This window comes from Lemur catta, chromosome 3 (assembly GCF_020740605.2).
Source record: "Lemur catta isolate mLemCat1 chromosome 3, mLemCat1.pri, whole genome shotgun sequence".
In the NCBI taxonomy this organism is placed as follows: Eukaryota; Metazoa; Chordata; class Mammalia; order Primates; family Lemuridae; genus Lemur; species Lemur catta.
This window is the reverse complement of record NC_059130.1, coordinates 91,800,337-91,922,994: the sequence shown is the minus strand read 5'-3', so window position 1 is coordinate 91,922,994 and position 122,658 is coordinate 91,800,337. Positions and strand designations below refer to the sequence as shown.

Genomic DNA, 122,658 nt, shown 5'->3' with positions numbered 1-122,658 from the left:
TGCATGCCAGGAAGGAATTTTTAAATGCCTTTTACATATGGGGAAATGCTGGTAGTCTTTTCTAAAACAGCAATTAATTCTGTAAAATTTGTTCAAAAGTCTGGGTGCCCAGAATTTCACTATGAGAATTTCTCCTTGAGTAAAACATTACCCCCAGTATTTCAAAATTGAAAAAAAAAAAGGCCTTTTAAAAGTTCATTTCTTGGAGAAAAACAACTGTAAATAGGTTAATACCTCAACCAGCCTCCCCACACTGGTTGCAGATGCGCTGAGAGAGGTCGAGAGTGCTGTCTTGGATTTAATTCAGGTTGTGACTCAGTGTGTTTCCCTCCTTGTTAGATGGAAGTAAACATCCCTTCCCTGCCTGGCTCGGGGTTGTTGAGAGGGTCTGTTGAGCAATGCTAGTTAAATCCAAGCCTCTTGGACTTGGACTTGCTTCCCATCATCCGCCTGACCAACGTTTGTTCCCTTTCCCCTTCTGGGCTCAGTCTTTTAGTCTGTATGATGGAAGGAGGTTGGGAACATTGAGCACTTTGCTAGATTTCCCAATCTGGGGGAAGGCTGGAGGGGGAAGTCTTCCTTCAAGCTTGTGTGTTCCATCCCCTCCAGAGTCCTTCAGTCCAACCTGAAGGCCCCTGTATATCCTGACCTCTCCCACCCATCCCCTTCCAGGCTCACCCAAGCTTCAAGTCTTCCTTCAGGTCTTGCTGGCCTGTTCCCTCTCTGTTACCTGACTGTCTCAATAGCTAGCTGGTCCTGAGTCACTTAGGACCTATGTTCCAGGTTCTTAAAGTTGCCATGTCCCCCACATGGCAACCATGTTCAGTTAACATCAGATGAGGGCCCTGTAGGGCTCAGAGGAAGGAGGGCTCCCCCAAAGCAGGTGGAGCTCCAGCCATGCTTGTGGCTCATTTCTCCACACATGCCACAGCTCCTTGAGGGGTAGGGAAGAGAGCGGGGGCAGGAAACCTCAGAGAGGCTGGAGCGTTCATGGAAGCCAAGGGTGGTGGGGCAACCTTCCCTCAACAGGTAGGTGCTCTGCTCCAGGGTGGAGAGGATGGCTTACTACCTCATTCCCTGCTCCAAAGGTTGTTATGGGTCTTAAGCCAACAGGAAAACAAAGCCCAGCGTGGCTGCCCAACCAAGCTGCCACTCTTTTAACTCTAATACATTTCCTCTCTCCGGACCCTCTCCTGATAGGTTTTGCCCCATGGGGAGGCTCTTTTCTCTGTATTGCTGAGGCCCCAGCTCTCTCTTTGTTCTCTCCTCCTTTATCTCTACCTCTAAGTAACCCTCTTTGAATCTCTCAAAGCAGTTTTGTGTCAGCTTCCTGATATCTTTACATGCATTCCAGTTCAGAGATAAATCTATTCTCACTGCTGTGGTGTATTTCAATATGACCATGAGCCCAGACATGGACGTTGTAACAGGCTGAGCTGTCCAGTGACTGAGGAAGTAGTGAATGATCTGTCGTGGGACATGTGCAAACAGTACCCATTTAGAGTGCTTGCCTTGGGCCTCCTCAGATCAGCCATAAGAAGGGGCAGCAAAGCGGGGGGCCTTCTAGATCCTAGAGCAGGGAAAGGAGGGAGGAATACTGGGGGCTGGGAGGGGAGTCAGGGAGCTGGACAAAGACAAACTTGACTCAACAAGCTATTATATATCAAACTCTTAGAATTGTACCTGACGCATGGTGAGCATAAGCTATTGTTGTTATTACTGTGAACGATTCACAGACTGTGAGTAATGAAGGGGCAGAGATCAAGCAATCCTTTATTCCCACTCCTGATCATGAAATAGATGGGGAATTAAGGTCTAGAGGGGGAAAGGACTTGCTATGGAACCTCAGGGGCTGGACTGGACTAGAACCCAGGTCTCTGCCTCCCAGGAGAGCCTCTGCACAAAGCCAGGCTGGCTCCTTTGCAGGTAGAGGGAAGAGCTCTAGGTGGGCCTCTGCTGACTCTTAAGAACCAAGCTGTTTTTAACTCCCATCCAGACAACCTTTAAGTTCAGGGCAATGGAATAACAGCGAGGCCTGAGCCAACAGATGCAGGGGTCTCCTGGGGAGTAAGCTGGAAGTCAGCCCCATGTCCTGCCACCCCCACTTAAGCTCCAGCCAACAACAAGTATTTTCCTTTTTTTTTTTTACAAGACAAGGTCTTGCTCTGTCACCCAGGCTGGAGTACAGGGGTGCAATCATTGCTCACTGTAACCTCAAACTCCTAGGCTCAAGTGATCCTCCCACCGCATCCCCCCAAAGTAGCTGGGACTACAGTTGGATGCCACCATGACCAGCTAAGTTTTGAAAAAAAAAAAAAAAAAAAAAGGAAAAGAAAAAAAATCTTCTTGTAGAGAGAGGGACTTATTATGTTGCCCAGGATGGTCTCAAACTCCTAGACTCAAGCGATCCTCCCACTTTGGCCTCCCAAAGTGCCAGTATTATAGGCATGAGCCACTGCACCAGGCCAGTACCTTCCTGCTGAGAATGGCTTCCTCTCCCGTAATTAGGGTTAGGACTGTATTGGCACTGTGGCTCTGAAAAACCAAGATTAAGGGGGCTGGATGAGAATAGCCAGTGCCAGGTGATCTGAGCTGAAACAAGGAAAGATTTCCATCAGACTGAGTTCCCAGAAGGCAAGGGCCAGCCCTCTCCACCCCAAGGGTCCTAGCCTAGCCTGGTCTTCCCAGAGCCCTAAGAAAACCTTGGAGTCCCCACCCTGGAGAGCTGAGCCAGACATGACCACACTGACCAACCCGCCACATGGTCCAGGATCTCAGGACAAAAAGCCCTCCCATCCCCATTCTGGCCCCGCTCCTTCCACAGTCTGCCAGCAGCCATGTGGCACCCAAACCACAGCTTCCCACCAGTGGCTGCTTTAGTTTGCCTCTTTTATTTTACCAAAAATAACAACAATAAAGTCTTCCCTCTGTTTCATAAAAATAGATTTTCCCCACTCCCCCTCCCCACAATCAGCCCTTGCCACAGCCTAGAATCCATGTTGCAAGCCACAGTCCACCCTGGGGGATGCTCCAACTCTCCTCACTCCAGAGCCTCTGACAAAGCTGCCAGTCCACTCCAGAGGCAGCAGGGGTGGAAGTCCCAGGCCCATCTGGGTGGCCCCAAGAGCCCCATCTGTTTCCCCAGAGGATAGGCAGCATCTAGGCCATCGAGCTGGGTGTGATTTTGGAGGCTCAGCTCAGGAGACAACCCAAGGGACAGTGGGACATTCCGGCATCAGGCTAGAAATCCTTGCTCAAAGCAGGAATAGTTGTGTCCTGGAGTAGGTCTGTCAAACTCTCTTTCCAGTGCATCTCTGTGTAGCAATTGAAGGGCCCCAGGGTAGAAGTCAGGATCCCTGGTTTCTATTCCAGCTTCATGAAAGCCTCACTGTGAAGCCTTGGGCAGGTTCTCCCTCCTCTTCTCCTGGCTTCAGTTTCCTCCTGTGCAGGTTACGAGAGCAAGACTGGATGATCTCAGGTCCCTCCTGGCTCTCCATCCTGGACTCCCAGAGTGCAGGCTCTGGGAAGGCAGAACCCTGTTCCTGCCTCAGTTTCACCACCTGTGGGTCTGGGCATAGGGCTGGGCATGGAGGTACTGAGCAAAGGTGTGCTGAATGGACATCCCAGTCTCTCTGGATACAGCTGTGTCTTGAGATTCAACCTGCTGGAATGTCTCAGGGGTGGGTGGGAAGGAGGCAGGTGCTTTTAGGATGGGTGCTCTCCAAGCCTGGAAGAGTCCGTTTGCCAGCTACATGATCCTCAGTGTCCAAGATGAGAGACAAGACTTGGAGTTTCCAGTTGTAAGTTCCACTACCTGCTTGAGCTGAAGGAGTATTTTGTGCTGGGCTTCAAACTGGAGGAGCCAGGTCTGTAGATTCTGCGTGCTAGATTGGAGAATATGATTCCCACTTTAAGGGCCAGGGGACCTTTGTGGACATGAGGGCTCATCCCCAACCCCCAGGAGGCTGAGGCTGTCTATAATCAGGCCCTCCTAGAGACAGAAGGATGAGTGAAATGACAGCTCTTGGGCATCTCAGGGGAGCGAATCAGAACCTGTGTCTGTGGTGGGCCAGGGCTTTAGGAAGTCAGGAAGAGGCTTCCCTTCCCACCTTCCCCCAGCTCCCCAAAACTCACACACTGATGGAAGACTGTAGCCTGGAAGGTTCAGACATAGAGCTGCATGTACAATCATAATTTGTGCACTTACACATGGTCACATACACTGAGTGGGAACACTGACCTGTCATCACTCCTACAATGGTCATGGTCTGATGGTCCCCATCTCTTTATCTACCCATCTGTCCAGCCATCCATCCGACATTTATGCAGGGCCTACTGTGTGCCAGGGCGGGTCTAAGGCAGCTAGCTCGCAGACGCGCCCCACAGTCAGAATCTCACGCACACCCTGGCATCTGTGCTCACTCACACGCAGGCTGCTCACTCTCTTGTACCTTTCTTGCCATCACCTTGGCCACATCCACATTTTTCAGCTAGGCCTGGGAACCACCATGGAAGGGTCAAGCATCACAGAAGAAACCCTTAGCCTACCCGACTCCCAGACTTGGTGCGAGAGGTCTAACTCTGCTTTCCTTCTGTTTGCCCACCTCGAAGCCCTCCCCTTCTCCCTTCATGAGCAGTCAGGGGGACATGTAGACAGACTCCTGAGAACCAGAAGTCCAGAGGATTTCGGTGTGTGGAGGGGTCCCTGGGCCTTCAGAGTCCTCTACCACCAGACTCCTGAGGCTCCCCTTCCCTAGCCACCCTGTGTTCAGATGGTCCATCTGACGGGCAACAAAGTCCAGGTCTGGCTCAGTGACAGATCCGCTCTGTCATCTCCCTCTGTAGAGACACAAGGTGGGAAGGGGTCAGTCAGAGTTCAGCCTGCCGGGCAGCCCCTTCCCAAACTACAGGGCCCAGCTGTTCTTCTCCCTGAGCCCTGCCCCTTCCCACCCCTAACCCCAACTCTAGGCTGCAGATCTGGGTTTGTACACTGACACCTGAATGAATTCTCTGTTAAAGTACAGAATCCATTGTTAAATAAATTGCCTTCCCAGAATTTATCCACTTGGGCATTGGAATTTCATAAAGCAGGCGGCATTTGGATCTGAAAGCTCACAGAGGCTAGCCTTGGTGGGGAGGGCAGTGGGGGCTTCGCCTCACCAGTGGCTCCAGCTCCCGCTGGTCCACCAGACTGAACTCGCGGATGAAGTAGTAGAAGTGCTTGTAGCAGGTGTTGACGTGCGCCTCTGCGCCCATGCTGAGGATGCTGTCGAAGTGGTGGATGTAGACGTGGACAAAGACTCGGAAGAGGCGCGTCAGGATCTTGGTGCAGACCTGCTGGAAGTTCCTGGGGAAGGGAACTCCTAGGGTGTGTGGAGGGACAGAAGCGGGGATCAGCGTCCTGGTGACAAAGCCTGACCAACACTGCTCTCCCACACACAGGCAGCCTCCACCAGGATGGCTTCGCCCCAGCATACTTCTCAGTACGCTTTCCTTTGGGAGATGCAGAGGGTGGTTTGACTTTTTCACACACTTTCCTTTTTAATGTGACTGTGCCCCTCCCCTGCTGAAATACTCCTCATCTTCCACATCTTCCCGTCGCCTGTGCAACCATGTTAGGGGTCACTGACCAACCTTCTCTCCCCAGTGATGTGCATCTGCAGGGCCGCTCACGTCACACCCTTGCATACAATTCCAAGGTGAGTTCATCAACATCTGGGTCTATTTTAAAACACCTCGGTCTTCAGGATTACGTCCTAACTTCCCAGCATGGCACTGCACAGGCCTTTCATGATCTAACCATGTCCTCCCTCTCCAGCCACCCCCAACCCCAAGTCACTCCTCATTCAACATTGACGCAGCAGTCCCAGACCCCTAATCCTGAAAATACTAATTCTTCAAGAAGTAGTGCAGAAATCACTCATTCCTTCAAATATTTAATATCACAAAAAACCTTCCATCTGTGAATCAGGCCCCACGCAGGGCCCTCTGCACCTTCTGCCTCTTATCCTTACGACAATTCTGATGACGGGTCTGACTGCCATGCTAGAGAGGATAAGACAGGGGTGCACAAAGGTGAAGCTGCTTGCCCAAGGCCACACAATTACTAATTAGTACAGACCGGAGGCAGGATTCAAACCCTCTTTGCACCCCTCAGAGATAAATGACCCTGCCTGCAGGAAGCCCCGGCTCCGTGTAAAAGGCCCAATTTCTGCACAGCACCCCCATACTCAGGGTGGAGATCTTGGTGGCTTATGCCCCCCCCCCACTGTGGCAGAGTCAGCCCAGGGTTAAGGCATACGCCCCTGGGGTCGCACAGGCTACCAGGGAATACGAGTCCAGAGTCAGGTCCATCCCTGGCCCACCTGGCTCCACAGACCCCTTCCTCTTCCTCACTGCTGTCAGATGGGGGTGAGCCCTGCCTCCCTGTAAGCCATTCCAGCCCAGGCCAGGTCCCTTGTTCTCACCCTGCCCATCTAGACTTGGGGTCCTGAATCCCAAGAGAACTGAGCTCCAGTTCTGAACCCCTCCCAGTGCAGCACACTTTCCCTCTCTTGGCCTCAGTTTCCTCCTATGTAAGATGAAGGTACTCATTGTTGGGCATGACAGTGCAGGAAATGGCAGGCCACTGGCTGGGGAGGAGCCGTGGGCACTGAATTGTGACTCAGGGCCCAGCTTCCCTCAGCATTCAGACTTTTCCCCTCTGGGCTTGACCCCCTGCCCCACCCATCTCTGATCCCCACAGCCTCACAAGGATGAGCCTGAGTTTGGGTGGGGGCTGGGCCCAGGTGCAGGTGGGGCTGCTGTGACGAACACAGTGTCATGCCTTCTCAGCACCCTGACCAACACCCCCGTCCTGCTGCCTTGGGGTGGGGAAGCAGGGCCAGGGTGACATCACTCATCTCCCTTCCCCACCCTTGCCTGCCCAGCTGCCCAGCTGAGATAAGAAAAGACCCCGTGGCCTGAGCCTGACAAGGGGAAATTCTGCCCTCAGAGTCCCAGTCTGAGGTGAAGATACCATCCAGGTCCCCCAACCCCCAAACTCCTCCCTTTCCTGGGGTCAGGATTCAGCAGGACCTCCCAGGAGGCTGGAGATCAGATCAGCCCAAGCAGGGGGACCTGCCATGAACACCTTGGGGCACCTGTTCTGGAAGGTTCTCAGAATCATAGTGTCTGTGGTCTTGCCAAAGTGGTCCCTGGAGGGATACTCAAGCTTTGGACAAGAACAGCCCCAAATTGGGAGTCAGTCAATCCTAGTCAAATGCTTGACCTTGAGCAAGATACTTAACCTGTCTCAACCTCAGTTTCTTCTTCTACAAAATGGGGATGAAAATCCACCCGCGCCCCCATCACCCAGTTGCCAGATCCCACCACATGCCTCATCTGTGGCACGTGCTCGCAGCGGCTCCTCCCTCCCCGGCCAGGCCCGACCCTCGGGCACGGCAGCGCTCACCAACACGCGTGGGAAAGACCTCCTCGTCGTTGATGAGGCCCTCGATCCAGTCCATGAGCAGCGCCATGTAGCGCGGCGCCGAGAGCTTGGCTGGCCGCCGGTACTGGCGCTCGTCCTGCCAGCGGTACTCGTAGCGCGGCCCGCCGGCCATGACCGGGCAGCTGGTCTCGCTGCAGCGCTCAGCCATGGTGCCGTAGATGAGGTTGATGCGGTTGAAGAAGTCCACCACGTGCACGGCGATCCAGTCGTCGATGCTCTCGCCGGGCGGCAGCCTCACCACGCTGCGCAGGTCCAGGCCGGACTTGAGCGAGGCCTGTGCTTTCTTGTACAACTCAAAGCGCTGAGTGCCCGGCTCGAAGCGCTTCCGCGGCCGGAACGTCTTGTCCTTGGCGAACACCTGCTTCAGGCACAGTGCCATGGCCTGGCCTGGGGCTGGAATCCTGGGGCTCAGACCTGAGGATGCCAGGGACAAGGGCATGGGGGAGCCTGGTGGTCAGAGCCTCATCAGCTGGGCTCCGACTTCCGAATACATCCCACCCCTCTCACCTCTCAGCCTTTGCTCAACCTCTGCATGCCCTGCCTGGAATCTAAACCCCCAGGCCCTCGGTCCAGTGCCCAGCCCCCTGTCCAGGCTACCTCAGTACCCCCTGCCAAGTCCCCACGGCCTTCCCATCTTGTTTCCTCTCTGCTTGCGTTGCATCTCTGCTTGCATTGCATCTCGCAGAGGGCTGGGCCTGGCCTCCAAACAGGTGCTCTGCAGACTTGCTGCTCACCATTACAAAGATCTCAGAGGCTCCCTGCAGGCTCCATCCAGGCCCTGGAGACAGAGGCCTGGATGAGATGACCTCTGGGAGCTCCAAGGGCCAGCTGGTGCAGCGTGGGAGAGCCTGGCTGCATTGTGCTGGGGGCAAGCGGTGGGCCCCAGCCTTTGGCTTCCTCTGGGATATCCCGTAGTCCATCCGGCCACCGGGGATTCCCAGGGAGCAGGAGGGACTTTTCTACCAAAAATGTCCTTTCCTTTTTCTTCACCCTTAAAGAGGAAAGGGCCCTCACGTGATCAGCTGGGAGGCCTCTGAGTGTGGCTGCAGGCACTGGAGGAGGGGGACGGTGGCCAGCCTAGAAGGGCGCTGCTTCCTCTGACAATGGCAGGAAAGACCACTCCTGCAAGCCAGCCTCCTCCAACCCCAAATCTGAACAAGCCACTGGCCCTCCCCCTGCACCTGACACTCAGTAGACATCCCTACAGCACCTACTATGTGACCAGCACTGGGAGGTAGACGAATACAGTCAGATCTACCCAGCTGGGCCCATCTAGAGCTCAGACAAATTTGTTTTGCCTTGTAGAACTGAAGGATCCCAGATTCAGAAGAGACCTCTGGGGGGTGGGGGAGGCAGTGATCAGAGACCCAGACTAAGAGACAGGAGTCCTGGGTTCCAGTCCCAGCACCACCACTGGCTTACTAGGTGACCCCTGCAGCACCATGGATTTGGCCCATGCAAATCCTGGGTCACTCTGACACAGCCAGGTTTCTGAGACTCTCAGGGTGGTTATTTTGTCTCCCCTGTGAGCTATTGGGAAATGCAGACCCAGACACCTGCTGAGGCTGGAATTTAGCCACAGACTTAGCACTGACCTTGGCCCCAGACTGAGCACCAAGGCTGAATGTAATCTAAGCACTGAGCTCTGGCTGCAGGCTGAACTGTGACCTGGGCCCTGGTAAGTTTGAGCCCTGGCCCTGGCCCTGCAGTGAGCCTTGAATACAGCCACAAAGCCTGGGCTTGACCTCTGACTGGCAGACACTGGAGCATTTTCCCTTCTCACATCTCTGGTAATGCTGGGACAGGATTGGAGAAGGGAGGGTAGGAACCAGGTGAAACTTGGATATAACCAAAGGCATGGCACATATGGCAGGCAGGTTACTTCTAGCAACAAATCAACAAATCAAACTAGGGGAGGAGATGTTTGCGACAGGGGTCCTTCCTTGTACCCACAACAGGCAGCCTGGATGGGGACAGTGAAAGAAAATGAAAGGAGGCTGCAGAGTAGGGACAGGCCTTCTGGCAGGATCTTTTCCTCTTAAAAAATCCTCAGAGATGCAGAAGGTCATCTCATCCATCCCTACTCCTCAACTTCCCACCCAAAGAAGTCCCCTGTGCTTCCTGAACAAAGAGGAGGAGATTTCTACACTTCACTTGCCATCTCCATTTTAAACTCTGGTTGGGGCAGGTGCTTCCAAAATCACTCATACTGCAATTAGGTGGGGTTCTGGGGCTTTCCACCCTCGCATGGGCCCCTTTACTGTCAGTTACAAACAGGCCTTCACCCTGGCATTCAACACCACCCTACCTTTCCTGCCCCACACCCCACCTCCCTACACCAACGACCCTGGACTTCTTCCTGATCCCTGAACACAGCCTCTACTCCCCTGCTCTGTGTTTTTTTATGCTGGTCCCTCCGCCTGCCCGACCACACATCCCCAGGTTGAACACTACCTCCTCCCACATCCTCCTCTACTGAACCCAGATCTCCTTCTTGGGTGGAGGCTGCTCTGTGGCCATTGCCGTCCCCACCCCACCCACAGCTTAGAACAGGGCCTGGCAAAAAAGTCAGTGCTTGGCCTTCGAGAAAAGCTTAGACCCAAATAGCCCTGAGAAATCAACCAGCCCAACTCACTTGTACAGATGGGGAAACTGAGGCCCAGAAAGGGGACTTGAGGAGCCTGCATTCACACAGCAAGTTACAAGCAGAACTGGGAACTGGGATTTGGTGGGGCTCAGCCCATGACAAAGAGTAAAGGACCATTTTCCTGCACTGGCTGGTCACTGGTCTGGTGGAGACAGGGAAGTAGAGGGAAGTGGGGGGAGAGGGGAAGCATCTTGCCCACCAAACAGCCCAGCCTGCTTCCTGCCCCCAACACACTGACCCCCACAGCAACTTGGGTGTCCTGATTAGTAAGCTTGAGTTCCACCTTCCTTCTGTGGAACTTCAAGGCGTGGGTCTGCTCCCAGGAAGTGTGAGCTTGAGGGTGGGTACAGGGCAGGTGCCCTTCCATCCAGACCTCTTACCCCTCCCCACTCCCCCCACCCCATGCCTTCAGAGAAGCACCACGTTCACCCACCTGGCCCCATTTCCTAATGCAGCAAGTCCTGTTACTCCTAGAGTGGCCAGTGGCTTGCTCACTCCCTGGGTGGGCATCTGGGCTTTCCAAATGAAGACCGCAGGGTGATCCAGCCTGTTTCTGACGTTTAGTCCCCTGACAGGACACACCTCCACCCCCTGGGCCTGGCCCAGCATCTGGGCCAGAGGATGGCCCCAGATTGACCCCAGAATCCAGCCTGTGACGCTCTGCAGGGCAGAGATCGAAAAGTAGAGGCGAAGACTCCCTTCTCCCCGCCCCGAGGTACAGGGCCTCCCCTCACACCTCCTCCCCACCTCCTCCTGCACCCCCAAACCAGCTCTCAGAGCCAGACAGGTCGGTCGTAGGACCCAGGGGGCCCGCAGGACATTTCCGCTCTCGAAGACACGCCCCCCTCCAGACGGACACCCCCAACCCAGACTTTCAAAGCTCGGAGTCGCGACCCGGCCTGAGGACAGTGGGCAGGCTGCCTCCGGGCAGAGGTCGCCTCCGGACGGTGCCACGCGGGGACAGCCGAGGAAATGAAAGCGGAAGCAAGGCTGGGCCGTGTGCGCGGCGGGGCCGCGGGACGCACGGGCGCTCACTCACCGGTCGCCTCGGCCGCAGCGCGCTGGCCCTCTTCTGGCCGCGGGGTCACGTTCCCCGCGCTGGCTCGTCCTCAGCCTGCCAGTCTCCTGCCGTGCCGGTTCTGTCGCCTGTCAGTCTGTCCCCCTGCCTGCCCTGCCGGGCCCGCGGCCGCCCTCCCGCCCCGAGGCGACGCCAGCTCCGCCCCGGGCCCCGCCACGCTGCTTCCACGGGGCGGGGAGGGGCGGGGAAAGGGGGCACCCCCCACCCACAATACACAGACACACTCCCGCCTTCCCGGAAAGTCCGTACCGAGCTCCCAGCTTCCCGCTGGGCAAAAAACTGAGCAGCCCGCCCTCTCGGTGTCTTTTTGGACCTTCACCAGAGGCAGCCTCTGATTCCTAGACGGCAAAATGGGGACAAGCCCAGCTTCTGTCTGGAGCAGAAACAAAAGAACTGCTAAATAAATGCCCTCCTGGAAGCACTGAGTCCCTGAAATCAGTAAGGGACCAGGACTGTCCTGTTCACTCCTATATCAGCTCCTGGCACATAGTAGGAATGCAAACCCCACTTGATGAATGAATGAATGAGTGAATGACTGAATGCCTTGGGAATCATGAGCTGAGTCCCTCACTCCTGAGGGGACTGGCCCAGAAGAGTGCTCAAATCACAGATTTCATCTCCTTCACCAGGGTGGGGGGGCCTTGCTTAGGCTGGACTGATTCTCCTCACTCCCACCCAAAATCGCCCCATTTCTCACCTCCAGACCTTTGTCCCAGCTGTTCCCATTTTGGAATCCCTTTTGTCCCTCCCTCCTTCCAACCAAATCCAAACCCTTCAAGACCTGATCTGCTCTCCCTCTTTTTCTACCTGGGTTCCTCCCCTGAGGACAGATATCCCACACGAGCATTCAATGCACACTGTGGCCCCCAAGCCCAGAGACCAGTTGGAGGCCTTCTAGGCTAGGAGGGCCAAGGCAGATAGCTGGGCTGTAGAAGTCACCCTGGAGGGGGCGGAAGGTGACCAGATGTGGGTAGGGGAGAGCTAGAGGCTGGAGGTGGGCATTTACCATGGCACAGGTACCCCACTGGGCTCCCTTTGTGTCGGGCTTTCTACTTGCTTGATGGCATGAGAACACGCTGGATCCTTGGGAATCCTCAGGCATAGAACTGAGGATACGTTCTTTTACTGAGCACCTGTTTTTGCCCCGGTCTAAAGTTCTCTGTATTTTTATGTCTGAGTCTTAATTCTGCCCCAAATCCTCTATAAACAAACATTTGCTTATGGAGGAAATTCAAATATACTCTTATTTATTTGATATCCTCATCAATAGCTTTGAACTCGATTCTGTGCACTGAGATCAGGGGACCGAGTGACGAAGCTGACCCAGTTGCTGACCCAGGTACTGACAGGTTAGCAGAGGGGATGATACAGACAGACAGATAACACTAGGTCAGAGCTCAGTCATGCAGAAGTGAGAATGTGGCTACGGACTGATGGGCTTCCCAAGAGTGGAACATGTGGAACACCCAAATTGGGTGTTTTGAAGAGAGTTTAATGAAGGCACTATTTACAGGTGTAGTCAGGGTGTGGGAAAACCATATGGATAGCGTATCCCCAAAGGGCTAGCAAGAGCAGTGGGTGGCTGTCAACCCCAGGCTGAAGGAGTGTGGGGAGGGAGTGGTGAGGATGGGAGCCATGAGGGAGGGGCTGGTGTGCCCTAAGGTGGGCCACCAGCCCACCACAGTCATACAGGGAAGGACTGGGGGTATATAAAAGCCCTCCCATCTCTCCCTCCCTCCCCTCTCTGGCCAGGTTTCCCCATTAGCCGAATCCTCCCAGAAGCCAAGGACAAGGGAACCTGTTGCTGCAGCCCATAGAGGCCAGCCTCCTGGGTCACAGAACTGGGTGGAGGGTGGAGAGTCATCTGGAGGAGAAACGTGAGGTCAGGGCTGACTTCACAGAGGAAATGACTTGGAAATTTCTTGTGCTTTCCTTATCATGCAGTTCTAAATATTTCATAAATTTCATTGGAACTTTCTCTTTAACTCTTGGATGATTTAGAAGTGTGTTTTTCAGTTTTTCATCCTATGGGAGGTTTCTGTTTTTCTTGTTGACTTCTAATTATATTGCATTGCGGTCAGAGATTATGGTCTGTAGGATTCTTTGGAATTTGATGTGACTTCCTCTGTGGCTTTTAACATGGTCATTTTCTGTAGCTCTGAGCTGGATTTTATAGGACAGGCAGGAGTTTGTCTGGTGAAAAGTGAAAAGCACAGAATCTTACACTGTGGGAAATAGAGATGATCCATTTTGAAGGAACCTCAGAAGTCTCCAGCTCATCTGCAGAGTTCCTGGGTGTCTGTGGGATGGGAGGCAGATGGAAGGGTTGGAGGAAACCAGAGAGCCCAGATCCCTCAAACACCTGTAACCTCTTCCTGCTGCTTTCAGTCTGGGCTAGAGAGACTGGTTGTTCCAGGAGGCTCTGCTGGGGATGAGAAGACCCAGACCTGGGAGAACAAAGTCATGGTTTTACCATGTATTAGCTGTGTGATCTTGATTCAGTCATGCCCTCTCTGATGGTGTGCTGTGACCTGACAGCACTGCATACCTACACAGGACAGGCGCTGTTCCCTGCCACTGTGTCCTGAGTATGACGAGTGGCTCCAGAGGGGCTCAAACAAGGCCCATCTCTGAAGCCTCGTGGGAGCCAGTGAGGACCTAGGAGAGTCTGTGCCTGTTTCTATTGCACAGCCTGGGCACACGCGTCCCCAGTGGGAGCTCCAAGTGGCAGCAGGGTGGTGTCTCTGCCGCTATTCTGCTGTGTGTTTCTGGGAAAGCCCCTGCCCCCCTCTGGGCCTCAGTTTCCACACCTGCCCCACAAAAGCACCTTCTAGAACAAAAGACACTGTATAAAAAAGACATCTGCACCTGAATGTTTATAGTAGCACAATTCACAGTAGCAAAGATGTGGAAACAACCCAAGTGCCCATCAATACATGAGTGGATTAATAAAATGTGGTATATGTGTACCATAGAGTTCTACTCAGCTGTAAGAAACAATGGTGATATAGCACCTCTTGTATTTTCCTGGATAGAGCTGGAACCCATTCTACTAAGTGAAGCATCCCAAGAATGGAAAAATAAGGACCACATGTACTCACCATCAAATTGGTTTCACTGATCATCACCTAAGAGCACATTTAGGAATAACATTGATTGGGTGTCGGCCAGATGTGGGTAGGGGAGGGGATGGGTGTATATATACATAATGAGTGCGATGCACACTGTCTGGGGGATGGACACGTTTGAAGCTCTGACTCGGGGGGGTGGTGAGGGGGCAAGGGCAATATACGTAACTTAAACTTTTGTACCCCCACAATATGCTGAAATTAAAAAAAAAAAAGCACCTTCTAGCCATAGCAAGATACCAAGTACCATCCGGAGTACCTTATCAGAACCAGCTTCCTGCCCCTTCCCTTGCTGGGCCTGTACCCAGTGACTCCACTGATACAGAGTGGCCTCTCCATGGAGACTCCCCAGCCCCTCCTATGCCAGGAAGGGTCCCCTATCCACACCCTCTTCCCATAATGAGCTACTGCACCCTCAGTTCACCTCACCAGGCATCTGGCAGCTACTATAGCCCGATAGCTACTGTAGCCCTCCCTCTCTCCCAAGAAAGAGTTTCTATTTCAGCTTCTGCTCCTCCCTGCCCAGGAGGCAGGATGTCCCTTCCTGGATCTTATCTTATATCCTGGCCCATTGAGGAAAAAGTCACAGACACTCTCATGGCGGTAAGAGGAATTGAGTTAGATGTCCTTTAGTTTGAAGAATACAAAGTTTAAGGGAATATGACAGGACAACAAGGTTGACAAGCATATATACTAAAATTCTGTGTGACCTTGGACAAATCACTTACTCTCTCTGAGCCTATTTCCTCTTCTCTAAAAAAGAAACACCTGCCCCACAGAAGAGCTGTGAGGATCAGATGTGGTAGCCCTTGTTCACAGCAGAAGGCTGTGACCAGTCTGTCCCAGTGGCTGCCTTCAAGCAGTCAGCAGTGTTTGTGTAGAAGAGGGATTGAGCTTGTTCCAGGGTCCTGGAGGGCAGTGGGCAGAGACCCAGGACAGTGTGTGGGGACACTCGGCACATCAGAGCTGTCTGACCATGCAGCCGGGATGGCTGTGCTCGCTTCTCAGGAGGGAGGGGTGCAGGCAGAGGGGGCCAGCCCCCTGTGACACAGGCTTCCGAGGGTTTCAGTCCCTCTGAAGAGGAGACTCCTCTTGCCTCTGAGAACCTCAGACTCCAGTGTTCTCTGCTCCAAGGTCCTCCTCCCTCCCAGCTGCCCGCCTTGAGTTGGAGGCACTGCCCTCACCTCTTCAGGTTAGGGTCTTCCATCTGGGGAAGGAGACTCTGGAGGCTGGGGTGGAAGCCTGGCGTGCGTAAGTTCCTGACGAGGATTTCATAGCCCCCAGACCTGATCCGCAGCATGGCCCTGGTAGGCACTGTGCCCTCCAACCACTTGTGTTAGTTCCCAGTCCAGGGATGCCCCAGGAGCGGACTGAGAGTTGGGGGGGTGGTTTTATCAGTGTTCCAGGCTCAGCCTTCCATGGAAGCTGCACAGGAAGTTCTGTCCAACCCTATCCCCTCTTCTGCCACTGTGGTACCTCAAGTTCAGCCCCTGGAACTGCCTTCCTGGAGCACCCCCACCCAGTTCAAAGCTGTTCTCCTACACAAAGCCTCCTCAGACTGCCCCGGGCCCACGTGCTTTCTTCTTTCCTCCACGGCATCTTTTCTCCAGGTGTGTTCAGTGGAACACCTGCCTCAGGGTTGCCAGTAGGTGGGGGTTCCTTATACTTCCAGAGGGCTGGGGTGATATCTTTCAGTAACAATGGTAGTAAATTATCACTTACATTATTATTAATATTATTACGGTGAGGTGGAAACAGCACATCCACTTCTTCCATGTTTTTTCATTCATTCATTCTTTTATTCATTCCTTCCGTAAGGATTTACTGAGGGCTCACTAGGTGTCAGGCACTGTGTTTAGGCCAACTGCAGACCTTTTCCTTGCTTTGTGGGTGATGACAAAGGCCTCAGTCTTCTAATGAACTTCCATGGGCTCAGGTGTCCCTCTGGCTACAGAGGATCATTAGCCAGCAACAGATAAGGGAGGGGGTAGCTCTTAAAAGGGAGGGGTCCTTGGATATCACTTAGTCTAATCTCCTTGAAGTACGTGAGAACACTGAGGCACAGGGAGAGAAAGGGATCAGCCCAGTGACAAGTCATGGTAATAAAAACCATTTGCTGAACCTTTTATATCCCTGTGCATGAGATGCATATTCTCATTTCCTCCTCTCAGCAACCCTTCAGAGAGAGAAGTGGAGGGCTGGAAAGGAAGAAAGACAGTTCCACCAAGGAGAGACATTGGACATGTTTGGGTGATTGGACATGTCTACCCTGGAGTTCTCTCTGGGTCCTATCTAGGCTGCATTTCCAGGAGATAGGAAAATTGTATCTGCTGCAGCGGGAAGCAGCGATTCAGGCAGTGGGTGGGGTCCACTTCTTGGTGGAGACTCACTGGGCCCCGTGGAGTCTGGATTCCACACAAGTCCAGCCTGTGACTTCCCACAGTTGTTATCCAGCTCGTCATCCGGTGCATTTGGGGCTTTTTCAAGCAGCAGCTGTAGGAGCTCAGCTTTGTCCAAGGCTAAGTAAACTAAGGGTGTGCTCTTCTTTTCCGGGAAGTCTTCGTGAATTACACCAGCTGCCTGGAACCAACCTTGCGGGGGGCAGCTATTGACACAAAAAGTTCTCAGTGCTTTGCAGATGTGCTCCTTGTTTAAGCCCATGGAGATCATGTCTTCCCCTTTGCACTGTAAGCCCTTAAAAGTGGGGTTTTATTTATCTTCTCCTACGTGACCTTGTAGCAACAACTGACAGTTGTAAGGAATTTTCTGGTTTAAACGTGGTTTTTACTACTCTGGTCATTTTTGAGTCCTGCAACAACCTTGGGATGTGAGTAGTGGCTCCAAAAGGTGAAATGACTTGGTCAAGAAGCATAGCCTGAGATGGCAGAGTGGGGCCTCCCAACTCCATTTTCAGGGCCCACCCTTCTGCCCCACACTGCCTGAGTACTTAGCAAACATACTGTTTAAGAGCTATCTCATATGACCCTTCAGTAAATTAGAGAAAGGAAAACAAATCAGTTTGAAAGGGGGCTAGACACTTTCTAAAGCTGTTCTCCCGGGAAAGTAGATGATAACACAGACATTTGTGCTTGGAACCATGTTAAAGCAATTAACAGCATTAGGTACATTGACCATCCTTAGTAACCTTGACACCACCTTAGATTTCTCATTCACTTTTTTTGATACCCTTGCAAAATCTGCTGGGGCCAGTCATATTCCACACATTCGACAGATGGCACCCCAGACAGAAAGTCATTCAGTGTGAGCTGAGGGTAAAAAAGGAGAAGGAGCCAGGAAGGAGGCCGAGCACAGAGAGGAGAAAGGGGTTTAGGAAACAGAAGGCTGTCTGAGGGTCACTTGGTTTCAAGAATGGGGGACTGCCTGCCTCTGAGAAGAGGGCTAGAGGTAGACTACCACTAAGGTCCCCAGAGCTTTCCTGACCTTGAGAGCAATCCTCTCTCTGCAGGGGCGCCCAGAGGACACAGTGTAGCCTGCTGGCTCTGAGACAAACTGAGAAGGGCGAGAAAGTTCCAGCCAATCAATCCCAGCTCCAATGGGGTGTGAGTCTTCCAATTGAGCTCTGTAGCTGAGTTCTCATCAATCCTGCCCCCCCATTGCTGCCTGCTCTCCATATATCATCCCCCTGTGCTCACTACCACAGGCAAGAACAGACGCACACAGGATGGATGGAGAGCTTCAGCCTGCTCAGGCAACACACAATTCTCTGTGCAGCTGCAGGGGCCATGCACACATAATCCAGTGCGACAGATAATCCAGCATTTGGCTCCAGGGGTCATAAGCCTAGGAAATTCTCAGCTCTCAAAATCAAACAAGGAAAACATCTGAACTCCAAGCATCTGGGAAGGCCTCTGCTTTCCTCTCATGCCCCATTGAGGTCCTTGCCTAAGACATGCTGGGAACAGCTAATCTCATCCCAGAAATGTTCCCTAGAGGCAGACAATAATAAAATCTTTGTTTTTTCCACATATTTTCCAGTTGGTTGCCTGGGATCAAAGTGCAAACAAAATTTGGAAAGAAGAGAGAGAAGGAATGCTGCTACCAACACCCTATGTGACCTTGGGGAAGTCACTTCACCTGGTTTGGGGCCTTTTTTTTTTTTTAATTTCTAAATTTTGTTTTTTGAGACAGGGTCTGAGTCTGACACCGGGCTAGAGTACAGTGGCATCATCATAGTTCACTGCAAATTCAAACTCTCCTGCCTCAGCCTCCCGAGTAGCTGGGGCTACAGGCACATGCCATGACACCCGGCTGATTTTTTCTATTTTTAGTAGAGAAGGGTCTCCCTTGTGCTCAGGCTGGTCTTGAATTCCTGAGCTCAAGCGATCCTCTCACCTCAGCCTCCCAGAGTGCTAGGATTATAGGTGTGAGCCACGGCACCCAGCCTGGTTTGGGTTTTTTTTACTTAACTGTAGGAAAAAAAAGTAAAATCATTAATTTAGGCCAGGCGCGGTGGCTCACGCCTGTAATCCTAGCACTCTGGGAGGCCGAGGCGGGTGGATTGCTCAAGGTCAGGAGTTCGAGACCAGCCTGAGCGAGACCCCGTCTCTACTAAAAATAGAAAAAAAAAAATTATCTGGACAACTAAAAATATATATAGAAAAAAAAAATTAGCTGGGCATGGTGGCGCATGCCTGTAGTCCCAGCTACTCGGGAGGCTGAGGCAGTAGGATCGCTTAAGCCCAGGAGTTTGAGGTTGCTGTGAGCGAGGCTGATGCCACGGCACTCGCTCTAGCCCGGGCAACAGAGTGAGACTCTGTCTCAAAAAAAAAAAAAAAAAAAAAATCACTAATTTAACGCAGGGGTTCCCAAATCAGGCTGAGCTGTAGAATTACTTGGACAGTTATAAAAAGAAAAAAAAAGAAAAGAAAAGAAAAATAGTTTCTTAGGCCTCACCCCGGGGCAATAGAATCCACATCTCAGTGGTAGGGCCCAAGAATTGACAGGTTTGACAAGTTCTTCAGGTGTTTCTGATGTCCAGCCAGGTGAGAAAATGACAAGATTAGATGGATTTAGTCTCTTTAAGCTGTGAACAGTTGTCTAATGAGTTGACAAGGAATTAAGTAGAGGTCTGTCACCAGGAATGATTTTGTCTCAGATAAGCCATCTACAAATAATCAGACAGGCCTGCGCCTTGGCCCAGAACTCCAGGTATTACCTTGCTCCTAATCCAGATGTTAGCTCCCAGGCCCCACATCTGCCTACCTGTCTGCATCTTACCCCCAACCCTATGCTAGATGTATGTCCTGGGTCCAGCCAGCTGCTGATTGGTGATTGATAAATGGTCCTTACTCCAATCTGTGTGATCTGGTCTACACTTAACCCAGCCTTCCCTTCCCTGCTCCTACCCTCTAGCTTTCTTGGGAACTGTTTTTTCAAATGACAGCTTATGCAAAACCCTATGAATCTAGCCTTGAGACTCCCAAATTCCTAATGCTTGTCCCCTGGTCTGGTATGATTACTACTGCTCAAGCCTCTATAAATTCCTGGGAGAGAATTTCTTAAAATGGCAACACAGTGCAGAAAAATAGCACAAAAGAAACATGTTCTAGAAGTAGAAGGTCTATGTTCTAGATTTGTTCCAGAAATAGAAGGTTCCACCTCCTCTGTATAGATATGTACCTTGAAAAGGTAAAGTACTTAATCTAACAGCTACTTTTTTGTATTTTATTATGTGTGAAGCATAATGCTAAGTACTCTACATATACTACATCATTTAATCCTTTCTTAACTCTTGAAATAGGACTGTTATTTAATTTACAGATGGGAACACAATGGCTCAGAGAGATTGAGTAACTTGTTCAAGGTTAGACAATTAATAAAAGGCAGAGCTGGGATTCTAATTTAGACCTGACTCTTAACATCTATGATGCTGTCTCACCAGTGTCTTCATCTGTGAAATGGGAATATTACCTTTATAGTATTGTCACAAAGATCAAATGAAAGAAACCTAGGCAGTGTAATCAAACATCTCAGAGAGTCTGCTGGGAGTCATACACCGGTGAGACTCAGTAAAACACCTCTGTTCCTTCTCCCCCTGCCTGCAAAATTAGTGTCAAAATGTTAAGATCTGTCTGCTACTTCCTATCTGACCAGAGGTACGGTCAAAATGGGAGAATGAATGTGGGCTGAAAAATGAGAATGCAAGGTGAGGATTCATGTCAAATCATGAATGTACGACCAACAGCAACAACAAAAGTGGTGTGGGATCACAGTGGACCAAAATCAAGCATGATTCAGTAGTGATGTTTCAAACTATGGCAAGGACTTTTTTTGGTAAATAAAGAGCTTTAGAGGACATCACTTACCTATGACTACTGCCATGGCAGATATAGAAGAGGACCAAGGAAAAGTGAATTCCACATTTGTTGGGAGGGACACAGGTTTGGAGCAATAGAGTGAAGATTCAAGTCAAGATGTGATGGGAACACTGGATTGAAACCAACCAGATGAAATGGGGATATGTGTAGAGGCCCAAAAGTCAAAGTTCCAGGCAGGAAAATCCATTTTTGACAACAGATCATGAGAAGACAGGAGAGGGTGGCAGTGGGGATGAGGGTGGGGAAATGACTTCTACGTGGGCCATGCCAATTCTCAAGATACTGTCACTACAAATCCGCTCTAGTAACCCCACAAGGCCATCTTGGGCTCAACTCTAGGCCTCAACTGTGAGGTAGACACTGATGAGCTAGAGTCTGACCAGAAACAAGTGAGAAGCAGTTGAGCCAGACAGTGAGGGGCTGGGGTTTTGGGTCATATAAGGAAAGACAGAAGGTTGCTTAATCTGGTGAAAAGATACCAAAGCAACTTGAGAGCTCTATTCACATATCAATAGGAAAGGCTATTAAGTATTAAAGTGAGGGCTTTTTGGGGAGGCTCCATTTATGGCAGGCAGAAGGAAGCCCAGGGTAGTGAAGTAGTGGGTAGAGGATAGTGAGAGGAGGCTAGATTTCAGCTAGGGGTGGGGAAGAACTTGCTATCACTTAGAGCTGTCTCAGCATGGTACAGGCCAGTTAGCAGGGTAGAGAGCTCCTAGTCCCTGGGAAGTTTTCAGTTGCCCAATGGCTTGGGGATGCTGTAGAGAGGGCTACTATGGTGAGTAGGAGATTAGACTAACTAGACCAGGTTTTTTTCAATCTTTCTTGGGAACTGTTTCTTCAAATGACAGCTTATGCAAAGCCTGGCAAATAAAACACTGACCCTCTAGTTGAGTTGGGGTAAGGACCAGACTCTCAAGGTCCCCATCTCTAAGGGACTTCTGGGATTTCCTGAAGTATAGTTTGAAAACTAGTGACTGGATACTAAGGTCTTTTTAATGTTAAGGCTTGGTAAGCCAAGACAAGACCTTGAATGTGCTGGACTGGTACTTTAAAATATTTGTTTTGTTCCAAAAGTTCATTCATTGCCTCTCAGTTCTTTCTGTTCACAAACCCTGGACATAGCTGCTTCCTCTGATGGCCCCTTCGCTTGGTTTCCCACGTGTAGCCTCTGCAATAAGAGCAAGCAAAATAGCTGCAGCCTGGGACTGGGACATAACCACAATGTGTTTGCCAGGGCTGGATCTCATCGTGCAAAGGATGCTTATAGGCGCCAGTGTCTGAGTTTAGTGGTCACCAAAGAGGAATTTATTCAGCATCCACAAGGCATCTTATATCCCTCTGCCAGGCTTCATGCTGGACACAGGCAATACAATGCCCACAAAGATATGATCCCTGCCACCAAGGGGTTTCCAATTTAGTGGGGGGACAGGCTTGCAAAGGCTTGAGTGCAAAATGCTGCCGAAGCACAGATGAGCACATGACCCAGGTGGGGAGCAGAGTAGAGACAAGTAGGTCTCAGAGAAGACTTCTGGTAGAGAAGCTTCAGTGGAGCTTTGAAAGACAAATAAGGATTAACCTGATGAAGAGGGAATGGACATTTGAATCAGGCAAATGTATTTGAAAAGTGCGGAACAGAGGTAGGGAGAGCACGGTGTTCGGGGAACTGCCAGCCATCCAAAATGGCTGGGGCTAAAGGAGTGGATGGGGGCCTAGCACAAGATGAGCCTGGAGAAGTCACCAGGCACTGGATCCTGAAGCTCTTGTGAACTGACGCAAAGGGACTTTGTTTTGAATTTTCTAGGGAACCTGGGATGATTCATAAGCTCAGAAGTAGCCCTGTTCAAATGAATGTGAGGAATGAGCCTGCTCAATGGACATTACCAATGATCCCATTAAGTCTGGAGTGTGGACAGTCGCCTCCTAGTCTTGGCTTGCTTCCTGATGCAGGCAGCGACCTTCAAGTCATCCCTTCCGTTTCTGCGACCCAAATCTCTCCTTTAGCAGAACAGGGATAAAGATGCTGCCACCAACATGCCACATGAGGAGAACTGACAAGACCAAAGCGCTCTATTCAGAATTAACCAGAGAGCACAAAAGAAGTCCTCCCTAGTTAGAACACGATGTCTTTCAAAATGGTCTGGAGGAATCAGAGATGTATAATACCTGCATTTTGTTCTTTAGTTACCAGCAGCAAAATTGGTAGACATGTTTCTCAGGGCTCATTCCACAGCCACTCATGACTTCTTAAGACCTGAGTTCACTGCTGGAGCTGGGGTTGAGATCACTGGAAGGTTGCCCTCTTTCCTGAGCTGGAGCTGGGAGAGGGCAGTAGGGTATAAGGAGAGCAGTAGCCCATGTCACCCACAAGCAGGTTACTGCCGACCTTATAGGGTTGTTGGTAGGATTGAGATAATCCATGCAAAAGGCACAGTGCTTGGCACATGGTAAGCCTGCATTAAATGTTAGTGGTTATTGTTAATGTGTATATAGTTGTGTGTTGCTTAACAATGGGGGATACACTGAGAAATGCATCATTGGGTGATTTCATCGTTGTGCAAACATCATAGGGTATACTTACACAAATCTAGATGGTATAGCCCTGCGGTCCCCAAGCCCAAGGGCTGTGGACCAGTACCAGTCTGCACCTGTTAGGGACTAGGCCACATAGCTCCACTGCTTCCACCACTCCCAACCCCTGGTCCGTGGAAAAACTGTCTTCTGTGAAATTTAGGAACTTGGGGGGCGGGCGGTGCCACACAGCAGGAAGGGAGGGAGTGAAGCTTCATCTGTAATCTGTATTTACAGCCACTCCCCATCACTCACATCACAGCCTGAGCTCTGCACCCCCATGCCCCACCTTGGAAAAACTGTCTTCCATGAAACCAGTCCCTGGTGCCAAAAAGGTTGGGGACTACTGGTATAGCCTACTACACTCCTAGACTATATGGTATAGCCTGTTGCTCCTAGGCTACAGACCTGTGCAGCACGTTCCTGTGCTGAATACTGTAGGCAACCATTACACAATAGTAAGTATTTATGTATCAAAACATATTTAAACAAAGTACAGTAAAAATATGATATAAAAGATAAAAATGGTATACCTATATAGGGCACTTACCATGAATGGAGCTTGCAGGAAAAACTGGAAGTTCCTCTGGGTGAGTCAGTGAGTAGAGAGTGAATGTGAGGGCCTAGCACATTATGGTACACTACTGTAGACTTTATAAACTATATACTTAGACTACACTAAATTGATAAAAAATACTTTTCTTTCTTCAATAATAAATTAACCTTAGCTTATTGTAACTTTTTAACTTTATATACTTTTTAATTGTTTTTAACTTTTCAACTCTTGTAACACAGCTTAAAACAAACACATTGTTCAGCTGTACAAAAATATTTTCTTTCTCTATATCCTCATTCGATAAGCTTTTTTCTAAGTTAAAGTTTTATTGGCTTACTCATTTGTCTTCTCCACAAGAATATAAGCTACATGAGAACAGGGGCCGTATTTGTCCTGTTCATTGCTGTATTCCCCAGTTTTCTGGAATAGTGCTTGGCATATCATAGGTGCTCAATAAATATGAATGAATGCTGAATCAATGTTAAATCAAATAACTGGGGGAGTGGGCATTAGTACCTCTTCTTCAAGACTGAACAGAAGGTTAGTACTGTGGAGAACGCAATAAACAGAACATGTGTTTCCAGCTTTCAAACTGGCTGGAGAAGAAAGAAGTACGAGTATGAACATCCTGAGAACAAGACAAGGTAAACCATGAGCAGGTATAGGTGTGAAGCACAGAATCAGAGGCAAGAGGGAAAGAGGCAGTGGCTGAAACAGAGCTTGAGAGCAGGGATCAGACTCTACTCATTTTCCTGTGTCCAGCACTTAACACAGTGGCTGCAGAACAGGTGCTCTGTGAACAAGTGTTAAAGTGCACTGAGTAGATGGCCCATTGAGGTAAAGCCATGGACCAGGCAAGACACAAAGACTGTGTAACTTGCTATCTTGGTTTGTAAATATCCCTACTCGGCAATTTCTCAATCTATGTGTGTTAAGAGATTCTCTTAAATCGAGTCTTTAAATATAGGAACACACACAAGATAATGTTTTGGCTAAAATCCATGTCATTTATTTATTCAACAAACAGCTATTTTCTATGGTCTAGGCCATGTCCTTGGCACTGGGAATAGAGATAAATCCTGGCCCTCAAGGAGCTCACAGTCTAATAGGGGAAAAATAGATACAAGAATAAATAAATAGAATGTAATTAGAGTATACAAAGGGAACCACTACGGGAGACAAAGAGCAGAGGAACCTAAATCCTATGGTTAGTGTCCACAGGAAAGAAAAGACCTGGGTATTGTACATTTTTGTAAAGAATAAATAAGGCAATGGTTCCCAGAGTGCGGCTGCTGATTACCTCTATCGGAATCACGTGGAGCACATGCTGAAGTATAGATTCCCATTCCCCTCTGCACACATCTGATTCAGCAGGTTGTGAGGGGGTTTTCAGTTTGGGAGTCTGCATTTTAAAGTGCTCTAGGTGATTCTACTGCATCTTAAAGATAAGGTTTGTTCTTTTAAATGGAATGAAGAATGATCTGCACACCTGAAATGTTAATCTGTGTTAGTCTTTAGTGAGGGGCAGGGGAAGTAGAGAAAAGGAAGGGAGTTGACATCTATTAAGTTCTACGGTAGTCTATATATAAGTTAATTTATTCTCACAATAATCCTATGAGGTAGATATTAGCATCCCCATTTTACAGACGAAAAAAACAGAATTAGAGGGTTTAAATAATTTGTTCCACATTACAGAGCTAATGAATAGCAACACTGACATCTGAACCCAGATTCACTTACCTCTGAAGTCTGTCCACTTTCTATAACACCACGTTGGCACCAAGGGACAAATTTACTGATTAAATGTTACGTTTTTCTTTTAGTTATTCACCAGATCCGTCTTGGTAAATAAATAAAAAGAGCAGTCAGACGGTACTTTGGTCATGTCCAATGTAATTATTCATGGATATATCTTTGGCAAGTGGGGATTGAGGGCAAAGCCAGGAGGAATGATAAAATAAGCAGCCATTTCTTACTTGTGTTTCCATCTCTTTCTTACCCTCTGATGGAGGCATTATGAAAATGTGCTATGGCTAAGAACTGGGTCCATCTGGAGGGAAAAGCAAATATAACTGGATAACCATGAAAGCAACCCTACCTGACGTCAAAGATTCCTGGAACTCAAAACATCTAGGTCAGAGGGCATTTAAGGAAAATTGCAGGGCTGATGAGACTCAAGTTTCTCAAAATAGAACTGTCAGGACCAGAGGCAGGTCCAGAATTTGCATTAGGGAAAAGCTCAACCTCTAGAGAAATTGTGAAAGGGTAGCAGCTTCTTCAGGTTAAACAAACACTATCTGTCTCTCTCTCCACACAGACACATCGGTAGAACAAAATAAACACAGCTCAGAAAATAATGGGAAGTGCAATTCTATTTAAAGAGCTTGAGGACAGGCCCCAGCCACACACACAAACTATAAATGCCACCTAAATTCCCGTTCACCATATTCAGTGTCATCCAACCAGATCTTAGACAGGAGCAGCAGACAAAGTGGAACATGTCAGATCAATAAAGGAAAGGCATAGTAAAGGCAGTCGACAACAATACTGAGGGGCACTTGGGGCCTCGGATTCAGAAGGCTGGTGTGTAAACACCATCCTCTTCTATCACTGAGCTTGAAGCCACAACAGCAACACTACAAACAAAAGATGGGTTTCCAGTACTGGAGAACAATGTTCTTATTTCTGGTATTCCTAACAACTGCTGAGTCCCAAGATGAGTTTCGATAAAATCAGGCCATATAGCTGACACTATGGATAGCACATAGCTTAAATTTCATTATTTTGTGTAACAAAGATTGTAAGCCAGACTATTTTTTTTTTATTGCTACATTTTCCCTACACCCAATCTGGGAACGTTTGCTTCCGCCTACTTTTTTATATAACGTTTAGAGTTGTTTTAAAAAAATCATGCAAATCTGGATTGATCTTCTCTTTATAAAAGTGTTTTGGTTTACTTACACTGCACTGATTCACCCCATCAAACACACAACTTCTAACAGGCAGTTAGAGAAGCAGGTGCCACAAACTATGGTTTAATAATATACAGGCACTGTACCTGTTTATCTAACTATACTTGAAATTTGCTGATACCCCAAACCAGCTACATTAAAGGCATCTAGATGAAGTCTTTATCCTGATGGGAATATCTGATTGCTCTAGAACCTAAACAAGATATCTGGGTTATGCCTTTGGCCAGCTGACTGGAGCATGGGAAGCATATATAAAGCCCATATCTAGCCATAGCAAGTCTTCAAGCTTATTATCCTGTCGCAAGATCATAAAGATGACAAAATGATCATTTGTGAGCTATGAGGTCAAAATGCCAGAATGCAACTACACTGTTGCACTATACAAAGTCAGCTGTCCTGTAGATTCTTGGCTGTCTCTTGTTATAACCTCAAACACTTAAAAGGAAGCCTCAAGTATGCTGAGATAGTTATCAGAATGTTTGGGTATCTTCATTCCTGAATATCAAGTAATAGGGCTCATCTCCACAATTACTTTTTGCAATAAGCACACAGAGCAGCTCATTATAGACTGCTCATTATAGATGCTGAGCTCTTTGAGTTCTTGAGGGGTAGGTGGGCTCTAGACTATCCAGGGCTGAGCTGACTTGGTGAAGGGTCAATCATTATAGCTCTAAGTCTTATCTTGGTTCTGGGCACATTTCAGTTCTGCTCCAATTCCACTTTGCTCCAATTCAGCGATGACAGACATATATTTGAACTCATTTGGTCTGAGGTTAAAGGTCTCCACTAACCCGTAGGTCTCTTTCCGATCAGTGGCATAGAAGAGCTGAACTTGGTTGGCGATGCACTGTGCCTCTGCAACGTTCTGTAAAGTAAAAAGAATAATGAGGGTCTTCCCTGCACACGGCCACAATGCTCTGTGTCTGAGTTCTGTGGGGGTGGGGACCCTCACCCAACAGTCACTGCTTCTAGAACATTTCCCTGACTTCCTGACCTCCCCAGTCTTGGTTAGGTACCTCTTCTCTGAGTAACCAAATCACCCTACACTTAACATCATCATGGTATTTTTCACACTACTGTCCTTTTTTTCTTCTTTTTCTTTTTTGTCTACCTTCCCTATTACAAATTCCTCAAAGATATAAAACCATAGCTTGTTTTGTGTTCCCGCACATAATGACATCTGGTAAATGTTTGCTGAATAAATTAATGCACATGTTCATAATTTCCCTCTCCATTCAGTTCCTTAATAACTGTTAAATATATCTCCAGGGGGAAAAAAAAGAGCAATAGTTATCCAGTTCCAAGAACCAGTTTGTGAGTGAGGTACTAAGTTCTTGACTAACCAGACATATACTTGAATAAAACCTGTTACTGATACCACTTCAGTAAGAAAAGTAGTGCCAGGGCCAGCTGTGATAGTTTTAAAATTTGTCCACAAATTTTATAATACTTTTTGTTTTTTTGGTGGTGCCTAATTTCCCTTTCCTTAAGTGAGGGCTGTACTCAGAGACTGACTTCTAACAAATAGACTATGACAAAATTGCTGGGCATGGCGGCACGAGCCGGAAGTCCCAGCTATTCTAGAGGCTGAGGTGGAAGATTGCTTCAGTGCAGAAGTTCAAGGCCTGCCTGGACAACACAGCAAAACCTCATCTCTTAAAAAAAAATAGCCTATGACAAAATGATAGATAATGGCTTCTGCCATATGGAGAAGCCAACATGGTGAGGACATGAAACCTCTGCCAACAGCCTTGTGAGTGGGGCTGGAAGTGGATTCTCAAGCCTGTCAACCTTCAGATAAATGTAGCACCATCCAACATATTAACAGTAGCATCACGAGACTCTGAACCAGAACCACTCAGCTAAGCTGCTCCTGAATTCCTGACCCACAGAAACTATGAGGTAATTAATGTTTGTTGTTTTAAGCCACTAACTTTTGGAGTAACTGGTTATGCATTTATAAGTAACATACCAGCAAAGCCCCAGGGAAGAGAAGGGGCTACATTCTCTAAAGCTCAGTAACAGGAAATGGTGAGCAGACCACCCTATGTGACAAAGGTGGAAGGTGAGGTATTAGGACATAGGCTACATTCTCAAAACCTTAGCAAAGAATTACCTCAAACAACTTACTTTTGCTTCATATACATTCTGTGATTCTAGTTGGTCATAGGCACTTATCCATTATCACCATGTTCATATGTCCATAATCAAACTCCAAAAGGTAACGGAAAATTCCCACTAAAAGCTGACTGTCAAAAGCATGCTATGTCTAGCTGCAGAGTGATGAAGATGGGTTTACAATACCATAGGCTGTGCTTCACCTCTATTCCTTCCATGGGACTTTCCAGGTCATTGCTCACAAGCAGGCACTAATCTGAGACTGCATCTTCAATCAAAAGCCTTTTCCCAAAAAGCTGGCTACTTCAAATTAATAGAATTTTAAAGCTGGAAGGGGCCTCAGAGATCACCAAGTCTCATTTAACAGGCCAGGAAACCAAGGCAGATGAGATTCAAGGACAGGCCCAAGGTCAGAGCCAGGACCAGACCTCTAGAATTTCAAGCTGGTACTCCCTCCACTTCACCCTGCTACCGTTTCTGGAGGGGTAAGAGAATTAAGATTGATCCAGATTGATAACTATACTTCACCAATTTTATTTTTCTTAAACTCCCACATGCCTCAAGAGCAAACCATTCCTCGAACCCCTGACCTCAAGTGATCCTCCTGCCTCGGCCTCCCAGAGTGCTAGGATTATAGGCCTGAGCCACCATGCCAGGCCAAGAGCAAACCATTTCTAAAGGAAGTGCACTGCCATAATCTGAGGAGGATACCACCACTTTCTTAGCTCCTGAGCTGTAGGACCTCTGACATCAACTTTTATTTGAAGCTTGAGGGGTAAGTTGAGCTGTGTGCATTCTAGAACAGTGCTGTTCAAACTTTCTGCAGAGTCCTAGGGGCTCTGTGGAAGTGCTTAGGTCTCTTCACCTTTGTTTTAGCTGTTATACCCTGGGGTTTTATTTAATAAGATTTTGTTTGGATAAAGAGTTCTTCCTACCACTTTAAAAAGAAGTTTGAAGACCACTAGTATAGTGGGTAAGGAGTAAGACACAGAGAGAGATGGGAGAGATGTGTATCTGTCTGTCTCTCATGGAGGATTATAGAAAGGCCTCCCTTCCTCCTGGCCTTTTGTTCTCTTGACTCTTAACATGAGGCAGTAATCTCCTCCCTTTCCAAGACCCAAGAAGACAAACATACTAAGACCCTGTGTTGCTCAATAAAGAGATATTTTAACAAATGTGACTTCTCCCTCTCTTTCAATCTTCACATCTACAATCAATATACTGGGTCCTGCCCATTTTATCCCTACATTTTTCTGGGGTCATTCTCTCTCCTCCATTTGTACTACCACTACTCTAGTTCAGGTCCTTACCACCTCTTGTCCAGACTATTGCAACTGTTTTCTAAATGATCACACTGACCAGATTTGAACTACACAATGTTTAGGAAGCAAATAATTAAGATTAATAGTCTTAAAACTCAACTGTTTATGGATTACTCCTTGTTCAAACCTTTTAATGACTCTTTCATGCCCTCAGTATAAAGCCAAACCTCTAAACACAACCCACTAAACCTCCTTTTTTTTTTTAATATACCAGTGATATCAAGCTGTTTGCAATACCCCAAGTCATTTTATGCTTGTTAGCATTTACTTAATGCTATTCCCTCTGTCTGGGACTTTCCCCCCACCCTGCTCCCCTTCCTTTATCTGGCTAAACTCCTGCTGAAAAGGTTCAGCCCAGGTATCATCTCCAGGAAGTCTTCTTACTCCCTGTGGGCCAGGGATGCCACCCATCCCCCAGGACCCTCTGCATGTGTACATCCTAGTACTTACTGCATTTCCATAAAATCATCTATTGACACAGACGTGGAGCCAAACGAGGCTATGTTTTTGAATATTCTACTAACTTTTCAGCAATAAAGTTACTTCAGAAGAAACCTCTAGTTTCCATATATTTCTATTCATTTGAGGTTAATGCTGTATGATAGCTGTTTAAATACTATGCCTAAAGAGCACGTTTCATGCCTGAGTACGCAGGGGATCACACATTCGTACTACATTGTTAGGTTTCTTCTCTAAATCATGTACCTCTATAATAAATTCTAACATGTCTAGTTTTATACTTGTTCTAATTGGACCCTCACAGTCAAGTTGATTTATATGAGGCATATGTATGTTGTCTGGTATGCTGTCAAATGTTATAAGGCCAGGAAGCAAATTTTAATGATGATGGTAACTGTGTAGCAGTTTGAAACCACCAGAATGAGGTGGCAAAAATGGCAAAACACTGGAATGGGACTCCTCTGACCTCTAGGATCCACTTTTAATATAGTTAGATGCTGTGCTTTGCTAAAGACCAGAAAATACAGTACAGTCTCTATATTGTTACTCCTGTGGTCAAATGAAACTTTGTAATTATCAGCAACTATATCTCCTCCAAATTTCAATTTGAAACATCTACAGTTCATCTATTATTTTCTATCCTTCTAGCTTATCCCAACTCCAACAATCCTTCAACCTCAACTTCACTAGGACTCTCAGTTCTTACTGTCTCTAATCTCCCTTATATTTTCACTTTCCTATTTACCCAGCTTCCACTCCATGGTCAGTTATTCCTTTGAATTCACCTTCCTGGCTTCTCAATTATTTCACTATACCACTTGGCTAAACACAATGCTAGTTAAATCCAGCTCTCAGCCTCCTCTCTCTGTGCCTGCACCTGCACACCCATTCTCTCTTCCATTCCCCCAGACCATGGGTTGGCATGAACTTTCTATAAAGGAACAGACGGTAAATATTTTAGGCTCTCTGAGCCATACAGTCTGTCTCATAACTACTCAACTTTCTGTTGTAGAGCAAAAGCAGCCATAAATAATATGTGAGTAAATAAGCATGGCTGTGTTCCAATAAAACTTATAGACACTGAAATTTGAATTTCATATACTTTTACATGTCACGAAATACTATTTTTCTTTAAGCTTCTCCCCTGCACCCCTGCCCAATCACTTAAAGATGTAGAAAACATTCTTAACTCATAGGCCTTATAAAAACAGGCAGTGGGTTGGATTTGGCCCACAGGCTATAGTTTGGTGACCTTTGTCCTAGACGACAATTTTATACTTCCTCTTTTCAACTCAAATGTCCAACATTTTTCTATCCTTGGTTTCAGCTAATGACCTTTCTTTCTTTTCACTAAGCAATCTAGAGAGAACTTCTACAACCTGTCAGTACCTCTATCTATTTAACTATACCTGTGTCCTCATACTATGTTTCGCTCCTGTTACTGTACTCCTGGCAAAGATCAATCCCTTATTCCCAGACTTGCCACTTTCTCCCTCTTTCTCCTGTATTATCAATAGTTTCATCTCTACTGGATCTTTCCATCAGCATACAAATATGATGTTATTTCTTCCATATTTAAAACAAGAGATACCCTTGGTTCTACTTCTCCCTCTCCAGCTAATGCCCCATTCTTTCTTCCTCTTACAGAAATGTCTCTTGAGTTTCTATCCTTATTCTTCTTAATTTCTCTTCCCATTCTGTCTTAAATCTACTCCACTCACACTTTTACTGAATCACTTCTTTGAAACTGCTTTTATAAAGGTCTCCAGTGACTTTCATGTTTGTGAAATCTAGTAAATTCACAGTTAGCATCTCATTTTCCCTACAAGTGAGATTTGGCCAGTTGGGCAGTTCCTATTCCTTGAAACATTTTATTTTAGCTTCCAGAGCATTCTACCATCTTAATTTTCCTCCTACCTGACCATTTCTTCCTTCTTAATCTTCTTTACTGATGTTGCTTCATCTCTCTAGGGTTCAGTTCTCAGACCTCTTCTCTGTCTTTACTCACTGCCTTGGTGACTTCATTTAGTCCCTTGGTTTAAAATACAATCTGTGTGCTGACAATACCCATATTCATATCTCCAGTCTGGACCTCTCCCCTGAACTCCAGGCTACATCTAAGTGCCTACTACTTGGATATATAATAGGCATCTCAGAATTAACATATCCAAAAGTGAGCTCCTGATTTTCCTCCCAAATTTATTCCTCCTTCAATCTTGCCTATTTCAGTTAATAGCAACTCTATTTTTTTTGACAGAATGTTGGGTAACTTCTTGTTGAATGTGATGAATGGAGGGGTTTAAGTGGCAGAAAGCATGGGAGAATTGGGACTTCATAGTTTCAAGAATAATAGATAGGGAAGTAGAGTCCCTGCTGTGTCCTAGGCTTGGAGCCTACTGCTACTGGAGATACTAGTTGAATGACATCACTTTTTCCTTCCCCCTAAGCAGCTGGTAAGAGAGAGAGATAAAAATAAGTGGGTGTTATAATGAAGAATCTTAGAGGGAAGAGGCTCTAAAGTGTCCACTACTTTGAGGGCAACCTGAACTTAACTGTTGCCAGATAAATGAGACTGGAATGAGCAAGGAGTAGACAAACAGGTTGTGCAGCAATCATAGATTGCACCTGGCACCTAGATGTGCACAGAGAACACAACAGACATCGTTAGCCATGGGCATTATGGTCCATGCTCTATCCCAGTGATTCTTATCTGGGAATGGGAAAAGGAGGAAAAGAAACCACTGAAAGGTGGCCTTACTAATAACCTAACAGAAGAAAATAACCTGTCTAACAGAAAGTAAAGGAAATAAACTCACAGCACATAACTGCCTCTTTGAAGAGAAAACTCAGAACACAACTACCCTTTGTTTAATTAAACACCTGTGGCCTAACTAGTTATCTCTAAGAGCTTCATTTTCATAGCCTTGAAGAGCCCTAAGCAGACAGTAAGAGGGGTACAAACTTCCCACTTCAGTTCTTGCCAGCACCAGATTCTAAGGACTCAGATAAAATCAGCCTCACAGAAAGAAAATAAAGAACATCTGAAACAACTTCACCACCACTTCTGTTATCAGTCTACTAAAGCAGAGAAAAAAAGCCATTTTTACCCTTTAAAATTCTAAGCAACTTTTCCCCAGCTGCCAGGCATTTCCTGCATTTTTCTGTGTGCTGTGGCCATTCCCTCCTTCTCTCTCTCTCTCTCTCTCTCTCTCTCTCTCTCTCTCTCTCTTCCTTGGGAAAATACACAAACTTGGTACTTCTGTATATCCTAATCACTGTGTGAGAATTTTTTCCGCCCATGTATGAATTTCACACCCTTTCAACCTCTATGTATGATCAATGTTGTACATATAAATAGTATGGAAGAAGATAAAAGATTGAGAAGTATCCTAGACTTTGAACTCTTCTCCACAATTAAGAAGTCATTTACTTGTCCACACTCTCTTACCCAAAACCCTTTGGGCCTGATGTGTCTTAGATTCAGAATTATTAAATTTTAGGAAGGTAATAGGTACAGATACTGCACAACTGAGTATTATACAACTCCTCATAATTAAACACATTAATCTTTCCCTAGTAAAATGCATACTATTCCACACCAAGTGGGATTAATAAGGACTATAAATGTCCTCATATCAATTTAAGTGAAGATTTAGTTACCAAATGAATCCAAGTTTAGGTAAGGTTTTTGTTTGTTTTTTGAGATGTGGGTCTCACTATATTGCTCAGGCTGGTCTTGAACTCCTGGCCAAAAGTGATCCCCCTGCCTCAGTTTCCCAAAGGGCTGGGATTACACGCATTAGCCACCATGCTCAGCTGCAGGTGAAGTTTTATGACAAAATGATTATGAAAAAATTTATTTTTAGAGCCTGTGGATTTCAGAATTGTAAATAAATGATTGAGGATCTATATTAAATTCAACTTGAAACAACTTGAACAAGACAAAATTATTGTCAACTTTAAAGTAAGTAAGAAACAAGGTACACGTAGCTCTCTGGCATCTTACCTCTCGTAAGATTTGGCAGAGGAGTAATACCTTCAAGGCCACTAGGTAAAGTGAATTCTTACCAGAAATGTGGAATCCATTTCTGCTGTCATCAGCACGATGCCCTTGTCTTCCTTAAGTTCAGGGTAGTGATATAAAATCAGCTGGCTGGCTGCAGCTTCCCCTCGGGTCTGCCAGGAGGAATACTTATCAAGGCTCAATAAGATACCATCACAACAAACTGCAATTTCAAAGCAATAGAGAGTCTGGAGGAAATTCTGGCTCTCAAGGGTCCCTTGGGTAGCTAGTGAGTTAGAGGACTGGTATGGGGGGGGCAAAGTCAGGCCTGCAAAGGCACAGTGAAACTGACAGTTTGCACAGCGTTATTTGTGTCTTCAGCTGGAAAAGGTTTGGCTTTTTTCCCAGAAAATGTTTATAGTAGGCAGTGAATCCTTCATTGTGGCCATACATTTAAAAACAAAATGGCACAAGAAGCTACCAAATCAAGTTCTAAAGAAAGCAATGTGCCTACATAATTGCTACTTCTATGGACTAGCACATTTCACAGCTGACATCTACTCCCTTTGGCTGGCTCTGAAGACTGAGCTCTTTTAAGCTGTAGCAAGAGCTGAAGAGTTTGCACATGGGCTAGATTTGTAATGTGCTGTTTTAAAACATAAACTGGGTGGGGGGTGATGGGGAGAATAAGTACAGAAACATCATAATTTTATGAAGAATGGTCAGGGCAGTGGCTACTAGACTTCAAGTCTAGATTAGGAAGAGAGTATGGGATCAAAGCTAAAGCCCATACATAGTGTAGAAGGAAACAAATACATTCAAAGAAAGATCTCTGGGCTTCATCTTTAACATTTCAGCAAGTGTCATTTTAATTATCAATACCTAACTATTACTAGTGTACTCTTAATACTTCAGCTTCTCAGTACTATTGAACATACTTCTAATATTATACTGATTGTTTTGATCATAATTCTTATATTTTACAATTTTATAATCATTTTGATTATAATTACATTTCTGGATCTTTCTCCTACACTTGGGTATAAGCTTCATCAGGGCAGGGACCTGGTCTCATAGATCTCCATCCAGGTCTTAACACCGTTCCCAAGACAATGGCATAATGATTAAGTTCATAGATGTTGGAGTCAGATAACCTGGACTCAAACGTGGCCCTATCACTTATTAGCAGTGAACAGAAATAGAAAATAATAACAGTAACTATTTCATGGCATAAGTACAAAGATTAAATAGAAAATAATAACAGTAACTATCTCATGGCATATGTATGAGGATTAAATGACACAATGTATATAAAACATCTGGCATATAGTATTAATAAGTATGTCAAATGTTGGTTACTATAGTATGTACTCAATAAATGATTGTTGGATGAATTACAAAATAATAGTCCCTCATTCTGTTTTGTACCCTCTTGTAACCCAACTTCAAAGCCAATACAATAGATGCTTATTTTTGTCAGATTTGGCCTCTAAATAGAGAATGTCAATCCTAGTTATGATCTGATTTAAAATACAGACTTTTATTTTAAAAGTTTCAAATACTTTGAATCTAACTTGTAAATCTAATATTTGGGAATGAAACAAAAAGAAAGAAGGAAGAAAGCAAATAAAGTAATTTATTAAATGGAAACTATTCACGTAGCATTTTGGGAAGTGCTGACTTGGTTAAGAAAACACCCGTAAGACATGGAGCCTTCCTCAAGGGGCTTATATAGCTTGAGTTAAAAACATAACCATCATAACTTCATGTTGTTAAGCCATGTTTGTTAAGTGAGGCACATGCAGTAAATGGGATAGAGGTGAAAGTGTTTTGGAGTCTTTTCCAATCTAGGTATTGAGTAGAGCCTAGAAAACTAGCCCAACATGCAAAGCATGACAATTCATCAGTGCTATAGCAAATAATGCTCGGAATCAGTAGACATTCTGTGCCCCTGAGCCTCAGCAAGGGCTCCTAGTCCTATCAAGGGGTAGGCCTCTTTCCTTTAGAGGAAGAGCACAGGCCACTTACCTGAATATTTATAAGTGCAGTGAAGTGGAGCTCAGTACCTGTCCATTGTCCTACAAAGAACTCATAACCTTCCCTTCTTGGCAGAGCACACAGAAACTATGGGAAACAGATAAACAAGGAGATAGATGAATAAATGAAATCATTTGCTCTATATCCAACTACCTGTATCATTCATTCGATTTCTTCAATATTTGGTTTAGAAATCTTTTTTTTAATTATGAAATTTAATTTTTAGGCATGGTGGCTCATGCCTGCAATCCCAGAACTTTGGGAGGCAGAGACAGGAGGATCACTTGAGGCCAGGAGTTCAAGATCAGCTTGAGCAACACAGTAAGACTCTGTCTTTATGAAAAGTAAAAAAAAAAATTAGCCAGGTCCAGTGGTGTACACTTGTGGTCCCAGGTACTCAGGAGGCTGAGGCGGGAGGATTGCTTGAACCCAGGAGTTCAAGGCTGCAGTGAGCTATGATTGCACCACTGTACTCCAGCCTGAGCAACAGAGTGAGACCCTGTCTCTAAAAAAAATAAATAAATAAATAAATTATGAAATTCATATGTGGTAATATAATAAACACTCATGTACTTCTCAATCCACCTAAGAAAGCATTAGAGATACAACAGAGGCTCCCTGTGTACCCCATTCCAATTCTGTCCTAGAGTTAACATCTACCCCGTGGGACTACAGGCATGTGCCACCATGTGTAGCTAATTTTTTAAAAAAATTTTTTGCAGAGATGGAGTCTCGAACTCCCAGCCTCAAGCAATCCTTCCACCTCGGCCTCTCAGAGTGCTGGAAATACAGGTGTGAGCCACCACGCCTGGCTTATCCTGCATTTGGTGTTTGTCATTCCCTTTTGTATTTTTATACTTTTAATGTATATGTGTATATCCATAAACAAGAAGCGGTTTGCATGTTTAAAAACTCAAATCTTATCAAAGTGTATGTATCCTGTTGTAACTTGCTTTTTTATTTCACATTATGCTTTTGACATTTATCCATGTTGATAAATACAACTCTCATTTATGAATTTTCCACTGTTGTATGAAATTCTACTGTAGAAACTTACCACAATTTGGTTTATTTATTCTTCTCTTGATGAATATTTGGGTCTTTTTCAATTTCTAAACTTTCTAACGCCGCTAAAATAACTTTTTTTCCATTTGCTGTAATTACTTCAAATTCTATCAGCTGGGCTAATATTGGAGCATGGCTCTAGACTAAACACCAAGAAATGATTAGTTTTATGCTCAAGATGTTTAGAATTGGGGATAAGCAGTGGAGAAGAGAATCATGCCAGAACAAAACAAAGTATAATCAGTTCAATACACATAAATCACAGAATTATTTTCTTATTGCCAACCACTCAAGCTCCAATTTATTATTATTAGATGAGATAAACTCACCGCCTACCTGATAGCTGATTCCTTGCTAGGGAAATTTTTTTTTTTTAGAGTTTTGGGAAATTCAATAAATTGCACATATTTAAAGTGTACAATTTGATGAGTTTTACATATGTATACTGTCAAACCATAACTACAATTAACATAACAAACATGTATAATCTCCAAAAGTTTTCTTGTGCCTATTTATAATCTATACTTTCCTGTCCCTAACTGTTCCTAAGTAACCACTGATTTGCTTTTTGTCTCTATAGGTCTGTATTTTATAAAATTTTATATAAATGGAACCACAGAATATGTACTTTCTTTGGTTTGGTTTCTTTCACTCAGCATAATTCTTCTGTGATCCATCCATGTTGTTGCATGTATCAATAATGCATTCCTTTTTATTGCTGAATATTACTCTATTATGTACACAAATGTACACACTCCACACACTCTCTTTTTTCCACAATTTCTATGCACCTGTGATAGACATTTGGATTGTTTCCAGTATTTGGTTATCACAAATAAAGCTGCTTGAACATTTGTGCACAAGTCATTGTATGGACGTATGCTTTCGGTTCTCTTGGGAAAGTATCTAGGAGTGGAATGGCTGGTTAGTATGGCAGGTATATGCTTAACTTTATTTTTTTTTTTGAGACAGAATCTCACTTTGTCACCCCGGCTAGAGTGCAGCGGCATCATCATAGCTCACTGCAACTTCAAACCCTGGGGTCAAGTGATCCTCCTGCCTCAGCCTTCTGAGTAGCTGGGACTACAGGCACACACTACTACGCCTGGCTAATTTTTCTATTTTTAGTAGAGGTGGGGTCTTGCTCTTTCTCAGGCTGGTCTCAAACTCTTGGGCTCAAGCAGTCCTTCTGCCTCAGCCTCGCAGAGTGCTAGGATTACAGGCCTGAGCCACCGCCCCTGGCCTATGCTTAACTTTTAAAGAAACTACAAAATTGTTTTCTAAAGTGCTTATCCCATTTTATAGTATCACCAGCAGTACAGGAGAGTTCCAGTTGCTACACATCCTTACCAGCACTTAGTATGATCAGTTTTTAAAATTTTAGCCATTCTAGGGGTATCTCACTGTGGTTTTAATTTGCATTCCAATTATGACTAATGATATCAAGCATCTTTTCAAGTGCTTATCTCCCACTCTACTTGTTTGGCAAACTGTTCAAATCTTCTGTCCCTTTTTTTTGGGACAGGGTCTCACTCAGTTGTTCAGGCTAGAGTGCAGTAGTGTCATCATAGCTCACTGCAACCTCAAACCCTGGGCTCAAGTGATTCTCCTGCCTCAGCCTTCCAAGTAGCTGGGATTACAGACATGTGCCACTACATCTGGCTAATTCTTCTATTTTTTTTCTGTAGAGACAGGGTCTTAATATGTTGCTCAGATTGGCCTCAAATTCCTGGGCTCAAATGACCCTCCTGCCTAAGCCTCCCAAAGTGCTAGGATTACAGGTGTAAGCCACCACACCCAGCCTTCTGTCCATTTTTAATTGGATTGTCTGTCCTTTTATTATTGAGTGATAAGAGTTTTTGATATAACTTGGGTTACTTCCACCTTTTGGCTATTGCAACTAATGCTACTACGAACATGGGTGTACAAACAGAATGTTTAAATTTTGATGAACTGTAATTTAATGATTTTTTCTTTTACAGTGTGTCTTTTTGTGATGTATTTAAGAAATCTTTGCCAAACCCCAGATCACTGAGATTTTCTCTTTCATTTTCTTCTAGAAATTACATTTATGTCTATGAGCTATTTTGAATTAATTTTTGCATACGGTGAGGTTAGAGGCTTTTTTTGCACATGATACCCAATTGTTTTAGCAGCATTTGTAAAAGAGATTATCCTTTCCTATTTAATTTCTTGGCACCCTTTTTGAAAAACAGCTGACCACATATATGTTGGTCTGTTCCTGGACGCTATTCTGTTCCATTGATCTATATGTCTGTCTTTATGGCAATATCATACTGTTTTCATTGCTATATCTTTATAAGTCTTGAAATCAGGAAATGTAAGTCCTCTAACTTTGTTGTTTTTTTTCTAAAATTATTTTAGCTATTTTAGGCCCCTTGGGTATACAAATAAAATTTTAAAATCAGCTTGTCAATTTCTGGGGGAAAAAAAGCCTATTGAGACCTTGAATGGTATTGTATTTAATCTAGAGACCAATTTAGGGACAAACTGACATTTTAACAATATTGAGTCATTCATTCCATGAACATGGTATATATCTCTTCATTTACTTAGGTATTCTTTATTTTCAGCAATGTTTGGAAAATTTTTAAAAACCCTAGATCATTACTGACACCAAGTTAGCTGTCTGGCCCACCTACTCCCTCTCCCTTAGGCCTTACTGGCAGCTCATTACTCCAACAACAACCTCATAATTCCTTTTAGGCACATATTAGTAGAATAGCGTAGCCAAAACCGCAAAGAAAACTGGCAATAAAGCAAGCACCCCACCCCAGTTAGAATAGCTATTATCACAAAGACAAAAAAATAACAAATGCTAGTAAGGATGCAGAGAAAGGTGAAATCTTATACACTGTTGTTAGTGGGAATGTAAATTAGTATAGCCATTATGGAAAACAGTATGAAGGTTCCTCAAAAAACTAAAAATAGAACTACCACAATCCAGCAACCCCACTACTAGATATATATCCAAAGGAAAGGAAATCAGTATATTAAAGAGATATCTGCATACCCATCTTTAAAGCAGCACTATTCACAATAGCCAAACTATGGAATCAACCTAAGTAGCCATCAATAGATGAATGGATAAAGAAAATGTGGTATATACACACAATGAAATATTATTTAGCCATAAAAAAGAATGGAATTCTTTCTTTTGTGGTAACATGGATGAGCATGGAGAACATCATGTGTAGTGAAATAAGCCAGGCTCAGAATGATAAATACCATATGTTCTCTCACTCATATGGAGAGGCTAAGAAAGTTGATCTCATAGAATTAGAAAGTATAGTAGTGGTCACTAGCAGGGAAGAAGAGGGGGGATGGAGGGCAGCCAAAGGTTGGTTAATGGATACATAAGTACAGCTAGATAGAAGGAATAAATTCTAGTGTTCTATAGCACTATAGGGTGACTATAATTGAAAACAATTTATTGTATATTTTCAAATAGTGAGAGGAGATTTTGAATGCTCCCAACACAAAGAAATGATTAATGTTTGAGATCATGGATATGCTAATTACCCTGATTTGATCACTACACATTATATGTGTATTGAAATATCACACTGTACCCCATAAATATGTACAATTATTATGTGTTAATTAAAAATAATAATAAAGACAAGGAAAAAAAACATGTTGAAAAGATTAAGGTCTCCGGTACCTTCCAAAATGCACTTATACTTAAAGATTAAGATCCACATTAGAAAGGGTTGAGATGTGGTAGACAGCTAAAAAGCCAGAGGCTTATTGGGCCAAACTCACTTATCAGTACAATCAATGTGTGAGCATCTTTGTTAAACAGAGCATCATAACATGTGAGAGAATATGGAATATGATGAGATTGTTGGGAAAACACCCTTGTTTTGCAGCATTGATAAGCAATCCTTATGTGGTCACCAGAAACTTACTGTTGGACAGGACTGAGCCCGGTTCCAGATCAAATCAAACTTCTCTTCCTGTAAGTCCAAAAAGAATAAAATTAACTCACAAACAGGAAAACACAAAAGGCCACAGTCATATTTAAATTCCCCAAGACTGAATTCTAGAACTATAATACAACTAAAAATAATCTTTTAAATTCCATCATTTCCAAATCGCTCTTATGACAGAAAGACTAGAAAAACCAGACATATGTTTTGCTGTTCACTGTCAGAATTATATGTGAAGAGTAGATGCTTCAATGCTCCAAACTCTCCTGGGACCTCTGACAAGTGGTAGAGATGTCAGGTCACTAAGTCAGTCAGAGGCAGAGTTGAGAAGGTCTGTTCAAACAATGAGTCAGTATCAGAAATCTAAAACATCATGAAAAATGCAGACTCTTGGCTATTGAACTCATGAAGGGTAAAGGTGTGTATGCTTAAGATGTTATAAACACACACACACACACACACACACACACACACACACACACACACACACACACACACACATATAGTGATACCCTTACAACCAAAAGGCCTGGCTTTATCCTTCCACCTATGTTTTCCTCCTTAATCTTATACTTACATAAATTCAGTATTATTTGTGTGCTTTACATAAACTTAACCTAACCCACTTCTTCAAGTTGATAACCCAGTACTTCAAATACTTTATTTTGGTTGGAAATCAGCAAAAGGACATTAAACCAGAGAAGCCAGCAGCATCCCTTTTCTGTCACAGATCTTAAAGGTCAAGCAGTGGCTGGTGACCACCTCCAAGACAGCAATTTCAAAGAGGGAAAAATCAAGACAATGCTACTTAGTAAGGGGAAATGCCAGAGAAAGACTAGGAGAGGCTTCAGTCAGCTCAGGTATAGGTCACTAACAAACAGGGGAAAAAACAATGTTAGAGGCCCTGTCTTAAATTCCAACAGCTTGGTTGGAAAACACCAAAAAGAAATAAAAGACATCTGGAAATTACTCAGCAACATGATCTTATACCACGCTCCCTTGTCAGAGACTTGACTCTAAAGACATTTCTAAACCAGAAAGAGGGAAAACAAGAGCCATAAATATACCATATGGAGCTTCCAATCTTTGGTGCTCAGGGCATAATAAAAACCCTCAGAGCTGTAAAATGCAAGTTCTCAAGAGGCAATAAACATAGGAAAAGTAAAGGCAACTGCCTGCTAAGGTTAGAGAGCTGACCTTCATGTTGTAACACTTTCATTTTCCCTTCCAAACTACTTACAGGAATAACCGCGTAGACTGTATCTTTTGCTGCAAAATACTGCTGCCAAATCTGTACAAAAAAGAGAGAGTGTCTGTGACATGTGGGTAATCTTTTCAACCTGTGCTAAGAAATGGTGACAGCTTTCATTGTTCAGAGCAATATGCTATTTGACAACAGGGAGGAAAAACCCAATGTAATACTTTTATTACTAGTACATGATTACAGAAAAGATTTAATACAATACATTCTTCTGGATGATTAAACTGTAACTCTTAATAACAAATTACTGTCAAAGAAACTGATTTTATGACTCTTTAAATCATTCCTCTCAAGATGTACCTTGTGTGATAGATAACCTCTTTTTGTTTGTATCTTTCTTTCCTCCCTAAACTCGCATGTCCCCAGCCAACTGTGGTCCTTTTCAGACAGACAGGACATCAGTCACTCAGAGTTCAGAGTCTGGGGTTAGGCAAACCTGGATGTGAATTCCAGCTCTAATCATTTACTACCTATCCTACCTTGGGAAAATTACTCAAAACTACCTAAAAAACATCAATAAATAGCAATAAAATCAACCTCACAGGATTGTTGTAAAGACTAGCTGAAATAATGTAGGTTTGTGCTTAGCACAGTGCCTGGCACACAGTGAACACTACAAATGTTAGCTTTTGTTAGGTATTATTGCCACATTATAGGCATCTCTTAAAAATCCTGATTCTAGAAAGTCTTCATACGTGGAAGACATGGAATCTGCTGGATCTGACTATGGTATATGCCAAACAGAAGTAGTTCTCATTTAGTTCTACTTCTGCCTGGCACCAAAGAATAGGAAGGGCACAGTTGACTGTCATGATGCAAACACCAAAAGGTAAGGAATAAAAATTTATATAATGAAATTACAAAACCAGAAAATAGGGAAAAGGGAAAAAAATGCCCATAGTCTTACCACCCTAACAAAAATCAATGTTGTTATCTTGGTGTATTTGTTTCTAGTATGTCTTAATATTTTTTCTTTTACAGTATACATAGACGTAAATATATGCAATATTGTGTCTTGCTTTTTTATCACTTAGCATTGTATCATATGGATGCTTTGTGCTCATAATTTTTACCATCATTATTTTTATTGTCTCCCATGCCTTTTCACGTGTTATTGGCTCTGACTGGAAAGCATTCCTCTCTGCATCTTTTTTTTTGAGACAGAGTCTTGCTCTGTTGCCCTGGGTAGAGTGCAGTGATATCATTATAGCTCACTGCAACCTCAAACTCCTGAGCTCAAGTAAAGCTTTTGCCTTAGTCTCCTGAGTAGCTGGGACTATAGGTACGTGTCACGATACCTGGCTGATTTTTCTATTTTTAGTAGAGACGGGGTCTCGCTCTTGCTCAGGCTGGTCTTGAACTCCTGAGCTCAAGCAATCCTCCTGCTTTAGCTTCCCAGAGTGTTAGGATTGCAGGCATGAGCCACCACGCCCAGCCCCTCTCCTCATCTCTGACCCCCCAAATTCTTCCTGTCCTCTGAAGCTGAGCCTATATGAGCTTTCGATGTGGTCTCCCTTGATCATTTCAGTCAGAAGTTTTCCTATGAATTGCTTTTGTACTCTATACCTCTACAAAGATGCCTAGGATATGCTACTTCATTATAAGGTCATTTGCACATGGATCCATCTTCCTCACTAGTTTACAAGGCCTTGTAGGCAGGATGTCTGTTTGTGTTGTCACCAATGTCTTGCAACCTAAAAAGAACTCAGAAATGCTGGCTGAATGACAGACAACTGTGACATAAGAAGAAATATATATTTGGTCCCTGCCCTGGTTTCTGCTACAGAGCTCCTAAAAGAGGCATCTAACCCAGATTAGGGAAGAGTGCCAGAGGAAGGGACACTTGAGCTGTATCATTAAGAATGATCAGGAGTTAGCCGACTAAACAGGTAGGCTGTGAAGACGAACAGGTAGGGCAAGAGGAGATAAGAGACACATTCTAAGCAGAGCATGATAACACTAGCAAAGGCACAGAAGTAGGGGAAGGCATCATAACCAAGGTGACACCTGAGTGAGCTGGTGTTGAATAATGGAGCACCCTCCTTTAGAGTTGCTCTGCTTTGCTAACATTTCTGTTGAAATGTGGGGCCCACACTGAAGCTACTAATCAAAGTGTGATCTATCTAACCAACACAGAGCATAAAGAACTAGTACCTCCTAGGATCTATGCAAACCACCCTATTAATGAAGCCTAAGACTGCTCTGGTTTTTTTGTTTGTTTGTTTTTTACATGTCAAAACATTGTCTTCTCAAGTTAAGGACAGCATATTCTGATTTAATTTATGATAGTAGTGGATATAACAGCTTATGAATCAACATTGAAATTTATGAGACTGATAGATAGTTCCTAATATAGTTGACCTTAGTTACTAAAAAATTATTTCAATGAACACAAATGTGTATGTAAAACTACAGGTCTAAGTCATACTTGTCATATGATCAGGCCTCCTGGGCCTGGCTTCTGTCTCCCCTAAGTGACTTGCTTGGTGTCCATGCTCCATTGGTACTTCTTCCCAAAACCACAGCCTGAGTTCTCCCTGAGACTTTGCATAAGCCTCTGTTAACAGAAGTTAGAACTTTGTACTGATCTTATTTGTTTTGTGCCTGTCTCTTGACTAAAAATATCAAAATGTTTATGGATATCTGAAAGTTTTCTTTGTCATAAACCTACAGAGCCTGACACTTAATAGGTATTAAATAAATGCCTGCTAAAATAAATGATGTAACCTTCAAAGGAAACCCGTGGCAATGGGCACAATTTCCTATAAGAGAATATGACACAGAGTCAAATAGACATGGGTTTCAGTCCCAGATCTATCACTGACTAAGTTATTGAATTTCTTTAAGTCACAGTTTCCTCAATTGTAAATTGGGAATAATAGCACGTACTCTACAGGGTGGTTAAGAGAATTTAATGAAATAATGCATATGAAGCACTAGGCATAGTACCTGACATATAGTAAGTATGCTGCTTTCATTATTATTTTGATCCTCTTAATTTACCTAAAATATAATTAACAGAACTATAAAGAATGCCAAAAAATAGTTTATTATAGTCTAATTGCAGAGAAAAGAATCACAGACATGAAAATGTAAATAGGAATGCAAATCAAGGTACATGTGGTAGATCACGAGTGCTTGGAAGGAAGGTCTCCAGGAAGCTTCCTGCAGGGAAGGCCTATAATAATGGAGAACTATGAATGCAAGAAAAGAAACATGGGAAGTCATGGAAGATTTGTGAGCAGGTTCCTAACATAATATTTTTTTTCATTTATTTAAAAACATAAATATAGCACTTACTCTGTTGCAGGCACTGTTCTAAGTGCTTTATAAATGTTAACTCATTTAATTCTCCAAACAACTCTATGAGGTAAATAATATTATTATCTCCACTTTACAGTAGGGAAACTGAGGCCCAGAGAAGTTATCTAACTTGTCCAAGTCATGCAGCTAATAAATGGCTGAGCTAGGACTTAAAACCGGAAGCTTGGTTCTACAGTCTGTGTTCTTACCCAATATACCATGCTTCTCCATAATGAAAGAAAAACTAAGAAAACTCAGCTGGTGAGAATATTATAGGTGGGATGGGAAAAATAGGAGCAAGGAAACCTATTTTAAAAAGGCAGTACAGTAATCCAGGCACAGAATACTGATGATTTTAAATAAAATGTGGGCAATAGGAAAATGAAAAAGAAAGGGGAAATATGAGTTAATTAGACATATAAGAGTAAGACCAAGAAAGACAAGTTTTCTTATGTCATTGTTCTTCCTGTAATTCATCATTTTTGTCTTTATGACTACCTTTCATTATGGCTAGAAAGAGGTGTCAGAAAATGTATGCTCCTTTCTACTCTCAGATTTGGTTCACAGAACACACATTTTCATGGAGTATGCCAACCCATTTTCATTCATTACCTGTTTTATTTCTTCTGCAGTTTTCTCTTTTACCATCTCAATGTTAAAGATTGAACTGAGAGTCTTGAAATAGAAAATAAAAAGCAATTAACACCAACAATAAAAAAACAAAACAAAACAGCTTAACTATATCTCTAAGCTTGTGGGAAACAACATGTCAGGACAGTGAAGCAAATCTGTCACAAGTAAAGAGCAAGTATAAGAAAACCCGCATGCTCAGATAAAGTGAACACCCAAGCCCAGGCAGGTTTTCACAGTTCTGTTCCTGGGGAGTATCTATTAGGTCACCATGTCCTTCCTAAATGTTTCATCCTCACCAATGAGTCATGCAGTACTCTGCAGCTGGTAATAGAAGAAAGCCTGGTTATTTTTATTTAACTGCTATTCTACCAGGAGTGACTCCTTATTTGTAAATTAAGTGACAGACCAAATATGTTTTTCACTTTTTAAAACCATTTCCTATAGAAATGAAGGGTGTTGCTACATTTCCTTCGTATTTCCTCTAGTACTCCCAGGACCCACACTTAGGCAAGGGGTCATATCAAGGACACAAAAGTTCACAGAAATCTTTCTTATCTCTATACTTGGAATATCATCTTACACAAAATCACTGAACCAGTTCATATGTTCAAATTTGAAGCCTCTTGTTATAGATGCTCCATATGACTTCAGACCTGGGACTCTATATTTATTAGAAACCTACCTTGTCCTTAGTAAATCCTCTGCTCATAGGCTGTTTCCCCAAGGCATCCGTCTGAAATACATGATGAGACAGGATATTAATCTACACCTTACTCATAAGAAACAGACCACCAAACTAGGTGAGATGCCCAATCTTCTTAATTAATTTTGTACCCGAGAACTTGCTTCTCTCTACTCTTTATAATGATTGTATACATTGCTCTAAAAATGACTGTTTGTGAGACAACTGTTCCCCTTCTAAGATTCTAAGATGCATGTCTGGACGCGGTGGCTCATGCCTATAATCCTAGCACACTGGGAGGCCGAGGCGGGTGGATTGCTTGAGGGAGTTCGAGACCAGCCTGAGCAAGAGTGAGACCCCATCTCTATTAAAAATAGAAAAATCAGCTGGCCATGGTGGCACACACCTGTAGTCCCTGCTACTTGGGAGGCTAAGGCAGAAAGATCACTAGAGCCCAGGAGTTGGAGGTTCCAGTGAGCTACAATGATGCCACTGCACTCTACCCCAGGTGACAGAGTGAGACTCTATCTCAACAACAACAACAAAACAAAAACAAAAAGATTCTAAGATGAAGAGATGAGAAGATTTCTTTGTCAGTAACTATCATCTACTGGTATTGAGAGTCCATTCTACATTTGCCACTGTGGATATGAGGAACATTTTCCAGAATTAGGCCTACTTGGGTTTACTGTGCCCTACCCTCTGACCTAGTCCACACTGAGCCACAGAGCAGGTGAGAAGTGGAAAGATGTGTTACCCAAAGCTGCCTCTTAGTTCTGACAGCACTTTGATGGCAGTCATCCTCAGCAGACCAGAGTCTTTTTTAGTATTGTCTTAGTATTTCCTCTATCGAATTAGACTCCCCCTCAAAAAAGGCCAAGAACAAGTGAAAGTGATTATTTTTTCTCCTAGTGCATTATCTCTGATAAAGGCCACAACCAGAAAATCTGATTTTGAGTTGTTTCTGATAGTAGGGATGGACTGTTCTGAGTCTTCCATGCAATCTCTAAGTTCAAGACCATACTTTTCAGAGGGAAAGAGTACAGTCTACACCTGGGATTCTGAGGCTGAAAAATACTTTCTGCATAAAACCTTGACTTTAGTCACTCTGTACTTTATTAATCCAAACCTTTCATAAGGATGCTCATAGAACCTGTACCCACAAATTAGACAAAAACTTGTTGAATACACTCTTTTTGGTCACACCCTATACACTGGCATCATCCTAGTGTAGCTGTTCCTTCTTATGTAAACTATCTAAAAAGGAGAGAATTAATTTCATTTTCATACCACCCACTTTCAGGTGTACTATGAAAACAAAACAAACAAAATCCTCCATTTGCACGGCTGTCCTTACCTTTTAGTCACCAAGCCCTGTGTATTTTTTCCTTTTATAGAAATAAAAAATTTCTATAAGCCTAAGTACAAGCTTATTGTATTTTATCAAATCAAAGACACCAATGATCTTAAGATGTATCATTATTTTATGTATCAGAAAATGATGCCAATTAAACAATAGCACAATATTTTACTATCACATCTATTTTAAGACAATTTTGGAGATTTTAAAATATGAAAATAAAGTGGGCTTTAGAATTGATGAAATAAGGTAATTAAAATAGTTAGAACTATATACCAAGAAGTCTCAGAAGCATTTAATAAGAACTTTAAATGGGTACTTAAACTTTCTTCCTAGGGATGCTTTGGAAATCTGTGGGGACAATTTTATTGTTGTCACAATAATTTACTGGATGGTGATATCTGCATTTATGGGAGGAACAGTGGTACCAAATGAGATGAGATCTACATAGTAAAGAGCTTTCCCTCAACATACACAACTTTTCAGTGTTTAGCCAGACATCATTTTATAGGTGAAAATACCTATGATATTTTAATATTCATAATTACCTGGACCTAGAACCTAGCTTTTTTCCCCCAAATACAGCTTTATTTATTTATTTTTTTTTTTTGAGAAAGAGTCTTGCTCTGTTGCCTGGGTTAGAGTGCTGTGGTGTCAGCCTAGCTCACAGCAACCTCAAAGTCCTGGGCTCAAGTGATCCTCTTGCCTCAGCCTCCTGAGTAGCTGGGACTACAGGCATGCGCCACCATGCACTGCTAATTTTTCTATTTTTAGTAGAGATGGGGTCTTGCTCTTGCTCAGGTTGGTCTTGGAACTCCTGACCTCAAATGATCGTCCGACCTCGGCCTTCCAGAGTGCTAGGATTACAGACGTGAGCCACCACGCCTGGCCTAAACACAGCTTTAATAAACACTAAATTTCCCAGAAATGTAACTACTATGTAACTTGAGAGACGACTGTACATTGTGGAATCTCAGGTCACAGATAACAACACTGCTCATGGTTCTGGAGTTTTTATAATTACCAATATAATATCCCTTTACCAGTTAGCATTTGCTGCTTATGTGTTTATTGTTATTTTACAAAGAGGTGAAAGCATCTGATGACTACATTAGGTCTCACAGTATGGATGTGTCCCAAAATTTACATACTAAAATATGTATTTTATTAAAAAATACTTTTTATTATGGTTAGGGTATTGTATTAATTTCCCCCCTCCCCTGAAATTATGCATAGAGGTAGGTTATATTGTCTACATACTTATATTGTTTTATTTTAGGGTAGAAAAGGGAGAATTAAAAAAAAAATTATTATAAAAGGGGGATTTTGAGTCCTGTGTGGTAGGGAACCAATGACTCAAAGTAAAAAAAAAAAAAAGAAACTGGGGGCTGAGCGAGGTGGCTCACACCTATAATCCCAGCATTTTGGGAGGCCAAGGTGGGAGACTCCCCTGATTCGAAACCAGCCTGGCAACATGGTGAGATCTCTGTCTCTACAAAAAATTTAAAAATTAGCTGGGTGTGGAGGTGTGCACCTGTAGTCCCCACTACTTGAGAGCCTGAGGCAGAACGACTGCTTAAGCCCAGGAGTTTGAGACTGCAGTGAGCTCTGGTCACGCCACTGCACTCCAGCCTGGGCAACAGAGTGAGAACCCATTTCAAAAGAAAAAAAAAAGACTTCAGGAATGGAGAGTACAGTTTAGCCATTAGCTTTCCTCTCTATCTTGCTAAATAAGGAAGACAGTAAGTGAATATTTACCTAAGAGTTGCCATAATTTAAATTATATCTTTACTTACTCTTCATCTTATCATCATAAAGGTGAATTTCTAAGTCTGTTTACAAAAAAGAGGCAAAGAGCTTTCCCATATAATACTGAAATTTTGTAATTCAGTAATATTTCCAAGAGCTACTGACTTCAATCTTGCTACTATAAAAGTTTATTATAGAAAATGACAATTGTTACAATATTTGTATTAATAGTAGAGAGCTATTTGTTCACATAAAGTTATAAACTATGTTTGTCATAGGAGACTGAATTTGCTCCTCAAACTTGTGATGGTTAACCCACTGACTATTAATCTTGTTGTAATTAACGAAACTAGTTATTAAGACTGAGTAGATTCTCTTAAAATTTAGGATACCCAAGGCAAAAAAAAGTACTAAGTAAAATAAACATCTCTAATTTGACTTTAAAACACAATGTAGAATCCCCAATTTTCCACTATAACTACCTTATTTCAGGCTTTCTGCAGCCCAAACCTAGATCACTGCATATTCTTCTTGGTTCTGGCCTCTCCTATTCCAGTTTGTTCTGTATACCACCCTAGATTAGTATTTTTCAAATGACAGGTTGTGAAATCAATTTAGTAGATTATGATCGGAGTTCTTTAAAAGATGAAAAAGAAAAATAACAAGAATGCACTGCATGTTATAAAAGTAAGCATTGTTTTGTAAAAATGTTTCAGTTACAATCATATACATACCTGTGTACTGAATTGCAATGTAAAATTTCTTTCTTACTGGGGGTTATGGTCAAAAAGTTTGAAAAACACTGTAACAGATTAATCTTCCTATATATAGCTTTCCATATTCTTTTCCCCAGCTTTGATTCCTATTTAAGGATAATAATGGCTAATATGTATTAAGTACATATTATATGCCAGGGACTGGGCTAAAGAGTTTTACATGGTATTATCTCATTCAATCTTCAGCACAACTCCATGAGACAGGTACTGTTAATTTTGTTTTACAGATAAGCAAACTGAGGCATGGAGAAGTTATATAATTTTCCAGAGTCACCCAGCTACCAAGTGGAAGAGCTAGGTTTCAGTCCTTGGCACCTGGCTCCAGAGCCCATCCTCTTAGCAGCTAAGTTATCCTTCCTCTGCTCATTGAGCCCAAATGCCTTAGCTTAGAGTTTAATGTCTAACCTATACCTTTAGTCTTAACATTTTCCTCTCTATTTTTATTTTTTATTTATTTATTTTTTGAGACAGCGTCTTGTCCTGTTACCCCCGGCTAGAGTGCAGTGGTGTCATCATAGCTCACTGCAACCTCAAACTCCTGGGCTTGAGTGATCCTCCTGCCTCAGCCTCCCAAGTAGCTGGGACTACAGGCATGTGCCACCACACCGGCAAATTTTTCTATTTTTTGTAGAGATGGGGCTTGCTCTTGCTGAGGCTAGTCTCACTCCTGGTCCAAATCAGTCCTCACTTCAATCTCCTGAAGTGCTAGGATTACAGGTGTGAGCCACCGCGCCCGGCCCATTCCTCTCCATTTTAATTGGACAAGATACCTTACTGTCTCCTGAAACGCCTTTTACTTCCAAAGCTTTTCTTCTGTTTAAGCTAATTCCTCAACATGGGGGTGGGGGTGATGTTGGGATGAGTGGTTGGTTGTCAGCAAACTAAATCCAGCCTGCCAACTGTTTTTGTTAATAAAGTTTTATTGCAACACAACTACACCCATTCATTTAATATTGGCTATGCCAGCTTTTGCACTATAATAGCAGAGTTAAGTAGCTGCAACAGAGACTACATGGCCCACAAAGTCTAAAATATTTACTATTTGGTCCTTTACAGAAAAAGTTTGATGACCCCTGCTCTACATCAAGTCCTACTCTCTCCTCTCTGCTTAATTTAAATCCTTCACATCCTTCCTAGCCCAGGTCAGGTTCTACCTCCCCTGGGAAATTTTCCCTGATTCCTACAGCCCACCGCCCTGTGTGCCTTGCCTTGACTGCTAGACTGCACCTCCTAGGGACAGAACTACCCTTCTCATACCTCTCTATCTCCACCATGACCACAGTACCTTGCCTAGAAAGAGCAGTATACACATTTATGGACAGAGACTGAGAGAGTCTATGTTCAGTTCACCAGCTGACCCATCAGTGAACCCACTTCAAGGACAAGGATTGGGGGAAGGAGGTTGGAGGAGTGCTGGTAAACCAACAAGTCAAAAAGGGGCAGGTCTTACCTTCTGCTCCACACATTTGATAAAGTCCCCTTGCCTGGAGCGCCCCACAGGCTGTTTCCGAAACTCACTGCGCTTCTCCAGGCGGGACTCAAAAGCAGCTGGGTCAGACCTAATCAAAGGGAAACCAAAAGGTAAACCGCCTGGACCTTTTTGGATTTTGAAATAACAAAGCATCACATTCTACCTCCACAAAGAAAGGACACTGGCATTCAGAGAGGCTGAAGGATTTGTCCTTCAGTCAGTAAGCACTGGGCATGAGCTCAGAAATCAAGAAAGTAGAAAAAGAAATCCAGTTATTCAACTATTGTTACTCCTCAAGGGGCCTGTGTACCATTTTTCTCCTGCAGGCTATTCCCTAGGGTGACACAGGGCTTGCTCCCTCAGATACTTACACTCTGGGTACTTAGAATCCTCAGGATGGGAAAGATACTTTGAGGTCATCTTTCTGGATCACCTTCTCAGGTAAGAATCCTGTAACATCTCTACTAGGTGTCAAGCTTTTATTTGAATACATCCAGTTCTTGGACATCTCCCCTTGCCCCCCAGGTGAAATATCTGTTTTATTCAGATCCTGGTGATTCAGAGGTTTTAGGCTATTTTGCAGAAGATTTAGCATTTGAGTGTCTCCCTGACCTAACCTCCAAAGAACCTGCTCCTGCCGATGAAACATCAGAACTCATCCTGCATTCAAAATGGGGCTGGTCTTCATGCTTGAAGTCCAGGTTGGGGTGCGTCCTTGTTAAAAATTCTTCAGGCCGTGTAGCTGATGATGGGATATTTCATTTTGTACACTTTTGTGAAGACATCATCTAAGGACTCCAGCTCCTTGGCCATGAGACCTGTAGTATCATGGGTGAGGTGTACAGGATCTAGGGATATCCTGGCTACCCCTCTTGTGGACCTTCTTGGACAAGGCATTACAGGGGGCTTCTCTTCCATAAAACTCCTTTCTGGAGATGAAATCAAATACCATTCCCTTTACTGCCATGTAGATGGGCTGATCTTTTTCCTTCTCTCTATAGTGGGCCAGTTCCTCCTCAGTGAAGAGCCACACCAGGGGTTCCTGTTCAGTGAGGCATAGTGCTTGAGTGGCCAGGGCTGTAGGCAGCCCTGGGACCTATGCCAGGAGCAGGGTTGGCTCTGCTAGTGGCCACAGCCACACCTGGGTCTGCCATGGTGAGCATGTAGAGAGGACAAGGGGCAGCCTGAGCAGCAGAGCTCTTGCTGGCCTCTGGGGATATAGAAATAAACAAGAAGGAGTCCCTATGTCAGGGAGCTTACTATCTAGTGGGAGAGACAGACATGTAAATAAGTACATGAGAGTGCTACAGGTATTATGATGAAATTTACTCAAACATCCCCAAATGGCTAAGGTGGTTTCATGCCTCCTTACTTTCGTTTATGCTGCTGCTCCCCTTACCTGGAATATCTCCTTTTGATTTTTCTTTGCTGGACCATAATGCTCAAAGGAAGTTTGGGTGATAGATAAGGCTAAAGAGACCAGCAGGGACTAGGGTGTGAAGACCTTGTGTGAAAACTAAGAAATTTGGATGTTATTCAGTCAATGGGGCACTTTGGACTCTTTAGGAGATAAGAGTATGCGTAAATGTTGTTGATGGGAATGATCTAGCAGAGGAGAGCAAAACCAGTCATTCATCTGTTCATGAATGGGAGCTGATCAAGTACTCAGAGTATGAGTAGGTAACTCTTCAGAGATGCTTGTGTGTAAAGGAGATCAAAGACAGAAGGCTGGATGGACATGTAGGTCAAGGAAAGGTTTTTAGGATGACAAATACTTGAGAATATCTATATGCTGTTGGAAGGAGAACAAAAATATTCATTCAGTCCACCATTGTTTCAGAAAGTGAGAAAGATCACTATAGTAGGAGTGAGATACACTGGGGTAGAGGGGTCCAAGAATGGAGGTGGGATGCTAGCAATGGTCCAGGTAAGGATGATGGAGGAGTAAATTAAGGAGTAAACTAAGGCAGTGGAAGTATAAATGAGACAAAACTCATAGAATTGACAGTATTCAATCTTTGGTTTCCTTTTATAAGACAACTGCCTTCCTACCCTGACAAATTCTCTCCCAAGCCTTTAATTTTCACCTTTGATCTTCGTCAGCTCTTTCCACTTGAACTCTTCAGACCCTACCATGGCCCTCTCATAACCACCTTAAACCCCTCTAATCTCCAGGGACTTCCGTCTGGAAGCTGAGGAATAGTGTTAAGTACCCAGGATTCAGAGTCAGACAAATCCCAGCCCCCTGTGTGACCTCTGGCAAGTCTCTTACTTTCCCTAATCCTCAGTTTCCTCATCTTACTGAGAGGGTTCAATTGATCATCCAACTGTGACACTATTTGTCTTTGACTTGCTCCTCCCACCCCCAATCTCCTTTCCTGCAGTCAGGGGCCTAAGCTATGAGCCCTGGAACCTGAGCTCTGGGCCAGGCTTCAGTTGACTCAATATGTGACCTTGAGCAAGTCAACTCCCTTCTCTGGAAGGCATTTTTCCATTTTTATAATGAGAACACGTCTCTCTGAACTGCTTGCTTCTCAGGGTTGTCATAAAAGTCCACCTTAGCATTTCCAGAACTAAAGCACAAACGCAGACAAATGAGGAAAGAGCCTGGGCTTTGCAGAGACTCCCAGCTCTGACGCTAATTAGCTGAGTGATCTTAGGCAAGTGACCTAGCCTCTCTGAGCCTAGATACATCATCTGCAGAGTGGCGACAGTATTAGTGCCCACCTCGCAGGGCTGTCGCAAGCTGGGCCGCGCGCCGCCCCTCCCCCGCTCCCCCCGCCGCCAGGGAGCCGGGGCCCGCACCTGCGCAGCTGCTGGATCTTGTCGCGGTAGCGGTCGTAGAAGGGGTTGGCCTCGAGCTCGGCCTCCGCCCCGACCCTGCTGCCGTCGGCGCCCCCCTCGGGCCCGCCGGAGCCGCGCCGCACCGGGAACACACGCAGCTGAGCGGGTGACACGAGCCCCAGGCCCAGGGCGCGGCTGCGCACCGCGCACAGGCCCCGGTAGAGGCCGGCCACCTGCAGGACCGCCGGTCCCGCGCCACCCGCCGCCATGGCTGCCCCCACCTCTTCTTCCTCCTCCTCAGGCGCGCTGGCCTCGGCCCCCGGCCCGCGCGCCCGCTCCATCCCCCTCCGAGTTCCCCGCGCCCGCGCTGCGGCACCGAGGTTCCGCACACCCAAGGTTCCGGGCGCAGCAGAGGGGCGAGGCGGGGCAGGGTGGGAGCTCGCCGCTCTGGCCCCTGCACCGCGCGCTCTAGTCGCCGGTGTGTGCCACGGCCCGCCTCCTCCCGGGAGGCTGCCCAGATTACGCCCTCCCACTCGGGACCAGCAGCCTTTGCGTGCCAAGTCTCCTCTCTAAAGCCGGCTGGGACTTCCAGGTCCTCTTTTTAAATTCACTTGGCACTCCCTGTAATAGTCTGTCCTTCAGCATTGAAGGCCCTTTCATCAACTATGACCACAGCAACAACTTCTTTTTACTGAGGTTACTATGTGCAGGACATTTTGGCGGCTTCACACCTGTAAGGCTGGTGGCGGGCACTCCTCCCCTCCCTAATGGAAAAAGAAGCCCACGACCTGCCAAGGACAATGCCTACAAGGCCCAGCTAAGTTAAAGGACGACCACACCTGGATGGTTACCCTGATAGGAGTCTCGGTTCCTGGAGTCCACACATACCACCGGCCCCTCCTATTTCTCAATACCCGCCCTAAAACTGCAAGGGACAATTCCTTGTTCTCCCCACCATAAATCTTCCTGCCAAAGAAACCCCTACCCCCATCCCTAAAAAACATATATAAACCCACTCAGACTTCTGGGCGATGCAATTTTTCGGGTCTCTCTCTCTCCTCCCCCCTCCCCCCACACCCAAAAGTCTCACCCGGGTCCCTCTCTTGGGACTCGTTACCCTCACCCAGGAGCACCCTAATAAAGCCTCTTTACTTATCCCTTTCAACTCTGCTCGTCTTTCTTTCTCTGGTGCCAGCCAATCCAAAAAACCTTACATTACCCTGTGAGGTAGGCGTTATCTTCATTTTATAGGTGAGAAAACTGAGGCTGAGAGTTGTTAAGTGACTTGTCCAAATTCTACCCAAGAGCTGGGTTCTTTTCAAGATGCCAGCTGCCTCTGAAGCCTCGGCTCCCTCTTCTTGCTGGCATCCACCTTGAATTCCAGACAAACGGAACCACTCTCCTGTCCCACAGAGCCATCAGGATTTGTCCTTGGACAAGTCTTTATTCAGGCTCTTTTTGATGCCTGGAATGCTCTCTCCTTCCTCTCTCTTAACCCAAATGCCACCATCTTCCTGATTTCCTGAATCAGGTGTGAGCTCCTGGGGTCAGGGACAGTTAACACCATCTTTGTGTCTCACCTGCTCACAGCACAGGTGCTCTGTGACAGCACTCCTCAGTCTGCCTTGCATGGAAGTCCTTCCTGTCTGGCTCTGACCAGATAGAAACCCTGGCTGGGGCAGGGATAGAGCCTTCTACCCTGTTCAATGCAACCTGCACTCAGGGACATCAGCCTTGGGCCCTGCCCTAGACCAGGAACAGTGTAGCGAAAAATTAGTAAGTTCTTCAAGGGTGTCCACCCGGACCTGGCTTGGGGTCCTTGCACTTGCTGTTCTTTCTGCTCTGATCTTTGTGTGGCTTCCTTGTCATCATCTAGGGCTCAGTTCACCTGTCAGCATCTCAAAGGAACCTATCTTGATGAACCATCCCCATCCCTTTATAGTCTTTATTCCATCACCCTATTTTATTCTGTTCATAGCAGTTATCATTATTTGAAATTCTTAGATCCGTGTTTATATACATTCATGGGGCTTACATTCCATTGGAGTGAGATAGAAAATAAATAAATAAATAGTTAGGTGATGCTACATGCTATGCAGGGGGAAAAAGCAGAATAAGAGACAGAGATAAGGAGACACTCAAGCAGCGACCTTAAGGTAGTGAGGGATTATCTGTATGGATATCTGGAGGAAAAGCCTTCCAAGCAGGGGGAACAGCAAGTGCAAAGGCCCTGATGAGGTTACTGTGCCTGAGTGAGTGAGGGCACAGCAGTAGAACTGAAACTAAGAAGGTACAGGGAGGGTTAGATTGCTCAGAGCTTTGTAAGCCTTGATTAAGAACTAAGATTTTAAATCAGAGTGAGATGGGAAGTCACTGTAAGTTTTGAGCAGAGGAGTAACATGATCTACTTTTATTATAAAAAGGATCATTCTGGCTGCTGGTGGAATTTAGGGTATGTGGGATAAGGATGGAAGCTCTCCCACAAGTGACTAATTTGTTACCTAGGACTTTCTTGGTTTTAGCATTGAGAGCCCCATGTCCTAAGAACCCCCTTAGTCCTGGGCAAACCAGGATGTTGGTCACCCCACAGGGAGACCAGTAATCCAAGTGAGAGATGCTAGTACTTGGACTAAAATGATAGTGATGGAAAAGTGGTCAGATTTCGGGTATATTTTGAAAGAAAAGCCTAAAGATTTTGCTAATGGAGTGAATGTGGGTGTGATAGAATGAAACGACTCCAGGATGACTTGCAGGGTTTTGGCCTGAGCAATTGGAAGGGCAGAGATGCTATTTATGAAGACGAGGAAGGTTGCAGATAGAGTAGATTTTGGAGAATGGATGATCAGGAATTTGGTTTTGGAGATGTTAGTTTGAGACCATTCCATAGACTGGCAAGGAGGGATGTCAACCAAGCTGTTCGGTATGTGAGTCTAAAGTTCTGAGTAGTGTTCCAGGAGATACACAGTTGTGAACTGTCAGTGTATGTATGATGTTTAAAACCATGGATCTGGATAACTGAGGGAATGGATGCAGATAGAGCGCTAAGGATTGAGCCCTAGGGCATGCTAACATTTAGAGATCAGCGGAAAGAGGAGAAATCAGCAAAGGAGACTGAAAAGCAGGGGCCAGTGATGTAGGAGCCAGGGATAAGCGGACCCTGGCTTTCACACTCTGTGTGAAACAGTGCCATAAGTCACATACTGGAGGATTATTAAGAGGAGAGTATTAAAATAGTGCCAAAAAGCCTAGGTAGGATCAGTGGTGCAACCTACTGGGAGGCTGACTTAAGCTTCATTAGGGAAGGGCTTTCTAACTGAACTGCCCATAAATGGACCAACCTGCTTCAGGGGTGGTGAGCAAGTTCCTGACGCAAGTGAGTCCTGAGTTGGGGGGATTAGTGGCTGGGTCAGGAAGATCTATCCCAGGACTCAAGCATCTGATAGGAGTTGGACTAGACAACTCTCAAAGTCCCTTGAAACTGGAGATGATGTGATTCTAGGAAGTCAACCAAAAGGACTGTTTGCCACAGAGTAGGGGTCGAGCCTGAGCCCAGTGGGATGAGCAGGTATTCAGTGGTGGGAAGGTGGGGAGGGGTGCTCCTTGGTGAAGGAGCAGCATGAGCACAACTCCAGAGACCTGAATGAACAGGGTCTATTAAGAAGTCTGGCCTGGCCAGAAAGGGAAGGTGTGTGAAGGATGAAGAGGGAGAGGATGCTGGAAACAGATGTAGGGCCAGATGATAGGGAGCCCCCATGGGGCCTGATGCCCAGGAAACATCAGCCAGCACTTGTTGAAGGAAGGTAACTAAACAAAAGAGAGATTGTAGGAGCCAAAGAAGGAGGTGTTGACCACATGGTTCCCTTAAGCAGGTTTTCTCCTGACAACTTGGTCAGAGACTTGTTCAGTGCAGGGCTGCCCAATGTTCTGTATCCCCTGCCCCGCTCCCCCCTGGGGACAGGTACCCATCAACTGTTCCCTAAAGACCAGCAACATAGATAAGCCCCTAAAGGAACAAAGGCCCTTTCCTAGGGACTGCTCTGTGGGTTCACCGTAAGGGGCAGAGCACACAATTTAGTGGGTGGATCAGTCTCTGATAGAAGTGGTAGAGAACACTATGCCCACGAGATGCCACTGGATGGAGTCCCGTCCTTCCATGAACCCAGGACCACTCCACAAGCACTGCTCCTGGAATGCCTAGTGCTCAGAACCCAGTGGCCTCTCCTTTAGGGAACAATGGGGCCTGGGCATTCTGGGGACTCCTATTGGCTGGACAGGTGGGTGGGTGAGTTCCCTCTACCCAGAGACATCAGCCAGGTACCAAAGCTCAACTTCATGGATTCCCAGCAGGAGGACTTGAGCCTCCCTGGCGGTAAGTCCCCCTCTAATCTCTGTCTCTTGCCTTGGGGCAAACACTCAGGGAAGATCCTTGGCATGGATAGGATGGTGGCTGCCTGTATGGAGGAGTGCTAAGCAGTTAGGAGATAGTCTCCTCTAGAAAACTAAGGCAGAGATCACACTTTGCCCAACCAGAAGAGATACTGTGAATAGCCCAGGACAATCACAGCTGAACAGTGAAGGCATGTGGTGGAGTGGGAGGGAACACTGGTGTCCCTGTCAACTGGTGAACTTTTACTCCCTTGATGGACTTGCCCTTCGTGAGGCTTCTTAGTCTGATGGATCGGTTGGGTCCTGGGCTGGGAACCAGAGGCTTGATGGAGCCTGGGCAGGCCACGCCCCCTCTACACCCAGCCTTCCTGATCCGTAAAGAGCTATAGGTGGCACTTAAACTCCCTGGAAATCTAGGTCTGACTGAATAACAGAATGACGAGGCAAGTCAATGAAGAGGGAGGGAAGGAAGGTGAGAGCAGCTAAGTGGATCGAGTGATTGACGATGGGTTAAGTCAGGGAGAGGCCCCTAGCTAGAGCGCTCAGCCAGCCTGCCTCTTTTTCTTTCTTACTGCCTTAGTGTGGGTCTCACTGTACTTTGGATTCCTGGGGCTGTGTTCTGTGGTAACCGGCGGCTGCATTCTCCTTCTGCACTGGAGGAAGAACCTGCGGCGGGAAGAACGAGCCCAGCAGTGGGTGGAGGTGATGAAAGTTGCCACGTTCACCTATAGCCCACTGTTGTACTGGATTAATAAGCGACGGCACTATGGCATGAATGCAGCCATCAACACAGGCCCTCCCCCGGCTGTCACCAAGACTGAGACTGAGGTCCAGAATCCAGATCCTTGGTGGGAGTTGGACATCCCCGAAGGCAGGAGCTATGCTGTCCAAGACAGTAACCCCAAAGCGGAGGCCCCGGTTGCCTTGCAACCTGCACGGCAGCTGCCCCCACAGGAGCCCCTACCTTCCCCGATGTCAATGTTGCAGCCCCAGGCCAGCTCCCCGCTCCCAATTCCCATCTTTCGGGAGGCACCCTTTCCCCTATCCCTCTGCAACCTGCCTCCCATGCTGAACCACTCTGTCTCCTACCCTCTGGCCACCTCTTCTGAAAGGAATGTCCACTTCCACTCCCTTCCCACACTGGCCCACGGAGACCACCGCTTCAATGCCAAGCCTTTTGCGTCAGAATTGTAGGTTCCTCTCCCTAAGGGAGCTGCAGGTATCAGGCGCAGAGTAAGAAATGGAGCTAAACTCAGGGAGGTGTTACTGACACAAAGGTCAGGGCCCATCTGGATGTCACATTATGAAAGATTAAAAAACATCCAAGGTTCCCTTGTGTCTCATTTGCTGTTCGGAGGGCAATGTCCTTCTGCTGTTTGATGGGGGTACTTTGCAAACCAAGTTGGTCACTGAATCTCACCAATGTAAATGGGAACTGGAGGTTGGCTGTGGGGAGACACATTGAACCAGTACTTGCGCACTCAATATCCCCCCACCCAGTATTTTTTTAAGACCCAAAATGTGTGCCAGGCCTTGGGCTAGGTAGCCAGAGGCACTGCTATTCTGTGGGATGTGAAGCACAGCTCGCACAAGAGTGATAGCTGCTGAGGGCACACGGCTGTGGCAATTCACAGTGGCTATGTCACAGGCAAAGCAAGTCATCGTGAGAACCACGAGCCACACTACACTACTGGCTGAACTGCATTCTTTGTTATTAGTATCTGTGATGTATTGAGTTCTTATGTGTCTGTCTTTATACATTATTTCTAATAACTCACAAGAACCCTGCCAAATGGATAGATGAAGAGGCAGGTTCCAGGGGCATATGCTGCAGTTTTCTTATGTTGCAGAGCCAGTTCTCAAATGTACATCTGCTTGGCATCAAAGTTCCTGATCTTCCCACCACACCTTCCCACAAGACACCTTCCCTGATGATGTCTTGTTAGAAAACACTTGGTGAATGTGGAGGTGTAGGGTGTCATTAACTTGGTTTGGAGGAGGGGCTGGTCAGTGAACCCCCCTAAAATTATACACAAAAATATATCCACAGTTTTGGGATCCATACCCTCCCCAAACATAAGGATCCACTACATGGGAATATTAATAATTTTTGTACCTTCTGGAAACGGTCCTAAAAGGAGACACAAAGATAATACTGGATATTTGGACTCAGTTTCAAGATAAGAAAGACCAGCTCTGTCACAGGATATAAATGTCTCTCTTTCACTTTGGAAATGATCAACTCCTCTCACCCTATTGTTTGTCAATGATCTAAGCTGTATGTATAGTCTTCCCTGAGGGGAAGGGCCACCCAGATTTTGTGTGTGTTCGGGGGAGAGGGAAGGAGGAGGGATTCCAAGAATCTAGCAAATATGTAGAGTTATTTTTTTTCTTATTTTTCTATGTGTAAAAAAATTCCAGCCCCTGTATGACCCGTCTCTAGCGATGGATTTCAAGTGGGCCCCCACTCCCTTTTTAAAGGCGGTGGAACATTTCTTGCAAACATGCTCTTATGTTGAATCTCTAAATATAAAATAGGCCTAAGTGGTGCTTCTTGGCTGACTCGGGTGGGGGCTCACTCCTCTCCCACCTCACCCCTCCCACCCTGGAGATGCCTAAAGCCTGGGCTCTGCAGCCTTTGCTTCTTCAGGCCCAATACTGCCATCCTTAAGGCAGATTGTTGAACATTACTTTGTGCCCGCCATCTAGTACTCCTTGCTTTCAAAAGGAGTAAGGAGTCCATAAAAACAGGGATCAAAGCAGATTTTTTTGCTTAGTAATTGGGGCAGTGGGAGACGCTTTACTCAGACACAGTGAGAGAAAAAGGAAACGTTTTATTTAGATAAATTAAAATGGCTATATTACTGATATGAAATAAGCAAAGCTCAAATCAAGTCATGGAAGCCTTGAATTCACGCCATAAACAGAACCAAAATTGCTCATATTAATACATTACCAAAATAGCTCCATTAAAACAAAATAGATTTACATTTCTTAATATGAGAAAACAACAAGGTAGGTTAGGTTCGTATAACAAACAATACACGCTCTATAAAGTTTCAGGAATACCCAAACGTGTTCTGGTTTGGATTGAAAGAAGGGACCACATCTAGCTGGTGCTGGTAAGTGAGCCAATGAGGTGTGTAGCAAACAAAACCTATCACTAAAAACAACTCAACAGGCCATCATATGAGTATGAGGCCATCACAGTCAAAATCGTCAACTGTGACCGCTGGGACCAGCAAGGGAGCTGAAGGGGTTATGTACAGCAACTGTAAAGAAAGGAAACTCCAGTGGAAGGGAGAATGGGCAGCGGCAGGTGAAGGGTGTCCACTCTTCAGCTTTGTTGCATCAGACATATTCCTGAGTGCCAGGCACCCCTCTGCCCTTTAGATGACACTGCATTCATCTTGAAGTTAGGTACTCTCTTCTTGTGGCTCTTCTCTTTCTACACTACCTTTTTGCCTCTCTGTTTTATGGGGAGGCTCTTTTAGTAAACATTATATCAGCTAGTACAAGGCAAAAGAAAAAAAGGACCAAGAAGCAGTGCTTTGGGTAACTTAGGAAAGAAGCAGTAGGAGCTGCTAGGCTAAAACGGTAAAAGGATTTAAAATCAAAACCAAAACCAAATTCACCATCACTACCCAATCTTCCTCTCACAGCAGCAGCAGGTGAGGCTTGACTACAGCTGAACACAAGTCACAGGCTGGGTAAGTTAAGATAAATAAAAATCTCAAATCAACATTGAGTAGGCTTATGGGGCTCTTTTCTTAAGCCAGTGAGTATGTTCAAGTTAGAGCAAAGGAGTTCAAGATACTCTATTTCTGCCTGGAAGATACGGTACTTTCTCAGGCAAGATGACAAGGGTATTCATAGGTCTGAGAGTATAGCATAAACACCTCTGCCAAACTTGGTGGGGGAGAAGACGGTACTACACACTGGCTCAGGGATGCTGCTAGTCAGACAAGCTTGAGAGAGGTAGGAAGAACAGAAGATAAACTAAAAAACAAGATGGACTTCACCTACAGCTATCTGATGCAAAAGAAAAGTACATACAACAAAGAGTTAAAGTGTCTTCGAAATATCTGCCTATGAATAAGAATTTGAAACTAAAAAGGACAAGCTACATTACCCTCAAGTATATTTCATATAAATCAGTTCTTGAAAAAAATACCTTCCAGGTACAGACATACTATTCATGGTCAGTATATACAAATATAGCAGTATAATTCAATTTATTGCTAGAATTTTATTTGGTTGTTATAAAATCTGTAAGGATGTATATGTTAAAAAAAGGGGGGGGGCATGGAAGGCAGCCAGAAGAGCGAGAGTTATCTTCAAGTTATCTAAAGTGCCAGGCTAATTTTATACTATACTTTAACCTTTCCAAGAAAGTGAAATCGCTTAGATGAGCAAGGGAAATGTTAACGAAAAAAAAAGGGAGAAGCATAAGCCATTATGAGATAAGCAGACACATTCATGGAAAAAGACTCATCTTGCTTTAACTAAATTTTAATACTTCTAGAAAAAAATTTAAGGTTAGTCAACACCTAACTGAACATCATAAAGAAAAAAATCAGCCCTTAAATATTTAAGGGTGCTAGACTGTATTCAAGGCTGACAGGGCAACTTGAACAAAGTTAAAAAGGCAATGATCTCTATGAAAGAAGTCTGTGCCGTGAAAGCTTCTCGTTTCTCCCCGACTTGGCCTAAAACAAAGTTATATAGTTTTTTCCTTTTGTGTTGCCCAAAGACTGCTTCTAGGAACAACACATCAAGTTTAGACTCAACATACAGGGGACATGGAAGTATTATTCCTTCCAGTCCGTTTGTGCCAGGTCCACCAAAGTATTTGAAGGGAGTATTGCATTTGTGTGTATTAGATTTGAAAAAACTTGCTACCATCGCATGAAGGCCCCTGCTCCAGGCCTGCCCCACCATACTTCAGCATATTCTGGACAGAAAGCCTCTGGCTACTTCTGAGCTGATAACTCTAAGATATCAAATATGATTTCACATGTTTCATTTCATAACCTTTTTGGCCTTGTTCTTCCCACAGAGAAACATACCAGGTTCTTCATTAGCCCTCAGGTAAAATCTCAAGGGGTGTTGTTTCATGGGTCAAAATCAGGGGCATAGCTCTCCTCTAAGGCTCTGGATGGTCAGTCTGAGACAGTGACGGGGGAAGTTAGCCCTGCCATTCAGAATGGAGATGGTACTGGAGGTGGAAGCCAGCTATAGCTTAAAGATAAATGTGAGTGGGTGGGTGGGGGAAGACAATCTAGCTTTCTGAAGAGGTAAAATGGATAAGGTTTTAGGCTCATAAACCCTGAAATAAGATTAAAAATGAGAAAAATCCCCAATAAGACTTCTCTGATTCCCAGGTTGGGATTAGCTGAGGGAACAGGAACAAAGGACCAGAATCCTACTTTCCTAAGCCTGGAGTCAGCACTGTCTTCACAGTGTCCACTCCCTGAATCTATTCCCCCAGCCACCAAGCCAAAGCCCATAGCAGCATCTGGGCCTTTGAGGGATGCCTTAAGGAGATGTGGACACAGTTTCAACTGCTACCCAGATCAGATTAGCAATTTTTAATAACAAGTCATTTCTTCATATGCTGTTCAAAACCATTCTTCCTACTTTCCACACAATATGCACAACCTTTCTTTCTTTTTAAATATTTACAAACAGAAAAGGCCTATCTTTTAAAGAAAAGACATTTTCTGAGTCTCTATAAAGTGCAGCTAATTTAAGGCAAATTTATGTGAAATATAAAAGGTGGCTTATTCTCTCTATATACACATTACCCAGTTTTAAAAGATAAGGTCTCCTCCTCTCAAAAAAAGGAAAGAGAAAAAAAGAGGGCTTTATTATTTTCTTCTGGCAATTTAAAAATGTAAGATTTTACTGGTGTCAGGAAATCATAGATTTCTGAACATCATATTATAAGTAAAATGGTCTTCTTTCTTAAAAAAATAACTTTTATATAGCTTCTTCAAACAATTAAAAGGTGGCAATGTGTCTGCTACAGTAGTTTGGAGGACTAGAGGACTGATGGGTAAGGGTGGTTTCTGTTAGGTAAGTAGCTATTAGGCAGTCCAGAGTACACAGCCATTTCTAAAACATGCCCAGTGAGGCTAGACACCTAAGGCTACTCTTAGCTCCAGGAATGAGTATCTTCCATCTCCATCGGAATCAAATGCTCTCAAGCTCTCTGGTTCTGGCATGGCAGAACCAAGTGAGTTCCAGATTTCCTGGTAGGTCAGCTTCCCATCCACGTCTTGGCCAGTCTTGTGGAATAAATCCTGAAGATCTGTTGAAAAGGAATTACAAAAAATGTATATGTCTACACATATAGCTAAATTTAGTTAAAAGTAGCCTCAACTGAATTTAAAGCACTAAAGGAAAAGCTACTTTCCATATTTTGTTTCCAAAAGGTAAAGTTTAGGGTTTCCCTAAATCAGAAAGACTAATTTTTGATCCTTTAAGAATGAGAGGAAAACTATATGGCACTATACCCCAAAATAGAAGCAGTGACAGATGATCACAGGAGAAATGAATGAACTGGCTTTCTCTCTATCCAGGGCCTTTAGATTTGCCAAATTTTATTCTTAAATTGAAGGGGAGAAAAGGAATACAGAGGCCTAATGAGCTACTTGATAGGAGCTAGCTTATGAAATCCTTGTGGCATATTGTGAGATTTCTTGTTGGATAGCTGGGTGGGGATTGGAGGAAGAACTTGGAAGCCCTCAAATAGTAACAATCCCAAACACTCACAGTTTTCTCATTTTTCATAGGAAAACCAAAGCTCAAAGAGGAAAGTAACTTGCCTAAGGTCACATAACTCTTAAGTGGACTAGAATACAACTTTTCTTATTACCTAGTCTGTTGCTCATTCTACTATGTGATATTTTCTCTCTGGATCCAGAAATTAAGCAGCTCAAGAACCAGGGACTCAAAATCACAATGAGATACCACTTCATAATCACTAGGATGGCTATAATCAAAAAGACAGGTGATAGATAACAAGTGTTAGAGAGGATGTGGAGAAAGTGGATTGAACCCTTATATTAATACATTACAGATGGGCATGTAAAATGGTACAGCCACTTTGGAAAACAGTTTGGCAATTCCTCAAAAAGTGAGAGTTATCAAATGACCCAGTAATTTCATTCCTAGGTATATACCCAAGAGAAACGAAAACTTACTTCTACATAAAAACCTGTATGTGAACATTCATTGCAGCATTACTCCTAATAGCCAAAAAGTGGCAACAATGTAAATGTCCATCAACTGATGAATGAACAAAATGTATGTCGCTACAATGGAATATTATTCAGCCATAAAAAGGAATGAAGTATTGTTACTTGCTACAGCTTGAATAGTGATAAAAAATTATACTAAATGAAAGAAGCACATTGAAAGAAAAAAGCATACACAAGGCCACATACTGTATGATTCCATGTATATGAAACACCCCAAATAAGCAAATCCATAGAGGTAGTGGTTGAGAGACTTGTGGTTGCCAGGACTGAGAGCAGAGGGGCTGAGGAGTGACTGTTTAATGGGTATAGAGATTCCTTTTAGGGTGATGAAAATGTTTTGGAATTAGATAGTGATGGTGGTTGTACAACCTGCGAATATAGTAAAAAAACCACTGAAATATACATTTAAAAAGGGTGAATGTTATGGTATGTAAATTGTATCTCAATTAAAAAAAAGAACCAGAGGACTCTGTATCTCTTCAAAGCATGCTCTCTCTACATGTTTTTTTTTTTTTTTTATAAATAAGAAAGTAATACTACCAGTTGATCTATCTTCTGTTTTATTTGTAAGGCACTATTTGAGCCAATAGGATTGGAGAATTTCTATCAATAGTCTCTTCTGATATTTTTCTCAAGGGCCCCATAATAAACACTTAGGAAGGCTGATTATTTACATAACATTTTAAAAGGACTTGATTGGGTTGGGCACGGTGGCTCACGCCTGTAATCCTAGCCTTCTGGGAGGCTGAGGCGGGTGGATCGCTCGAGGTCAGGAGTTCGAGACCAGCCTGAGCGAGACCCCATCTCTACTAAAAATAGAAAGAAATTATCTGGACAACTAAAAATATATATAGAAAAAAATTAGCTGGGCATGGTGGTGCATGCCTGTAGTCCCAGCTACTCGAGAGGCTGAGGCAGTAGGATCGCTTAAGCCCAGGAGTTTGAGGTTGCTGTGAGCTAGGGTGACGCCATGGCACTCACTCTAGCCCGGGCAACAAAGTGAGACTCTGTCTCAAGAAAAAAAAAAAAAAAGGACTTGATTATGTCCTCATAATCAAATGGAAGATTTAGTCCCTAACACTAAATAAGGTCAATGGGGCTTATGTTCCTTTAGAAATCTTCCTAAATTCCTTTACTTTCTTCATTTATTCAATGCCACATCTAGATTCAACAGGCCTCTTGCTGTTTGGTACTCAGGAAGAATAAGAATGGCCTGAAAGGAGGGAAAATAGTTGTTGTGCAAAGTCCAGTTCATCAAGGAGTTCTTGTAAACAAGCTTCTGAATAGGGCCCTACTCTCACTCCTATGAAAGGCCCAGCAATGCAGCTAATAAAACCTCAAAAGCTCTCTGAAAGCCAGAAAAGCAAGTGGTACACTTGCTCCCAATGCCTGCCACCAAGTGGCCACCTGGAATTTTTTTTTTCCTGGCATGAATTTATACAATATGCTATGTACTTGGTAGCAGTATTCAAATAAAAATATCATTGCTGCTTCATGTCACTTCAAAAGTGAAGTCATTCAAAAGTGCTAAAGCCTATGCTGAGGACTGAAGCACAAAACTAACAGTCTTTTCCCCATTCATTCTCACCAATTTGTGATGAAATAATGGAGAGTGGGAGGATGCAACTTGTGTTGCCATTAAACACACCTTGACAGTCTCTTCCCAGAAAACAGAAAAAAAAAAAATTGGAAATAGGAAAAAGATAGTCACACTTAAATGGTAATATAAATTTTTAAGTCTTCTATGCTTTAAGAATTTAATTGCAGCGTGTAGATAACTCATTCATTCACTTAACAAAGTACTGTGCTAAGGGCTGGGAGTAAACAAGACACAGATAGTCCTTACCCACAGGAAGTTAAACTTTGTATCTCCCCAGGATATTACAACAGAGTGACATGTGCTAAACAGGGGCAAACAAAATATAAGAGCGCACAGGAGGTGCATAATCCAGTCTTGGGAGGTAAAGAAATGTTTGCCAGTGGAATGGTTTCTGAGCTAAAGAAAAGAGCCAGAGGAAGAGGGCAGGTGGACAGGAGCTGGTGATTTGTCAGGCATTTAGCAAATGCAAAATCAGGAAGCTCTAAATACCACAGTGAGGGACAGAACACACACTGCTTGAAGGCAAACACATCTTCCTATGAATCATATCCTTCCCACTAATGTTTATTTTGCTGATTTTCAGCAGAAGGGTCCCTCGTTTTTTTGGAGGGCCCTGACAAACAGGGTCAACTTTTACTTTATTTTGCTAATCTCATAGTATTGTATTTGTTTTTATGCCTTCTCCACTAGATTGTAATGTCCTTGAGGACAGAGAGACCATATCTTATGTTGTTTTGTTACCGCTCAGAACGGGTCTAATGAGGCTCTCAGGGAATGAACAAAGACCCTAAACAAAATTAATAGAGAGACAATATAGTACACTGGTTAAGAGTGCAAACTTTGGTGTCAGACTGCGTCGGTTTGAATTCTGCCTCAACTGATTATTTGCTGTGTGGACTTAGGCAGTTTCCCTATCAGTAAAATGGGTATAATACACAAATACTTATGTTCATAGGATGTTATCAGGATTATATAAAATAATGCATATCTATCTGGCCTATAGGAAGTGCTAAATAAATGTTAAATATAATTTTTTTGTAAGTTAAGAACACATTAAAAAGTTATTACTTGGAACAGTCCCATCATTACCCCATGGTATGAAAATTTACCTTTAATGCTAGAAATTCCTGGTAGGGAGATAGGTCTTAGTTGGGCAGCTTTCTCAATTGAGCCTCCAGGAGACTGTGAAAATTTTGGCAATGCTGACGGCTTTGATGTGAAACTCTGTACTTGCTCTGTAACAAATACATATGATTTCATTTAGTATTATTGACTCTAACACCAAATTAAACTAGTATTGAAGGTCACCTTTTAGGGCAACTGCATATGTACTTTTTTCAGAAACAGTTGAGACTTAAGTAGTATAGTGACTATGGGAAGTTAAAGGCTTGGACTGAGATATGTTTCTGGGCAAGTGAAGATCAGTCTTAAATTATGTCAAGGTTTGAAGCAGCAGTCTCACTGGAAGATCTTATGGTCCAAGTTAGCATTTTACATGTTTAGATGGTAAGAGCCTAAAGCTGCCAAGTAACAACAGCATAGTGGTTGGATATTAAAGATCTTTTGACACCCTGGGAGATGTGCCAGCATCCTGTAAGCCCAGACTGGGGATATGTGTCAGCAGACAGCCTGGTGCTAACAGTGCTACCACAGGATCATGTAGCACAATGCTAGGACAAGGCCTCCCTCTGTAATTCTGTTTCTTAACCAAAAGAAAATTCAAGAGAGGTTGTATTATTTTTCCAAAACTGAAAAATACTTTTGGGGGGAAAGGGATCAAAGCCAACACAGTCCAATGCCTTGGTTATATCCTCATAGGACCAAAATTAGTGGAGGCTGATGTACCAGCTAATATTGATTAGCTAGGTCCCTACCTAAAGCCAAGGGCCCTTTTAATCCGATGATCCCATCACTATTTGTTAATGATTTTCAGAAGGACTAATATTTATTTTAAGGTAAATTTTATATACTTACAGAAATGAAAAGACTCCCATAAACAATATTTAGGGCTGATTTAATATCTGCTATGACAGTAACATTTTTGCCTATAATTGGATGCAGACAGCATGGAAAAGTCTATTTCCAGCTAAACATTACCCATTCTTCCCTTAATAGACTAGAATACAAATCATGTACAAAATGGGCTTTTTCTAAATGAAAGCAAAGTGTTTCAGCTTCATCTCAGTGCGCTCAGGCATCACTCACTTGGTTCGATCAGTACGGCTGGAACACCTTCCCCGCTCCCTGTGTGGGAGGCAAGCTGCCCAAGCCTGCATGAAATATTCAGAAGCCGCTCTCACCTTCACTGGCAGTCTCTGGAGGCCTGTTGCTCTCAGGTTTGTTTGTGAGAGCGCTGATAAGCTGCAGTTTCTCTCTTAGCTTGGATACCTGAGAATTTGAACTATCTTCTTTCTGTTCAAAACAAAGATCACAGAAGGTTTAATTAAGGTGGAAGTACGGCCTCATCTGAGTCTCTGCTATATTCCCAAAGCCAATTTAGCACGTAATGCTTGACCCTCAGTAGGTTCCCTATAAAGGCATTGAAGGAATGAATCAACAAATACTAGAGATATCTTTGGTCCTCAGCGTTGATGAGTGCCTGGCTGGATTTGAGACCATTAAGGGAACATTATGGTACAGATGATCTGATTCACTATGAAGATTTCGGCTGAGGAGGGAAGGCATGCATGTGTCAGCAGTAAAGGAAATGTACCCTTGCTCAGGTGTGACACCCATTTCCTAAATGAGTAGGACATTTTGCAGGAGCTATTTCACACTAACTAAATAACTTTCCTGAATATCTTACTTCACCTTGTGACTAGACCACATTAGGCAGTTTCATGCTCTTACTATCTTGAAAAAAAAGCAACTAAACAAAAACAAACCACAGTATTCCCCCATCTTCCCTCTATCTTCCTGGTGACCATTCAACTGGTAGCAGGAACTGTTAGGAACATGAAGAAGGAGCTGTAATATTTCAATTCATAGCCTTGCTTGCTTACATCTTTTAAAAAAGTTTCTTCCCCATACCCTGCCTCAGTCCCAGGAGGATCTAGAGTGGCATATAAAAATACATTTACTTGTAAAAAGAGAGAAGTCTGGTTTCTATGAGGCTAGTTTCTAACTACTTAGGCTAGTGTGAAAAGTCCTGATCCTATGTTTAATTAAACATCAATTCATTACACATTTCTTTTATTCAATATGTATTTACTTACCTTGCTCCTATATTTCTACCCTAATAGTTACTGTACGTATTCACTCTTGGTTTATTTAGGAAACTAATATATGAACATATGTAACAAAAACTAGGTACTAAATGCTTAAAGAATTAATGGTAAGGAGAAATTATATATGGTTAGGATGTTTAGATGAGGTAGGACAAAGGTACTGATACACTGGGGAGACAGTTAAAAACAAAGGGTCTGAAAATAAAGCCAAGAAATTTAGGCAAAAGTGTATACTAGTTTTGTGTTCTGATATTTACTGTTAAAATGTGAACTGTTGCTGAAATCACTACTACTTTCTAATAGTATTAGTGCTAATTTTTTTGTGCTCTTATATTTTTCTTGTCATTCTCTAGGTGAGGTTTAAAAAAACTACAGAAGCAGTTAGAAAACTCAACCAAAGCCTAGCATTAAAACCTTAATATAAGTGACTTTATCTAGTCTATAAAATTATTAAGGAAGAAAAAATAAAGATGGAAAGCATCACATCAAAAGCTGCCTATACTGTGGTTCCAGTCCAAGTTCATTTCCTTTGAACCTCATATCTTCTGAACTTCTCAAATGCAATGTGCATCTGAGATGATATTTTAGTCACTCAGTCATAATCTTCCTGGCTTTTCCTTTATCTCAGCTCAGGGCCCATATTAAACACCACTCTAATCAGAGAATGTTGTAATCAAACTTTCTGTCTTAGGATATTAAAGTATATCACAGATTGCTTTGACAGTACATCTGGGAAGAACAAAAAAGGGGAAGGTACAAGGTGAAGGGAACTGGCTGAGGCTCTTAAATGGACTATGAATACATTAAATTGCAATCTAAAAATAGGAAATAATTTTTAGGTTAGACATCATTTTTAGATTATCTGTGCCTCTGTCCCCCAACATCAGTATAGATGCTTGCTGTCTTAGTTTAAAAGTCATTTCCTTAGGGAAGACTTTCTGGTCCTCTGACAGCCCCCTCATCATACCCTATACTTTTCCTTTGTAGCACTTATCATACTTGTGATTCATGATCTATTCAATTATGTGTTAATGATTTTCTGACTGATGGACTTTGAGCTCCACTAGAATAGGGGTCACGTGTCTGCCTTGCTCATGCTGGTCATCCCATATCCCAGCAAAGTGCTTGGCACAGGGTAGGTGCCTGATAAAGTATTCATTTATTCACTAATATACTAATTTGCTAATTGCTTTGTCTTGACATTTCAGCACATGAGACCAAAGTGCTCCTTTTGAAACAGAAGTAATATATCAGAAGCACAGAAATGCTGATGTATTTTATTTTTACTTCAGGGAAAGCCTCCTCTCATTTACCATTACGCTTTGGATTTTTACTGTATCTGTTCTGTTGGTCACTTGATGGGCAGCTCTGTCACCCATCTTAAAGAGCAAAAAGAACAACGGAAGATAAAAGGCAAACATTAAAACTTAAACAACATCTATCACTTTTAAACAAATTGGTCAAATTTATTTAAAGGGTCTCAGAATACTTTCAACAGAAATGGCAGGAGTAGGAGACGGGAGGAGAGAGGAGAAAGGTCACAGAGAGACACCACTGAAACTGGTGCTGCTAGTGGTTCAGTCACAAACTTTTGAACTTTGAAGTATAAAAGGCGACAGAACTTTTACCCAGAACTATGCTAGGTACTATGTTAGAAGAAACATCAGGACAGATGGATACTATTACCAATTTTCTCTGCTGTAGAAAAATAAAGTGGGGAGGGCAGAGACAGTAAGGGGAGTTTGGGGGTGGCAAGTTTTCATAATAATCTTGAAAACCTTCAAGACATATGCTCATAATGCTCATCATCCAAAATTCCTAGCCCATACTTAGCTTAGCTGAGTTCAAAAGGGCTTTTTAAAATAAAGCTCCTTTAATCTTCACAGCATTGTATTATAGTAAATTACACGCCCTTGTAAAGCAGGAGGGGGAAATAGGTCTTCCTATTCCACCCTTCAAAGCCAAGTCCAGGCAACTTGCCAAGGCTCCACTGCGGCAGAGCCAGTTCAAACACTGCTTTCCATGTGCCAGAGTTCTACTTTATTTGTGGGCTTGCTTCCAGCTTTGGTGGTTACTTGAATTTATAGTACATTTTCCTGTATTTGGTTTCCATTTTTAAATATATGCCTGTGTCTTTGCTGTATGAAATCTTTAAAGGGTGGGGCCTGCAGCTATTAAAAAATAATCCATATGGATCCTGCACAATGTTTATGTGAAAGCTTATTTAAAAAACCCCACATTTTATTAATGATAACATGAAAACCAGTAAATGTGCACTGTCTGCCAGCATCAGTGACTTAGTAGGCCATTCAGTTTCCCTATATATTAATATAAAATGAGGGGTTGAACTCAATGACTTCTTAAGTTAGGGAGCTAGTCTGACCTGATCTGTTTTAAGTGACTTTCCTGACATTATGGGCAAATGGTTCTCCTTAATAGACAGACAGAAGCAGGATAAATCTGAAAGTCAAGTTCAGGTGTAAAGAAATGGCAAAAGATTTTCAGTTACTATCACTGTCATGGCTCCCACCCCTAACAACTTAAAAAAGATCAAGAAGCCCTCCCTTGGAAATACGTGCCAGAGCCTCCCTACCAGATGGGCCACTGGTAACATAATAGGAAGCTTGTCATCTCTGCCAACAGCTTGCAGTGAGGCCTTGGCAAGCGAGTAGAGTCCTCCATATTGCCCCTTCCAAATCTGGGCTAACAGTGCCTGTGCCATTTACATCACAGGGCTGATGCAAAGATTAAAGGAAACACGGATAAAGCACAACACAAATGTGTAACCTCTCAAATATGCCAGAAGACTGTTCTCAAAAGGTTGTGGAATGTCATCCATGTATAGACAAAACATACTGCAACACAGAATAGGTCACAAAAGATCTGAAAGGGCTTACCATGCTGAAGGACAGGTTTGCTTTCTTTTCTAACTTGCTCATAGCAACCAAGTCGCTTTCTATCAGGTTGACTCTCTGGGTAAGATTACTGACTGTCTCATTCATCCCTTCGAGTTTAAGATCGTTCTGTCTCTGGTACCCCACCAGGGCACTGTTTACCTCCTCTAAAGAGTTGTGAAGGTACAGGATATCCTAGAGTGGAAATAAATCAAGTTGTGGAATCCACTACAGATGTATATTAGACATGCAGGCCAGCAGCACCAAACAAGCATTATTGTGTCAAGCTACTGAAGTAAACTCCTTTTCCTGGTTTTGACCATCAATTGCCTGTCTCTGCTTTGTCCCTCCCACTCTAAATTGCTCTCAGTTTACTCCCTCTGGAATTGTTTGACCTCAGCTAAACAGGCAGGGGAAAAGAGGGAAGAGGACTACCTACATGATTCACTCTCTGGTCCTAGAAAGCTGAGAGCTTGGAAATTGATTTCCCAATGTTTACCTCACCTGCTGGCAGGAAAGCATGCTGGGTTATTAACTGAAAGGCCCATTAACCTAATTTGTCAGAACAAAACTACCTTAGGAACAATACCAATTACTGAATTGGCTCATGTAACAAAACCATAACAAGTAGTGCATTATTTAGTACAAGATTCAATTATTTTTATTGACATCCTCTAGTACAGATTGCTACTTAAAAAGGAATGATGACTACAGGTTTTAAAGGGCATTAAACTCAAGACAGGAATTCTTCTTAGTGAAGATTTCCTTTATTCTCTTTAATGTGATTCTGAACTCAATATCCTTTTTTCTCTTCTTGCCTTTTCGTCTTTAGACTTTAGAAAATCCTGATTTTCAAGGATATGCTTTCTAACATCCTTAGAATTTAATGTGGCTCCAAATAGCCATCACTCTGGATTAATGTGCTATCCATCCATCTTTAACTTGCCCAGATTGCCATTTTTTATAAAGAGTTTTAGGATAATCTGGTTATTCCATGTCTTTTAAGATATGAAAAGGAATTTACTCCACTGATCGACATGCAGGAGGAAAAATGCAGAGCGCTAAAGAGACAGGCAGCATTTTGGATCCCAAGATACCCACCCACATACCTCTCCGCTCAGCTCCCAGGGAGGCAAATAGGCTCAGCTCCCAGGGAGGCAAACAGATGCAGGACTGCGGAGACACCACAACACTAAGCCCAGACAACTCAGCTGCCTCTGTAGCCCACTGCGGTCAGAGAGTGTTAAGCCAGAGACAAAAAAAATACCTGTTTCAAATTCTCACTGTGGGTTTTATTGTCAAGTTCTGATGTGGCTGAAGGTGTCAGAATGACTTGGGTGCCTCCAGCAGTCTCCTCCTGATCCTGTTAAGAGGAATGGAGGTTAGTGTAGACAACAAGTAATTATTAGGGTGTACCCACAGATTAATTCACAAGTATTTCCCAAGAACGAGTACGTGGCATAACCAGTCTGGTGCTTGGCCCCCGGGGTCACCACGTACTTTGCCCAGTTTGAAGGATGAGCTGGACCAGCAGCACCCAGATTACCTACCTCAGGGAACCAAGAACCTCCTAGTCTCTTTCTCAGTCTCTTAATGGAATAAACTCCCTAGAAACCATGTCTCTTCTCCCCCATTACGTATACTCCCAGAGAAACTACAGAATCACTATAACTTTCCAGGGACCAACTCAGTCTGAACCTGGGACAGTGTTATCATTTCTACTGGATTCACAGGTTTGGACATTAAAAGGGCAGCCAGTCATGTAACCACTGGCTTTGGTCATTGAGCACAACTATTATACCAATCACGCACATCATTAGCTTTTCCCTCATAGCACATACCCAGACTTCTGTTTGAGGGGTATCCTTCCTTTCCCATTCCATTCCCACTGTTCAAGTCTCTCTCTGCAGAGACTTAAGTACATGTTTATATACACTTTTTCCCTTTAGTGGGAAAAAAGTTTGCATGGCTTAATCCTTAAGAACCCATAACTATGACTTATTCAGTATAAAGTACGCCAGTAGGAGGATTACTAGAAGCAATGGAAGTTTAAGAGAGCAGACTTAATTACAATAGAATGTAATTGGTGAAAATAAATTGCTTTCCTGAAATTTGAAATCACAGACATTTATCAACCCTGCTTTTATAAAAAACAAAAGGCAACAAGAAAGAGAAAAGGAGGAGGGGAGTAACCCATGGTTCTAGAAAGCAGGAATTTTTAGTAAGTAAAACATATTTTACAAAATAGTTAGTTACTTGAGAATGTAATGACCAGGATATTAAAATAAAGATAAAAGAACTGCTGAGTTATAGGGGTTTTTGTTATTATGGGTCACACAGTTACTCAGTGGCAGTTAGAACTAGAATCAGGTGCCCAGACACTCAGGTCAGGCACTGGGTTAGCCCCACTAAATAACCGTGAGTAGTACTGGTTCTGAAGAAATTGAAAAACCCTCCCTTCTAGAACTCTCTAACATAGCCCAGGTCTCCTTGGTACAAACTGCCCAGTTTAAACTCAGAATTTTGAAGCTTGCACAGCACTGGGTGGGTGCGGGGCAGATCTAGAAATCTGTGGTGAGTTGTGTGCCTTGAATAATCCTGATTTCATGTGAGTTACATAGGAAATACATTTCTTAGCAAGACAGCAAGGGCTGTGCCATCCTTTTTATCCTTCATACTCCTTCATGGAGCTGTTACCTATTAGGTGATTAATTAAGGCCTCTGAATGACTGCGGACAGCTCACAACTGCAGCAGCATTGAGAGACCCAGAGACATTTGAAAATAATTCCTGGGCACTGCAGGGGTTTGCTTCTTGTCTTAGTTATTTGTTGCCACATAACAAATCATCCCAAAACTTTGTGTATTAAATAAGACAACAATTTATTATTTCTCTCAATTCTCGGCTTGACTGGGCTCAGCTGGGAGGTGGGGGTAGGAGTGATTCTTGTTCCATACGGCATAGGCTGAGGTCACACATATGGCTGCATTCAACTGACAGCCTGGCTAGAGGTGGAACATCCAAGGTGACCTTTCATCCTCTAGTACACCTCTCAGCACTTGGGTGTCTAAGAGCTCTGCTCAAATACCTGATGCAGGGGGAAGGGAAAAAAAATTCCTGAAGCACTGAATACTGAGAAGTAATAACTTGTTTTAAGCCACAGTGTTTTGGAGTGGTTTGTTATGTAGCAATAGATAAAGTGAAACACTTTTCCACTTCGCTTTCCTTCTTTTCCACTTTCTGTCCTACCCATTCCATTCTCAGCAATTGTCTTGCCACTGTATTTCCTCCAGTACCATGTTTACAAAAGACTCAGCTTTCAATTCTAACATAACTCCTTGATTTACAGATTGTAGATCAACATACATTGCTTGTTTTGATTGTTACATCTTTTAAACAGGTGCACAGTAGGGCCTGTTCAGATCAGTGGAAAGCTGGTATCACGACTCTCATACAGGGTGAGCGAGAGCATGATGACTTTTTGGAGCTTTGGCAGATCTTACCGTATCACTCTGCAGTAATTCCAAGGTTTTCTTATGTTCATCCACAGTTTTCTGTATTGCCTCCACAGCAAGATGCACACTGTTTAAAGTATTGCCAATGGAAGCTACGCTCTGAAAAAAAACATGGAGAAAGATCAGTGGTTTTTTTCCTTTTTAAAAGCTTTATTAAGATATAATTGCCATGAAAGAAACTTCATATATTCAAAATGTAAAATTTGATTATTTTGACACACATACAACTGTGAAACCAGTACCACAATCAAGATGATAAGCATTCATCACTTCCAAAAGTTTCCTCATACCCCTGTCTATACCCTCTCTCCCAGCCCTCAGGCAACCACTGATCCACTTTCTGTCACTATAAATCAGTTTGCATTTTGTAGAATTTTATACAAATACAACCAGTAAGCAAGTAGTACTTTTAAAAGTATGGCTTCATTCACTCAGTATAACTGAGATTCATCTATGTTGTAGTTACTCAGCATGTTGCTGCATAGCATTCCATTGAATAGTGATATCACAGTTTGTCTATTCACCTGGACATTTAGGACAAATGTTGATGGACATTTAGGTTTTCCAGTATTTGACTGCTACAAACAAAGCTGCTATGAACATACACACATAAGTCTTCACGTGGACTTACACTTTCATTTCCCTTACCATATGCTCTCTTATCATCACAACACCTAGGGAGTCAATGGCTGAGCATATGGCAGATCTGTGCTGAACTTTTTTTCCCCAAGCTTTTTCCTTTTCCTTTTCCTTTTTTTTTTTTTTTAAGAGCAGCTCAATGATTTGGGGGATTGGTTAATATAATACAGAGAACATAAGGGAAGAGTACAGAATGGCACTTAACACCAGTGCCAGTACTTATTATGGTTATAACTTAAGATATTAATTTTTGTATTATTTGCTTTTCATAAATCAAAGCCATTAACTTGAACGTGAGGCATACACACAATACATACACCTTATACAAAATACTTTTCGTAATTAACATTACATTTTGAAATATTGAAACCTGAGTATCTGTGCTGATTTGTATTTTGACTTAATGGAGCAAGAAGAGAGCATTTAACTAGGGAGGGTTACAGTGATAATAAAGCTCTTAAAGTTCAAAATGTCTTCCTCTTCCTTTGAACTTAACACTGGCCATACAATGTCCTGAGTGGGTTCATTATGAGAAAAATGTCTATCACAGCTTTAATAACTTACTTTGGAAGGAACTAATTAGAAAGCAAATTGGAAGATGAGACTTATCTTTGTTTTCAAATAAGTGGTCTTAATTTTTCTTCTTATAGAAAAAGTTTAAATCATTTTATTATAAATATATCTAAACCCTTAATTTTTGTAGCTTTCAGGTAAAGTCCAGCAATTCATTTATACAAAGTCTATCAGAATAGGTCAGTAGAGATCATCTAATCTTAAATTGTGACATCATCCATTCAAGTCCTTGGCACAATCCTTTGCCAGTAAGAGCACAGCATACCTGGATATGTCACTGGTGATCTTTGATCGAAGTTAGCTTCAAAAACTGGGAGATTTCTGCTATGGTCATGCATTCTTTAACATTTTGTTTATTAACAAAAATCAGCAATCCAGCTTTTCTTAGGTCCTCCTGTGCTAACATTTTACAGAGTTCTTCTCTAGTTACAGAAATCCTCTTTGTACTGTCCCACAACAACTCTTATAAACTCCATGTAAGTACAGTAAGTGTTCCAGGAAGAATGAATAGATTCTTGGCCATCAATATCCCACATTAGGAAACGTGTATTATTAATCACTATCTCTTCTACATTACTTCCTATTGTAGAGGACGTATGTACAACTAACTTCATTCATAGAAACTTGGTAAAGTATAGTAGTTTTCCCTGCATTATCCAGCCCAACAACGATAACTTTGTGCTCCTGGTGATTGAACAGTCTCCATATCCTGGTGAAGAGAATTCCCATTCTTGGGCAGTGGACCCCCCTCCAGTTACTCCGGCCGCCTGGCATAGAGGAGGAGGAGGAGGGGAAGGAGGAGGGGGAGGAGAAGGAGGACAAGAGAGACGAAGAGGAGAGAGACATGCTAGAGCCTCCAGCTCTGCTGCTACTCCTGTACTGGCCTTCTTCCAGGGAACTGAAGAGAGGCTGAAGCCCAGGCTGCCCAAAGCATGTGAGGCCCCACCATTGCTCACCTCAACACTCGTCTGACTCGTGGACCACTGTCCTCCTCTAGCTCCGCTCAGGTGGCAGCAGTGGAGGCCTATGCGTAACTTTTTAAAAGATGGCCAAACCGTTCTAAAATGGTTGTACCATTTTACACTCCCACCAGTGGGGTGTGAGAGTTTCCATCCCATATCCTCACCAACATTGGCACTGTCAGTCTTTTCAATTTTAGCCATTCTGATGGAAGTGTATGTTGTGATTTTCATTTACATTAAACACCAACCTAATGGAGATCAGTGTTTTTAGTTATTTCAAATATGTTCAAACTATGAATTCCACATAACATATACTGAGACAATTAACAGTAATCTATTTACTGATCTACCGATCAATCAAACAAGCAGTTTTCTCAAAGAAGTTTTCCTAGAGGAAAATCAAATCATTCCTAAAGAAAAAAATACTAGTTTATAAATCTGACACCCATGGGTAAGGTTTTCTCACAAACTGCCTGTCAAGCCCTGCTGTGGGCAGGCAGATGGCCTGAGTAACACTGCAGATGGCCACTGTGTCAGGAGAAAATGATGACTTTTGAGTAAAAATGGGCAGGAACCACTTTTGGCTTTGGGAAACCCAGAATTGCAGAGATGAAGGAAAAATCCATTCGGTAGCATTTGTTCTTCTTCCACCGTAGCATCCTCTCAGGAGCCACTGAATAGAGTTAGACATAGGTGTAGCTTACTTTGTTTTCATTAGGCCTAAGGAGCCCAAGTGGACTGGGGACTTGGAGATATATTTCAGAAGCCATCTTTCTAAAAAGGCCTGTCCTAAGGGGTATCCAAAAGAGTGTTACTATTTGGCAGTAACACTCTTTTTTGGTGGGTTTTAGCCTTTTATTAAGACATGCTAACAATTTTATAGTGCCACTAAATTAGCATTTTTAAACAGTATCATTTTTTACTGTACTGATATCCAAGAGTCCAAGAGAACAAGAGATGACATTTTCAACATTTAAAAAATTACATGAGATACACTGAATTCAGGTATTTGAGATGACCTACTATTTCAAAACTGAGCCACTTGCAATAAAAGCAGCACCTGGCATTATAAATGCACAGATTTGCAAAGACATAACATAGTGGCTGGAAGACTCTCAGATGGTAAGCTATCTAAGTAAGCTCTGTTAAATAAGCCACAGGCGTTCAAAGACACCTACTGTTTGAGAATCCTCACTGGCTGGATGTATGAGCCCATGAGGATACAGAAGATAGTAAGCTCTTGTTTAAAGATCTTTTTTTTAAGAAAGCAGCTGACAGAACCATGTGAACTCTGGAGTGAAACTCTGAAACAAGTATTCCCACCAACTGCAAAGTGCCTGGTACATACTGGAGGAAGCTCCACAAATGTTTATTAAATTAATGAATGCCAGAAGAAAACAATTTCCTTTTCTAATGCAAGACTGCCAGAGTTGCTTCTGTACTAAAGGCTACAGAGGCCTGCCTTTTCCCCACTTGGCCTACGGAACAATGGCAAGAATCTGGCCTCATCAAAGCTGTCCCTACATTTTTTTTGAAAGTTTTAAGTAGATGACCATATTGGATAAGTAGTAAATTATGGAGACTGAGCACATACAGATGGTGTGGCTATAAAACAGCAAGTTTTGTTTTCATTCATGGCTTAGGAATTTTTCACTCCTTTGTGGAAACAACCCATATGCTCATAGGACCTGGCACATCATCAAATCAAACTTATCATACACTAGCTTTTAAAAGTCAGATCCTATATTTGACACCCACTGTTTGGGGAATAACTTCATCCATTCCCTGCTGCAGGGGATGATGTTCCTTGTGTTCTAATCAGGCACCTTCTTCTCCCTTTCTACCCCCGTCTACTCTCCCTATCCAGCTTGAAGGATCCCTGAGGTAGTATTCATATGGTTGGTCCTCGCCTCCTACTCCAGGCCTGAGTCCTAGGGATCAAGTAAATAGAAGTTTTAAACTATTATTTGCCTCTGCCCTAGAAGCTACAGAATATACCTGGGAGTGAATTGCTTAGAGTATGTGCACATTTACCTTTGTAAAATAACATCAAATTGTTTTCCAAAGTGATTTTTGCCAATTTATAGTCCCGGCAGGAGTGTTTGAAAGTTTCCTTTGCTCCATATCCTTGCCAATACTTAAATGTTTCCTGAATTCTTAATCTCGCCATTTCCTATATCTGTGGTCCCCCAGCCCCGGGCTGCGGACTGGTATTGGTCCATGGCCTGTTAGAGACCAGGCTGCAGAGTTCTACCCCACCCCCCTGTGCAAAACTGTCTTCTAGGAAACTGGTCCCTGGTGCCAAAAACGTTAGGGACTGCTGCCCTGGATCCTTTTTTTTTCAAAATTCTTTTTCAAGCATGGAAAATAGAGATTCAGAGCAACTCTCATGTATAATTGGTCTGCTTTCATGAACACATTGTGAACGACCAATTGAAAAGGCGAGTGTTGAAAAGCAAATCCATATATGCTAACATAAATCCCAGCACAGCAATTTTGGGACTCCGAGAGCCAAATAAAAAGGTATGAATCTATATAAACCATGGCTAATGGAACTTGTTACAAATTAAAGGCCCAACTAACCAGACCAAAACATAGTTGTTCTGAACTCTTTAGAACACAATGATACACTCTGTTACTGCTTTCTTGGAGCAGCTGATTTCAAATCCCAGGCTTTCAAAGAAAACTTGTAAGAAGCTAGAATTATAGCAATAGGTTAATCTCAGTACTCATACATAGCACTTACCTTCTGAAGCCCCTCTACAGTGGCAGGCAGGCTAATTAAGTCTGCAGCTGACTTAACATTGGCTTTGAGGTGGTTTACTGCAGAAGTCAACAGAGAAATCTGAAAGAAAAAGAGTAACAAACAATAAAAATAGTATTTGTAGAGTACATGCCTCCTTCACAAACTCTACAGTTGATGATATCACGGTACCCTTGGATTTTACGCATTTCTGTGATGTTGTCAGCTCATAGGAGTAGAGGAACTATAGCACCTTGGCTAGACTAGAGATCTGGGAGGCAGCAATAATACCCCCTTTTTCCCTGTTCAGTGTAAACAGTAGTGCCAAAGAGGAAAAGGCAAGCATTATTCTTTACCTTAGTCCTGGTAGCTACAAGATCCAAAAATCCTAAATTACCCAAAAGATGTAGTAATTACCACACAATCCTTCAACAATTGGACAGGAAGAAAGCCAATGATCAAGGGCCACATCAAGATTTCATTTTGGTAAAATATAACACCTCCGTTATTTATTGAACTTTTGTTCCTGCCCAAGTGGGAACATATAAAGTAAAAGCCCATCATTACAAAATACAGTCTACAGGAACCATACCCTGACAACTTGAATAGCACTTTCAACTACTTGGGGATTTGGTTTTGGTTTAATAATGTGATTAATATTTCAAACTCAATAGCTCAACCAAAGCACTACTTTGTAACCTGAAGGGGCTCAATAAATACCCACTGACTCACTGACCGATGCACTGAATGTATTAAAATAGGAACTGCATCAAAATAAAATGTGGCTTCTCTTCTGCTATTTAGGGGTAGAATTCTAAGAAGCTGGACTTCTCTTTTGAATGGGAACTGGGGGAATCTATATAATATTCAGTTTCAGGCTGCAGAGATAATATTCTAACAAGCCTTGCAGTATGGCTCAACACATTCTTGAAAGATCCTTAGTTTTAAACTGCTTTCCTATTCCAAAGTCTAGGATGAGAACACAGATCTACCAACAGCAATTATATTTGGAGCAGCCTCACAGGGTAACTAGTGAAATTTCTGGGCATTTGCTACAGGCCAAGCACAGTAGGAGGCACTGGGGCATATAAGACAAAGCAGAACCTGATTCCCTTCTCATTCCTTCAACAAATGTTTGGCATCTTCTCTGTGTCAGACCAAAAAAAAAAAAAAAAACAAAAACAAAAAAGGAAAGAATCGGACAATAATAAGTACTATGCAAAGAATTTAAACAGAGCTCCCTGAGGGAGCAGTAGCTTGGTCTGAACAAAGGAGTCCAGTGAGGAGCCTGGGAACTCAGGTTCTCTTCTCTTTCTTCCTTCTAGGAGAGATAAATTCAGAGGCTTAAGACGATTTTTCATTCATTCATTAATGCAACAAATATTTATTGAGCCCTATTGTACATCAGTGGTGAACAACAGAGATGTTAGGAATCTTGTGGTGGTTAAATTTTAGTGCAATGAGACAGACAATTTCACAGAAGAAACATTAGATAGTAGGGAGCATTAGAAAAAAATTAAAATAAGGTGACTTGATAAAAGTGACTAGGTAGCTATATTAGATTGATTGCCCAGAGAAGGCCCTATAAGGAGATGAAATTTAAACTGAGATCTAAATAATAAGAATGAATTAATCATACGAAAATTGGATGAAGTACATTTCAGGGCAGAGGGAATTGTTGGGCAAAGGCCCCAGTACAGGAAAGAGCTTAGCATATTTATAGAATAGAAAGGTCAGGTGGCAGGATCACATAATAAGTGTGTGTATGTGAGAGAGACAGAGAGATAGAAGAGACAGAGAAAGAAGTAGGAGGTGCGGCCAGAGACACAGGAAGGGGACAGAATAGGCAGGTCTCTGTAAACCAGGACAAGGATACTGACTCCACTTGAAGTGTGATGAGAAGGGACATGTAAACAGGATGATTACATGAATGGAGACACCTCGTAGGAAGCTTCCTATGGCTGTTAGTGGAAATAGGAAGACCAGTAAGAAGGATGTCTGCACAGTCTAGGCAGGAAATAATAGTTTAGACTTAAGCTGTAGCAGAGGCAATCACAGTAGAGATGACATGATTTGTTGGGACTAGATGTGAGGGGTGCGGAAGACAGAGGAACTGAGGGAAACTCCTAGATCTCTCACGTCAAGGAGCTCTCAATATAGTTGAGAGACAGGATGAGGTCACACTAAAGAAACAATTAGGCATTAAATGTGATACTGAATAAAGTTCTGAGAAAAGCATATCAGTGCAAGTTGAAAATGACAGGCTTCACTGAAATAGGACTCAAATTAGACTGATGGAGAAGTTAGAGTTTGATATATAAAAACAAACCAAGCATTCTTTCCAGGCTATAAGGGTGAAGGTCACATTGGGGAACAGACAGGGTACAATGGTATGAACAGGCTCAGCAGGAATTTTTTCCATAGAACTTCTCAAAGGGACAATGATTTATTTATTCATGTGACTACTGATTAAGTTTCTCTCCTCAAGACTGTAAGCTCCATGTGATCAAGGACTATGTCTGTTTTACTTTCCCCAATATGCCTGGCACAAAGATAGGCACTCAATAAGCATTTACCGAATGAATGAATAGCTGACAATGAACATTCTTTTTCCAGGATGGACATTGAGAAGGCTAGTCCCAGCACAGTAGAGGACAGAGGCCAAGAGGTAAAAGATAAGGCCAGATAAGCAATGAACTTATTTTTCTCATCAGTAAAATGGGTATAACTGTTTAACAACCATTTTGTAGGAATGTGTGATTTTAAAATACATCTATAAATTCTTCAATAGTCCTCTCTTCAAGAGGTGAAACCTAATTCTCTTCCTCTTGAGTGTAGCCTGACTTAGATAACTTGCTTCTAGTGAACAGAATAAAGTGAAATTAACAATTGGCAACTTTAGAAATCAGGTCACAAAAGGCCTATGCCTTCCTTTTTGTTCTCTCTGGGGAAGCCAGCTGTTATGCTGCCCAGGGTAGAGAAGCCCATGTTGGGAGGAACTGAGGCTTTCTGCCAATAGCCATGTGAGTAAGATACTCCAGCCCCAGTCAAGCCTTCAGATTATGAAGCCCCAAGGCCAACATCTTAACTGCAACCTTAGAGATCCTAGACAGAACCCCTCTGCTAAGCTGCTGCCAAATGCCTGACCCACAGAAACTACAAGATAATAAATGTTGGCTGTTTTAAGCCAGTAAGTTTTGGGATAATATATAACCCAGCAACACATGACTAATACAGGCTATGAGAATTAAGTGAGATATGTAAGTAAAGAACTTAACATCATACCTGGTACAAACAAAATGTCAAGTGACAGTTTTTAGCAGTGAAATTTAATCAGCACTTGAACATGCAATTCTCCATATATGCTCCAAAATATTCAGACTAATCATCAATATTCTAACTCCATCCACTTAAAAAACAAATTAGGTAAGAAAACTTAGCACACAAGGAGATACTCTCAGCAAACTATAAACCCCTTAAGAGTAGCAATTACATCAAGGAGGTTTTCACCCATGCCTTTAAAAAGATATGAATAACATCCAGCTTTGAAAAGGACATGGAAACAGGCATTCTCATGCATTGTTTATGGGAGTATAAACACAGAAGGCTTGTTAGAAGGTTATCTAGGAAAATCCATCAAAAATTGAAATGTTTATATCCTTTAATTCAGCAATTTCACTCCTAGAAACCTTAAAGATTATTAGCTCATGTGCACAATGATTTATGCACTTCTTCCTTATTTGTAACAGCAAAATACAGGGTGTCCCAAAAGTCGCCATATACAGGGAAAATGGGAAATTATGGCTAAATATCCCTTTACTTACAAAATATTCATTACAAAATTTTTCCTTTATATGGAGACTTTTGGGACATCCTGCACTATAAACAATCTAAATGTCTATCAGTCAGGATGTAGTATATTCAGTGAACAAAGTTGTAGAATAACATATCAAATGACCCTATTTACACACATTAACCCATAAGCTAATTTATATTAAAAGCTACTTTGATTTTGCAAATACATAGAAAGAGGACTGGAAGGACACAGCCCATATTATTGACAGTGGACATCTATGGGGACAGGGAGCATGATGAATATGTGCATGTGTTCATGTGTGGTGCAGCACAAACAGAGACAGGGACCGAAGGAAAATTTTCATAGGAGTTCTATATGTATTTTATTGTTTAAATCTTAAATAAGAATATATTCACAAATTATTTATGAAATTTTTAAAAAGACAAAAGATGAAAAGAAATATACACATAAGAAAAAGATACCATATACCTTTGGAAGGGGTTTGATGGGTTTTCTTGGCTGACCCTTTCCTCCATGCCCTCCACTAGGCCTTCCAAGACCACCTTAACATGCCCGATCATGAAGTGCCAGGAAGGTAGTCCTCCCCCAGGTATGTTTTCTTCAGTGCTCCAAAGTATGTATGTAGCTAGCTCAAGACTAGCTTGATGGGCAAGAATACAACTATTCCAAACACCCTATGAATTATGTGTTTATCTTTTAGCCACCTGAGGGAACAAACTCTCTACTGACCACTGGCCAGATCCTGAAGGGACAAAAAGATGTGCTCTGGGGAGCAACTATTCTCCCAGGTACTGCAAGTTCCTGAGGCTATTGCAGGGCTCATTGTTAATAAGAAGTATCTCAGGGAAGGTAATGGCCTCACAAAAAGCCAGTGTGGCTGGTTGGCAGCTGCCATTTCAGCCAAAACCAGAGAAGCAGCGGAGACCCAATGCCAGCAGGATTAGCTGAGGTGCTGCTGCACTTCTCCCCATGCCGCAAAACTCTAGGCCTAGGGTATCAGCAGCCTCACTGAAAAAGCACACTCTGGGGAGCTGACCATGAACTCTCCAGGTACCAAACATCACTTAGGGCGTCTTACTCACGTATAAGACCTAAATCACACACTGGTCCCCAGGACGCAACTATATTCCCATAAATTACAAAGCTGGATTCCATCTTCCAATATTTTTCTCCTTAGTCGAATAATGCCAAAATTTATGGAAAAGTACAGCAAAGCTACATGTATAACTGGAATGGAGAGACAAGGGGCACCCTCCTATTACTGTCTCTGGAACTGCTCTGGACTCGATGCATTTTAGAATGTCAGATTGGATTCAAGCATTACAGAACTTTTTCCTAAAAGTTACACTTTGCAATCTGAAGAGTCTAAGAAGTTGAATTAAATAGAAACCATTAAGAGAAAAATCCATATTCCAGACAAAAGATGAGCCATGACTTTTATGCATATTACATGACTTTTCATTAGAAAAATTAAAAATAGCTATTGTACACTATTGCTTAATAGATCATTTTATACTATAAAGTCTGAAATGCTGCTTTTTTGCTTTGGGGTTGAAATTAAGTATTCTTTGAATAGCAAGGAAAAAAGTTACTAAGATAGGCAATCATCAATGATGAATGATTGTGAGCCCTACTAAGGACCTGACATCATATCTTTTCAACTTTATCTACCGAGCAACTACTGAATCCTACAAGAGATAAAAAGATGGGAGGTAGAACGGGAAACTGGGGAAAAAAGCTCCCAGGACTTGAGTATTTTAATGTTAGCATTGCTACACAGTTGTGTGATTTTGGGCAAACTACTTCTTAACTTCTTTGTGCCTCAGTTTTCTTATCTGTAAAATGGAGACACCACCTCCATTTCATAGGGAACAGAGGGTTATAGAAACAAAGAAAGGAAGTCATTATGTGTAGTGCATCTAATAATGGCCTGCACAAAGAAAGCATTTCATGAATGGCAATTATTTTCAATACCATCATCATCACCATTGTTATCTTCATCACCATGCTTAAGGCTTAGAATACAGTGTACAATCTTTTAGTGCAATTAGAAACATATGCAAATAACCACCACATAAAGTATTTGGACCAAGTACTAAAAAAAGATACAGAGAGTACTACAGGAGAAGGGCACTCAAGGTCTTTCTTGATATGGCTCTTGCTGGCTTACCTTTATCTCTGGCCTCTTTCCACCAAACTATACTATAGCTATAATGAACGACTAAAATTCCCTGAACACACCATGTTTTCATTCATCTCTGCTGTTGCACACACAGTCAAGTCTCATTATTAGTTGCAGTTATATTCTAGAAATTTGTAGCAAACACCAAATTAGTGATTACTGAACTACTGCATCTAGGGGAAACACAGGATGAGGTGTCTGTGAGCTCTCTGCTCAAATTTCTATCAATTGATCAGTACAATACATAACCTTGTTTTATGTGTGTTTCTGTTTCAAGACATCTTATTTAATGCATATTATTGACTCCGCACTGAACTCACAGCCAGTAGAACCATAACTCATGCCTGAAAGAAGCCTATCTAATACACGTATTTTCTCCATACGGCCGTCACAGTCTCCTTGCACTTAGGAAACTCAGACAGTAGGTTAGCACTATACCTGGGGGCATTTTAAACAGTGAAATCACCAGTATAAAGCAAAAAAAAGTGACACTAAATATACTATGAAAAAGACACTTGTTTACAGTAGGAGAGCTGAAACAAGAAGGCAGCATGTCACCTTGTTCGACCTCAGCTGTAAATATTCATTTTGAATGACGCAAATTTTTTGCCACTGTGTACATATTGGTGAATGACTGCAAAAGTGCCACAAGGATAGATTTTGGGGTTACAAAAAAATTTAGCAAATAGGAAATTTGGAAACATGGGATTCATAAACTATGAAGATCAATTGTACTAGTATTTTACCTGGAATACCCTTCTTTCTTTCTGCAGAATTCACCTGGCCAACTCCTAGTTGCCCTTCAGGAGTCAGCTCAGGATCTCTGGGAAATCCCACCTGACCCCAGTCTCAGTTACATACATACTTAAATATGCCCTCACAATGCTCATTTGGAACCATTTCTTATTGCTTATCAGGTTATTTTACAATTGTTTACTTTTCTATCTTCTCCATTTGACTGTAAGATCCTTGAGAGAAGGAATCACATCTTTTTTTGGTTTTAAATCTGAATGTTTGTATTCCCCTAAAATTAATATGTTGAAAATTGAACCTCAATGTGGTGGTATTAAGAGGTGGAGCCTTTGGGAGGTGATTTAGGAGGACTCCACCCTCATGAATGGGATTAGTGCCCTTAAAATAGAAGTCTGAGGGGGGCTTGTTTGCCCTTTCTGCCATGTGAGAACACAACAAGGTGATATGTATGAAGTAGAGAGTGAGATTTCACCAGACACTGAATCTGCTGGCACCTTGATCTTGGGCTTCCCAGTCTCCAGAACTGTGAGCAATAATTTTGTGTTGTTTATAAGTTACTTAGTTTAAAGGTATTTCATTATAGCAGCCTAAATAGATTAAGACAGAACCCAAAGCCTAGCTCCACAAAAACAGCTCAGTTAACATCTGTTAAATTAATGGTCTTCAAAGAAGAAGAGAAGACTCCCTATAATGGTCAAGAGGGAATAGGTATAAATCAGAGGTTTCATGAATAAAACAGAAAAGGAAATGGGATTTCAACTACTGGGTTAAAGCTTTTTCAAGGCAAAATTTGATTTTAACTTTTTCAGACTGATGGCTTTTTTCAGACTGCATTAACTCCAACTCACATTGGGCAAAGAACAGTTCTTATTAAGTGATATAATCCATTTTCTTGTTTTTAAAGTTACTTTGAACTGCTTTTAAAAATTGCCACTAAAAGCATCTTAATTGACACTCACTGTTAGATATAGAAACACGGTTAAATATTAATTTTATTTTTATACCTATTTTGGTTTAGAACAAATGCCTCTTAGACAAACAGGCCATCAGAGATGTGTAACAGTAATTTTAGAAAACCACCGAGACAGAGAGTGCCAAGTTCACTTTGGGAAACAACATAAAGTTCTGCTTCACCACCACCCATCCTTCTGGGTACATGCCAGCAGCAAATTCCTCTGCATCAGGTTGGCTTCTTATGTTAGTCTTAGCACCATGGAAGGTACATTGAAACTAAAACGGAAAGGGTTTCAGTTCAATCTCTCCCAGTTTCCTATATGAAGCCCTAGGACTGAAGTAAATTTTCCTGTTTATAGCAGGTCCTCGAATAATATCGTTTCATTCAACATCATTTTTTAATAACATTATTGAGAAAAAAAATTGATTCCCAGCTGGGGCTACTGTGTGGAGTTTACATGTTCTCCCCATGTCTGCGTGGGTTTTCTCCAGGTACTTGTTTCCTCCCACATCCCAAAGCTACGCAGGTTTGGTTAGTTGGCATGTCTACATGGTCCCAGTCTAAGTGAGAGTGGGTGTGGGAGTGAGCCCTGCAATAGAATGGTGTCCTGGTCCAGGGTCTGTTCCAACCTTGCATCCTGAGCTGCCAAGATAGGCCCTGGCCACCTTCAACTCTGAACTGGAATAACTGGTAAATAATTCTCTCACTTGTTTTTATTAATCTTTCTTCAACGTACATATAGCTCACATTTATTTCAATGCCTAATGTTAGAAGTGTTTTGGTCTTTATTTAGAAGTTTGGGGATGTTTTTGTGACCAGAAATATGCTGTAGGAACTTAACTTTTGTTTCTCTCAATTAGCCTATGATAAAATTGGTTTCATTATATATCACATAACTTAAAGTCACAGTTTCGAAGAACCTATCGGCAATGTTAAATGAGGACTTCCTGTACCTGCCTTCTCAGGTGCTTCCTGCACTAAAAATAATAGCCAGGACAAGAATAAAATTATTCTTCTGTGTCCGGATTCCTGGCTAAAGAGAACTCAGAAATCAACGTATGTGCCCAAGATTTAAAATATTTATGTGTGTTCTCACACAATGTACCAATTTCTCCTTTGACTCTTCCCATAATGTCAATTTACAAGAAGGAGACGAGAAAGATAGCTGATTTTGCCTCTTCATGCTGAACAATCTCATCCTCCTCTCAGAATGGTAAACTCCACGACTGGGTACCTACATGGAATACACGGTTTGCCCAGAAGAGATGTTAATTATTTCTCAGTGCTCCAATGTGGTCTGCTTTTACCTGATATACTCTCTGGTCAAACTGCTTACGTGCTGCATGAATGTAGGCAAGGCCATAATTTATCCTATTCTTTTTCCAAAAAAGGGATGAATACTTGCTTTTCCCTAATTGCTGAGAATTCAAGAATAAATGACAGCTAGTAAATACTAGGTGCTGCAACTCATCAATTATTTCATGAATAATTTAAAAAATAAAATAGAACTGAATAGAAAATATCATAATGCATCATACATATTAATGGTAAGCTATTGTTTCAGAAATATTTATTTAAGTTACTTATATGTATGTACGTATTTACTGGGTAACAATGTAAAACATTTTTTACTGTGGGTTCCAGGCAAAAGTTTGGAAGCCACTGCCCCAGGCCATTGATCTTTGGCCTTAAATGCTGAACTGTCCCACTCCTGAATCACTGCTAAAGACATAGCTTCAGAAATATTTGCAAGTGCTTTCTTCTAGCACTGTGCTCCCTGCCACTGGCTCATTCTGAAATTTGTGCCCTACTCCAAAGAATACCCTCTTAGCCCCAACAGGGATGATATATCTATTTTTAAGCACTTTGCATGTGTACTTGAGTTTTCTTTTTCAATGCACATATCTTTCCTAACTAAACTGGAAATACTAAGGACGTGAGCTATAGTTACCCAGTGAGCTCTGGTCAGTTTAGGGACTGGAAAAGCTCATGCTCTAGGCTTGCTTGCCTGACCAAGGTACTTAACCAACTCTACCACCTGCTTTTAAGAATGACTGCTATTGATGGTTTCCAGATTTGTTTTAGCACACTGTAAAGCACTACACTCTAAGGCTGCATCTGTTAAGTTTGTAAACCCAATTAGTTAATAAAAATAGACTATCCATTCTTCTTGGGGTTAGATGACACTCCTTTCCTATTTGATACGTACGCTGTTCTGTAGGAAAAGCCGATTCAAGAATTTGCAACTATCTCTAACCTGCTATACTTAGAATTCTGTTCCTTTGCAGAACGGGTTAAAATTTTAAGTATTTGGTAAATGTATAACTATTATCTGTTTTACCTGACTTTACTGTGTTGGGATCATAGTATGCAAAACCCCATTTAAAAAAATAAAACAATCTGAAGTGAAATCTTATACCTACAGATTCATACTAAACAACCAACTAACCAAACTAAATATTCATAGCTTACACAGAAATAAAATCACACTTTTGCTACCTGCTTATTCATTTCTGTGACGTTTATCCACACTTTGTTTAAGCCCAGCTCGCCAGATTCAATCTTCTCAAGTTGCTTTTGTTCGCTGAGTAGTTCTTCATTAAGTTTGGGGATCTCTTGGAATGAGCTTTTCTGATTAGATTCCACTAAAAAAATAAAGAACAATAATAAATAGCCATAAAGTTCCTTCATGGCCTTAAGATGCAAAAATAATCATATAGTAGGAAAGAAGATGGCTTAACAAAAGTTAATTCTGGGATGATAATAACTGAATTCATATTTATCAACTACACTGTTATTTATGTAAATGTATATCTTTAACACCAATGCTCCATTTTAACTGGTGCTATTTCACTACTGGAAATGCAATTTTTTTTTCTTTGAGACGGAGTCTCATTTTGTCACTCTGGCTAGAGTGCCTTGGCATCATCATAGCTCACAGAAACCTCAAACTCCTGGGCTCAAGTGATCCTCCTGCCTCAGCCTCCCTCCTGCCTCAGCCTCCCAAGTAGCTGGGACTACAGGTGCGCACCACCATGCCCAGCTAATTTGTCTATTTTTTTGTAGAGATGGGGTCTCGCTCTTGCTCAGCCTGGTCTTGAACTCCTGGCCTCAAGTGATCCTTCTGCCTTGGCCTCCCAAAGTGCTAGGATTACAGGTGTGTGAGCCACCTCGCCCAGCCTGGCAATACAACTTCTAAAAAAGTTAGGTAACTAAAAGTCATAAAGAATATGAACAGAAAAAATTGGATTTGAATCTCAACTCTGTAACTTACTATGATCTTGAGCAAATACTCAAATTCTTAGAGCTCAGTTTCCTCATCTGTAATATAGTAATAAAATATACTTCATAGGATTGTTAACATTAAGTGAGAGAATGGCTATAGCACTTAACACAGCTGGCCAGGCATGCAATAAGTGATAAATAAATCTTAAGTACTAACCAGTTCAATTAAGGAGACTTTTGATTAGTCAATGAAGATTTATAAAATTTACTCCATTAATGCTCAAGGTGACATTATAAGTTATACTTATAGATACTTAAATCTATTTTTTCTATCTTAAATTGCTCAACTGCAAGGTGGTACTTTACCACCTTTCAAATACTATTATGAGGACTAAGATTTTTAATCTTTTCATAAATAGCAAATAGTGTTTTCTTAAGTCTTAATTCAACCCAAAAGCCCAAATGAAATAGAAGATAAAGGAACATGCTAGGTGAAGTACAGGGTGAAATTTGGCCTTTCTTTTGGGAAAAATATCTCCTGCATGGTTTAGAGACTTGCCAGCCTGAAAGCAGAGGCCTGAAAGAGTGCTTTCTCTTCTTTCTTTAAAGAGCATTTTTCCTTGTCTTGGAAAATAAAATATTGATAATGGCTGGTTCTTCAGAATAAAGCCTACATCATTTTTTAAAAGTCACAGACTGATTAGTTACTATATGCTTTAAAAATAAAAAACTGGCACGAAGGATCTATATAAAACAGTTTACTAAAATGTAAGCTCCAAGACTTTGTTTTGTTCATTTCTATATAGTCAGCACTTAGAATACTCCTGGCACAATTCAGGCACTCAATAAATATTTATTACCTGAATAAATCTGGCCTTTGCTTGCCTTCCAACCACACTTCTCATCACTCTACCTACCTCTTCCGTCTACTTTCTAGCCAAGCTGATCTTGCTGATACACTAACCTCTTAAGCCTCTGGGAACATTGCGCATGCTATTCCTTCTGCCTAGATGCCCTTGGCTTGCCCTTTCTTCATTGCTGCCACCTTAGCCTAGTTAATTCCTTTTAAGATTCAGCTTAAATAGCCATGTGCCCACCTTGGTCCACTGCTACCTCTTTATCACTCCAAACTCTACCAAGCACTTAACACATTGTGCTGTAACTGTTTACTGATCTGACTCCTTTATCAGATAGAGAGATCTTGAGGACAGAGACTAGATCTTACTTGGTTATGTATTCCCAGGGGCCAGTACAGTGCCAGGTACACAGAAGCACTCAAATGCTCGTCCAGTGAAATAATTGTAAGGTGTAAAATGGAGTTATTGTTATACTATCAAGTTAAACAAAGAAAATTCAACAAATAAAAAACCCAAACAAGTAAACACTTAAAAACAACAAAAACAACACAAAATCAGGGGCGGTGGTGGTATCCTTATTTCAAGCAAACCTACCATCTGAAAATTCAGAATAACTAAAAGAAATTAGATATTTTCATTCACTTTTCAAAAATGTTCGACAAAGGATTGCATTATAAATATTAGACTTCCTAGGTGCTTTTTCATGTAGTACTTGATTTATACATGGTTTGCAGGAATATATCCATCTCACAGTAAGAACATTTTACCACTTAGTCTGAATTAATGCAGCTCTTAGCACTACACTGAATTTCCTACACGTTTTCAGTTAGGTTATAAAGAAAAACACATCCCACAAATGTCTGCTATCCCAAGTGGTCAAACACCCTAAGGGCACGGGGTGGTTAGAGGGAATCTCTCCCTTTCCTAGAGTCTATATGCATTAACTAGGAGGGAGAAGTGGAAGAGGAAATAAGAAAAACACATAAATAACCTGGGCTTTAATGAGTAACTAATAAATATATATAGCTGACAATCCCTGAAAACACTCTGAATCCTGAGGATTGTATGTCCCAAGAGGGGATCATGATCATTATTTGATTTGGGGCTTTTTAGGAGAGACAAGCCAAGTAGAGGCACTTGGATTACAAAAACGGGAGGAAGTGTAGCAAACAGCTTATGATTACTAATTCATATTTCTTAAACATGGAAAGCAATTAATTTAAAATTTAGTAGTTTAATACCCAAAAGAATTTACTTAGTTCTTTTGATTTCCTAATCTTTAAAATCAGGAAATGGAAATTTCTGTATACGCCCTTCAAACAGAACATATAAAGCTAACAGCAATATTTTATATTTATATAATGTCTTTACAGTTTGAAATAAACTTTTATGTAATTAATTATTAAACAACTTGCTACTGAGCCCCTGCACTCAGCACCAGTGTGTACAAAGACCCCGAAGCTCTCAGTCTAGTGGGGAGTGAGGCATGGTCACAGAATTACTATACAGTGTGACAGATATTAAGACAGGAATGCCCAAAGTGCTTTGGTAGCACAAATACATCTTTATGTTTTCTGGGTAAGAAAATGAAGCCTCAGAAAGAGTAAGTGACTTGTCCAAGTGTTACAGCTAGTAATGAGCAGCCGAATTCAGTCAAACCTTCTGCTCCTAGGACTGGTACGCTTTCTACTATACTCCAGAGGTCACAGATACTTACATCTCCTAATGGCCTTGTCAGCACAAGACCATTTTTAAGTTCTGTGCTAAATGACCAAACCACTACTTTGTCTGTATGGCCAGAAAAGGAAATGCCTGACTTATTAATACTTTCCTTCTCTTCCAAATTCTTTTCGTTTTCTCTAGTGTTTCATAGTTGAGTGACAGAGAGGGATGGGTGGGAACAGAATTCTTCCTTAGAATAACTGTGGAGGTCTTCTGAAGTACCTGGTTCTGGAAAAAGAATACTGACCTGAGAGTTTCAAGGCCAGCCAATGCTTTTAGCTTATGATCAAGTTACTGCTTGGCCATAAAGACAAATGCAGAGCCTGTCTGCTTTGCCTTCTGTTTCAGACATTTTAGTAATCCCTCTTCCTTTCCTCAGAAGCACCTTGGAAAATTTATTAAAATAAAGAACAAGGGGCTCTGAATTTCTCAAAAAGGCACTAGAGCCAGAAAAGTAGGTGGTCTTATTTGAGTCAGTGAATCCCAATCTCCTCTTGAAAAACAAGAAATAAAAATTGACTTTTAAAAATATATTTAAAATAGGCCAGGCAAGGTGGCTCATGCCTATATTCCACACTTTGAAAGGCCAAGGTGGGAGGATCGCTTGAGGCCAGGAGTTCAAGACCAGCCTGAACAAAACATCAAGATCCCCTTTTCCACAAAAAATAGAAAAATTAGCTGGCCACAGTGGTGTGTGCCTATAGCCCCAGCTACTCAGAAGGCTGAGCCCAGGAGTTTGAGGTTGCACTGATACTGCTGCTGCACTCTAGCCCAGGCAATAGAGTGAAACCCTGTCTCAAAGAAAAAAAAAAAAAATAGACACATACACACATATATAGAAGCATAATTCAAAGATATATTATTTAAACTTAACAAGATTGACTCCATTTATTGAAGATACTGGTTTTCACAAAAAACTCTTAGCAAATGGTCTACAATGGTTTAGCCTATGGACTGACTGCCCTAAGACCCACCTTCTACCCTCCCTCAGGAAGTCCTGCTTTTACACATTGCAGGTGCTGGCGTTTCTATTGTAGCAAATCACAGTCAACAAAACAGCTGGATTGACAATTCCAAATCTGCTTCACTCAGCTGACTGACAAATGTAGTCCGGGTCCTAGGGGAATGCTCCTCAGTGGTAGAAAACAGGCTTCACAGTCCAGGTTATAACTCCTGGCATCTCCTGAAGGTAGTATAATATTTCCAGGGACTAGTATTAACAAGTGCTCAATACATATCTGTTGAATGATTGATTGCCAGGTCTATTACACGTGCAGGTACTACATTTTAAATATGTATTTCCAAACAAAGAAATTCCCTGAAAAGCTCAGCTAAGGTATAAATTACATGGGTATCCTATAAACACAGGCACAAAACAGTCAGAGAAAGGAATCCCTGGAGGGTGGAACTGAGAAATATTTTGAAATATATAAATAAATAATTGCCATATGTGATCAAAACAAGGTATGGCACAAGCCTAGGAGACCCAACTAACTATGGAGAGATGATGGCACAGATAGGTATCTTCAGTGGTTATTTATCATCACTGTTTCTGAGAACCTCATTTCCACGTTATGATTACTTACATACAAAGAAAACACAGGCCTTAGAAATGCCTTGCAATACTGTAAGAACCACCATTAAGGAGGAAAAATAACTACAGAGTACAAATCTCAATCTTTCTTATACTGTACTCTGAATTCAACCAGTTGATAGAACATATAGGTTGGGATGATTCTGGCAGAGAATTGTCGCTTACCTAATCCTATTCCTTGAATCAGAAACTCAGGAGAAAAACCAAAGGCAGTACTTTAACACTTTTTTTAAGCACCATCCCCAGAAACATCATTAATACACTAAGGATTACCTATTCCTAGATCAAGTTCAAAACTTGAATAACCACAGGCAACAAAGGGAAGCTGGGGTGAAGGAAAGAGAGGATGTTGTGATCTAGGCTTAAGATGGGAAGTAAGAACTCTAATTCCAGTTCTGGAGCCAGATTTCTTTATGACCTTGAGAAAGCCTTGTGGTCAGTTTCCGGGTGTGCTAATGCTATTAAGGATAGGGTATTTGTAATTAAGTTGAAACTGGTTCCTTTGCTCAGAAGATTAACCTTTGAAACATAGAATCAAAAATGTCAGTGTTGTTAATAAAAGATATTTAAGTTAAATGTGGTTGAAGCCACTATGCAAACACACTTTTCGGAAAAAGCAGTTTGGATATGTAAAATACAACTTTACAATTTAGAATATGTAAAACTCTGTGACTTGAAAAGCCCCTTAAACTTTAAAACTCACTCATGAGACAAATATTCCTGCTAGTTGTACAGTGTTCAAGGTAGGTAACATTATGGTTACTTTAAGTCCTTCATGAATATGTAATTGAGTTCAAAGAATCACAAAGGTTTCCTAAAATTTTAAAATAACTACACTCATTAATAGCATTTAAAGTTTTTTTCCTTGAAGTAGATAATGTCACAAACACAAACACAAGCATAGCTAAGCATAGGAGAGAAATCTATTAGTTCTTGCTTTAAGCTTGAAAACTCGTAAGTATGCAGAAAACCAGCTCTTCCAGTATTTCTACCAAACTTCTTTTTAGAGTACCGATCAATTCATTATCAAAGGGATCTATGGGCACTTAGAGAAATGTGTGTAGGCTTACAAAGAGACTAGGAACAGTGACGCAGTATGGCAGTGTTATGAACATGAACTTGGGCAGCAAGGGGGCAAGAGAACCAGGTAAAAGTCTCAGCTCTGCTATACTTAATCACTAGACAAGGTATTATAATACTTAATCCTTCTGAGCCTTTTTAAGTGCATGCAAATAATAAAAATAATACCCATCTCACAGGACTATTTTAGGACTAAAATGATTTATTTGTGACTTGTCACACAGTAGGCATTCCATAAATGTTGGCTATTATTATTGCCCATTCCTATGTTCCCAAATGGTTTTTCTTAAGAGGAAATCATTTGATAGGTGCTCCCACATTCTTTCCCAAATAGCCCTGTGAGATGGAAGGAAATAACCCATTGTTGTCATTGCCACTTTATAGTTGGGGATGTGCAGGCCACAGGTGGAGATTAAACAAGAGATTAAACTCCTGGACCTTAGCTCTTCCTCTCTGCACTCTAAGCATTGATTTGAAATGCTACACTTGTTCTGGTGTGTAAACACTGCCTTTTAAAAAACAAATCAGTGTTACAACATTCAAACTGACAGCTGAGAAAGAGTATAAAAATGCTGAAAGGAATTATAATTGCTTCACCAGAGGGGGCAAAACTCTTAATTCAGCATGGTCCACTTTGTCCTAGAACCTGGGAAAGAGTCTAACATTACACTCTGAAAATGGTGACCACTTACTTGTTCTAAATTTTTCCTTGAGGGCATCCAGATCCTCCTTGAGAGCAACCTGCATCCACACCAAGCCAACACAGGCTACAACACAGGCAGCAAGGATGACAAAACCACAGAGAGGATAACAGATCTTGCAGCATCGTAAATAGTCTCCCCTGCTCAAAAGAACAAATCCAAGAGTACAAAAGTTATGAGCTTAGCTAGAAATAGTACACATCTGTTGCCATGCAATTATCTTCTCTAATGAATAACCAGTGGATTTATCAGGGGAGGTAGGCTAATGCACTTAAATCTTAACAGCAAGTTGGAAATTGACTAAATAATATGATTTGTGAAGAGTTCACCTACTGGGTACAAAAGTTTCAAATGAAACAGAGGGAGGTTCTGTGGATGAGAAGGAGAACCTAATAGCAACGCAACTCACTGCCATTATCATCATCAATTCAGGAGGTAGGTCTTTGGAGACAAGCTCAGGTTATAAAAATACAAAGATCAGTGCTTCTCTGCAATTCCATCACTGCACTGTAATTTAACTATCTATTTCTCTCACTAATACACACTCACTTACTCCAGGGGATCTTGCTTCAGTTCACTGAAACTTCATAAACTTTTGAGCAAGTTTTACTGCAAATGGAATGAAAGAAATAGGATCTGCAGGTTGAAGTAGACACTTGGTGCATTCTAGCTTATTGGCTCAGAAGGAAGGAAACACAGAAAGGGGTTGTTTTTACACCAAACTTCAACTGGCCCTCAAGGCCTAAACTAACTCAGCAGCTTAACTATTCCAGGATTAACACTTCATCAGATCTTCACACCCCAAACCCAGGATTGCCTTTAATTACCAAATATGGCAAAGGTCATTAGAAACCATACTTTTCCTTTAGCAAAATAAAAGAACAGACATTTTAAACCAACCAGGCAATCTCTTCTAGCACCCCAACTTGCTGCCCAGCCCTTGCTTCCACATCTTCAACAGAATCCTCTTTTCTTTTAGTGTGCACCCTGAGGCGGTCCAGGGGCATCTTCAAGGTTCTCTTTAGCCCTTTCCCACCCCAAGCCCCAATTCCCAATGTCCTCAAAACCCGCTACTTGTCTAGTGGTCTCTCCACCCACAAGTGATTTGGGGAAAAGATGCCTCTTCTTTTTGTTCCCCTCCCTCCATCTGCTCTCAAGGCTCATACTTCCTACAGTATGTCCCTCACCATATTCCCCCATCACCAAGATTCAGACTCATGGGCAAAAAATAAGTAATTTGCAGTCTTAAGGTCCCTATCTTTCCTACATTGTTTTATAAAGGTCTAGTCCTGAAAGCTTCTCTCTGCTCCTCTCTCTCTGTTCTGAGCTTCTTTACCACTCCCTGGAATCTTGGCACATTCCCCAAATCCACACTTCCACCTTAGATTTGGAGCTTTTCCTTCTACACTTAAAGACAGATCTCTAACTTATCCTTCATTCAAGATCTGAACTTGCCTTCTCCCTAAAACCTTTTCTCCCTCTTTGCTCCAAGGTTTACTGCCTTTTTTTCTTCCTAAGGACTTCCTTCCTGTCAATTTGCTCCCTTGATAGTGCAAGGAGATGCCTTTTTCCTATCCCACCCCTCAGCACTCACTTGACAAAGCGAGAGCGATTTCCAACCACACTGAATTCCTCTTCCTCCTCGGAGGTAGACTCAGAGTCTGAGTCAGGAGGCTCCGTGCGAAGCAGGCGGTGGCTGCTTGAGCCTTTCTTGGGCTTCTTTCTCCGGCTGTCGCCAGCCAAGCCGATCAATGCATTGAGCTCTTTGCGCTTTTTCATCTTCTTGTGTGGGGTGAGTGGAGCGCCCACTCCTGAGCAGCCAGGTTCGTACCCGACGCCCAATTCTCTTGCTGCCTTGGAGCTGCCTTCCAGGGTGGGGAATCCCGGGCCAGAGCCCCCTGGTCACTCCCACCTAGGGGTGGGACTGACCAGATCCACTGGCGACTGGAGATGGGAGCCCAGAGGAAACTGGAACTCAGATGGGTGGGGGGAATCACATACAGATGGCCAGAGAGCTGGTGATCCAAATGGATAAGGCCCTAGGCATAGAGTGTCAGTTAAGAGTGTGAAAAGGGGGGGACAACCTCTGAATCCCAAAGGGGGAAAAAAAACCAAGTCAAGAATGAGAAATTCTCAGCCCTGATAAGTACGCAATATTTCTAAAGGTGCTCCAGGAGCTAGGGAAGGGCACACAGAATAGGTGTTTTGTATCTTCGGGACAGGATTTCCAAAAAAGAGAGAAAAGAAACTTATTCTTGAATGGGAGGGGAGGGGCGGGTGCAGAGCAAGAACTTGGGAACGTGCTAGTCCCTTCCTGGCTGGAGAGGTGGCAGAAGGGGGTCCCACCCGCTACAACTCTGCACTGCGTGGCCGCTGAGAAGATGCCGGGGCCAGGAAGCTGGCACGGGTCTGGGATGATCACCGTTTTCCGGCCTCCGTCCTGAGTCTGAAGGGAGCCCGAGACTGAGGAAGACCCAGAGCTCAACTCAGAGGGCTCGTCCTGAGAAGAGCCAGTCCTGCGCCAGGGTAGACCCCAGCCCGGCTGTTTGGGCCTGGGGGGCGCGGTGCTGAAGGCGACTGCGGCCCAGCCCACTTAGAGCACTCCCGCCTAGAGTTTGAGGTGTTCCAGCTCGGGCAACTCACACGCGCTGCCCCCAATCCAGCCGCGACTCCGGCCCTCGCTCCGGCTCCGGCCGCGGCTGCTCCCGACGTGCTGACGGAGGCGGCGGCGGCCGCGGGCTCCAGACCCGGGCCATCGCTCCTGCCCCAGATCACTTCCCCTTTGGCAGCGGCCACCGGCGCTGCCTGCCAGTAAGCCGTTCCCCCATTGGTCGCCCGCTGGACTGACGTCACGCCGGAGGCGCGAGGGATGGCGGGGAGGCGGGGCGATAAAGGGGCCCTGGCTCTGGCTAGGACCGGGTCCCACCTGCCGGTTAGACAGGCCCCGCCCCTAGGAGGGCCACCTGGTTTGTACCGCTTACCTGACCCGGGCCGAGTTTTGTTTCCCATGGAGGTGGGGCGGGGCAGGCAAAGCACCCAGCTCTCGGTTTGCATGGAATGTTCATCAGCCACTCAGGCCCCCAATTGTGAACTGGACTAACCCAGCCTGGAGGCTCCGCCCGTCTGACTCGCAGGCTTATTAAAAGTTTTGGCGCGTTTCAGATTAATGATCCAGTTTAACACATTAATTCATTCAATAAATATTCGTTGAGAAATTACTATGTGTCAGGAACTGGTCTGGGGATACAGCAATGAACTAAATAACCGGGGTCCTTGCCTTCTTGTATAGGGTTGCCGGATTCAGCAAATAAAAATACAGGTCACACAATAAAGTTTGAATTTCAGATAAACAGTGAATACTATTTTAATATAAATAAATCCCATGCAACATCTGGGACATCCTCATACTAAAAAATTATTCGTTGTTTTTTTGAATTCAAGTTTAACTGGGTATCCTGTATTTTATATGCCGATCTCTTCCTGCAGCTTACCCTCCAGTGGGAGGAAAACAGCAACAGGCAGACATATTAAACGTCAGGAGGTGATAGGTGTTATGAGGAAAATGGAAACATGATAAGGTGATGGGCAGTGCCCCTGTGATAAGGGGACATTTATTTGGTCAGAGGTGGGAGGGAGTGAGGAAATGAACTGAGCAGTGGCTCCAGGAAGGAGTGGCCAGGAAGACCGGGTGTGGGTGGACCTGAAGAGCAAGGAGTTGAGCAGTGAGAAATGAGGTCAAGCGGCAGGGGCCAGAGGTTATAGGGCGGTAAGGATCACTGCAAGGACTTTGGGAAACCTTGGGGGCTTTAAGCTGAGAGGGGCATTTTCTGGCTTTTCAGGTTTTAAAAAGATCTCTTTGGCTACAGAGTGGAAAAAAGAACTGTGAGAGTGAGGGACACAGGAGATCAGTTTGTTACAGTCTGGCTGTGATGAAGGTGCATCGATGGCGATGATGATAGACTAGGGAGGCAGAGATGGGGATGAAGAGCATTCTGGGTGCTTCTTGAAGATAGAGCTAACAATTTTTTGCTGATAGATTAGATGAAAGGTGTGAAAAAAAGAGAAGTCATGAATGACTCCAGGGTTTTGGGGTGGAACAACTGGAAGAAGGGAATTGTCGTTTGCTGAGATGGGAAAAAGCAGGTCGGGGCAAGCCCGAGAAGCCATTTCAATATTCAAACGGAGGTTATTTGGTATATGCATTGGGAGTTCTGGGCAGAGGTTGGGGCCTGAAATGTAAATTGGGGAGTCATCAGATGTAAGTGGTGTTTAAAGCAAAGTATTTTGAACTACTTGGAAGAAAGTCACTTAAAGTAATTTTATACCCATATTCTTATGGTGGAATTATACCACCTTTGTTTGGGGTTTCCCACCCAAAGTCTGGGCCTGCGTCTAATTTGTTTTCAAGTGTCTGGTCCAGAGGTATGCACCTAATAACAATGACCCAATAAATAAAGGATGACTATGTACGTGTGCAGTGTTGCATAGAGGTGTGAGTGGCATTTTGGAATAGAGAGGTCTGGGATTAACTCATGCCTCTAATACTTCCTAGCTCTATCAACATGGCATAATTTAATTTCTCTTTAATTTCTCTTCAGTTTTTCCCTCTGAAGTATGGGGGATAAAGACCTATTTCCTAGGACAATGAGATGATCATAACAGTGCTTTTGAAACCCCAAATGATGGCATAGTTGTTTTATTTTTGTTTTGAAAGCTGCACTGCCCAATACAGTAGCCATTAGCTATATAAGGCGATTTAAATCTACATTTAATTTAATTAAAATGAAATAAAAATCTTAAATTAGTTCCTTAGTATCACTGGCCACTGTGCCCAGCAGCCATATGTGGCTAGTGGCTATTGGACAGCACAAAACAGTACAATTCCATCATTACAGAAAGTTTTATTGGACAGTTCTGCACTAGCACATCCCTGAAGGACTGGGGACACACAGGTGAGGCTCCAGACTTCAGGAACCATTTCACAAACACATCCTGTGGTCACCAAAAGCCCCAGGCAAGAAAAATGGTTGGCCCGGGTTGGGTGGTCCTCCTGTGTCTTAGATGTCACATCCTTACCAAAGGAACCAGGGTCTGCAGAACCTAGGGGTATGGGGCAGGGCCAGGGATGCACCACCCCAGCAGCAATGACTTCTGTTCAGCCAGGTCCTGCCCTCTCTGCAGGTGGAGACCTTCCCCAGGGCTGGCCAGTGGGCTGGTCATGGGTGAAAAGGCTGTAAGAGTGGAGTTGACAGATAAGGAGATGCTTCTGCTCTATCTATCTCTTGGTCCTTCTGTCTGCCTGTTTGCTATGATCTGTAGATAATGCCCCTCCTGTATTGAGTAGACATCCCACAGAACGTTGTCACTCTTTGAAAGCTGCCGGCCAAGTATTTCTCTTTTCTCAGGAGCTCTTGGGCACCTCTCTGGCCTCCTCCCTTAGACCTGGGACCCTCAAGGCCAGGGATTAAGCCAATCCCCTCGGAGCTGGGGCTCCTGTACTGAGAGGCCCATGCTGCCCTACCACACAGGACTCCCATCTTCTTCTTTGGGGATGTTCATATCATGACCCTGTGGAGGCCTGTTAACCTATTCAAAGTTTGCCTAAAATGCAGTGTGAGCTTGGGGAAGTCACTTTACAGCTCTGGTGCTTCATAGTTCCTGTCTGTAAAATGGGGATAATGATATTTCTTGTCCAGCCTTCTGCTGAGTGTTGTTTAAGGGAGGAGTGGCATGAAAGTGCTTTTTATGCCATGTGGTGTCACCCAGGGTGAGTGCTTGTCCACTGAATGCCCCTGGAAGCTCTGTGGAGAAGCTGGGCAAAGATGATTTCTCTGTGCTCAAAATCACAGCCTGTGTAAGGGGAAAGCCAAGTCTTGATCACCTGTGCTACCTTGGAAGACTCAGCACAGTGCTTTCACTTGGGAAAACTGAGGCACAGAGTGGGGCAAATTTGCCCAGGGTCATGGTCAGAAATTTGATTCAGATCTCCTAATTCCTGGGCTGAAGCTCTTTAAGATCTCACAGTCCTCTGTTGTCTGGGATCTAAGGGTGTATCTGAATGCTGCCGCTTGGCAGCTATGTGATCTTGGGCCAATTAATGAACCTCTCTGAGCCTAAGTGTCCACTTTTGTGAAATGGTGGTAATAATAGTACCCAGGACTGGATACATAATTTGTGGGGACCAGTACAAACAGAAATTCAGGGCTCCTTTTTCCCTGTCTTCTTCGATTTCTCTCTCAACCTGTCACGCTGTTTATTATTCACTCTTTAATGTTGTGCTCCTTTGGGCCTGGTGATACCCACAAGGAGAGTGCAGACCTTCTCAGGGACGTGGGGGCCCTGTCTCATGACTGAACATGCAAACCCTCTCTTCCTCTCCCTGTGCCTGCATCCGGGCCCTGCCTAGGATGGAATGGTGGCTTGGGGTGGGGGTGGGGGGACAGGAGGGTAGTGGGGGAGGGGGCACAGTAGCTGAGAACCCATCTTGGGGAGGAGGAGATGGGGAGGTGAGAAAGGCAGTCCCATGTGTGTGCCAAGGCTCTGAATACCCAGCGCATACTTCATTGTTCCATTCACTTATGAAACACAATTTCAAAGATAGAATTATTAAGATAGAATTTCAAGAGGGTGATCATAAAGCATTGAACCCCAAGTGTGGAGCACCAGTCTGAGTAGGGGGCTCTATGCAGCTGCCCTGGTTACATGCCCATGAAGTTGGCCCTGAGAGCACCTAGCTCACAGAGTGTCTGTGCAGAAGTGATGTGCTTGACTCATAGTGAGTGCTCAGTAAATGTCAGCTGTTCCTTTAATGTGGTTATAAATTATTAAATATGATTTATTATAGATTTATTAAATGTGAGTTTGATGATGTCCCTGTTGTGGGAAAATATCTTCATTTACCTAATAGAAAGCTGCCACTTGCCTATAAGAACTCTCTTTGACATCATCTTTCTTGGTGCTTTGTTATGGTTAAAGTGGGGGGAAGAAACAGAAAGGAACAGAAATGAACCTTTTAAAATACTTACGCATCATGCATTTTTGCATTAATCCTCACTATAGTAAGTCATTCCTCAGTAGGCAAGCACCTTATTCTTGCTCTAACCAAGAAGGAAACCGATGCTCAGAGATTGAAAGAGGCTTGCCCAGGGACACACAGCTAATCAGCAGATGTGGGGGCTTGAATCTGGATCTGTCTGCCTCTGAAGCCTGAGTTCTGCACCCAATGCCCGGCGCCATGCTGGCAGAGCCCTCTGCCCCTGCCTGGGGCCTTTGTCAGCAGCTCATCTGGAAAGGGACCATCAGCCAAAGCCTCTCAACTCTCCTGGGATGGCCTCATCTGCTTCCCCCAGCTCCTTCCCATTCTTTTTGCTACTGTGCAGCAGCTGCTTCCTGTGCCCTGATGAGGGGCCCAAGGACAATGGGAAGAGGAAGGACTGGGTGGTAGGAAAGGGGCCAGGCATGGAGCTAAACAATGTCGTCTCTGCCGGTGGGTCCTAAAGAGCCGGAAGCAGCAACTGGTTCTCAGCATTATTATGGCCAGTGGTAAGGGCTGCTCCTGCTAAGATTCTCCTTCTATTCCAGGCACACCCTCCTCTGAATTGCTGCAAGCTTTTGTGCCTCTGCTGCAGCTAGTAGCCTTAGTTTCCTCATCTATAAACTGTGTCTTTAGTATCCACAACAGGGCCCCGTGCTGGGAGGAGCCTTCGGGGGCTGTTTGCTGAATTAAATTATTGGAGTAGATGAGACTCTAAAGAGCCTCCCAGCATTGTCCTTCACCTTGGTGATCCCATCCCTCCATCCCTCCATCCAACGCACAATCCTGCCCTGATGAGTCCCTACTGTGTGCGAGGTCCTCTGTGAGGCCCTGGGGTACATCGGTAATACTCAGGCTCTGCCCTGCAAGCTTTCCCAGGAAGCAGGCGATGCCACCCTCTTTTAGCAGGATAAGTACCACAGAAAGGTTTATAGTGTGTATGTGTGTGTGTGTGTGTGTGTGTGTGTGTGGCAGGGGGACATAGCAAGCCTGCAGTGACTAGGTTTACTTTAGGATGAGAATAATAATCCTGGGAGGAAAGAACTGTACCATGGGCTCCACTTCTATCCCCTTGCTCTGGGCTCTAGCCGGACAGGAGGCTGCAACTGGCCGTGGAAGGAGCCCTGGGCTGGGAGCGCTGGGTTTGAATTTCAGCCTCTCCCCTCACTAGCGATGTGGCCTTCTGCAAGTTCCTTTTCCTCTTCGAGCCTGTTTCCTCATCTGTAAATGGGAACTAACAATATCCACCTCCTGGCAGTGCCTGTGGTAAGGATTAAATTTAAATAGTGGATGTTAAAGGGCGTCTAGGGACTCGCTAAGTGCACTGAGTGGACAGGGAGGCCAGGAATTGGACTCTGAGAGATCCCATTTGAAGGAGAAAACTTGAACAGCACAGGCTGGAAGAGAAGTTGAGGAAGGGCCGTGTGTGTGTGTGTGTGTGTGTGTGTGTGTGTGTGTGTGTGTTTGAGTGTGTGTGTGTGTGCTCCTGCCATCCTGGCTGGGTGTTCGTGGATGAAGGAATAAATGGTGGGAGATGCTGAGTCAACAAGGCCACGTGAGGGACCCCTAGGGAAGGCTGCCTGGACCCTCCTGCGTTCTTTTCTGAGGGCACAGTACTGGCTCTGCGTGTCTAAGTCAGCCCAAGTCAGCCGCTCCAGCTCCACGGACGCCAGGCCCTCCGTACCTGGGAAGGCTGGCGCTGGGGCGAGAGCAAACACAGGCACGGCCTTGTGCTGCCCTCTGCTGGTGTAACGGACAAGTGCGCTTCTTAGATGGGGACAATTTCTGTTCACACACAGTAGCTTTCCTAACCCTGTGTTGGATAGTGGGGACACACAGACAAGAACATGTTCCTGCTCTTTGAAAGCTCCTCTCTGTGTGTGTGTGTGTGTGTGTGTGTGTGTGTGTGTGTGTGTGTGTGAGAAGGGGGAGAGAGAAAGAGAGAGATAAAGAAAGGGAGAGATGAATAAAAGTGTGATCAACACCATAATACAAGATACAGAAACAATAGGGATGGTATCAGGGAAAGTTTTCAAAAGGTGATGATCTTTCATTCATTCATCCACCAAATATTTATTGAGCACATAATGTATTTAAATCCCTAATACATTAGGGATGGAGCTACAACAGGGAACCAAATACACAAAAATTCCTGCCTGTGTGAAGCTTACATTCTAATGAAGGGAAACAATTAATAAATTAAGATAGGTAAATACATAGTGTTGGATGATGAATATTAAGGAGAAAATGAAGCAAGAAAGGAGAACATGGAATATTGTTGGGATAATTGCATCTCTTGTGGCAACATTTTAATAAAGACCCAAGGGAGAGGAGTTTCAGCTTCTAAGCAGGATTAAACTGGTACTGAACTTTCTGTCCTGTATAAATACCTAGCAAACTGGACAAATATATGAAACAACTATACAGATTCTGGACAACAGTTAGCACAGAACTATGATTCCTGACAGAAGGAAAACAAGCAAAGTGACCCCTAGCTTTCTGCCTGAAGACACTTTCTGACAGAGCAGGGAGGGTAAACCCAAGTAGATTGTAGGGGTCTTTTTGTGTTGAAGACAGAGATGTTGGCATTTGGAAAGGTTGAAGCACTAGAATTTGCAGGGAAGAATACCAGAGAGGAAGGAGATATTCAGAAAAAGAGCTCCAGAAAAATCTGTATAAGTGTCTCTCTTGAGTCTTTGTCTAAATACTAAGTTGTACACGCATAGGGTGCAACTCCATAAGTGTGGCCAAATAACAACTACTGAATAATTTCCAGGTTAACACAGGGCTGAGAGACATTCAAGTTCCAGTTGGCCAGAATGGAGAGAACCTGTTGAACACCTGTAGCATTCAACAGAGACCGCGAAAGGGTCATAGTAACAGGGCTAAACTAGCTGGAGAGTAAAGTCTACTCTAGAGGCACCCTAATAAAGCTTAAAAACAAGCCTCAAAAGGAAAAAGCTGATGCACAAGTAATTTTACTACTTACCAAAACAAAACAAACTCCAACATTCTTGAAAGGAAGGAAACAAAAATTCACATCCTCAATAATGGAACATTCACAATGTCCACCATTCAATAAAATGATTAGACCATGGAAAGGAGCAGGAAAATATGACCTATAAAAATCATTCTATAGAAATAGACCCAGAAATACAGAAATGATAGAATTAGCAGACACAGAATTTGAAGCAGTTAATCTAAATATATATTAACAGATTTAAATGAAAAACATGAACATCATGAAGAAAGAAGTGAAAGTTACCAAATGGAACTTCTAGAGTTTAAAAGTATAATATCTGAATTTAAAAATGCACTGTATAGCTTAACAGAAGATTAGATACTAAAGAAGAAAATATCAGTGAATTTGAACATATAGCAATAGAAAATATCCAAACTATAGCACAGAAAGAAAAAAAAGACTTTTTAAAAAAAGAATGGCACCATAATACTTGTGGGACATTATCAAGTGGTCTTAAGTATGTGTGACTGGGGTCTCAGAAAAGGTAAGGGCAGAAAAATATCTGAAGAAATAATAGCCAAATTTTTCCAAATTGAAGACTATAAACAATAGATCCAAGTAGCTCAACCAATCCTAAACAGGATAAACACATAGAAAACTATGCCAAGGCACATCATAGCAATTTAGCAAAAAACCAGTGATAAAGAGAAAATATTGAAGCCAGACAGAAAAGAAGACATATATTATATACAAAGCAATAAAGATAAGAATTATCATTGATTAATCATTAGACCAAAAGACAATGGCACACGATCTTTAAGGAGCTGAAAGAAAAAAAAAAGAAGTCAAACTGGAATTCTACATCCAGTGAAAATACTCTTCAAAATGAAGACAAAATAGAGACATTTTCAGATAAACAAAAACTGAGAAAATTTATGCCAACAGTTCTGCATTATAAAAAATATTCAAAGAAATTCTTCAGGCTGTAATAAAATAATACTAGCTGGAAATTTGGATCTATATTGAGGGATGAAGAACACTGGGAATATTAAGTGCAGAGCCATTTTTCTTAGCTTAAAAATTTTTAAAAGTGACTAAGGCAAAAATAACAACAATGTATTATTGTGTTTACAACATGTAGAATAAAATATATGGCAGCAAAAACTATGATGGAGAATATGGAAGCATATTGTTATGTTTCCTTCAATATGTATGAAGTAGGATAATATCGTTTGAAGGCAGGTTGTAGTAAGTTATAGATGTATATTGTAAACCCTAGAGAAACCACTAAAAGTAAAATATTCATGGTTAATAAGCTAATGGTGGAAGTAAAATGAAATAGTAAAAAATACTCAATCCAAAAGAAGTCAGGAAAAGAGAACAAAGAACATACCAAAATTTGAGAATAGTGAGTAAAACCACTTAAAAGAAAATTTATAGCTTTAAATGCTTGTGTTAGAAAAGAAGAAAGGTTAAAAATCAATCATCTAAATTTCTACCTTAACACACGATAGAAAAAGAACAAATTAAATAGAAGGAAGGAAATAATAAAAATATGAGTGGAAATTAACTTAATAGAAAACAATAGAAAAAAATTAAATGAAAGGCTGGTTTTCTGAAAATTTCAATAAAGTTGATATACCTCTAGCTAGAGCAATCAAGAGAGAAGGCACAAATTATCAATATCAGGAATAAAAGAGAGAACATCACTACATACCCTTGAGACATGAAGAGGATAATAAGATAATATTTTGAAAAAACTTTATGCCCGTAAGTTTGACAACTTAGATGAAATAGACAAATTTCTTGAAAAGTAAAAACTGCAAAAGCCTACTCAAGAAAAAAATAGATGACCTGAATATCCTTATATCTATTAAATAAATTAAATTTGTAATTAAAATATTTCCCCCCACCCTCCAAAAAATAATAAAGTAAAAGAAAATCCAGGCCTATATATCTTCACTTGTGAATTCTGTTAAACATATAAGGAATAAACAATGCTAATCCAATACAAACTTATTCAAAGAATATGAGGGGAGGGAAAATTTCCAGCTTATTTTTTGAGGCCAATATTATCCTGATATTTGAATCAGAAAAAGATATTATAAGGAAAGAAAACTACAGATCATGTTCTCTTATGAAAAAAGATGCAAAAATCTTTAACAAATATCAGCAAATTGAAATCAGCAACACATAAAAAGGACATATCATAATCAAATGTGGTTCATCCTAGAAATGCAAGATTAGTTTAATATTTAAAAATAAAAATGTAATTTATATTATAGAATAAAGGGGGAAAACAGTATGATATATGCAAAAAAGGCATTTGATAACATTCACCATCTATTCATAATAAAACCTGTAAGCAAATTGAGAGTATAAGGGAGCTTCCTCAATGTGATTAAGGGTACCTATGAAAAGCCTACAGCCAAATGTCATACTTAATGCTGAAATGTAGAATATATTTTCTCTTAGATTAGGAACAAAGCAAATATGTCTGTTCTCACCACTTCTATTCAACATTGTACTGAGGTCCTAGTCAGTGCCTTAAGACAAAAAAAAAAAACAACCCACAAAAAACTCAAAAAACAAAAACAAAAAAACGCATAGCTAGATATGAAGAAGTCAAATTACATTTACAAATGATATGATAATATAAATGAAAAGTCCTAAGGATTCTACCAAAAAACTATTAGAACTAACATATTAATTTAGCAAAGTCACAGGGTAAAAGGTCAATATACAAAAACCAATCGTATTTTTATCTGCTGGGAATGAACACAAAACCAACACCACTTAAAATAACATAAAACATGGAATATTTGTGAATGTTTCACAAAGGATGTGTAAAATTTGTGCACTGAAGCTATGAAATATTGCTGAGAGATCAAAATAAGACCTAAATAAAAGAAGATATGTACCTTGGTCTTAGACTGGAAGACAGTATTGTTAAGATGTCAATTCTCAAATTGATCTATAGATTCGATGCAATCTTAAGAAAAATGCCAGCAAGCTCTTTTCTTTTTTCTGAAATGGACAAGATGATCCTAAAATACATATGGAAATGCAAAGAATCTAGAATAGTCCAAAAGTTTTTGAAGAAGTTGGAAGATTTACACTGCTTGATTCCAAGACTTAAAGAATGTGACAGTACCCAAGATGTGAGCTAAGTGAGGGACCAAACCATGTGGAAATTTGGGGAGAAAGTATTTCAAGCAGTGAGAAGAAAAAATGCAAAGGCCCTAAGGAGGGAGCACATTTGGCATATTTGAGGAACAATGAGGATACAGTATGGCTGCAGCAGAATGATGTATGCACAGCATAGCAGGAGATGAGGTCAGACAGGTAACAGAAGGCCAGATCACTTAAGTCCATGGAGATTATGTAAAGATTAGGGATTTTGCTCTAAGTGAATTAGGGAGCCATTAGAGAGTTTTGATAGAAGGAATTACATGATCCCTCTTAATGTTTTAACAGGATCACTCTGGTTGCCATGTTCAGAATAGAATAAAAGGATGCAAGAGCAGAAGCAGGGAAATCAATTTTGAGGCTGCTGCGATAATGCAGAGATGATGTTGATCTGGATCAAGGTGAAGGTGGTGAGAACTGGTTGGTTTATGGACACATTTTGAAGGTAGAGCTGACAAAATTTGCTGATGAATCAGGCATGAGATATGAAAGAAAGAAGTTAATGCCTGAGCAACTGGAAGACAGAGTTGCTTATTATTGAGATGGGGAAGATGACGGAGGATTCATTTTGGGAGGGGTAGACCAAGTGTTTTGTTGCAGATGTGTTAAGTTTGAGATGTCTGTTGGACATCTAAGTGAATCTATCGAGTAGTTAGAAATATGAATCTGAAGTTCAGAGTAGAGATCTAGATTAGATATATATTTAAAGCCATGGGACTAGATTAGATCACTAATAGGATGAGTGGAAATAAAGGACAAGGGTTTCAAGAACTGAGCCCTGGTGATCCTCCAATCCCCAGCTTGGGGGAATGGGGGAAATCATTAGAAAAGTACGAGGGAAAGCTTTGCTGTGAGCAAAGGTGTGTAGGAACAGAGGCTACCAATAATGTTAGAAATAGGGGCAGGGGAGGTCATGAAGGGCCTTGAATGCAAGGCTAGGGGTATCACTGAAGGGTTTCTAAAAAGGCAGAGTCACAGTCAGATTCATGACTTAGAAAGATTACTTTGGCAGCACTGAGGAAATGAAATGGAGCTTAGGGTGGGGTAAGCTTGCAGGCAGGAAGACCAGGGAAGAGGCAAGAGCAACCACAAGGCCATTATATCAGGCTAGATCAGGGCCAAGATGGTCTACTGATCTGGAATTTTTCTGCCCCTGGGATCCTCCAACCTGGAGTGTCAAAGTCTCCAGAAATTCGTTTGCCAAAGATTCCACTTGGGCCTTGTTGGCTTGGCTTGCACCCAGAGAAGAGGAAATTTCTTAGGCCTCTGTCCATGGTGCTGATGTGTAATTCTCCACGTCCATCTTCTGCAGGCACATCAGGATTCCACCTCAGATCTCGGACTGGCACAGAAGCAGCAACACCAGCATCACCCCACAGATGGCCAGAGGCACAGAGGCCTTGGGTTCAGATAAAAGATAGTTTTGGGATGTGTGCCTGGCTCGACATCTGTTTAGATTTCCCCAGGTCACAGCTGTTTTCGTGGAATCTGACTGGCCAGACAGACAGAGAAAAGCTTCATATCTAGAGAACAGTAGGGCTCTGATCCAGTTACTTCTCTAGGCTCTTCCACTCCTGTGGTTGAGGCTGTTGGAGGTGGCTCAGGACTTGGCTAGCCCTTAGTCTTGTTTCTCATAGTGGCCTAGTTCCTACTCTGCTCAACAGGTGTCCTGAGCAACCTGTAGGCCTAAACTTTCCAGAATTTTGTCTTTGCATATTAGCTTTTCCTGAAAAGTGTCTTTCTGACTCCTTCATCTGACTAAGTCCTAGGTGTTATTCAGTGCCCAACTTAGCTGTACAGACATAGCTCAAAGATATTGCAGGCTCCATTCCAGACCACTGCAGTAAAGCAAATGTCACAGTAAAGCAAGTCACACAAATTTTTTAGATATAAAAGTTGTGTTTACACTATAGTGTAGTCTATTAAGTGTGGAATAGCATTATGTCTAAAACATGTACATATCTTTATTAAAAATATTGCTAAAAATGCTAACAATCATCTGAGGCTTCTGTGAGTCTTCGTCTTTTTGCTGGTGAAGGGTCTTGCCTTGATGTTGATGGCTGCTGACTGATCAGGGTGCTGGTTGCTGAAGGCTGGCATGGCTGTGGCAATTTCTTAAATAAGACAACAATGAAGGTTGCCGCATCAATTAACTCTTCCTTTTCCAAAAGAGTTTTTCTCTAGCAAGAAATGCTGTCTGACAGCATTTTATCCACAGTAGAACTTCTTTCAAAATTGGAGTCAATTATTCAAATGATGTTGTTGCCTTATCAACTAAGTTCATGTAATATTCTAAATCATTTGTTGTCATTTCAACAGCATTCACAGCATCTTCACCAGGAGTAGATTCCATCTAAGAAAACACTTTCTTTGATCATCCATAAGAAGCAACTCTGGCATTTTGTCCTTGCATGTTAACTTTTCCTGAAAAGTGCCTTTATGACTCATTCATCTGGCTAAATCCTAGGTGTTATTCAATGCTCAAATTAGATATACAGACATACCTCAAAGATATTGCAGGCTCCATTCTATTCATTCAAGTTTTATCATGAGATTGCAGCAATTCAGTAACATCTTCAGCCTCCACTTCTAATTCTAGTTCTCTTGTTATTTCTACCACATTTGCAGTTACTTCCTTCACTGAAGTCTTGAACTCCTCAAAGTCATCCATGAGAGTTGGAATCAACTTCTTCTAAACTCCTGTTAATGTTGATATTTTGACTTCCTCCCATGAATCATGATTGTTCTAAATGGCATCTAGAATGGTAAATCCTTTCCAGAAGGCTTTCAATTTACTTTGCCCAGATCCATCAAAGGAATCACTATCTATGGCAGCTATGGCCTTATAAAATGTATTTCCTAAATAATAATGAGATTTGGAAGTCAAAATTACTCCTTGATCCATGGGCTGCAGAATGGATGTTGTATTAGCAGACATGAAGACAACATTCATCTCCTTGTACATATTCATCAGACCTCTTGGGTGACTAGGTGCATTGTCAATGAGCAGTAATATTTTGAAAGGAATCTTTTTTTCTGAGCAGTAGGTCTCAACAGTGGGCTTAAAATATTCACTAAACATTCTGTAAACAGATGTGCTGTCATCCAGGCTTTGTTGTTCCATTTATAGAGCACAGGCAGAGTAGATTTAGCCTAATTCTTAAGGACCCTAAGATTTTTGGAATGGTAAGTGAGCATTGGCTTCAACTTCAAGTTACTACTGCTTCTAACAGGAGAGTCAGCCTGTCCTTTGAAGCTTTGAATACAGGCATTGGCTTTTCCTCTATGGCTATGAAAGTTCTAGATGGTATCTTCTTCCAGTAGAAGGCTATTTCATCTACATTTGAAAATCTGTTGCTTGGTCTAGCCACCTTCATCATTTATCTTAGCTAGATCTTCTGGATAACTTGGTGTGACTTCTACATCAGCACTTGCTGCTTCACCTTGCACTTTTATGTTACAGAGGTGGCTTCTTTCATTAAACCTCATGAACCAACCTCTACTAGCTTCGAACTTTTCTTCTGTAGCTTTCTCAGCTCTCTCAGTCTTCATAGAGTTGAAGAGGGGTAAGGCCTTGCTCTGAGTCCAGGTGCAGTGGCTCATGCCTGTAATTGTAGCACTCTGGGAGGCTGAGGTGGGAGGATTGGTTGAGCTCAGGAGTTTGAGACCAGCCCAAGCAAGAGCGAGACCCCCATCTCTATAAAAAAAAAAAAAAAAAGACCTCATTTTGGATTAGGCTTTCTTTCAGTTAAGGAAATGTGGCTGGTTGCATGTATCCAGACCACTAAAAACTTTCTCCATATCAGCAATAATGCTGTTTCACTTTCTTATCTTTCACGTGTTCATTGGAGTATTACTTTATACATATATATATATATATATATTTAATTTTATTTCTATTGCAGTAGAGTTTTTCATTTGCATTCACAACTTGGTTAACCATTTGGTGCAAGAGGCCTACCTTTCAGCCTGTCTTGGCTTTCAACATGCTTTCCTCACTAAGCTTCATCTTTCTAGCTTTTTTTTTTTTCCTGAAGTATAATCTTTATTTAATTTCTAAGTTATAAACCATTGATTGTATCTCCTTTTCCTCTTCTTTTTTTTTTCTTTTTTTTTCATTTCAGCTTATTATGGGGGTACATAAGTTCAGGTTGTATACATTGTCCATGTCCCGCTCATCCCCCTGAGTCAGAGCCTCAAGCGTGTCCATTCTCCAGACAGTGCGCCTGGCACTCACCATGTAGTCATACCTCCATCAGTTAGAGAGGTGCAACTCTTCCTTTCACTTGAACATTTAGAGGTCATTTGTAGGGTTATTAATTGGCCTGATTTCAATATTGTTGTGTCCCAGGGAATAGGAGGCCTGAGGAGAGGAAAAAAGATAGGGGAACGGCTGGTAGGTGGAGCAGTTAGAACACACACTACGTTTATCAATTAAGTTTGCCATCTTATATGGGCGTGGTTCATGGTGCCGCAAAACAATTATAATAGTAACATCAAAGATCACTGATCCAGATCACCATAACAGACATAATAATAATGAAAAAGTTTGAAATATTTGGAGAATTACCAAGATGTGACACAGAGACATAAAGTGAGCATACGCAGTTGGAAAAATGGCACCAATAGACTTGCTCAGTGCGGGGTTGCCACAAACCTTCAATTTGTAAAAAAAACACAATATCTGCAAAGTGCAAATAAGTGAAGCACAATAAAATGAGGTATGTCTGTACCTGGTTCCAGAAAGCCTTCCCTGACCCCTCCCAGGTTGTTTAGGTGTCACTTCTTTCTTCCCTCTTCTTCTTCTTAATTGACACTATGGAGAAAATTGGCTTATCTATAATCTTTGCTCCTGACATTGTCATCATTGGTCCTTGTATAGATCTCTTTCTCTTCTTCCCTCCTTTCCTTCCTCCTGTCTTTTTTCCTTTTTCCTTTCTTCCTCCTTTCTCTCTCCCTCTCTCTCTCTTTCTCCCCTCCTCTCCACACACAAAAACACACACACAGGAACTCACAACTGAACCCAATCCAATAAGTCACATCAACAATAATTTGCGGCCGGGCATGGTGGCTCACGCCTGTAATCCTAGCACTCTGGAAGGCCGAGGCGGGCGGATCGCTCGAGGTCAGGAGTTTGAGACCAGCCTGAGCAAGAGCGAGACCCTGTCTCTACTAAAAATAGAAACAAATTATCTGGCCAACTAAAAATATATATAGAAAAAAATTAGCCGGGCATGGTGGCGCATGCTATAGTCCCAGCTACTCGGGAGGCTGAGGCAGTAGGATCGCTTAAGCCCAGGAGTTTCAGGTTGCTGTGAGCTAGGCTGACGCCATGGCACTCACTCTAGCCTGGGCAACAGAGCGAGACTCTGTCTCCAAAAAAAAAAATAATAATAATAATAATTTGCATTTAAGTGTCCTGTCCCTTTCTCCATCCCCAAGTAAACACCATCCAGAAATTTGTACTTGTAATTTTTTTGGTTTTTAAAAATATATACATATCTAACTTATTTTTGGTTTTAGTTTTTATTGAAATCTATAAAAAGGGTATCATGCTGTATGCAATTTTCTGAGTCTTGCTTTTTTTTTTTTTTTTAACATAATGTTACCAAGATTCATTCAAGTTGTTATATGGGCTGTAGTTCATTCAATTTTGCTGGTATATATAAAATATTCTTTTGTGCAAATATATTACAATTTATTTATCCATTTTCCTGTCAATGAGCATTGGAGTTGTTGCCATTATTTTGCTATTACAAATAGTACCGCTGAAAATATTATGGTACATTTCTCCTGGTGCATGTCCTCTTGTACATTCTCTTTCTCTCTCTCACACACACCCCCACACATGCACATCTTGAAGTGGAATTTCTGGGTTGTAAAATATGTGAAAATTCAACTTTACAAGATAACACTAAATTGTTTTTCAAAACCGTTATGTCAATTTACATTCCCTCCAACAATATATAGTAGAATAGTTGGCCCACATTCTAACACTTGGAATTGCCAGATACCTTAATCTTTGTAAATTAAATGGGGGTAATTGGAATTTCATTATAATCTTCATTTTTATTTTCCTCATTACTAATGGGGTTGAGCCAATGTTTATTGAAGATATGGTTTCCTTTCCTATGAAATGTCTAATCCTGACTTTCATTCATTCTTCCTATTGTTTTTCCTTCTCTGAATGATTTGAGGCATTTTATAGATTCTTGATATAAATCCTTTGCTGATTATCTGTTACAATTATTTTCTCCCAATTTGTAAATTCTCTCTCTTCTTTCTTTAAAATGTCTTTCATTAACAGAAGTAATTGTTTTAATATAATTCGAGTTATTAATCTTTTCTTACATGATTAGCTGTATTTTGGGTCAATTGTTTAAGAAATCATTCCTTAGGCCAAAGTAATACAGATATTAATCTATATTTTATACTAAATGCTTTAAGATTTTTATTTTCTCTTTTGGTCTTTAGTCTATCTTGAGTGGATTTTTTGCATATGGGGAAAAACAGGAACCCAATTTTAGTTTTTCCCTGTCTATCATATTATGTTGTAGGTCTGTTTTGGGAGTGTCTATTTTAATCCATATTAACCAGTTGGCCAATTTGTGCCATCACACTGTCTTTTTTTTGGCGGGGGGACAGGATCTTACTTTGTCACCTGGGCTAGAGTGCAGTGGCATCATCATAGCTCACAGCAACCTCAAACTCCTGTGTTCAAGTGATCCTCCTACTTCAGCCTCCTGAGTAGCCGGGACTACAGGTGTGCACCACCATGCCCACCTAATTTTTCTATTCTTTATAGAGACAGGGTCTCACTCTTGCTCAGGGTACACTGTCTTAATTACCGGGATTTCATAATATGTTCTGATAGATGATAAAACAAGTCCTTCCTTCCTATTTTTCTTCTTCAGAAATAATTTGTCTATGGATTTTTCATTTTATGTGAGCAATCATATCACCTGTGCATATGACACCTTTATTTTTCCCTTTCCAACCATTTATGCCTGAATGTCTTTTTCACTTATTAGGGCTGAAGTTTTCCCTTTGTTCTCTCTAAGCTCCTGTGCTTCCCTCAATCACAGGACTGATAATATGTATTATTAATGTGTGCTTTCTTGTCTATCTCCTTTACTAGCCTCAGAATTCCCTGAGGACATAGATTGATTTGTCTCTGAATTCGTAGTTCTCAATAAATCTTGGCCCAGAGTGAATGTTTGGGAGTAATAATAATTATTTATTGAGCACTGTGCTATGTATTTTACATAAATAATTACATTTAATCCTCCTAACAACACTGTAAGATGGGTGCAATTATTATCTCCTTTTTCAAATGAGCAAACTGAGACTCAGAGAAGTTAAGCAACTTGCCAAAAGACACAAAAGACACAGCTAGAAAGAAGATGAGCTTGGATTCGAACTCAAATTTGATTCTTAATACTTTTCTGTTAATCACCATTCTTCAATGCTTCCCTAGTGAATTAATGAGTGAATGGGTAGGAGGAAGGATCAGGGTGCCTCCTTCAGTCTCTAGGTGCTTTAGGAAGATCTCTTGCGGTCCCTCTTGCTCTGAAGAGGTTTGAGCACAAGGCTACTGGTTCTGGTTACCTCAGGAAGTCCTAGTGGTCTCCCCTGCAACATGATGAGGCCCATTTTATATTCTGCCCCCCTCCCCAGCTGTCCTTGGGAGCAGTGATATGCTAGGGGTTCATAGTCTGGCAGGGCCATCACAGTGGCTGGTATCCTGGGACAGCCCTTATCAATTCAGGCAATGTGAGAGGTGGCCTAAGGCTTTTCCTTGGGTCCAAGGAATGACCAGGCAATTCTGATTCCTCAGGGATCACAGGTTCATCTTCTACTCTAGCGACCTCCCCAGACTTGGCGGCAGATGGCTTGTGAGCCTTTAGCTTGGGAATTCCTGCTCCTGAGGGAGCAGTCCCTCAACGGCCAGGCCTGGGCTTCTAGTTTTGACTTCTAAGAGGTTAAGGGCTGCCTCCTTAATCTCAGGCTGTGCAGCTTTTGAAGGACAGGAATATCCAGACCTAAGGTTCAGGGCTCATATTAATGAGCCTGGTCTAGAGCCTAAGGGTGGTCAGGGGTGGGAGGAAATGTTCCACTATCTATAGCAATATCTGTGCCCTATAATGCTATGGAATAACAGCTATATCTTGTTCAGAAATCCTAAAATATTATTGGGGGAAGATAATTCCATCTCAGACCTAAGATACATGCTTTCTGCAACTGCAAATGAGCATTATGGTTAGCATTGAGTTCCCTGGAAGCCAAGGCACAAACAGAACCACAATAGATAACAGCATTTCATTTCATGAAATCCACTGAGTCCCTTAAGATATTAATATGTGTGTTGAATAAGCAGTTCTTTAGTCAAATAAACCTGAGAAATACTGCATATACTACATCCCACATCCTGTTTGAAGATTCCTAATGGTATTAAATAATGAAAGGTCTGACATATCTTGCAGCAAAATTTAATTTTTTTACTCAGTTTCCCAAGTTTATTTGATCATGGAGCCCCTTTCTCATGGAAAATTTATTAACATCTTGCAAGAAGCCAGCATTTTGAGGAGTTCATTTCGGAAAATGCTTATTATTTACATAGTTTTCCTCATCACACACGCATTTTTTTTTTCCTGATTCTAAATTCTAAGGAAAGGCCACACATATCTCTGTTTCCCTGTGGTTTGTCTCTGTCTGCTGGTCTGAATCTCTTCCTGTCCGTATGATTCTTTGTCAATACCCACGTCCTCAGGAATTTCTTTAAGTTTGGGGGGCCAGGGTAGGGTAAATTGACCTGGTAGAAACCCACCTATGGTGATCTAACAAGTTTAGTGAGGTGAAGTCAAAATGAAGCTTTGGAGGTGAGGATAACTGTGAAGTCCATCAGGAGTTGGCCCAGGAAATCTGGTGAGAGGGGATTATAAAGTACAGCAGTGTCTCGAGAGCCTTCCCCGAGTATGAAGTGATTTGTACTACTTGGAGACAGCTGTGATTTTAGCCAGTTGACTCTGA

At 42.6% G+C, this 122,658-nt stretch overlaps 4 protein-coding genes and 1 pseudogene across 10 annotated transcripts; 1 reads left to right on the top strand and 4 right to left on the bottom strand.

Annotated features, from left to right (window-relative positions):
• Positions 1–2,926: 2,926 nt before the first annotated feature.
• MOB3C (MOB kinase activator 3C) lies at positions 2,927–11,266 on the bottom strand. 3 transcript variants are annotated; one of them, XM_045545492.1, is made up of 4 exons: positions 11,179–11,266; positions 7,454–7,906; positions 5,161–5,363; positions 2,927–4,839 (listed from the first exon to the last, which is right to left on the bottom strand). In XM_045545492.1, the coding sequence occupies exons 2-4, from the start codon at positions 7,869–7,871 to the stop codon at positions 4,810–4,812; spliced, it is 651 nt and encodes a 216-aa protein (XP_045401448.1). In that variant the 5' UTR covers positions 7,872–7,906; positions 11,179–11,266; the 3' UTR covers positions 2,927–4,809. The 3 variants fall into 3 exon arrangements, with proteins under 3 accessions (XP_045401448.1, XP_045401447.1, XP_045401446.1); XM_045545491.1 differs by lacking the exon at positions 11,179–11,266 and adding an exon at positions 10,573–10,650; XM_045545490.1 differs by lacking the exon at positions 11,179–11,266 and adding an exon at positions 10,128–10,270.
• Positions 11,267–11,505: 239 nt separating this feature from the next.
• Positions 11,506–56,243, bottom strand: ATPAF1 (ATP synthase mitochondrial F1 complex assembly factor 1). 4 transcript variants are annotated; one of them, XM_045545486.1, is made up of 11 exons: positions 55,777–56,243; positions 52,951–53,059; positions 47,616–47,666; positions 46,913–46,975; positions 42,977–43,027; positions 41,716–41,763; positions 36,710–36,805; positions 34,747–34,854; positions 27,571–27,644; positions 13,442–13,516; positions 11,506–11,590 (listed from the first exon to the last, which is right to left on the bottom strand). In XM_045545486.1, exons 1-11 carry the CDS (start codon positions 56,094–56,096, stop codon positions 11,533–11,535), a joined length of 1,053 nt encoding a protein of 350 aa, XP_045401442.1. In that variant the 5' UTR covers positions 56,097–56,243; the 3' UTR covers positions 11,506–11,532. The 4 variants fall into 4 exon arrangements, with proteins under 4 accessions (XP_045401442.1, XP_045401444.1, XP_045401445.1 ...); XM_045545488.1 differs by having other exon boundaries at positions 11,518–11,586; XM_045545489.1 differs by lacking the exon at positions 13,442–13,516 and having other exon boundaries at positions 11,518–11,590.
• A 3,829-nt stretch (positions 56,244–60,072) lies between these two features.
• On the top strand, positions 60,073–61,335 carry TEX38 (testis expressed 38). The gene is made up of 2 exons (XM_045545493.1): positions 60,073–60,124; positions 60,722–61,335. The coding sequence occupies exons 1-2, from the start codon at positions 60,088–60,090 to the stop codon at positions 61,333–61,335; spliced, it is 651 nt and encodes a 216-aa protein (XP_045401449.1). The 5' UTR covers positions 60,073–60,087.
• A 1,620-nt stretch (positions 61,336–62,955) lies between these two features.
• EFCAB14 (EF-hand calcium binding domain 14) lies at positions 62,956–103,229 on the bottom strand. 2 transcript variants are annotated; one of them, XM_045545483.1, is made up of 10 exons: positions 102,039–103,229; positions 100,436–100,584; positions 93,765–93,910; positions 83,562–83,660; positions 78,630–78,740; positions 76,395–76,490; positions 75,131–75,322; positions 71,307–71,418; positions 70,116–70,241; positions 62,956–66,454 (listed from the first exon to the last, which is right to left on the bottom strand). In XM_045545483.1, exons 1-10 carry the CDS (start codon positions 102,221–102,223, stop codon positions 66,279–66,281), a joined length of 1,392 nt encoding a protein of 463 aa, XP_045401439.1. In that variant the 5' UTR covers positions 102,224–103,229; the 3' UTR covers positions 62,956–66,278. The 2 variants fall into 2 exon arrangements, with proteins under 2 accessions (XP_045401439.1, XP_045401440.1); XM_045545484.1 differs by lacking the exon at positions 75,131–75,322.
• On the bottom strand, positions 80,005–80,567 carry LOC123634171 (annotated as a pseudogene).
• Positions 103,230–122,658: the final 19,429 nt, after the last annotated feature.

Excerpts from the sequence above, each read along its gene's own strand:
- MOB3C (XM_045545490.1), bottom strand. The coding sequence starts at position 10,179 with ATGCAGGCTCCTCAAGTCCCCTTTCTGGGCCTCAGTTTCCCCATCTGT. Across the intron at positions 5,364-7,453 it reads GGTCTTTCCCACGCGTGTTG|GAGTTCCCTTCCCCAGGAAC; the intron begins GTGAGCGCTGCC and ends CACACACCCTAG. Across the intron at positions 4,840-5,160 it reads AGCGGGAGCTGGAGCCACTG|AGGGAGATGACAGAGCGGAT; the intron begins GTGAGGCGAAGC and ends GTGTCTCTACAG.
- ATPAF1 (XM_045545486.1), bottom strand. The coding sequence starts at position 56,096 with ATGGAGCGGGCGCGCGGGCCGGGGGCCGAGGCCAGCGCGCCTGAGGAG. Across the intron at positions 53,060-55,776 it reads AAGATCCAGCAGCTGCGCAG|GTCTGACCCAGCTGCTTTTG; the intron begins GTGCGGGCCCCG and ends CCCTTTGATTAG. Across the intron at positions 34,855-36,709 it reads CTGCACTTATAAATATTCAG|ACCCGAGGGGAAGCTGCAGC; the intron begins GTAAGTGGCCTG and ends TCCTCCTGGCAG.
- TEX38 (XM_045545493.1), top strand. The coding sequence starts at position 60,088 with ATGGATTCCCAGCAGGAGGACTTGAGCCTCCCTGGCG. Across the intron at positions 60,125-60,721 it reads GGACTTGAGCCTCCCTGGCG|TGTGGGTCTCACTGTACTTT; the intron begins GTAAGTCCCCCT and ends TTACTGCCTTAG.
- EFCAB14 (XM_045545483.1), bottom strand. The coding sequence starts at position 102,223 with ATGAAAAAGCGCAAAGAGCTCAATGCATTGATCGGCTTGGCTGGCGAC. Across the intron at positions 100,585-102,038 it reads AATCGCTCTCGCTTTGTCAA|GGGAGACTATTTACGATGCT; the intron begins GTGAGTGCTGAG and ends TCTTTTGAGCAG. Across the intron at positions 75,323-76,394 it reads ACAGTGAGAATTTGAAACAG|GATATCCTGTACCTTCACAA; the intron begins GTATTTTTTTTG and ends TTTCCACTCTAG.